Source organism: Abrus precatorius, unplaced genomic scaffold (assembly GCF_003935025.1).
Source record: "Abrus precatorius isolate BTA unplaced genomic scaffold, Abrus_2018 Scaffold11, whole genome shotgun sequence".
Taxonomy (NCBI): Eukaryota; Viridiplantae; Streptophyta; class Magnoliopsida; order Fabales; family Fabaceae; genus Abrus; species Abrus precatorius.
This window is the reverse complement of record NW_020874303.1, coordinates 1,667,246-1,811,424: the sequence shown is the minus strand read 5'-3', so window position 1 is coordinate 1,811,424 and position 144,179 is coordinate 1,667,246. Positions and strand designations below refer to the sequence as shown.

Genomic DNA, 144,179 nt, shown 5'->3' with positions numbered 1-144,179 from the left:
ATATTATCAGATGATAAAGAAGACAACGTATCCATCACTTTTCCTGAAGTAGAGTGTCTTATACTCAAAGACCTTCCAAAGTTAATTAGTTTCTGCCAGCAAAGTGGAACTATTGATTGGCCTAAATTACAAAAAGTAAGTGTGAGCAACATTCCAAGTATGAAGACTTTTTCAGATGGTCAAGTCAACACACCATTGTTAAGATCAGTTCATATAACATTTGTTAAGAAATATTGGCTTGGGAATTTGAACAATACCATAGCATATATCCATCACAATGCAGGTATGTAAATTCTAATTATACACTTTAAAATTAAAATATTATAGATTTAAATATATGTTTAAGCTTGTATATTTACAAAATTTTGATTTTAGTCAATCAGTACTTTTTAATAGTTTTAACCTCTCTTTTTTTCAATTAAATCTTGTTGACTCCTTCTGATATCATGACAAATTGTCATGTATTAACCTTTTGTTGTACTATGTTAATAAAAATGAACAAAATTACTAAATTTAAAAAGATTACGTGTTAAAACTAAAAACAAAGAACTAAATAAAAATCTTATATATGTAAGTATTGAAAATATGTTTAAGTCACAATTATAATATAACGTTGATACATAAACATACACAATAACATATGGTAAAACATATTTTCTTAAAATACTATACTATAGATGACAAAAGTTTTATTTTGATATTATTAATATGATTTCAAATGTTTTAAAAACAATGCCAATCTTTAGGATTTTGTGCTTTTTTTTTTAGTGGATTTTTTTAGAATCACTTTTAAACCTTGTAGAAAAGCAACTGCAGAATTATGATAAGACTTTTCTTTTCTTGAATTTTTTGAAGGATACCAAATTCAAATGAAATTGATGGAATACTAAAGTGTTGAGTAAAGTGTTTTTGTTTCTTGTATAAGTAAGGTAAAATTCACAATAAATAAGTGAATATATTAATTGTTTGATTGAATCTTAAATTCAATAGACAATCGATTTATGAATTTTTCCTTTCTTTAACAAAAAAAATGGCTTCTATGGAAATCTTATGTCAAATCTCACTTATATATTTCAAAATTTTATCTGCATGAGTTAATTCAAAATTAATGAAAATGCATAAAGCCAAGGAGAATGGAATTGAAGCAACTTATTTGGCACCAAAAGACAAAGAGGATGAGCACTGAGCAATAATAAGGCTTTTGTTTAGACTGTTTATCATGTGTAGGTAATCTCATACAGTGTAAGGATCATTTCCTTTTTAAAACAACAATTGTCACATATTTAATATTTCATACAAAATGATAAGGACATAAAATATTCAAATTATAGTATTTAAACTAAGTGAATGGAAAAAATAAATGTGTCAGGTTGTTGAAATAGAAAAATATTTTTTGAATTAAAAACAATGTTAAAGCATAATGAGAGTGAGTGTTAGAATTAGTTGACACTAATTATTAAATTCAGACACTTACAAATTTTTAAATAATCATTTATAAAATACAATATTGACCAATTCATGATTATGCATATCAAATTTCACATAATTAAAATATTTGTAACTATGCTATTCAAAAGTTGATATTTACTTATATTTTAGAAATATATTAAATATTAAAATAAAATAATATAATGAAATATTTATTATTTTTGTTTTGATATAAAATTCTACAAAGTTGATCTTTTTGATAAGAAATTTCAAACTAGTAGTTTGATTGATTAATCTTATATTTTATGAAAAGTTATTAACTAGTATAAATGTTTAAATTATAATATTATGTTAGTTATGATAAGAACTATAGAATTTTTGTTCAAAAGTTCATGATTGTTCTTAATATATATTATGTAGCTTTAAATGTAAGAAAAAAATGTATTTGATTTGGTAAATTTGGTTTATCGCTTATTAAATCTTTTTTTTTTTTCAATATTAGGAATGGAACATGGAGAGATGAAAGATAAGAACACAACAGAATGGAAAAGACCCCAAAAAATGCTGCAAAGTCATATGAACTAGTCAAAAACATGTGTAATGCAAGAGTTTCAGGTGTAATTTATACTGATGTAAATTTTTTAAAATACAGAATAATGAAGCACATGAGTTTGTAATTCATACTAATGAGGTGTAATTCATACTTATGTAAATATTTTTAAAATACAGAATAATAAAGTATGAGTTTGTAATTCATACTTATGTAACTATTAAAAGTATTTTTTAATAGTTATTTTAAACAAAAGTATCAATTAGTTTTTTTTTTTTTCTCTAACAATGCCATGTGACTTTTCATGTTTTGAGTTTTTCATCAACTTGTGTTGGTCTGCAAATATACAAAATGCTATTAAAATATATAAAGCTAAATGCAATTAAAAAAAGCAAATTTATGCTTACATATATTTTAGATATGACGGGTATGAAATCATCTTTCTTCATAAGGAATATAAATTAATTGACAATTTTATTATTAATTGCAGCTTTGTTAGACATAACTTAGGCCGGTCCAATCGTAAGGTCGCTTTGAGCCTACTCTGAAATAATAAAAAACAATGTGAACTTATCATACCTACCCTAGAACAAAAATTTCAAAAACTTGAAAGTTTTGAATTAAGTAAAAAGATAAATAAACTAAAGAATTGAACTTTGACTTATTAAATAATTTGATTACCAGTGATAGTAATATATTTAAATTTAATTTAATTTTTAACTAAATTAAATAGTGTTATTTAATTCTTGTAACTAATCACCTACTGAAATAAAGTTTGATTGTTGTTGATAAAAAGCGAGGAAGACATGAGGAAAATAAATTCTTACTTATCAAACCAATTTTTTAATTTTGCTATTTGTTTCCTTGCCTTTAAATAAAATTTTATATTAGTTCTTTTACGTTGTCGTCTTTACATTCTAAAACTCCCTTCAATTCATCAGTGGGTACTAATAATTATAAATTCTTTGAATAGATACTCGAATTGCAGTTATTAAGAGTTCCAATTTCATTATATTAATTCCAGAAACCTGTAACAACTTAGTCTATTTACTGAAATTTAGTGAACGGAAGATTGAGTCCAAACCCAACTTTTCCTTAATCAAATGTCAATTCACTTTAAGAGAGTACAAGCCAACGTGCATGTTTTAAAATCATACTGAGTAGTGTTCTGAAGACACTTGTAAAGGAATCAAAGCAATAGAAATACATATATACATGCATAATATAAACATATCATTTGATACGATAAAAATTTAAATAAAAATTACTTTCATTGAATCCTTTCCCGGTATAAAGTCTAAATAAGAGTGCTGAAGACACGTATTACCACTACTAAATCAGGATTTAAGGATAAAGTCACCACCTAAAGTTTAACCACAGTATCTATTCATGTTCAAAACTATCCTTTGCATTTACATCCGTAAATAAACTAGTAACTGAATCCCCTACGTTAGCCTTTCTTTGATCATTTTCATTTCCCATGAAGTTGAATGTCTTAACATTAGTAGTTAACACATAATTACTTTGCCCACTTTGTCTAGCTTATGTAGGATTCTTGATCGAGACAAATGCCACCTTCTTTGAACAAGAATGAAGTTTACCATTGGTAGAAGACCCGGATAATGTTTGCAAGCCAACCTCTGTTGAAAATTCGTTGATGTGGGCTTCTGTTGCGCCAAGATTTTTTCCTTCCTCATTACATTTGGTCTCCTTATCATCAATTTGTGATGTGCCAGTCAACAAATCAGTATTCATATCATCACCATTACAAGGATCTTCTCTGGCAGCAGCAACTGTTTCTGTTCTCTCTGGGACAAGCTGATCGTCTGCATAGTAAATTACTGAGCCTTGGTTAAAATTAATGACATCAATAAATTACAAGTTAACTTCGATGTACAATTGGTGATGAATGTACCAATAAAGGTGAGAGACAAGTAATTTTCTTGCTTTTTGTGAAGCAAGAAGGCCTAAGCCTGAAAAGCAATTTATTTGAGTCGTTTGTATTCAATTTCATGCATTCAAATCATTTCAAAAACTGTCAATCGTCGCCAATTTTTAAGTTTAAGTAAAAGAACTCTAGAAGGTAGAAACCATAGTGTAACAAACAAGCAGAGAAGACAAGATCAATCCAAATCTTCATTTAAACTAACTAGTTTTATGTTGCATTTACTAGAATTCACATGTTTGAGATCCATGATTACAGTATAACTATAACAACAGAACATTCTCTCCCAATCAACAGGACAAGAGTGTTAGTGGTTTACGTGTCAGTAATGTTAGTGGTCGTGTCAATAAAAACTCCTATTCTATAGGGCTGAATGGGTCTTTGTCAATTATTTTATTTGTTGTTTTGTTTTTGCCTACTTTAGTGCCACCAAGTACGTGCTTCATCAGTCAGTTTGTTTTTGCAAGTTATAAGGCTTATATAAGCCAGTCTTTACTTTTGAATAAACATGCAGTTAAAACATTTTGCCTCTGTTTTATTTCGTGCACTTTGCATTCCAACAATTGGTATCAGAGCTCCGTAAGGGGCCTGATCCAGAAAGTGTGTAAGCTATTTGCGAGGAGTGAAAAGAGCCAGATCTAGTGTGGAGAGTAATCTGATACAGAGAATGTGGACAACCTGAGAAAAGAGTGAGGGAGTAAGGATGTCTACATCAGAAAAGTTTGTTCAACCAGCCATTCCAAAGTTTGACGGCCACTATGATTTCTGGTCCATGACCATGGAAAACTTTTTGGGCAGTAAGGAACTGTGGCAACTGGTAGAAGATGGCGTTCCAACACTTGGAACCACGCCCACTAAAGCACAAAAGAGGAGTGCTGCTGAGGCAAATCTAAAGGATATGAAAGTGAAGAACTATTTGTTTCAGGCTATTAATAGAGAGATTCTTGAAACAATACTGGACAAAAGCACGTCCCAGGCGATATGGCGGTCCATGCAGCAGAAATACTAAGGCTCAACACGGGTTAAACGAGCTCAACTTCAGGCACTACGACGGGAGTTCGAGCTGCTGACTATGAAAGATGGCTAGAGGATTGATAGTTATCTGGGACGCACTCTTAGTGTTGTTAACAAAATGAAAGCCAATGGTGAAACTTTGGACTCAAGCATAGTAGTCAGCAAGATACTTAGATCTCTAACCTCAAATTTCAATTATGTGGTGTGCTCCATCGAGGAGGCCAATGACTTGAGCACTCTAAGTCTTGATGAGCTTCATGGCAGCTTGCTTGTTCATGAGCAACGAATGCAGAGTGTTCCATCTGTTGAACAAGTCTTAGAAGTCACTCATGATGATCGTGTAGGACCCAGTTGAGGTCGTAGTAGAGGAAATCGTGGACGGGGACGAGGACGTGGGAGACAACCTTTCAACAAAGCACTTGTTGAATGTTTCCAATGTCACAAACTAGGCCATTTTCAGTATGAATGTCCTGAAACTGAGAAGCAGGCCCATTACGCAACATTTGAAGATATAGCGGAGGCAGAAAATGAGATCCTGTTGGTAGCATATGAAGAAATGACACAAACTGTCCAGAGGGAAGACTGGTTTCTAGATTCAGGGTGCAGTAATCACATGACTGGTAATAAGCAGTGGTTTTCAAATATACATGAAGAAGGGCTCAACAAAAGTGTCAAACTTGGAAATGATACAACACTGAACGTTGCTGCCAAAGGAAGTATTCAAGTTCAAATCAATGATATTACTCATGTTATATCTGATGTTTACTATGTTCCAGAGCTTAAGACAAATCTCTTAAGTCTAGGACAACTTCAAGAGAAAGGTCTCGCTATCTTAATCCAAAATGATACATGTCAGATATTTCATCCAGATAAAGGTTTGATCATTCAAACTAACATGAGAGGAAATAGGATGTTCTGTGTCAGCTTCAACGATTCCCCAACAGTTTCAGTGTTTCCAAGCTGAAGACATTCCAGATAAGCCTCTGCTGTGGCATAAACGATTTGGACATCTCAACTTTCAAGGATTCAGCACACTTGCAAATAAGCAAATGGTGATTGGTCTCCCCTTTCTGAAAACTCCTAAGACTATATGCACTATTTGTCTCGTAGGGAAACAACATAGGGATGCCATATCAAAACAAAGTTCATGGAGGGCATCAATGAAACTCCAGTTAATTCATACTGATATATGTGGTCCCATTTCACCTGCCTTACACAGCAACTTAAGGTACATTCTAAGCTTTATTGATGATTATTTCCGTAAAACTTGGATTTACTTTTTGAATGAAAAATCCAAAACGTTCAATGCATTCAAGAGCTTCAAAGCACGTGTTGAAAAGGAAGCAGGCAAACCCATTGTTTGTTTAAGAACTGACCGAGGTGGCGAGTTCAATTCTAAGGAGTTTTCAAACTTCTGTGATCAACATGGTATCTCTAGGCAATTGACAGCTGCCTACACCCGTCAACAGAATGGCGTTGCAAAACGTAAGAATCGCACCATCATAAACGCAGTCAGAGCAGTGCTTCATGACAAGTAGGTTCCTAAATCCTTCTGGCTTGACGCAGTGCGATGGTGTGTTCATGTCCAAAACTGAAGTCCAACCTCTGCTGTAGATCAAGGAACCCCAGAAGAAGTGTAGAGTGGAGTAAAACCGCGTGTAGATTACTTCCGTACATTTGGATGTATTGCACATGTTCATATTCCATATCAAAAGAGAAGCAAACTTGATGCAAAGAGCCAACAATGTATTCTACTGAGTGTAAATGATGAGACAAAAGCTTACAAACTCTATGATCCTATTAACAAGAAAGTTCTTGTCAACAGCGACGTAGTGTTTGAAGAAGACAAAAACTGGAATTGGGATTTGGACATAGACGAAGGTACAGCCCCTGCTCTTGATTGGGGGAACAAAGATATTGAAGAAGTTGAAAATACAGAATCTGCATCTCAACCAGTTACCGTCAGCTATGATCAACCAAAAACACTCGAGCCAACTTCAGTACCCACTGATTCTCCAGTTGAAGGGAGGGCGACCAGAACCAAGAGACAACCATTATGGATGACTGACTACGAAACCAACTTATTTGTAAACGAGGAGAGTTCACTGGTGATGATGGCTGACTCCGAAAATCCTCAATCCTTTGAGGAAGCCTGTACAAGTCAGAACTGGAGAGAAGCAATGGATAGTTGGATACTGAAATAAAAGCAATTGAAAAGAACAACACTTGGGAACTTGTAGATCTTCCAGACGGGATTACACCCATTGGCATGAAATGGATCTTCAAAACCAAATTCAATGAACGTGGCCAGATAGAGAAGTATAAAGCCAGGTTAGTGGCCAAAGGCTATGCCCAGAAATATGGAATCAATTACACAGAAGTATTTGCTCCTGTGGCCAGACTTGACATAGTAAGAGTGTTGTTAGCCATAGCAGCTCAACATGCATGGGAAGTTTTTCAACTCGATGTCAAAAGCACATTCTTACATGGTGAACTTCAAGAAGAGGTATACTGGATTTATCAAGAAAGGGAAAGAACACCACGTATATAGACTCAGAAAAGCTCTACATGGACTTAAACAGGCTCCACGAGCCTGGTACAGTAAAATAGAAGCCTACTTTGCTAGAGAAAGTTTCGCACGGTGCTCAAGTGAACACACCTTATTCACAAAAAAAGGTTCACGGTAATGTTTTACTTGTTAGTCTCTATGTTAATGACTTGATTTTGACTGGAAATAGCAAAGCTACATGTGCAGAGTTCAAAAACTCAATACAATTGGAGTTTGACATGACTGATTTGTGTAAAATGAGACATTTTCTGGGAATAGAAGTAACGCAAAATGAAGCAGGAATCTTCATCTGTCAAAAACAATATACGCGTAAGATACTGGCTCAGTTCAACATGCTTGACAGTAACTCTGTTCGAAACCCCATGGTGTCAGGAACTATATTGTGCAAAGATGATGCAAGAGCTCCAATAGATGCAACCCAATTTAAACAAACTGTTTGTAGCCTCATGTATTTGACAGTTACACGACCAGATTTGATGTTTGGGGTAAGTCTAATCAGTAGATAGATGGCTAATCCTAAGGAGTCACATTGGGCTGCAACAAAACAAATTTTTAGATATTTAAAAGGCACCATAGAGCATGGTCTTTTCTACCAAAAAGGAAACAAAATGGGTCTCACAGCCTACAGTGATAGCAACTATACAGGAGATTTAGATGATAGAAGAAGCATCTCTGGATCTGTATTTGTAATGGGAACTGCAGCTGTCTCATGGGCTTCAAAAAAGCAGCCTGTAGTAAGTTTATCTACTACAAAGGCTGAATATATTGCTGCAGCATCTTGTGCACGTCAATGCATTTGGCTCAGAAGAATTCTGGAACATCTTGAATTAGAAGAAAAAGAAGCTACCGTAATTCTATGTGACAATAACTCAACAATCCAATTATCCAAGAATCCTGTTTTTCATGGAAGAAGTAAGCACATTGCAGTAAGATTTCACTTTCTTAGAGATCAAGTGGTTCAACTAAAATACTGCAATACTAACGAACAAATGGCTGATGTGATGACTAAAGCTTTGAAGCTTGATCAATTTGAGAAATTTAGACACATGCTTGGTGTAGTTAAAATTACTGAAACTTAAGGGAGGGAATGTTAGTGGTTTACGTGTCAGTAATGTTAGTGGTCGTGTCAATAAAAACTCCTATTGTATAGGGTTGAATGGGTCTTTGTCAGTTATTTTATTTGTTGTTTTGTTTTTGCCTACTGTAGTGCCATCAAGTACGTGCTTCATCAGTCAGTTTGTTTCTGCAAGTTGTAAGGCTTATCTAAGCCAGTCTTTGCTTTTGAATAAACATGCAGTTAAAACATTTTGCCTCTGTTTTATTTTGTGCACTCTGCATTCCAACAAAGAGAAGCTATTGATTATAAGTTATATGAACAAGTGATTGAGTTTAGTACTTTCTTAGTTTCTTACATAAAATTGTTGAGTCCAGTAATATAGTTACAAAGAATGACAATTGTTTCAAGTATCAGAACTAGAACATTTGTTATAAAGCAGTTAAATATCACCATAAACTGAACAATTCAGTCCAAATTAAATATGAAAATAAATAAGATCTAGTGAACATGGAACAGCAGAAGCATGCACATCATGGTTCTTACCCCCGAGAAAAGATTCAATACTATTATAATGAACATTTGATGTTTGGACAGAGACACTTCCACCAGAGTCCTCAACTTGACTTTCATTCTCCTTTTCATACTTCCTCTCTAGTAATATAAACTTGTCCGATTTCCAAACACACTCTAATGTAACAAAATCATCACTAACAGGGTAAAAATCTCTAAAAACCTGCATCAGTAGTATACATCAAAAGAGCCAGAAAGAGAAATATGAGCACGTAGGATATTATTTTGGATTCCTATCCATGTCTATGCGACTATGCATATATATATATATATATATATATATGCAACAGAGAATTTAGCGGAGCAGACTAACCTCAATTCCTTTATGAGTTATTTTTATCGATTGCTTCGTTTTAGAGAGCGAAGAAACCATGTTGAACAGAAAAACAACATCAAGCAATATCTGTGCAAGGAGGGAAAAACAGGTTTGATTAACAAAATCAGAAGTTCTATAAGAATGATTCACAATCCCAGATTGTTATAATCAGTATTAAAATAGCAAAAATTCTATAAATTTACAGAATCTATTGTCATCTTAATAATATCACTTTTACTTTTAGCTAATTTACAAATAACCTCTACATCAGTAATCCACAACAAATAATTCCAATTAAAAATGATAAAACATAGATTAAACTATTATATATAAACATGTGAGACTTACTTGTTGAACCAGAACTCGAAGACGTGCAAGCAAAGCCATAATTGTCAGAGAAAATCCCATAAAAAATGATCGTGCAAACAATAGAGACACCTCACTAACAAATAGTCAAGGAAATAAATTTTATGTTGCAATTTTAACAGATTACTAATAAAATGTTCCAAGAAGTATCATGAAGGCGCTAGAGAAACCAGCATTATCAGTGACAAAAAATTCTAAGGGTATGTGCATTCTATTTTCTGAAAGTATAAAGAATTTGAGAAAGCAAGTAAACTCCAAAGGTTTTACAAATAGCATTGCAGTTAAAAAATTTAAAAAAAAAAGAAGTGAAAAAAATGAAAAAAGGAATGCTACAAGCATATTATGGACCATGTTATATCATGTGGTAATACTAAGTACCAACTAGTACATATTGTATGAATAAAAAAAAAAAAATTTATATGCCTAATGCCATGATCAGAGTATGACCAATTAACTAAAATAAAGCATATAGGATCAATGAGCCAACCATTAAATTACATTACACATCATATCAGTAGCAAAAGGATACGATGCAGCCTTCAGTATTGGTTCAACCATCTGCATGAAAAAAAAAGAAAAAAGAACACTGTGTGAAATCCATTAGAATCAAACAATTTGTGTGAAATCCTTAGTGTCATACTGTATACATACATGGAAAGAAGATGGCTAATGAAATATCACAGTAAAAACACACTGATCATGACTTAAAAAGTAAGGAAAACAGTTATAGCATTAGCAACAATAATATTTATCTGCAATGTCACCTCTGCTAGTAAGCGTGCAGCTCCTAGAAGATGCTCCATAAAATTATGCTTTTCATTATCACATTTTCTCCTTTTTAAGCTGTAACGAAACAGTAAGACAACAAAATAATCTTCAAGACAGGAGTTATAATATTATCATACACCAAAGGAAAAATTTCATCATAAAAACATTTCATAAGCCAGAAATAATTAAAACAACAAAATATATGACCCTAAGATGTTCAACTGTGGGAGAGAAGAAGCCATCTCTAACAAGAGTATTGTTAGAAAACAATCATCACAAAATAAGGGATATGATTAGATAACTAGATATATGTAACTATAAATTAGTGATTTATTTTTGTTCTTTTGTATTTATGATTGATTCTGTTGTACAATTCATGTGTGATAACATGACACACAACATTCATACACTTTCTCTCTATAAGCACAATCATTTTTTTATTTTTTTTTGTAATAATGTTGCCATGTCCATATTCACACATTCTTTAACCATACATGCATGCACAACATACAGCTCTAACAATGTGCATCCAAGGCATACTAGAACTAGTGCCCCCCCCTCCCCTCCCCCTCCTCCCCCTCCCTCCATTCGGTCAGTAAGGAATACTAATACTAATTTTGACAGTTGTTAGAGAGGAACTGCGATGATATAGACTCAACACATTTGAACAATTCAATCATATCACCATACCAGTTATCATAATTTTATAAGAACCGCTTGAATTAATTCTTCCTTGTACATGATTCGGGAAAAGTCCAAAATAGCAAAAAATTGTGTGGAATAAGAACCTACCTCTCTAAAAGATGAACCTTCTGTTTTGGTCTATCTCCTTTGATAACAAGGAAACATGATGTTACAAGCTCCTCCAAGTTTGCCAATTGCAAAAGCCTTAAATCCCTCCTCACCTACGAATTACAATACAGCAGAAAACCCAAAAGGACATATAAATAAACCTTCCATACATGAAAGCTCAAATGTACATATACATGTTCCATTCAACTTTCCAAGCAAATCAAATTACTTTTAAAAATTTGTATATTTCAAAGAAAAAAATAGTATCACAAAATTTTCAAACACTAACCAATTTCATATAATTGAACACTGACAATAGCGGAACTATAATGCATAATTTGTAGTAGAGTACCTTCAACAGACGCTGAAAATAGGAACAGCGCCGGTGCTGATTCTTATTCTTGTATACCATTCTTTGTAGGATGCCACACTCAGATTGGAGCTGGGCAAGCATAGATGTTATCCTTGCCTCAATTGTTTCCAATTCAGTACCCATTGAGTTCCTGCAATTTAATCCAACAAATACTATCTAAAAACAACATAACGAAAAAAAATGGCTCATGCATTAGTGATACAAATAGCCAAGTTAACCAAAAAAATAAAATAAAAGTTTAATTCTTACAGAAAGAAATTAAGATTGAACATGAATGCAAATCAGTGTTAATAATTAGGGCACAAGCCAACCAAATAAAAAATAGTCATAACCGATTTGGGTTTCAACTGGTTTTAAATCCAACTTTTTGGGTCCAAAACTAGTTTTCAAAGCTGGTTTTTTGGTTTCAAAACTAGAACATGCTTGACGGTTACATACTTTTATACTCGGTAATTAATGAAAATTTTGAAAATAGCAAAAATTTAGACCTCTTCATCATTGGCCATTAGACTGCATTGCGAAATATATCATAGTATTCTTGAGAAATATATGAACACAAAATTTCTACCCAGGGTATTTTAAGGAGAGAGAAGCTAAGGTGGAGTAAAAGTGGCTTCAGTGGATTAGCAATATCTGAAGGGACCTAACACTAAGGCTTTTGACATTTTATAAACTCAACCTAGTATCACAATATTTGGTTGCACAACTGTACAGAACTGGACTTTGCTTGCATATTGTTACAGCTAAACATACTGTACGTATGTACCTAGCATAATTCTAATTGGCTATCAACGGTCTAAAATGAATCTTGTTATCGCAAAACTTAAGCCAAAAAGTTCTGATTTTTGCTGTACACAACAGCCTGTAATAATAGTGAATTTGATGAGCTAATTTGGACAAGAGTGCATTCAGTAATTTTCTCCAAAGATTTAAACTGAACACAACTTGCGCTCATGGTTTCAAAACAGGATAATGCACTACTAGACTTAAATGTATTGAAATTTAACGACAGACTCAAATTCAAAACAACGTATCATATCATTTAGAAAAAAGATAGCTCCAACAAGGCAACAATTAACATCCAAAGTGAAAATGCATTGTGAATTCACATGCCATAGAGCAGAGAAATAGGGGGACAAATTAGAAAGAGAACAAATATGTAAGAGTTTATAGTATCTCAACAGAAAAGGAAAGCATGCTTCTTCAAAGGCTTTCCACTTTTACAACTAACAAATTCAGAATCCCTTTCTTCTGCCCCTTTGACCTGTGAACCACTTAACAGTTTTAACTATCTTGTTCCATCTAACAAACGATCTGTGCCCGGTAAGTGTTTGACTATTTTCCTCTAATGGAACGATTGATAACAATGTGCCTCATCATTCATCAACGTACCATACAAATTACAAAACATATCCCAAAGCAAATAACAGGAAATTATAGCACTGAGGAAAAATTAAACTCAAATACTCATATCAAGCATGCATAAACATCATACAACGAATCAATCATTCACACACCTGAGATGAAGAACAAGGTGTGAGCAGAAGGTGCGTTAGAGAGTGGAGCAATAGAAAGAGTTAGAGGACTCGAACAACAACGTGCCAACAGAAGCTGCGCTTCGAGGGATTAGGCGCTCTCAGTGAAAATTAAGTGGTTATTTGATTTGCGATAAGAGAGAATTATTAAATAATATTTTTCTCACTTGTTTAGATAAAGAAAATTTAAAAAAAAAAAACTTAATTTAATTTTTTATTATAATACTTTTTAATAAAAACTATTTTTTTATAATTTATATTATATTAATTTTAAAAAGATAAAAACAAAGTTAAAAAGAAAAAAAAAAATTCTCGTACGCCCCCACTCGGCCTTTTTTGAATGCTACTTCTATTTTCTTGATCGGAGATTTTATTTCGATGGACCAAATATTTTTTTTAAATATTAATAATATATTATTTAACATTTTTCACTCTTAATTTAATATTTTTCATATTTTTATAATGTTTAATAAATTTTAATAATTAACAAACAATATGTTAAAAATTATTTTATTAATTTTTTTTATGTAATACAAACATAAAAAAATATTAATTTTTTTATTAGTTAGCATCCTAACAAAAGCTTAAGGGAAGCAATTAGAGATTTTAATAATATATCTTTTGGCAATTTCAAATTTGTTATTATTAACTATAACTAGTAATTTTCCTATTTATTACACAGATATCATTAAATTAGAAATAATTAATTAATAAAAAATATTATATTACTATTTTAAAATGTTACAAATTAAAAAATAATGTCATTATTAATAATAAGTATTTTATTATATTAAAAAATAATTTTAAAATAAGTTATAAAAAATTTAAATTAATATTTTATTAAAAGAAAATAATCTCTATAAATATTTTTATTTGAAAAAAAATCTTAAAAATAATTTCGATCAAGAATTAATACTTACAAATTATATTTAAAAAGTGTAAAGAACTTTTAAAAATACGAAAGAGTAGAAAGCTTTAAAGTAAATATCTCTAAGATTTTGAAGATCAACTTAATAATATACTGTAAAGTTTGGTATGAAATCTTCAATTATTAATGTGTCATTAGTGTAATAAAATGGTTCTAAACATACATTAAAAGGCTTAAATTTCAATGACTCATTGAATATTTCAACTATTAAGGTAAGAAAATTGTCACCTATTTTTATTAATTGTGTTGAATTACTCACTGACTCCATCATTGGACTACACTTTTCAGTTAGGTACACACTCTCCTTGCTATTTCAAGTTCAATTCTAGGAGCATCTAATTATTTACATCTAATTAATTTGCACAAGGGTTGTTTTTTTTTTTTTTTTCTAGACTGTATTAGGGTTATATAAGATTTAAAATTTAGAGCATAACTTCTATTATCTAATCATATATACAGTGATTAGGCAAAACTAACTTATCTATTCTTGCGATGATGAAGAGAAAATATTTTTTGAATTTTAGAAAAATATTTAAATTGAGAAAAGATTTTAAAAAATTACTTCTTTTATTTTATAAATAAACTCACTTTTGCTTATGGTTCAAATTAACGTATTGATTGTTTTGTAATAAAGAGAAGTGTCTTACGGTATTATTGTCATAGAAATTATATTCATACAAACTTATTATTAATGTTTCTTGAAAGTTATTTCTGTTTTTTCTAACAACTATACCAAAGTATAATTTAATTGTAATTTATTATTATCAATTTAATAATCATAGAATAATGACAGTATTATTATTTAAATGTTACCCAAATATAGATGAATTTTTAAAAGTTTACAGATAGATTTTAGAAATACAAATGAATTAGAGTTGTTTGTAATATCTTTGTTGATAAATAAATATAAACCTATTTTTTAATTCATCTATAATTTATAAATAAATTTTTTTGTCTGTAATATACAAATAGATTTGTTTATCTGTAACTTATAAACGTATTTTTTCATTTGTAATCCATCTATAATATCTATTCTGACTTTTTTTATACTTTTTATTTATTTGTATAATTATTTTTTGTTATTCATAATTATCATAATTTGTAAACATAATAAAAATTACAAAATCATAAATTGAAATTCAGAAATTATTTATAAAATGTTAAATTCAAATGTCATTAAAATTAAAGATGTAAACATTCAAATAAATAATGTAAAAATTAAAATAATAATGTTTATTATGAATAGTAAGTATGATTATTATTAGAAGGAGTATCATTATTAGTAGAAGAGAAGAAGGAGGAATGTCGTATGGAGTCAAAGGCTAGTGGTGTTAGAGCTTGTAGAAGAGGAGGAAGAGGTGTAAAGTTGTTTGCTCTCATTAGCTCAAAGTATGCATACATCTATTACATAATGTTGTTGCTACATATGCTACTGCACTTTTTTCTACATACTCGATGTCACCTTCTTCTCTATCTTATTCTTCATTTTCTTTGCCCACTTCTTCTTTCATGTACTCTCCTTCGTCTTCCACATCTTCTCGATATGCTTCTAGAGTTCTTCATTTAGGACATGGACCTGAGTATGGACTATGTCCTCCACTTTCTCAGGTACAAGAGACAGGACATCTCCGGTGATAGATGCAGTAGATATGGAGTCTCCAAAGCAGCCACCCATGCCATAAATGTAGCCTTTATAAAAACCACTCACTAACTTTGACCATATAGAATCCTCATCAATAAACTCTTAGTCCTGAGAAGATATCTTTTTAAGCCTTTAAACATAGTCATCCTACAGTATAGATAATTATATATTAGCCTTGATAACTATTTAATAAATCTTTAATAATAAAATAGTGTTAGTAACTCCACTTACATATGTGGCTTGAGATCGTGTATCAACCCACTGGATTTTTTCTCTCACTGCCAGTATTTGTCTCCTTGAACACCTTTCCATGCGTAGGTGGCCTCTTCAATAATTTCTTCTACAATTTCAATTAAATCACCATCTCAAATATCATTTATAAATTGAATAACATAAATTTTAAAAAAATTTGAAAATCACATACCAAGTTTGCCTTAGTGTCATCCAAAGTCATAAAGCCACCATATACAGTGATCCCCTTTTAATATATGCTTAGTTTGTCTTGTTCTTTATAGATATATTTTTAAACTCATCTGTATCCCAATACTCTTACAAGGCATGAAAGAAGTAGGGTACTATCTAATCTGTAAATGATGGGTCTTGACGAGCCTTAATGTACATATATCTTAGTTACTTTGTAGTGTGACTCTTTCAAATCTTAAAAATCATCTTCTCATCGTGGGGTAATAGAGAAGTTACTCTAAATAAATACAAAGTAATTAGTACAAGTATAAGAAATAATATCTAATTACATTTAGCTTAAATTAATTGATTGTTATTACCTTTCAATCTTTGAACCATTCTAACTTTATATCCTTAGGCACCTTTGCAAAACTTGTGTAAGACACATCAAACATCTTCTTGATAGTATCTGTCACCTGGTAGAAACTCTTCTGTGGTGGTATCCAACTGAACACGTGATAAAATAACACCATTATTATAGCATTCACATCAAATAGAGTTATTAGGCATATTTTGAATTTAACTTATCAAGTGGACATATCTCATCTCAAATCTGAAAGTAATCTCGATGATACCTGAGTTTATGATAACTATTGCTCACTTACACCTACAACATCAGTAGATCCATTGCTCTTGTCTTGTGTAGAGAGGGACTGTGTGACATCTGTAGTTGGTGGTACAGACCATGTGGCATGTGTAGTTAATGGTGTAGACTGTGACACTTGCTGTACTAGAGGGGGAAGAGCAACATACCTAACATACTTAGGTTGGGCATCATGATAAACTGCTCCTACCTCCTAACCTAGGAGGTCTGCATTGCAGCTAGTGTGGAGCTAGAAGTGGGAGCGGTGGGTGAAGGAGTGTTGCCAACGCTAAGCAATACCTTTCTTATCTTTACCTGTCATATTTGAATAAAATATAATATGTTTAGATACCAATATCATTATCTTTATAAAACATGATTAATATTGATGAATACTCAAAATAGGTAATCATAGAAACATAATATTTGTTAACTTACTTAATTTACCTCATTTACTCTGATAGTTCAAGACTACAATTATCATTTTCAAATAAGATGTCATCCACAAATTCTTCTTCCTAATTGATTTTTCACATTAACTACTTTCTCATGATTAGTCTATATCTAATAATCATGTTTAAATCTAAATTTATATATATCATACTTAATTAAATTAATATCCAAATTTTTTTTACACTTGCACTTAGAATATGGACACTTAACTTTCTAGTCAATAATGAATTATTGCGAATTACAACAAACACGTATAAATTCATCAACACCCTCATAGAATTCAGGTTTTATTTCCCCTTGGCCTGGGTGCAACCTATCATACTTCCATGAACGATTTCCAAGAAACATCTTGATTAAGAACTATATAAACCTAATACAAATAAGCAATGCTGTATCAACCTTTTATTTTACATTACATGAAATTCTAATGTAAATTTGAACAAAATCTCTCCTAATATATAAACATTTTTTTACGTATATTTACACTTAGATAAGTGAAAAGTCAGTAACAATTTGCCATATTATAAACAAGTTTTTCTGTCTGTAACTCTAGCTCAAAAATTTTCACTTCAATTTCAAATTAATTATGAAAATTTTTATATGTAATTTCTATCTATAATGTTTCGTGCCAAACAATGGGCCAATTACAAACATATATTATAGACACAAAAAATTCATCTATAATCAAGATAGATTTTTCCAAAAAAATAAAAAAAATTATATATACCATTTGTATTACATATAAAAAAAATTTGTTTATATTTTACATGTTTTTAGTAGTGACCCCTAATAATCGTAAATAATAATAATAAGTAAATAAAAGCATCAACATCCATTAAATTTATTAAATTCAATTAACTAATTGAAATCTTAGATGATAGATTAATTTTCATATCCTCAAACTAAAATTATCTTATTTTGTGAACATATTAAAGGTACAATTATTTGTTAATTGATTGATTAAGACTGAAAGGACCAATTCAAGAATCGTAATGATAATATCAAAATAATTTTAATAAATAATTAATATCAACATCATAAATTTAAATTAAGATTCAAAGAGTTAAATTACAAATATTCAGCTTAGTTTTATGACAATGTGTATTTAGTTTCCCATAATTATAACATTAAAAGTAAAAGAAACTAAAAAACAAAAAACATTTATAGTACTAAAAAAAATAAAAAATAAAAAACTTAAAACGCAACATAAAAATAATCCTACAATAAAAAAGTGAAAGAATATAGTGAAAATGACTTGATGTGCCTTCTCTTAATTTTTTTAATTATTTATTTAGTTTAAAATCTCCATTATCTCCTCTATCTCTTGTTTATATATATATAATCAATTTTGATCTACTAATAATAATAATAATGCAACAAGTTATCAAACAAAAAAAAAAGGATGAGTTTAAATTCATATCATGCTAGTCAAAATAAAAGTGTACCAAAATCCTAAATCAGATGGGGTTGTCAATTATGTAGTTGTTCTTAAATAAATTGATGATAAACTTTTCATTCAGCTTGAATATTAATCACTATTCCAATATATAAAATAGGAAACATTTTCTCCCATTTGTCTGCAGTGAGCCTAAGCCAGAATCTGTTCCACAATGGTTCGCAATTTTTCTGCTTTTCTTTTTCTTTGACCAATAATTTCCTAAAAAATATCGTAGTAAGGAAATAATTAGTGATGATATTGTAAAAAATAGACGTCAATTTCCATTTCTTTAATATTTAAAAATTAAGTCTATCTCACTTTTAAAAACTAATTCGTAAATAGGAAAGATTATCTAAATTTTAATTGTAAGAAGTATTCAACTCATATTTTTAATCTACTTTTAATGTTTCTCTAGATTATCAAGATAAAAATTTAATTTTTATTGAAAAACTATTACTAAAGAGTATTTACGTTTTTTTATTTTAAATTAATGACTGTAACTATTATAATATCTTAAATATAAAAAGTATTTATGTTTTTAAAAATAAACTAATAATTTTACTATTTATCAAGTTAAAATTAATAGTAATAATTTAAAAAACAATATAACGGTGTTTCAAATTTACAGACACCACCGTAGTAAAAATACTTAAAAATTAAACAATTAGTATAAGCATCGTGAATTTATATTAATAATAATGTATATTATTAATACAATAAATCTTAATATAATGCAATATTTGTCAGGTCTTCAAGTTTATAATAACAATTTTATTTTTACTAGGCAAAAACTATGCCAACGAAAGTTATCATAACATTAGAAATGACAATCCCTTTATACTGCAATCTTTCTGAAATGAGGAAATGTTTCCATTTTGAAAATTTTAAGCTGTTTCGTCAAGATCTTGATCATGGCATGCCTTTTCTTTTCGTTTCTCAGGAGAACTCGATGAAGATACCTTGTTCTTCTCAATGCAACTCAATGATGGCTTCCTCTGCATCTTTCCACGAGAATTTGATGAAACCATCTCTTTCTTCTTCTTTTCCTTCAAATCATCTTCAGTTTCAGTTTCATCCGATGGTAGCTAGAAATGAAAATCACATGCATATACTTTAATATGTCATATAATTGATATGAAAACTAGTGTTTCACATATTCAAATTTTTAACTCTCATGCTCTCTACCCCTCATACATCCATGCATTGGAAAAATATGATTTTAGTTCTTATGATTATGACTAAATATTACTTGTAACTCTTTATTATTGATATAACATGTATCGAAATATGTGACATTTGTTAACGTGAAATGGCTAAATAAATGACATGGCATTATAAAGTGGTAATAACAATGTTTTAAATGACTAATACTAGAGACTAAAGACCTTTACAGGAATGGAACTTTTCCTTTATCTAAATTCAAAACTTAAAAAAAATGAATATAGAAGGTCCCAAAATAATTTGAAAAAAAGAAGAAGAAGGAAAGATGCATATATAAAATAATGAGTCAAATAGCCTCAGATATAGATTAAAAAAATTAGAAGAGAAATCAAGTAATTAACCTTATTCACCATTTCTTTTCTTTTTCCAAGACTTTTCCCAATAGAGATCAATGGAGGCTTCATTGAGTTTGATAAAGATTTTTGCTTCTTCACACGAGAACTTGATGAAGTCATTCTTTTTGCCTTCACCAAATTGTCTTCAATCTCAGTTTCTGAAGAAGAGCTTGAAATATTTGAATGTTGACTACTCTTTTTTGTCATGGCTGTTGAGTAAGAAAAGAGATATTCAAAAGACTTTTTCTGAAAAAGTTGAAAATTCTTTGTTCAATATTATGAAACCATAAAAAGTGAAATGACAAAGTTCCCTTTTAGACGTATATAACAACACTCTGTAGAGATAACTTTAATCAATCATTATTTACATTTGGAATATTTTATATATATATTAGGGATTTTGTGCCTTCTTTCTGCAAAACATTTATTATGAACAAATGTGTATTATTTTTGAAATATCATATATATTAAAGGAACAAAGCGAAATAGAATCAATGATTTACTTTTTAAAACAGCTTTTAGTTTTTAAAAATAAATTGTAGTACAAATGTTTTAAGAATATTTCAACTAACTAATATAATGCTTAAAAATAAAATACATATTTTTTAATGCCATAATTAGGAAACTAATAATTATTAAGTTTCAAAATAATTCATTAATAAAATATTAAAAACTTATAAAAATAAATTATAATAAGCTAAATCAAAACTTTAAAATTATTAATCAATTTAAAATTAAGTTTTAAATCCACTCGTTTATATAAATGAATCATGCTTAAGCAATTTTTTTTTCATAAGGTTGACCTTGATCACTTTCTTTCTTTAGAAAATTTACATCTCTGTCCACCATATATATTAATTAATAACTAATAGACATTATAAAAATATTTATATTAATAATATTATACTAAAATTAAACTTTAACACTAATTATGAATATATATATATATATATAATTTTTTATAATGTGCTATAAAAATTATTTAATTTTATATTTTTAAATAATATTTGTTTTAACACATATATGTGTATATATATATATATATATATATATATTACTTTTTTAATAAAAATTATAAAATTTAATGTAATTCAATGCTTCATGTAATAGTTTTCAATAAAAAATTATTAGTTATTAATTTTTTATTATGTGGAATAATATGCATATTAAAAATGAAAAATAAAATATTTATTTAAAACATAAGTGATTTATCCTATTAAAAGTAATTAATAAATATTAATTAGTACGTTTAATTAATTGAGTAGAAATGTTTGATACAGAATAAAGTTCATTATAACGGAGTATATAAGTACATAAAATTTGGTCATGCTGGCCATTTATTTTTGGAAAATATATGTTTTTATTAAGAAACAAACAAGGCACTTGAGAATATTTGATAGGTCTACAGAGATTTTTTATCTTGACATAGGTAAAATTATGTTTTTTTTTATATTTATAAGAAATTATTATAATTATTATTATTGGTCTAAAATATAATAAATAAATACTTTTTTTAGATAATTTAATTGCTATATTTTTTAAATAAATATAATAAATCTTATTATTATTATTATTATAAGATTTGTGTAATCATGACACTCACTTGTTACTCTTATAAGTAAATATATTAATTCATTTAAGCATCAGTTAACATATATTTATCTTTTATCCTGAATTAGTTACTTGTTTATTATAAAAAAAGGATTGAAGAAAGTATTTTATTAATATTTTATTTTTCTTTCTAGTAAAGAAAAGTGTTTATTAGATATTAAATTAAAATTCTATTCAAAGCTTGTAAGAAAAAAAAATTATATACAAGCTAATTTAAGTTTCAAAATTTTTAATAAACTCAAATTTAAATTTTCAATCTCGTTTAAATAAAAGAAATAAGCTTGAGCTTGAAGTACTAGTTTAAGATGATATACACTTCTATCTATCGTTATATATATTGCAAGTCCGACTGTAGACAAAGTAAGCAACAAACAAAATATTATATATATTTTGTTAAACATGGAACATTTTATTACAAGAGATATTCTAACTCATTATATTTTTAAAAGAAATTAATAATATATGTTAGAGATTACAATTGAGTTTTTTAAAAGTTTTATTTCAAGTTACTTTTAAGAATAATATTTAATAGAATCAAATATTTCACTAACATTTAGCATGTAGAAAATATTGTTTCGATGAAGCTAAATTGTCTATACTATTATAAATCACACAATTACAACTCTCCTCTATTTCTTTTTTCTACATCGAATTCTATATATACTTAGCAATTTCTTATGCAAATTTTTATGTAAACATATACTAACATCAAATCATTCGACATCACATATTACAGTCTCATAGAAATGTTGTAATACTAAAACTCAAGCTTTTTGTGGAATTGTCAAACCACGTTTGATTAAATTCCTCTCAATCGTAATTGTATTAAGTAACAAACGTTACATGAATAACACTACTTTTTTCAGTGTACTGATCTTTCAAATTTTGCATAATGTCTACACAAGACACAATTTCAAACCGCTATATGCAGTGAAAAACTTATGAATATAGTAATAAGCTGATTGAACACTATATATTTTTTATTACTATCACACTTCTATATCAACATGTCATTCACATTTTTCCTCAATCTCTTCCTTTCCATAGTTTCACCAAATAGCTATTGTAAATCCTCTTTTTATGAAAATAATTATTCTCTCTAAAGAATTTTCTATACCTATTAGTCGATATCAAATCGTCCATTATTCACTACCTGCACCTCTTTATTAGTCACTATTAAAAATAGCTTTAGATATAAATTTGTCGACATATTATTATTTTGGGTTTTCATTTATTTTAAGTTTGGGCAAATAAAATTGTAATCTTATTTTTTGTTTATTTAATTTTATTTTCTTGGGTCAAATTGTCCTTTTTTTCTTTTAACTTTATAATTAGGCCTGGCAAAGCTTGTTGCATTCTTTTATTACTTGTCTTAATTATTATGTCCCTATTTCTCTTTGATAGATTTGTATCATTCTCCTCCTTTTTTAAAAAGATTTATCCTCAAATTGTACCTATTACGTATGATATAGATAAATCATATTCAAAGTAACATTTGCGTTACCATATTCATTTGGTAAATTGAGCATTTGATTCATTTCTAATACTTAGAAAGGTTTGTTTCTTCTAAGTTGTATTTTGATTTTGATTTTGATTTCTTGAGTTGGAAACCTCTCATTCGTCATCTGAACTCAAACTCAATCATCAAGTTTCAAAAATCACTTTTACATGCCCCTAATTTGTTTGTCTTGCATGTTGCTCATCCCTCTTCTCAATGTTAACTCTAACTTTAGCATGTAACTTTTAGCAAAATTTCTTTTATTTACCATCCAAATTAGCACATTTGTTTGTAAGCAAAAGTGAGAGATCCAACAAAGTCAAAGAATTAAAGTCATACACAACTTCAAACAAAAGAATAAGAAGCAGTAGAATGAATAGTTCAAATAGTTCTATGACTTACTCATCTAGCACCTACATAGACAACTAATCAAATGCGATTTAACTAGGCACTTGGGTAGTATTTTTGGCACCGACACAAAATGTATATGAATTACTCATCTATCAAACTTATTCTAAATATTTTTTAAGAAGAATGGTAACAACATACTTTCTAACATATTTTTATTTTTATTTAAAATTTATTGAAAACTATAAAAATTATGTGAATTTTATTTTTTTCTTACATATAAAATAATATTTTCTCTATTTTTTAATTAATAATAAATAGTGTGTTACTAGTACAGCTCACTTGCTTAAACATAAAGTTTGAAATTTCAATTTTAGATTTAATTAATTCGAATTTTGATAGTTGGCCCATCCAAACTTTTCTTTAGTAAGTGTTGGGTTATTGACCCATTGCAATAGCTCTCTTTTTCTAACTTTCTAAATTGTACTATTTTTCAAATGATGACTCTCTTTTCCTTTTATTTTCAAATGGGCCTCCATTTTGGTTGGGCCAAACCTTACGACACTTTCAAATTTTTATGTTTCTATATATATACATAGCAGAATTTTTAGAACATGTAACCATGCTTACTATAGTCCTCTATTAATATTCATACCAGCTTCTTAACCATCATCATGCTGACAACTTTGATGTTTGCATACTTTGTCCAACAACTGATACTAGTATTTTTGGTGGTGTTTTTGCCTTTAGCAATTAATGTGATGAAAGACAATGAAAACTCAGTTGAGATATCGATACATATCTAACTATGTCTCTCCAGATTTGTTTCGAAGTACAAGTGCATAACAATGAAGGAACCTCCAGAGAAGATATCAGAACTTATTCCAAATCTTACTCTCTGTTGAAATCTTACAGAGAGATGAGGAATAAAATGAATCTTTCTTGGATTTGAGGTCAGGAAGAACCTCTAGAAATTGAGAGAGAAATCAGAATCTTTCAGAATAATGCTTTTCTGTCTTTCCTTCCTTTCCACTATCATATATATCGAATCATCCATACACGTGGTAACGGTTTCTGCAACAAAAATAATAACCCAGGAAATATATGATACCTGAACCTTACATAATACAGGAAATGATAAAATGGAAATATGACTTAATGGACTAATTCATCACATTCTCTAGAACATTTGGTTAACCTTTTGGGTCGTCCTTCATCAATAGCAGCAATTGTGTTGGGAACATGATCAATCGGGCTTCGCTTGGTATCAATTAAATTAAATCTCTGATATTTGTTGTTGATTTGAGTTGAATTTTGGCTAATTTCACGCATCAAATACAGTGTGCAAGTGATGATCTTATGTCACTTGGGTTTATAGTACCTGTGGGACGGGGAGGTATAGAAAACTTTAATGTGATACATGGGATCTTTCTTTGGTAGCAAGTGCAAACATGAATTCTTTGAGTATTCTTTTCTTTTTCTAAACAAAATAAAGTAATGGTTCGCTAAAGATAAATAGGCTATGTGTATTCCTCGCAAATCGACTTTGGCAATTAGTAAAGAAATTCAAGTTGACACCAGTCTTTAGGCGGAAAAAACATTGCTCATGTTTTACATAAACATGCTATTTTTCTATCTATATATTCTTACTTACAAAAAAATAATAGTTTTAAAATAGAGGAAATTGTTTTTAAGCAACTTTCACGTTAGCTGAGAATAAGTCTTAATGACAATATCCTCAAATTAATTCTATGCACTCAAACTACAAGCCCAATAATCAAGGATTATTTTCATATTGGTGTAGAATACTGTATAACTTTTTATTACTTAATTTTAGAATTACTTTCTACTGCATGTAATGAAATTAAAGTATCCCAAACACGTAGCATGAAAATACCAATTGCGTTGCACAAACTACACTAATTTTGACGCTGGCAAATCTACGATGATAAATCACAAAACCGAATTATTCAAATGTAATTCAATCATAAATATTAAATATCCAAAACCAGTTCAAATAAGAAGTCATATATGTAAAATTATTCAAATACGCAATTGAAGTCCAATAGTAAAATTATCTTAACGCAAGAATACTTAAAGTTGCAGAGTTGAATCAATCTTCTAAGATGTTGAAGATGAACCTGCATAACAAACACCTATTTTAAAAGACAGTAAAAACAATCGAGTGAATCAAAAGTATTAGTTAATTAAAATATATCAAAAGTAAGAACACAAAAGTAAGCATTAGCTTTTCTCTATAAATCCTTTACTAAAAACTATACCTAATAGTAAAAAAAAAAAGGTTGATCACATTTCAAATTAACACACTGACTTTAATTGATGTATTTTATTTTTCTCGTTAGCCAACAGTTTTTAAAACTCTAGTAAAACAATAAACAACATGTGAAAGTAAATACAAAAACGTAATTAAACTTCAAAGTTTTTCAAATTAGCAATACTCACTTTCATTTGTTTTTTTCTTTTTTGGTACTTCTCTATTCTTTTTCCTTTCCTTTGTCATTTGATTTCCTATGACTCGCTGGAAGAATTCCATATAACTCATATCTCTCAACTTCTTTCAAAGATCGACATTTAAGGTTTTTGTGCTCCTTATGAGTATAGGTCTGCAAAACATCATTTATCAATGTTTTGTAACATTCATTTAAGTATATATAGAGGGTAAGAAATATCAATAGCATTCATAATTTTAAATTATGGCTTCATTACAATAGCATTGTGAAATGCCAGATCATGAAAAATTATGGATAAATGCAGTCACAATTATAATTTTAAAAACATCAAAAGATGTAATCTCACAATTACAATTGCAGTTATAGATCATAATTTAAAATCATAGTAAGTATATGAAAATAAAGATAATGAAATAGGAAAATTACAAGAATATTAGGACACGTATTCATTCCGTTATTTCTTTCAATAAATGAAGATATATATATATACAAAATTTATTTCTTTATTTAAATTACCAAAAATTGTGTCAAAATAAAAGAAAATGTGAGGAACTAGAAAGTATAAGAAAATGTAGTTAATAAATGAACACGGAAGAATAATTTTAAATTCCTCACACCTTATCAATCCTTCCATTGAGTCGCTGTGAAGATTGTGTGATCCAATTTTCCATCCAAAATGGTATGGCTTCATGGCGATTTACTTCTATTGAAGTTGAAGGTGATTTTCGACCTGATCTTTCATTCTTAATGGACTACAACACAAAGAATTTGTAAAATACACATGGCTGAAACTCTATCGACTAAAATCAACACAAAAGTGAAGTGAGCTGATGTATAACAATAGGAGAATATACAATTAAGGTTTAAGGGAACAATTGAAGTCTATATGATCAAGAAATTAAATTAAATTTCAAGATGAAATGGTACTTACCCTCTCTAAGGGGCTTTAATAATAACGAATTTGTATTAAGGAAATTTAGGTCTAAGATATAGGAGAAAGATTCTCCTTCACCTAAATTCAAGAGTTTTACATAATGAAAAACGTATATAGCAAATAGAAAAGTTATGACAACATGCAAAATTAAGCAAAAATGGAAAAATGCATGTATAAAATAATGAAATGAACAACCTTATAAATAGGTTGAAAAATATAGAAAAGAAATGAATTAAGAAACCGCAATGACCCTTTCTTTTCCTTTTCCTATAGAGCTTGAGGAAGGCATGCTCTTTCTAATAGAGCTTAACGGAGGCTTCGTTGACTTTGACAAAGATTTTTTCTGTTTCTTCCCATGAGATCTCAGTGAAGCCATTCTCTTCTTAATAGCTAAATCCTCGTCTGTTGCAGTTTCTGAAGAAGAAATCATGATGTTTGAATCTTGAACACACTTTTTTGCCATGGTTTCTTCGTTGAGTAAGGTTGGGAAATAATTTTTATGATAAAAAAACTCTTTGGTCAATGCTATCAGAAGATGAAAAATGGAAAATTACAAATCTTATTTTCAAATGTATATAACTGCCACTTTGGGTAAACAAGTTGTCACAACTTTCCATACATGCAAGGTATTATCTTCTTACCAAGCTTGACTTAGAGATAACATTGGTAAGTTACTCACATATACGAATTTTTTATTGGAAATTTTCTGGTTCTTTTTGCAATTTAAACATTTAATGCAAATAAAAGTATTGAATTTTTACAATGTCATAAATGATAAATGAATAAAAAAACTATATTAAAAGCAATAGAATTAAATATGTAGACACACTAGCATTGAACTATTTACAAATATTTATATTAAGGAATAATTAAATATCATAATATATTAATATAATAATTGAAAAAATAATATTCTTTTCTAAGTCATACAATTACTAAAGGCAAACCCAATCCAGAATATGAACCATGAAAAAATATTAGAAATAATTACTAACTTCCTAATAAATATTAAATTTAAAATCCTTACAATATATGAATGCATTAATAACAACAATATAAATTTATATTCTCATTATGAATTTTTAAATAATTTTTTAATTCTTTGAAAGAGGAAAATATTAATAATTTTATTTTTTATTATTAAATTAATTTTTTATTTTAATATTTACTACAAAAAAATATGAAGGTTGAGAATTTATTAAAACATATAGTGAATGTTTGTTTGATCTTATTTTCAAAAGAATCTTGCTTCTTCTTTTTTTAAAATAAAAAATTACAAGACTTGTTAAAACTTTATGATTATTATGCATTATTTATCTATAAATGTATAATGTTAAAAATATTATTTTATGCTTTAAAAAGTATTAAAAATAGAGCTAAAATCTATTGATATTAAGTCTCAAACTTTTCATCAAATGAAATATTTATTAATTTAATAATTGAATCATGTAATATTCTATTTATAATTATGTATATTAAATTTTATATAATTTAAGCATTTATAAATATGTCATCTAATATTTTATGTTTTTTATATTTTAATAATATATTACATGTTCAAATATAATATTGGAATAAAATATTTATAGTTTTTATTTTTATAATATTTTATAAAGTTAATTTAATCGATAAGAATTTTTAAGTTAATAATTGGATTGATAAATCTCGTATTTACAAACAAATTTTAAGTAATATAATATTTAAATTTGACATCTAATTTCGATGTATCTTAGATAAAAAATAACTTTTAACTTTTTTAATGAAATTACCTTTTTTTTTCTATTAAGGAAATCACTTTTTATAAATTTAAACATAAGTCCGTAACAACGACTTATATGTTACTCTTTATACACTTATCATGGAAAATTTCTTATACATTTCGAGAGTAATTTCGTAACTAAGCAATGTGTCAAAAAATATTTATTGAAAACAAAAACCCTTTGCTGTTTCAAAAGTAACAATTATTAAACACTAAGATTTTAAATTGACTATAATTATTTACAGCAAAATAAATATTAATAATGGATTACAAGAATGCAATTGGGACATGCTGAAAAACTTTAGAAATAGATTAAACAAAAAAAATTTAGAAATAAATATGATTGATTAAATTAAATATATGGACATATTTTTAATTAATATTTAAGATAATCAATATACTCGTATTTGTAATAAATTAAATATAATATAAATAAAATATTCTTATCATAGTATATAATTAGACAGTCATTAGGGAAGAATTATTAAGTGTCTATTCAACATTATATGTATTTAACTAACAAGCTATCTAGTTTATAGCAATTGCATTATATAAGTACCTTGAAAATAGATTAAAGAAACTAGTAAACTTTTTCTATTAATAATAATAATTTTACTAAGATAAGTAAGAATAAATTAAAAAATAAAAACATATGAATAAACTATTTATATTAAGACAAATAATCTTAACTGGTATCTGATGTTAAAATTTAAAATTGAATAATTAAATTCAAATAAAAACATATCAAGATTAAAGTATTCTTAAAATTATTTTGTATTTACAAAAAAAAATTTAATATAATATATCAAAATTTAAATATAAATTTATGAAACAATATTTGAAATAATAGAATAACTTTAAATAAAAGTTAAATTAAATTTATAAAAATTTGTTAAGTGACTTACTTGGGGAAGTAAAACCTAAAATTAATACTCATTAAAATGATAACTTAAACTTATCGTATGAAATTGGATAAATTTACAGAATTTATATATAATACTTTATTTCACGATTTAAATATTTGGCAATCAATTAAGTTGTTCTTTGAAGTACTTTAAATAAACAAGTATTCGTCTCTCTTTTTTTTCAAAAGCATTAAATACATAAAATTACATTTAATACTTTTCCTGTTTCATTTGATGACAGCGAGTTTAGAAGAACAAGAGGATATATTATTGCTCCAATTACAATGTTTGAATATTTTTGGTAAATCATTTGATCATGTTTTCGTAAAAAAAGATGTGCCATCAATTAAGTGTAAGGCTTTTTTTTTTTAAATCGATATATATTTGTCAGATAGAAATTAAAATATATTACTTTCTTTGGTGTAAAATAATATCATTTTAATTTGTTTAAAATAATAAATTTATAATTTAATAAAGAATTGATTATTTGATTTAAGTTTACCCTTCAATAATTATTATGAAGAAAAAATAAAAGTAAAAATCATATATAATATTCTTACATGAAAAATTATAAATTTTTAGTTCTTGTATAATAAATTGAAATGATTACTATTTAAAAGTTAAGAGAATAGTATTTTTTTTATTAAAAAATTATTAATATATACGACATATTTAATTTTTAAAAAATTAATTAATCACATAAATGTGTTAAACAATATATTAGTCAAAAGAATTACTTGTTAATATTCTAATGTATCCTTTTTGCTAACCACGTGTGGAGTAAATAATCCTTGAACGAAACCACACGTGTTGGGTCTTTTAACAGTCAATAATGAATTGGGATTCTATTTTAATAGCTATTAGTTCTGAATTTTGTTTTATTTTATTTAAAAATATCATTATTATCAATTCTTACATTGACATGCATTGAAGGTCACATAATCCAATTCTCCATCAAAATTATTAGTGATTTACATTGTTTTATTTCTCTTGAGCTTGAAATTGATTGTCCACATGATGACCTTAATTGTATTCTTAATGGACTTGAACACAAAAAGAGTTTGTGAAATACAAATGGTTAAACCTATACTGACTAATTAACATAAACACTTCTTTTTCACCCAACATTCACTGATAATTAAGAATGAGAAAATAATGAAGCAGCAAAGTAACATGCAAGGATTAAATAATCCAAAGGAGTGATGCATGCAAATTAAGCTAGTGTGACAAAAATATTTCATAAATAAATTAAGAAGATTTTGGTTTAATTTCCAAAAGCACCCATATCCTATGGTGAAGTGTAATGTGCTGATAATTGATTATGAAGGAACAAGAGTTTTCTTAGTTGTTTTGTATTAATAACTTCTTTAAATATATTCCTGTAAACTAGAAACAAGTATATCTTGTACTTTATCCAATAAATTTTTGACTTATCAAAAAATAAAAGAAAAGAAAATCAAGGGTTTATAAAAAGGAATTGTACAAAAAATTATGTAGACAGCACATCATAAGAGAGTTTTGCAAAATTATTCTTGGAATTAAAGATGAATGTATAGCTTCACCAAAAGAAAATTAAAAGATGAATGTATTGAAAAATGGTTAAACAATTATAGATTAAGTATAAATTAAAATCAAGTATTTAACTTTAGTTATCCCTTTTTTTTTATGGGCATCTTGTTCTTCTTAATAGAACTCAATGTAGGCTTCTTTGTTTCTTCCCACAAGAGTTTGATGAAGACATCTTCTGTTTCTTTTCACTTAAATCATCTTCTATTTTAATTTCATCTGAGGACAACTATAAATGAAAAATCATATGCATCCTTATCAATTTTGAGGTTTAACCTGTACATATAATTGATTGAGAAAACGAGGGTGAACAACTTTAATGCTTCCTTCACTCTAAGTAAAATCATAAACTCCACTTTTATTATATCCATGTTTTTGAATAATAATTTAATTAAGTATTTTTTTAATAAAATCTTATTAAATAAAGGATTTATATCATAATTTAATCTATGAAACTTATTGACATTTAAACGTGTTTGTTTTGATAAAAATTTTAAAAAGATTGTTGAAATTAACTGAGAAACATTTTTGAGAGTCATAAGCTTTTTTAACACATCCTAAAATAAATAAAATTAAATATTTAAATATATTGAATTTTTTAACATCATTTCAATTAATTGATCAATGTTGTAACAAATTAATATAATAATTGAAAATAAAATAAATATTCTTTTCTAATACCATCATTAGAAAATATTTATTAGCTTCCACAAATAATATTAAATTTAAAAGACTTACAAGATATGAACGTATTAATAACAATATATAAAGTTATTTCTCATTGTGAATTTTTAAATAATTATTTTGTTTATTTGAATATAAAATATTAATATTTTAAATTTTTTAATGTATTAAAATAATTTATTCCTATTTAATATTCTCTATATGTAATAATGAAGATGTTAGAGAATTTATTAAAAGATATAGTGAACGTTTGTTTGACCTTATTGTAAAACAAAAATACTTTATTAATAACAAAACTTTTGAATAGTATAATAATTATGTAGGGTTAATGTATAAATGTAAAAACGTTAGAAAATAGCCTTAGGATTTTTTTATATTTAAAATTCATATCTTCTAAAAATATTTAAATTTTTTTTTAATGTAATTACTTCTTTTAAGCTTCAATATGAGAACATATTTTACAAGCATAATTTTCAAACATCCCTCATCACATAGCTACTACTTTTTAATAACTTCTGATGGAAAATTTCTTAGAAGAGTAGTTCTGTAACCATTCATCTGAATTTGACAACTCATTTATCAAAATAATGTATTTTTACAAATATAACAAGTATATAAATATTTAGTTATTATAAAAGTTGCATAATTTAGTCATTGCTTTTTATGAATTATTATTTTTAGTTCATCTAGTAGATATAGTCAAATTAAAAACTGACTATATTTTAGTGGACCACATCAATTAAAAGATCTAAAAGCAAAAATATATAAAAAAGTAAGAACCATATGCTAATAAAAAATTTATAGAGACTAAGTTCAAACTAAATAACTTTTATTAAGATCAAATATTTAATTAAGATTAAGTATATAATACGTAATAATGCTGAGGTGAACTCAATAAAATAATTCAATATCTAAGAAACATATGACAACTAATTTTCACTTGCTTAATTGTTTTATGACTAAAGTCAACATTCTTGATCTTAAAATTTAAAAATATTCCCCTAAACATTAATGCTAAATAGAACCTATAAGATACCATTTAAAAGAGGTTATAAAGACTTATAAAAATAATATATGTTATCGATTTTTTTTCTATTTATTTTAATACGGTATTTCAAATAAATTCACCAAGAATTAATATTGTATTTCTGCAATTGTCCCCTCACACCAGTTTATTAGGCGAAAAAACACGACTTTATATCCTAAATATGAAATTGCTATTTTTTTTATCCATAGATTCTTATTTATAAAACAATGGGTTTATTAATATCGGCTCTTAACTCTAAGTATAATTATTTATAAATAAGATTATATTTTATTAAAAAATGTATTAATAAATTTTTTCTATATTTATCAAAACCAATAAATTAAAATTGAGGAATTTTTTAATTAACTTTCGTAGTACGCATGAATAATCTTAATGCAAACTCCACACATTACTTTCGTGCATTCAAACTGCAAACCCAGTAATATTCAACGATTATTGTCATATTGATATAGAGTAATTCCAAATTCCACCACCTATTTTATGCATTACTTTCAACTACATATATTGAAATTAAAGTATCTAAAATTTGTAGCAAAAAAATAGAATTGCATCACATAAACCGCAATTTCTAACAAAAACAAATCTATGATGATAAGTCACGAAGGTGAACTATTCCCATGCAGTTTAATAAACAAGTCTCAAAAAATGCGAAATATATATGAATAGTTCAAATAACAAGACAATTGAAATATTCAAATATGCAGTTTAAGTCCAATAGTAGAAGTAAATTAACACAAACGAAATGCTTAAATCCCAAAGCTGAAGCAATCTTCTTCTCAGATGTTGAAGATGAATCTGCACCGCGAACACCTATTTTGAAAAGCATTAAAAAAAATCGAGTGAATTGAAAGAGTAGGCTAATTAATTACATATAATTTTAAAAAAATCAAGAAAAAATGATCAGCTTTTAAATTTCACACACACTTTAGGTAGTATATTTAGTTTTCCTCATTAACAGGCACTTCTAAAACTGTAGAAAAACAATAAACAACATCCTGAAAAGTAATTAAAAAATGTTAAAGTTCAGTATTTTGCAAAATAACGTACCATACTCACTTTCGTTTGTTTTTCTACTAGTCTTGGCGTCCATTTTATATGTCATCAGATTTCCTTTTACCCCCAGGAAGAATTCCATGTTGTTCATATCTCTCAACTTCTTTCAGAGATCGAAAAGTAAGATTTTTTTCCGTCTTATGAATATACTTCTGCAAAACACCAATTTATTAATATTGTTGTAACATTCATCTAAGTAGACAACGATATGAGAAATATAATATCAATAGCATTCATAATTATAATCGAGGTTTCACTATCGTAGCATTGCGATATATCTTCAAGATCGTGAAAAAATAGTAATACATGCAGTCACAATTATAATTATAAAAACATAGCATCAATCTCACGATTACAATTACAGTCTCGGATCAAGTAATTTAAAACCATATAGTAAAGCTGTATGAAAATAGAGATAGTGATAAAAGAAATATATAACAAGAATATTATGATATATTTTCGTTGCATCATTTCTTCAATAAAGGAAAGTATTCATGCACTTCTGCATTTGCTAGACATGAATGTTAAACATGTGAAGTTAAATTACAAATGATTCTGTGCAAATAAAGAGTGTGAGGAACTATAGAGAAATTTTAAATAAATGAACATGAAACAATCATTTTAGATTTGACCTCATACCTTATCGATCCTTCCATTGACTCGCTGTGTAGGTCGTATGATATAATCTTCCATCCAAATTGGTAATGGCTGATGACGTTTTACAATTCCTGAACTTGAAGCTGGTTTTCCACCTGGCTTTGTGTTCTTATTGGACTGCAACACGAAAAGAATTTGTAAAATACATATACTTGAGACTATATTGATTAAAATCAACATTAAAATGGATTGAATTTTTTGTAATATATTGATTAAAATCAAGAAAGAAATTATGATATGAAAATAAAATACTGCGTACCTTCTCTCATGCGACTTTATGTGATGATAAACTTTCATCGAGGAAAATTAGTTCTAAGATATAGGAGAAAGACTCTATTATACACAAGGCAACTCGAAGTCTGGCCAAAAGTCCTATTAAACACTTTTGAAGACTAGGGATTGAATCCCAGCTTGACAAACAATGGAATACAAGTCCTTGCTTTTGGTTTTGGGAATAGCCCTATTATAAGATTTTGAATAACACAAGTTTTAAGTATAAAATGAGCTACTATATAATAATTATATAGACCTACATTGATATACGAAAAACCATTTTTGTCTCAGTATATGCAAAATGAGAGGATCCAAATCAACGACTAGCTCTACCTAATATTTTATAAAAAATATGAACCTTGAAAGTATGCCCGATTGCATTTTAATAATAACAATTGTATGCAATGAAGGAGAATAAAACAAAAGAATTGCATTTTAGGAGGTTTTTGTTCAACTCTCTACTCATAAAATCTACCTTTATATTTTAACCCTCTTTTATCACTCAACATCCTTTGTTAACTAATAATAACATATAAAAAAGAAGCAACAAAGAAACATCAGCCAAATTCCACACAAGGATTAAATAATCCAAAGGAGTGATGCTGTTTAAGTTAGTGCTACAAAATTTATTTCATAAATGAACTAAGGATCTTTGGTTTAATTTCAAAAAGCACTTTATACCTTGGTAGCTAGAAATGTACACTATTTAAATTTTGAAGAGTAATTTACGGAGATTTGATTAAGAAGAAAGACCAAGGTTGCTTGATTGTTTGTATTCATAAGCTTTTTCAAATAAATAAATTCCTGTAAATTATCAAAACATTGAAAAAAGGGAAAGTCTAGGGTTTTACATAACAATAACTGCACAAACATTTGTGTTTATATATATATATATATATATATATATATAGAGAGAGAGAGAGAGAGAGAGAGAGAGAGAAGAAAAGAAACCAAGTAATTAACCTTAGTTACCCTTTCTTTTCCTTTCGCAAGAGAACTCGATAAAGGCATCTTATTTTTCTCAGTAGAACTCAATGACTGCTTCTTTTGCTTCTTCCCACCAGAGTTTGATGAAGACATTTGCTTCTTCTTTTCAATCGATTCAGTTTCTGATTCTGATTCTCCCGATGACAACTATAAATAAAAACTGTTACATCTTTATCAATTTTAAGGTTTAATATGTATACATACAATTGATCGAGAAAATTAGGGGAAACAACTTCAATTTCTCGACAGGTCAATTAAAATCCTACACTATATTCCTACTGCATCCATGGTTTTGTGTGAGGGAAATGAAAAATGTCTTCTTTCCCTGCTCACTGATTAACACGGGTATAAGGATAGAGTGTAAGATTTTAGGGTCAAAAATATTTTTCCTACACCTAAATTAAAAAAGTTCAGAAAGGAAAAAGCATATATAAACAATTAAATGAACAATCTTAGTTATAATTAAGTTGAAAAATCAAGGAAATAAAGTAATTAACCTCTGTCACCCTTTCTTTTCTTTTTCCTAGAGAGCTTGTTGAAGGTATCTTATTCTTTCTAGTAGACCTCAACGGAGGCTTTGTTGGGTTTGATACAGACTTCATTTGCTTCTTCCCACGATACCTTGATGAAGCCATTCTCTTCTTCTCAACCAAATCGTCATCAGTTTCAGTTTCTGACGAAGAGATTGAAATGTTTGAAATTTGAGTACTCTTTCTTGCCATGGTTTCTTCGCTTCTCAAGGTTAAGAAATATTGTAAAATTAAAATGTCTTTACAGAGCAAAACACACTTTAAATATTCAATGCTATGAAAAAAATTGAAAAATGTGAGTTGGTAAAGAGATAGACACCATGCATGCAATGCCATTTGTCACTCCTCTTCATTCATTGGAAGGTATTACCTCCTTACCAACCTTGACAAGTGGAAATAACGTTTGTAAGTTACTAACATATTTGAAATTTTTTCATTATAATTTTATGCCTGATTTTTTAGAAATATTCATGGTAAATATATTTATTGACTTTTTGTAGTGTCATAAATGATAATTAAATAGAAGTATTTATTAAGCGAAAAATAATTGAATGCATACATTTGACTTTTAAGAGTATTTCAATTAAGTAATAAATATCGTAATATATTATAATATAATAATTGAAAGTAAAACGAATATTATTTTCTAAGGGCATGATAATAAAATAATTATTAAGTTCTTAAGTAAATATTAAATTTCAAAGGGTTTTTGAAATAATTCTCTTAATAATTTGAATATGGAAAACCTTCGAATATTTATTATTTTATGTATTAAATTAAATTATTGTCAATTAATATTTTCTATATATAAATATTGAGACTTTAGAGAATTGACTGAAAAATATGAACGTTTTTTTTACCTTATCTTCAAATAATACTTTATTAATTGCAAGACTTGTTTAAAAAAATTATAAATTTTACGTAAGATAATTGTGTTTAAATGTAAAATGTTAAAAGACTGTTTTTGTTTTTAAAGATCAAATTAGTAATGAATTTTAAGAAAAATTAACAAAATATATTTAATGCAATCTCTTTTTTAAAACCTAAGCAAGGGTTCATAATTTTTACACAAATACAAACTTCTCTAACCGCTCACCCATTTGGAGAGTATTTTTTGTAACCAAATATCTAAAGTTGATTAATATTATTTCATTGACAAATACTGACCAATAACATTTGTTAAAAAAATTAAAAATATCCATTGAAAAGAAAAATCAGCGTAAAAAATTATAATATTAAATACTGATATTTTAATTTACTAGAAATAGTTCAGAAAAAATATTAATAACGGAATATTAGAACTCAATTTGGACATGTAAAGTGAGATTCGTGTGTTGGTTTTTATTGCACGAAAGAAAAAAATAAAAAAAATGTGCAGAATTATAAGGAAAATGATTAGAAAAAAAAATTTAACTTTATTGAATAGTAATAATATATTTAAAATAACTAAAAAATAAAAAATAAGTATTTAACTGAAAATTGATAACAAAATTGAATAAAAAAATTAAATTATTCATAAAATGTAAAAACTTTTATTGACTACAATAATAATCTAATATACTGAAACAATAAAAAAACAACAGAGAATAATTTTCAAAACAACATTGTTAATACTTCTTCTTGTATTTTAAACTGTAAATTCTATTTTTTTACATTTTAAATTTGTTGATAAAAAATAATTTTTTGTCAAAAAAATATTTGTGTTCTTTTTTTGCTTTAAATTAGAATAAAATAAAATCTTATTTTGTTATGGAAGGTGATTCACAGTAACCAGTTATGAAAAATTTTTCACACTGCCAATTGAGTCACTTTAGTTATTTTAGAGAAATCAGTCAACTTGAATTATTCACTTCTCTTGAAGTTAATGCTTGAGTTGCAAGTGCCTTTGAAATATTTAACTTTTTTTGTCACCTTGAGATATCTTTTATTTGCATTATGCATGAAATTAGAAAACTTACTTTTAACTCTTAAGATAGTAGGGCAAAATGTTGTGATATTTTCTGCACATAAGAAAGTTGTTTGCTCCTTCTCCAATAGATTTAGAATAATTTTTTTTCTTTTCATGTTTACTTTGAAAATATCTTGACCAACTTCATTTCTAATCAAACAATGTTTGTCTTCAAAAATAACTTTAAATCTTCCTTCAATTAGTTGACCAACACTTAACAAATTTTGGTTAATTTCAGGAACCAACAAAAACATCACGAATTAATTTTATGCCTAAATAACTTGCTATTGCAATTGTCCCCTTTCTCTTGACTGAAATGAAATTATTATTACCTATTTTGACTTTGCTGATGTTAGTCGACATCATATCTCTAAAGAGTTTCTTGTTATTGGTCATGTGGTTAGTGCAACTACTATCAATTATATAACCTTTATTTGAATTAAAATCTGAGAAGCAAGTAACAACAAATAAATGATCTTTCTCTTGATTAACAAGCTTAGTCTCTTCATCTTAGTGTTAATTTTTATTTTTACATATAACTTCTTCATATCTCATTTGATTACTTCTACTGCATTATGCATCAGGCCTCTTCTAACATTTGAAGAAGGATGACCAATTTTTTTTACAATGATGACATGGAGGATAAGATTTCTTCTTGTTGTATCTTGCACTTTCATGATGTGTGGCATGTAAGGCTCCCTTAATAACACCTTCTTGTTTCATTGCACACCTTTACTCTTGTGCTTGTAAGGCATTTAAGAGTTCCACCAATGTAATTTTGGACTAGGTATTCTTTAAGGTAGTGATTGTAGTCTCAAATCTTTTGGACACTGTCATAAATTTTGTTTATAATTCTAGAATCAAGAAACTCAATACCTAGTAATCTTACTTTGTTAGATATGCCAAGGATCCTGTTTAAGTATATTTTGATTGTTTCAAATTCTTTCATTTTTTAGAGTTCAAATTCCCTTATCAAATTTAGCACTTGCATGCCTCAAATTCTTTCACCTTTAGCATATTTTTTCTCAAGATAATCTCAAATTGCTTTTATTGTTTTTAAAGTCATGATCTTGGTAAAGATAGTTGTTGAAATACCAACAAAAAGACATGATTTAACCTTTGCCTTTCGTGATTTTCTCTTCTTGTGACTTTATATTTGGGCCATGGTAGAATTATGTAGTAGCGAAAAAACTTCGTAATCCTTTTCAACAACTTTCTAAAGATTCAAAACCTCTAGATAGGTCTCCATTTTGATAGTCCAAAAATCATAATTTTCTCCATAAAAAACAAGAGAAACAACTTGTGAAAATTTTGAGTCAATATCCATATTCACAAGTTTGTAAGAAGATAGGTCTTGATATTGGTTATTGATTTTTATGGCACAAAAGAAAATATAAAGAAAAAAATTGTGCAGAATTGTGAGAAAAATGAATGAGAAAAAATTTAACTTTATTAAATAATAACAATACATTTATAATAACTTAAAGAAATAAAAACTAATTATGTAATTGAAAGGTTGACAATAAATTTGAATAAAAAAATTAAATTATTTCTAAAATGTAAAAACTATTTATTGACTATAATACTGATTTAATAAACTGAAATAACAAAAATTAGTTGAAAATAATTTTAAAAACATATTATTAACATCGTGATGGGATCAACTAACTCAAGATTACATGTAAATCTTATTATTGTTGTCAAAATTGAGATTTTATGTATGATCGATCAAGAGTAGAAAAATTGTAAATGTCAAATCATAAAACGGAATGTTCTTTCCTACTAAAGTGTAAAGTCAGACTTAATATATAGAATTGTAAAGGAAATAACATAGATAACGAAAAAAAATTCATAAACATTCATAACAAAACATAACTAAACAAAACAAGAATAGTCCAAGTGCAGAATTACAAAATCTAAAGGTAGAATTCTAGATATTAAGTCAAGCAACTAATCATTAATGGTTCAATTTTCATAATCATCCTCCGTTTCATCTTCATTGGTGGCATCTTCACCATCACAAATTTCATCATCCGCGACATCAGGAACTTCAAAATCATCCTGCAGCGGTGCACCACCATTAGCACTACCAGCATTATCATCTTCTCCAACTTGAATCAAATTTCCTTTAGCTAGAATGTCCATCTCCAAATCTAAGTTTTGATTATTTTCTACTATCCAGTCATCATCTGAAGGAATATCTTCAATGTTAAAGACTTCTTTCTTAGATTTCTTCGCGCACAATCTTGAATTTGCCATAACAAATACTGCATCATTTATTGCCTTTTGCTTAAGATGATTTCTTTTCTTTACATGGACCTAGACAGTTAGAAATCAATTAAAACATATTAATAGTATTTAATTTTTAAAAACACAATATAATTTATTTTATAAATTTAAAATTAAAATATTACCTTTTCAAAGACACTCCAATTACGCTCGCAACTAGATGAACTACAAGTCAAACTTAATATACGAATTGCAAATTTTTGCAATTCAGGATATTCATCACCGTAAGATTCCCACCATTGTATTGGAGTTTTATTTGTAAGACCAAGTTCAGCTACTCTACTACCAAAATATCCTGATCTGCTTTTGAAATCCTCAAGTTGGCCATCAATCTTATTTACTAGATGAAGGTCTCCACCTAGCCTTTCTAGACATTCATAAAGTCCATGTTTAACTTCAACATCAACCTTAAAATTAGAACTATAATGCAAAATCGGGTTCAAGTAGTAGCCTGCAGCATGCAAAGGTCTATGTAACTGGTTGTCCCACCATTCATCAATGATCTCCCATAAAGGCATATAACTAAAAATTGAAAAAAGGAATTGAATTAATTTAAAGTAAAACTATAAATTAAAAAATAATTAAAGAAATTGTGAGGAATAATATACCATTTCTTTACACCTCCGAACGCTTTTTCTATCCTCTCTTTAGCTTGATCCATTTCTTCGTAAACAAATCCCATAGCAGGTTTATCATCTAAATCTACCAATTGCAACACTTGAATTAAGGGATAAGCACCCTTCAAGCAATTCAAAATATTTTTCCAAAACTCCTTGTCAATCACCAAATTTTCAATATGCTTTCCCTCTTTGGTTTTTGCAACTTGACTAGATTTCCATTGTTCTGATGTAAACATTCTCATTAATGCTTCCTTATTTTCATTCAAGCATTGCAAAGTTAAGTATGAAGCAGCAAAACGAGTGATAGCAGGTCTAACAAGGTCCTTTCCATTAGTAAAATGATGCAGTAAGGAAATCAAAGTACTACTGGAATAAATATAAGTTGTAACTTTTTTACCAGTTCCAATGGTTTCCTGATGAAGGGGTAACTTCTTCTCAAAATCCTCCAAAATTAAATCAATGCAATGTGCTGCACAAGGTGTCCAATAAAGATTTTTCCTTTTCTCCATCAACAACTCTCCAACTGCTTTATAATTTGCAGAACTGTGTGTGATAACTTGGACAACGTGTTTTTCACCAACTTCTTCAACAACATCATCTATCATCTTGAAAAATTGATCTGTCGTTTTAGTGATGATAGATGCGTCAATGGACTTTAGAAAAACAGTCCCCATGGGACTATTTACAAAAAAGTTTAGTATAACTTTTTTCTTGTCTGTCCATTCATCTGCTATGATAGTGCATCCTGATTTCTTCCATACAGCTCTATGTTTCTCCACAACTTGCTTGGTTATCTCAAGCTTTTGCTTCAAATACTTCACACTAACTTCATGGCAGGAAGGTGGCTTGAATCCTATACCATTTTCAGCAATCAATTCACACATCTTGTGAAACTCTTCACTTTTTACCACGTTGAAAGGAATGGCATTGTTGTATAAAAAAGAAGAAATTGCAAGGCACGCCTCCTCCCTCAGACTAGTCTCGGAAATAGAATCGATAGTATCCTGAGAGCTTACACCTATCTTGTTGAATAGATCTGAAGGATTCTGTTCTTCATGCATTTTCCTCTTCCCAGCAGCATCTCGAGATACATCATCTCCTTTTGATCCTCTCGGGTTTGCCTTCTGAATTGATTTTTCTTTCTTTGAAGTGACAACGTCCCACATCTGCTTCTTGACATCATCAGGGACAAAAATGCAAGGTACAACATCCTTCTTTATTCCAGCCAAATGGTGCTTAAATCGATAAACCCCACCTGTGATCTCTTTCTCACAATACTTACATTTGATTTTTCTTGAATCCCCGTCCACGGAAACACCATGTGTCCACCCCACATCACGCCTCACTCGAGTTGCATTTTTATTCTTTCTGGATCTTTCCTCATCCACATGAACAACATTACTTCCAGTAGCACCACATTCACTTCCACCAACCCCAGTACCATCACCAGCAGTACAACCTTTTGATGCCATTTTTTTACGCTACAAACACACCCACAGATAAAGAGAGGGAGAGAAGTTGACAACACTAAGTAGAGCCTCCTGACCTGCGATCTGTGTTGCGACTTCACAAAACAGCTTCCCTATGGTACGAGTTGAAAGGCTGCAACTTGAACTGAGAAAAAGAGGGCCAAAGTTGGGTGAAAGAGGATTAAGACGTGAGAGAGCAATGAGTTTCAATTTGGGGAAGATAGGTCAAGAGAGTCAAGAAATGAAAGTCCAGAGACCAGAGTCAAGTTTGTATATTAAAAACTAGCTATTTTATTACATTAATGATAAATAAATTAATAAAAATAAAAATAAATTCACATCATCTTTTATTTATATAATATATTAAAATTTTAAAATTAAATTCACATTGAAACTCGTTAAGATTGAAATGACCTTGGAATTAATTTTATTAAATATATTTTTAATATAGCATATCAATATTTAACTTTTACTTAAAATTAAACTGAAATTAAATTTAATAATATTGAAAAAATTGAATAATTCTAAATAAAATAAAATAAAATATTAATTATGAAAGAAATCACGTCAAATAAAAAAATTAACTAATAAAAATATTTTAATTTAAGAGTAATGAATTAAATTTACAACACAAATGAAAACAATTACAAGATTTAAATATAAAAGTGTTAAGAACTTAGCCTTTTTAATACACACTTAATTATTAACAAGAATTTGTTAAAAATCATAAAAATTTGAGAAAAAATTATAAACTTAGAAATAAAAATTATTGTATTAAAAATATGACTCACGCAATTTTTATAATTTTTAATAAATTTTTAATGAATAATTATAAGTGTGTTAATTAGATATTAAAAAATATCCGGTTAACGTTTCTCTTTAAATATAATGCTTTTATATCAAAATCTGAATGAAATTTTAAATCTTGATAATTCATTCAATACATCGTCAAAGTGCTTTAAGTAAACTAGTATTGGTAATATTTTATTTTCGTCTTATTTTTAAAAACATTAAATGATTTAAATTTTTTTATTTAATACTTTCTTGCTCCATTTAATGACAAGGATTTTAGTAAAACAAGAGGATTTAATATTGCTCCAATTACAATGTTTGAATTTTTATTTTTTTTTTTGGCAATTTATTTTATCATCCCCTATGTTTCTTACTTACGTGAAAAAAATTGTCATAAATTGGGTGTTAAGTTTGCTTTTATTGGTATATAAATCTATTTAGTAAGACATTTTAGTCAGTTGAATGTTTATTTTATTAACGGAAAATATTATTTGATAAAGTAGCTACGGTAAAAAAAAAAGTATTATTTAATAATCACTAACATTTATTTTATTTTATTTTATTTTATTTTGTACTTATATTTTTTTGGTATAGCTGAAAGTGTTTTTCTTTTCATATTTATCTTAATTAATATTATTTTTAACTAATTCATGTTTTATCAATTCTTTAAAGAAAATACATCATAAATAATAGAAATTAAATAAGTTACAAAACTCATTATTTTAAAATATAATAAATTATTAATATCTTGAGAAGGATTTAACAAACTTATGAAATTTTTTTTTATAACAATATATGTATAAATGAGGGTGAAATTAAAAAGCTATTATTTTAATTTGAGGATGATATAAATATATAAAAATTATAATTTATTTGAAAGCCAACTTAAACTCAGTAAAGATACAAATTTTACTTAAGTATCTCAAGATTTATTATTTGAAAGTAAAGGGGGTTCATGAGAGGGTATCACAACTTACATCGCAGTTTAGTGGTGCAATGTAGCTTTAAATTATCATAATTCCTAGTCTTGTTGGGCACTAATTAATAACAGTTGGTGAGTTAAGTTGAATTTTGGCTAATATAGTGCACGGAATGCAATGTTCTTTTACTGATCTTCTCTGAGCTTTTGTCATTTGAGGTTTATAGTGCAATGTGGAATGGAGAGGTATATATAAGAATTTATGGTGATGTTTGGAATTCTTTGGTAGCAATTCAAAACATGGATTCCCTTGGGATTTTCTTTTAAACGATGCTTTACCAGACATAGGTAGGTTAAATGTGTATTTCTTAACCATCCCTTTTGGATAATTCAATTAGCAAAACAATTCACACTAGTTTTTAGGCATGTAAAAACATAACTTTATGTTCGAATATATAAACATGCTATTTTTCTATCCATAGATTCTTATTTGTAAGAATAAAAATTGTAAAATAGTTTTTATATCCATAAATTCTTAATTTTTTATTTTTCTTTAAAATCCTTTCATATTACTCATGAGAACAAGTTTTAATGATGAAGTCCACACATTATTTTGCGCACCCAAACTGCAAACCCAATAATCAAATATTTTTGTCATATAGTATAGAATATTGCAATTTTCCACCACCTAATTTAAGGATTACTTTCAACTACATATACTGAAATTAAAGTATCTCAATTTCTAAGGATAAAATAGAATTGTATCAGATAAACCACTATTTCTAACACAGACAAATTCATGATAATACATAAACCACAAAGGTAAACTATTCACATGCAGTACAAAAACCAAGTCACGAATGTGAAATATCCAAAAATAGTTCAAATAACAAGTCAGATAATTGAAATATTCAAATATGCAGTTTAAGTCCCATAGTAAAAGTATTTTAACCCCAAGGAAATGCTTAAATCCCAACGTTGAATCAATCTTCTTCTAAGATGCTGAAGAAGAACTTGCACCGCGAACATCTGTTTTAAAAAACATTAAAAATAACTAACTGAATAAATGTGTTGATTAATTAATTACACAAAGTATAGAAAAAGTAATAAGACAAAAGTAAGCATTATTTTTTCCTTGTTAGCAAGAATTTTCTAAAATTTCTAGGAAATCTGTGAGAACAATATGCTGAAAAGTTAATAGAAAAGTTAAATTCAATGTTTCAAAATAGCCAAACTCACTTTTGTTTGTTTTTCTAGTACTCTTCATTTCTTTTGTCATTTGATTTCCTTTTACGCTGAGGAAGAATTCCACGTAACTCATATCTCTCAACTTCTTTCAGAGATCGAAAGGAAAGTTTATCATTCGTTTTATGAATATATTTCTGCAAAACACCAATTTATTAATGTCGTTGTAATTAACATTCACGTAAATAGACAATGCAGATAAGAAATATCTATAACATTCAAATTTCTAAATTGCGATTTCATTACAATAGCATTGCGATATGCATGATCATGAAGAATTATGAATTATGAATAAATGTAGTCACAATTATAATTGTAAGGACATCAAAAGCATCAAACTTACAATTACATTTATAGTCACGGAACTCTAATTTCACACAATAGTAACACTATATATGAATCAAGATAGTGAAAGCAGAAATATACAATAATATTGTGATATATTTTCGTTGTGTCATTTCTTTCAATAAAGGGAAGTATTTATGCAATTTTCCATTTACTACATATGAATGTTGAACATGTAAAATGTTTTTCTATAAGTAAATTACCAACAATTCTTTGCAAATTAAAAAAAAAAAATGTGATGAATGAGAAATTTTATAGACAAACATAAAAAAAAAATCATATTAAATTTGACCCCATACCTTGTCTATCTTTCCACTGATTCTCGTTGTAGGTCGCATGACATAATTTTCCATCCAAATTGGTACTGGCGTATGATGCCTTACTTCTCTTGAACATGAAGATGATTGCCTCCCTGGCCTTGTGTTCTTATTGGACTGGAACACAGAAAGAATTTGTAAAATACATATGGTTGAAAAAATATATACAAATGGTTGAAACTAGATTGAATAAAATCAACATAGACATTAATTCAGAGAATCTATAACAAGACAAAAAACACGATTGAAGTTTATTGAAACAATTGAAGTCTACACGATCAAGAAAGAATTAAAAATTTCAAAATGAAATATTGCATACCTGTTTCTCACGGGACTCTGACAATAAAAGCTTTTCATCAAAGAAAATAAACAACAATGACTCCCAATTTAAATATGCTGGAAACCAAAAGTAGGACTGAATTTGGATCAAGTATAGTAACAACAAAAATTGACTAATATTAACAAGCTAGATAGATTTAAAATAATGTTTGAATTCTATTCTATATTTGATGTCTTTTGAAACAAGAATGTAGTAGAATATAAAGTGAAGTGATGCATGTTGATAAATAACAAGTTGCGTGAGATCAAGGATAATAAAGTAAAATAAATACATTGTTATATTCTATTTTCCATTGTTATATAGTTTATTAGTTCAATTCAAATTTCAGTAGTATACAAGCTCAATAAGAAATCTTTTGGAGTCCTACCATTAAGAGGAGACAAGAATATAGATTTCTTTCTATTAATAAGGAAAAACTATATTTAAGAGAAAGGAGTACGAGAGGGCATTCTGATCCATTACATAATCTCAAATACGAATCCCATTTGAAAGTTCCGTTCATTTAGATCAAATCAAGCAGGTTTTTGGGTACGAATTGGTTCAACTCTCTTCTCATAAGTTTCACCTTTTTACTTTAACGCCCTTTTTTCACAATATTCATTCTTAACTGCTAATAATAATAATAATAATATTATAAGCAACAAAGAAACATCAGCAAATTTCCACACAAGAATTTAATAATAAAAAAGAGTGATGCTATTTAAGTTACTGAGACAAAAATTAGTTTATAAAAAAATTAAGGAGCTTTGCATTAATTTCCAAAAGTAAAATTTATCCTATGGTAGGTAAAAATGAACATCATCTACATCTTTGTAATTTTCAAATGAAATGTACAGAGAATTGATTAAGGACGAAGACCAAGATTTTCTTTGTTGTCCGTATTTGCAGTTTTTTCATACAAAATTCCTATAAATTAAAAAGAACTATCTCTTGTATTTCATCCAAAAAAAATTTTACTTATCAAAAAACAAGAAAAGAAAAGAAAGATCATGGCTTTATAAAACAAGAGTTGAACAAAAGTTGTAGATAGAAAATTGCAAAAGAAAAATGGAAATTTGCAAGCCTGGAATCAAAGATGTGCATGTATAGAAAAACGGTTGAACAGACATAGGTATAGATTAAAAAAATGTAGAAAAGAAATGAAGTAATTAATCTTTGTTACCCTTTCTTTTTCTTTCTTAAGAGAACTCGATGGGGGGATTTCATTCTTCCCAATAGAGCTCAATGAAGCCTTATTTTGCTTCTTCCCACAAGGGTTTGATGAAGACATCTGCTTCTTTCCAACCATATCATTTTCCGATTCTGTTTCTTCTGATGGCAACTAGAAATGGAAATCATTACATCTTCATCACTTTTACTGTATATTGTGTACATGTAATTGATCGAGAACAGATGTGAATAATTTCAAAATTTTAGCACTTCAATTAAAATCTTAAACTTCTGCCCTTACTACATTCTTTCTCACTCACTAAGAGATAAGTGCAAGGACGGGGTTCAAGATTTTACAGTGTCAGAAGATCTTTTTTCTTCACCTAAGTTCAAGAATTTATTGAAAAGTGAAAGTTGCATGTATAAAACAATTAAATGAACAACCTTAGCTATAGACTGAAAAATCTAGGAAAAATTCAAGTTAATAAATTTGTTACCCTTTCTTTTGTTTTTCCCGAAGAGCTTGTTGAAGGCATCTTATTTTCTCTAACAGGACTCAATGGAGGCTTTCTCGAGTTTGATAAAGACTTGATTTGCTTCTTTCCGTGATATCTTGATGAAGTCATCCTCTTCTTGTCAACCATATCGTCATTAGTTTCAGTTTCTGAAGAAGAGATCGAAATGTTTGAAATTTGAATACTCTTTCTTGCCATGGTTTCTTCACTGATCAAGGATAGGAGATTTTGGAAAAATAGTTTTGTTATAGAACAAAAAACTCTTTGTTCATAGTTAACTTTGGATACTATGCATGCAAGCAATGCCATACCATTTGTCACTGCTCTCCTTCATGCACGGTATTTCCTCCTTACCAACGTTGACAAGTGGAGATAACACTAGTAAGTTACTAACATAATATAATTTTTTTTAATTAAAATTTAGTACCTTTTTATTTCAAATTTTCTAATAAGCCCTTTACAAAAAATATTAATTTTATTCAAAACAAAGTTAATCAGATTAACTTTTTAAAAGAAGAAGTTTCTTTTGCTAATATTGAAAAACAATTAGGTAATTTCTCACTTCAAAAGAAAATCCAATCTCTTTTAAACAAAATCCAAACTTCTATATGTTCTGACCTACCCAGCGCTTTCTGGAATAGGAAAAAACATATTGTCAGTCTCCCTTATGAATTAGGATTCAAAGATACCCAAATTTCCACTAAAGCCAGACCAATTCAGATGAATGAAGAACTCCTCCATTATTGTCAGAAAGAGATTACAGATCTCTTAGACAAAAATCTTATCAGGAAAAGCAAGAGTCCTTGGTCTTGCTCTGCTTTTTATGTTAATAAACCTGCTGAGATTGAAAGAGGTACTCCCAGACTTGTTATCAATTACAAACCCCTCAATCAAGCAGTCCTAAGAAACAAGGGGATAATGTCATCCCCACCAATATTCCCAAAAAACCCAGAACAGGCGTAACCTGTTACAATTGTGGTAAACCTGGCCATATTAGTAAGTATTGCAGGCTAAAGAAAAAGATTAGTAGCCTCAATCTAGAGCCTTCTTTAGAGGACCAAATCAATAATCTTCTGGCTAATACCTCTGATGAAGAGGAAGATTCTAATAAAGAATCTGAAGAAGAGGTCAACCAAATTCAAAATGATGACCAAGCTTCTTCTTCTGACAGTGATGAAACTCCAGAAATCAATGTTTTGACAAAAGAACAAGATCTTCTTTTTGAAGCTATAAGCTCTATTTCGGATTTTCAAGAAAGAAAAGAATTTTTAAACAAATTCAAAGAGGTTTTAGAAAATAAACCTAAACCTAAAGAATATTTTACCTCAAACAAATTCGATATTACAGATATTTTTAAAAGATTAGAAAAGAATTCTAATATTAAACCAACCACTATTCAAGATCTCCAGATTGAGATAAATAATCTCAAGAAAGAAATCAGAGAAATTAAAGATCAACAACAAATTCACCAAGTTATTCTTTCTCAGTTAGATGATGATTCTGACATTGAGAAAGTAGAACTTCCTGAGGATAATGATTCTGTAAAGGTTGACTCTGGTAATCCAGAAGAAACTTTTATGTGTTTGATCAACAAGGTCAAAATACAAAAATTTTACATTAATATCAGAATCGTTATTGATGATTTTGTTCTTGACACTTTGGCCCTTTTTGATACAGGTGCTGATTCAAATTGTATTTTAGACTCAATTCTGCCAAGATCTTTTCAAAATTCGATATGAAATCGGGATTTTGGCAAATCCAAATTTGCGAAAATGATAGGTACAAGACTGCCTTTACTGTTCCCTTTGGGCATTACGAATGGAATGTTATGCCCTTTGGTCTAAAAAATGCTCCTTCTGAATTTCAAAAAATGTTAAAAATCTTGCCTCAAAACAAATTTTTGCGAGATGGCAAGCAATTTTAAGTGTTTTTGATTTCGACATAGAATATCTCAAAGGCACTTCAAACTCCCTTCCTGATTATCTTACCCGTGAATATTTACAGGATAAGTAAAATGCCTAGAAAGGCAGTTACCCCTTCTAGGGGAGGAACCACCAGAGGCGGCAAAGTCAGATTAGCTCTGACTCTAAATAAACCAAGACCACAATCTGCTTCAGCAGATTCAAAAACCTCTTCTTCTGGGTCATCGACCCCCATTGAGTCATCGACTCAAAAGGCAATCCAAATTGTTGAGTCATCAACTCAGCAATCTGGAACTCCAAAAGAATCCTTCAAAAAGACTGATTCTGTTGTCAAAACCACCAAACAAACCAAAACAGACTATGCTCTCCCAATTAGTACGCTTTTAGCTATCCAACAAGGAAGCTTGAGTAGCCTACCAAATAAATATTGGGCAGACATTGCCTCTGAAGAAGATATGGAATTAGATTTAGCAAGCCTAAACACCATACTCCAGACCTTCAACCAAACCCAAAAAACAATAACCAATAAGACAGAAGGGACCCTTGACCTTCAAAAGGGAAAACAAAAAACTTCAAACCCAAGCCATTATGTAGCCAAAGGAAAATTCTCCTCAGTCATACAAATGGAACCTGAATTTTGGGACAAAAACCCATACAAGGCAATTACTAAAGTCTTCCCACCAGGATTTCATTTTAGACCATATCAGGCTAATAAAACCAGACAGTTTTATGAGTTTATCTTAGTGGATTCAGATTCTGTTTCCATTAAGCATTACAAGGACCACAAGGATCCGTCAGTTACAACCCATTCAACAATACAAATCCTGAAAGTCTTAACTCCAAAGGCTTTTGGAAAAAATTTAAATTCTTATAAAAAGTTTTCCCAACCATTTGATCCAGTAGGATATAATTATTGGGACTACATTGACGCGTGGACAAGAACTTTCTGGTTCCAAAATAAACTTAACCGACATTCTTGGTTAATATATTTTAAAAAGAATCAGAATTATAACTTTCCAAATTGGTTCCTCCAATGGTGGGATTATTTTGGACCAATAGAAGAAATCTTTCCCACTCCTGTCAAAGAAGGATACAAAATTTACAAAGGCAGATATCTGCGAGAATCAAGAATTCCAGCAGATCTTAAATACTTCTCTGATTTTGCCCTGGCATGGGTATTCTCATGGCAATACAGATATGGCAAGACAGAAAATGAAGACACTCTCCCATTGTTACACAGGTATTCCTTTGTAAAATGGTGGAATCAATTCAATGCGGAACATGCCGGACCAGAAGGAGTTGCTGAATATTTTGGGAAAAATCCCAAATTATTAAATCTTGCTGACCCAGCAACATTCCAATTCCTTATTCAGAAATCCAAAATTGCAGCATTCTTATCAGGATGCGATACCAAAGAGAAAATGAAGAAAAATCTTCAAGATGTTCTCCTGTTATTGCAAAACCAAGAAGAAGGAGAATCTTCTAACCAAAATGTCAATATTGAAGAAAATCAAAATGAAGATGATTGTTTCGGTATTGACATTCAAGATCTTTAGAAACCGGTACTATAGTTAATAGTTCCAGTCACCAACCGGAACTGTAGAAATAGTACTTTAAGATTTTCTATATAAGGAGGCCTCGACTATATTGTGAGGTACCCTTTCATTTAGCAAGAGAAGAAAGATTTAAGAGAGAGAAGCTCTGAGAGAAAAACTTCTTGTAAGCCTTCTTCTTCTTTGAGATCTTTCAATAAAATTTGCTGTTTCAAATTATTTTCCTCTCTTCTCCCTCTTAGCCGGTCCTGTTCGGACTACCGTCGCTCCGGCTTTCTTCTCTTCTCCCTTCACTAGATCTGTGTTGGTTATACCACCGTTCTAGTTTCTTTATGTTATAACTGTTTTACATACTGCACTTTTAATTTCTGCATATCATTTTAGTAGTCCTGTTATAACTGTTGTGTTTGGGTGTAATTTCAGGAGAATGATTCTCCTGGTCATTAAAGAGATTGGTTTTAGTTGGAGAGGAGGAGGAACTGGAGCCAGAACAAAAGGAAATGCGAGAGAAAGAGCGTAAGAGTCTAGACATGATATAAAAACATCTGGCTCATCACCCTCATTTGGTTCCGTAACAATACATCTGTTAATTATTTATAACTTATCCAACTGGATCAGGTTATTTGTGGACTTTTTTTTTTTTTTTTTTTTTTTTTTTTTACAAAATTCTGAAAATTCTTTTACTATAGCCACCAGCTTCTTATGTTCTTTTGTTTCTTTTGAATACAGCCCTTCAATGGATTAGGCATCCTATCCCCAATAAAAAAGATCTTCTTAACAGACTCAATTCTGCCAAGATCTTTTCAAAATTCGATATGAAATCGGGATTTTGGCAAATCCAAATTTGCGAAAATGATAGGTACAAGACTGCCTTTACTGTTCCCTTTAGGCATTACGAATGGAATGTTATGCCCTTTGGTCTAAAAAATGCTCCTTCTGAATTTCAAAAAATCATGAATGACATTTTCAATCCTTATTCAAAATTTGTCATTGTCTACATTGACGATGTTTTAATTTTTTCTCAATCCATCGATCAACATTTTAAACATATAAATGTTTTTATCAATATATATATATATATATATATATATATATATGAGAGAGAGAGAGAGAAACCAAATTAAATAAATACATTGGATTTTTAAGAATGTTTCAATTAAATAATAATTAAAAATAAAATAAATATTTTTTCACATAATAAAATAATATTTTGATTAATTTAATTTAATCCAATGACAGTGTAAAAATTTTGACAGTCTCATCCAATTATATATTGTTGATTTTTGTAATAATTAATATAAAAATCATATTTACAGTGTATTCTAATCAGTTGATAGTTTATTAAATTTTTATATTAATAATGCACCAAAATGAAACTTATAAAATAATTCCTAAATTAATATTAAATTTTAAAGGCTTACAAGATATGAATGTTACCAACAATAGTAGATGTTTATTTTCTCATTACAAGTTTTTAAAATGATTCTTTTAATAATTTGACAAGGAAAAATATTTTATATTTTTATGTATTAAAATATTTTATTCTTATTTAATATTTTCTATATGTAAGTACTAAGATGTTAGATAATTTACCAAAAAGAATGGTGAACGTTTGCTTGACCTTATCTTCAAAAAATTCTTTATTAATTGCAACTTGTTTAAAAAAAATGTAAAATTTATGCATAAATGTGAAGTGTTAAAAAAATCTGTTTTTAAAGCTAAAAATAATAAATTCCATTATACTTGTAGATATATGTATATTAAATATAATTTATAAATGAAAAATATATTAAATAGAATATTAATTATTTATTATTAATAAATAAATATTTTATCAAGTTAAATAAGAATAAACTTAAGAAAAATTTTAAGACTAAAATATTATGAAGATAAATTATTTAAATTAAGATACACATATTTATTGATATGCTATATGTTAAAAATTAAAAATGAACCTAATATTAAAACTTATTAAGATTAAAATAATTCACTTTATAAAAATATAATTTTAATTTGAGATAGTATGTTTATATTTAAATTTAAGTAATAAATTTTAAAAGGAATAATTTAAAATAAAAATAAAATAAAATGTTTATTGTAAAAGAAGTCTTATACAACTTAGTAAAAAAGGTAATCCGTAAATATTACTTTAAATTAAGAGCAATAATCATTGATCAATTTCATTTCCTAAACAATATGTAATTAATAAATCAACATAGATTTCAATAACAACTTTAAAATTTTAAAACACAATAACAAACCTGTGCATTACACTTACACATATCACCGCACTAGTATGTTATTAACATGATATATCATACTAATTGATAATTATATTATAATTATTAGAAAACTTATTTTAGAGACAAAATATAGAGATTGTATAAAATTTATTTCTAATAGTAACGAATTTAAAGAGAAATTTTATAAAAAATAAAATAAAACATTTTAGACAAAATATGACCAAAGTGTTCCATGGAATGAGGCTTTGGTGGTTAAACTACTAAGGAAGAAAAACTTAAAAAGCTTTGGAAGTTAATGTGAGGTGAATTTGAGATTACGGACGTTAATAGTGGCTATTAGATAGTGATGTTATGGGCATGTTAGACACAATTTTCTACTTTCCAATAATCAAGGAATGGTTAAAGATCCTAATGAGGATTAAAGGCTTGTAATGGCAATATAAACAAACATGTATTGTAGAGTTGTATGAAATACTTCCAAGGTTTATCAATGGCTTAGAAGAAGGGTCATCATAGAGTGGTCTCTGTTCTTATGAGGATCCCAAGTTCCCAACCCATTCCATGGATATTTCCCATTGATATTATCCATCAAGGGTCTTGTAAGAACTTGGTTGGTCGAAGTTTTGCACATTCAAACTTCTAGAAAAATCTTTATAGAAAAATAAATTAATAATTTTTTATAAATTAGAAATAACTTATATTTCTTTAAATGTTTACAAGTTTTTAAAAAAATTATTTAACTTTTTAAAAATAAAAATATGTTATTTTTAACTTATAAAAAAAATTATACACTATTTTTTTCTTCTATAAACACTTTTCTAAAAGTTCACCCAAACATAGCTTTAATCTTCTTCCACCAAATCTATTATCTCTTTTGTTTAACAGATATGGTATTTGTTGCTTCAAGCCTTAGTTTTTTTTTTTTTCAGCTTTCCTCTGTAACCAAAAAAGATAAAGGATTTGCAACGATGTCTTTAGAAAAATGATGGAAGTTAGAGACAAAAATGCAGACCAAGACAAAACTATTAGATCAATATCTATTTATTCTTTTTCTAAATTACTTTACATAAAAGAAGTTGATTTAGGCGATTTCTTTTTTAATCTTGTATTTTTAAAATTGATCACCTAATTTGTAACAAGTTGGCGACTTCTTATAATCTTAATTGAGATATTTTGTTAATCTTATTCATTTTGATGAAATAACTTGTTAATATTGTTTTTAAATAATTGTTATCATTTTTAAGCTATGAAAACTTGGCAATTCTAAATTTATAAAGGGATCTATTTTATTTTAATTAAAAGTAAAGAATTTATATTGTTAGAAGTACGTCATTTCTTTTTTCACTAGAAAATATGAGAATAAGAAAATTAATTGTCGACCTAAATTTAAATTAATATATATATATATATGTTTTTTTTATTAATTTTTACTACTTTTATTTTAAAAATAATAATAAAATAATTTTTAAAAATTATTATAAATTTATAAAATAATTTAAGGTGTCTTTAAAGTAAATTAGGGATACTTTGAAACTAAGTTTATATCCTTTTCCATTAATAACTAACCTATATAACTTAATTTTTACCGATCATTTCTTTTCAGTTGAAGGGAATTTTAATATTTTTTATTTAAAATAAAATTTGTAGCAACTCTAATTGTCAATAAATTCTTTGTAAATACTATGTCTTACGTTATGAATTCAATTATGATAATGATATTGCCATTTAAATTTTTATTAAACCCTTTTAATTTTTTCTCTGATTAATGAATTATCTTTTGTTTTAAATTAAGTGTATAATTAATAAAAATAAACATTATCTTGAAATTTTAATAATAAATAAAAATTATTTTTTAAAAAAGACAGAAAAAAAAATTAAAGTGTCTACAAATAATTCACATCATCTTTCACCTTATTGGGGACTAAGTTCGTTTCTAAAAGGATACTAAGATCTTACACATTTTGGGTATTTAATTCTTTACACTCAAATTTCTAACCAAACCTATGTAATAAGACATTTTCACGTCTTAAACCACTATACCCATCTTTCGGTTGAAATTATTACAATTTTCAATCATCTATTTAAGGATTTAATGTAAAATACTCTTATAATTCATAAGATTACCATAGAAAAAAAATATTTTAAATAAAAGTTACTTATATCAAAGTAATAATATATAGATACACCAAATCAAATAGACATCAATAATAAATATTACATGAGTCAATCAGTTATAAGAAAACTATCAACAAAGTAATTAGGTGAATTGAACCACTTCATCACATTTTCTTTTATCCAATTGTTAAAATCAATAGATGTAAACATGGCCAACCAATAACAATTAAGCATTTAGTGAAAGTTGAAAGGATAATTTTAGCTGAAGTTATTATTAATTTAACTTATTACATGTCACATTTATAAGATAATATGACTAATTTTCTTTTTTTTTTAATAAAGGAAAATATAAATTGTCCTTTTCCCAGAATGAAAAATAGAGAAAACTTCACAAATTATCCAATGTCACAGAGGACGAAATGTGGATTGCTATTTTGGAATGAAACAAAAAATGAATATTTATCTTTCCTTCTTAATCACTCTTTTCTTTTATTGTATAGATTACGCATTATACTGACACACAATCTTTTCTCTTAATAAGTAATTACATTTTTAGTAAAATAAACCAACAGATGAATATTTACAATTTTATCTACTTCTACGTATTTATTGCGTTGTTTCTCTTCAATATTTTGGAAATTTTGTTTCTTTCACTTTTTATTATCAATTTTCTAAATTAATAATTTTTTTTACAATTTTACTCAAAATAATTAATGTGTATTTAGTAAAGAGTAATACATTAGTCGAATAAATAATATACTATCTCTATTATTTTTAAACTTCAATAATTTTTTATTTTTCAAAATTACTCTTAGTAATGAATGTTTGATTGACATAGAATAATAAATGTGTAAAATAATTAATATACAAGATAAAAGATATAATAGAAGTTTAAATGATAATTTTTTATAAAATGTAGAGTAATAAATATTTTCTTAATTCTTGTATCAAAACATAAACGTAAAGAGAGAAAAAAAAAGGAACGGATTAATATCTTCATATTTAATTCTTGTGATATTAACATACTTATAAAATGGTGTAAATTCTAAATAAATCATAGAATTTGTGTTTGATCACTTATTTTGATCATAAGCTAGAAAAAAATTAAAATCATTAATTAATATAAATAAATATTAATGATTTTAGTTTATTTATAATTTTTGTTTCCTTTAAATTTTGTTGTTACAAGTTTTAATCGAAAAATATTTAAATATTATTTATGTAATTTAATTTTACTTTCTTATTTAATAATATATAACATTTCACCTTTGAAATTTTACCTTTTGGATAAATATGTTTCTAAATTTATTAAAAAAATAAAACAAATAAAATTAATTATATATTGACATATTATAAAAATATATTTTGTAACACATAATTATGGTAAATTGAGAAAAGTAAAAATATACATTCATATAATACAAATAATGACGATTAACAATATTTTTAAAATATTAATAATTCTTAATAATTAAACCCCAAAATATATAACATTAATTAATATACTATAAATATATATTGATTTAACTTATTCATAATTGTTTTCATCTTTTAATCGTACCCTTACAAGTTTTAATGGAAGAAATATTTGAATAATATCAATTTAATTTAATTTCACTATTTTAAATATTGAAAATTTCATTGAAATACATTTTATCCCTTTAACTTTTAGGATAGTTGATGAAAGAAAGTTTCGAAGAGGAGAAAAGAGGTGAATTTTTTATTTTAAATAAATATATTTAAAATTAATATTTTAAAATTAAAAAATATAAGTTATATATTAATATGAATTTAACGTATTAGTTATCTATTTAATGTATATAATTTTTTAATTTAAATTTGTAAAATATGTCATCTTCTCTTTTTTTTTTAATTTTTCTAAAATTATATTTGAGAGGAGATTTTTAGAAAAGAAAGAAAAGAAAGACGTAATTTTTTATTTTAAATTAAAATAATTATATATTATTTTTATGACAAATATATCATTGATACATTAAGTTTATGTTAATATATTAATTTATATTTTTTTATTTTTAAAAAATATTAATTTTAAATATATTAATTTAAAATATATTTAAATATATTTATTTAAATTTTGTTGTTACAATTTTTAATCAAAAAATATTTAAATATTATTAATGTAATTTAATTTTACTTTCTTATTTAATAATATAGAACATTCACCTTTGAAATTTTACCTTTTGTATAAATATCTTTCTAAATTTATAAAAAGATAAAAACAAATAAAATTAATTATATATTGACAAATTAAAAAAATATACATTCATAGAATACAAGTAATGACGATTTAAAATATTTTTAAAATTGTAATTATTCTTAATAATTAAACTACAAAATATATAACATCAATTAATATAATATGAATATATATTGATTTAACTTATTCATAAATTTTTTCATCTTTAATCTTACTCTTACAGGTTTTAATCGAAAAACTATTTGAATAATATCAATTTAATTTAATTTTATTATTTTATATATTCAATATTTGATTGAAAGTACATCTTATACCTTTAGCTTTTAGAATTGTTTAGCAAAGAGTTTTGAAGAGGAGAAGAGGATGAGTTTTTTTTATTTTAAATAAATATTTAAAATTACTATTTTCTTAAAAATAAAATATATAATTTAAACTTAAAAAATATACCCACCCCTTCTTTCTGCTCCAAAATTTCTCTCTCAAGTCTCAAACATATTTTGGTCTATTTATAATTAATTTTTCAAGATTAAATAAACAGCAATGAAAATATATTAATTATTAATAAATCATAAAAGCATATATTTTAATGTACATATTGATTATAAATAAAGAAAATATAAATTAACATAATATAATATTGTTATATTAATATTCTTGTTTATAATTAAAGATGTTGAGAATTACTTGTATGTATAAGTTTATTTACAATTAAAAAAATATAATTTATTACACGCAATAGAAGTTGACTCAGCTAGTTTGATAGATTTATGTAAAAACAAAGAAAATAAAACAAATAAAATTATCCTATAAATTAATTGAACTAATACCCTTCTTCTTTTTAGAAAAAAAAATACTCACTATTTAAGATATATTTCCAAAATTTTAATATAGTGATTGGTTTTTCTCAAAAAGTGAATATTTTACATAATTTGGTATAGTTAATATAACTTTTACAGTTAGTTTTTTTTTGTGTATTATATATATGTATTATAATACAATTAATCAAGCCTATAAACAACTTAACTGGAGTATTTTCAGTAAATAATTGCATAAATTTATGTACCATAGAGTTATTCTTATTAAAATTTTATGCAGTGATGACAATTTAAAATTGTGATTGCAAATTATCTAAACGTCTTAATTATAATTAATTCAATTTATTTGAAAAGATATATAATATTTCAGTGATGTCAATGGGATCAAATTTTATTTATTAAACTCAACATGAATATTCATTTTCACTATCACACGTTCTTTTATAGTTAAAATGCATCATCGTGATGGCACGTAAAAATCTCTCCTTTTCATCCGTCTCATCTTCTTACTTCTATTTTATTAATATCAGTGACGCCACCCCCACTCAAGAATGAAGATTGTCTTAATTAAGAAATTCTAAATTATTATTCTCGGATGGTTAATAATTATTTAAATTAAAAAAGGAAAGATAAATAATATATATATATTATTTTAATTCATAAGATCTTAATTAGACCTATATATATATACATATATAATGCTATATCTTAAAAGGAAAATAAAACATTCTAATTACAAAAATTATGTAATTAGAATAAGAATATTAATGTAAATTTCAAAAATTTTGTAAATAGGTTAAGAATTATAAATTAATTGAACAAAAAATCATATATAAATAAAATCATGTTAATATGAAGATAGTTAAAATTTACTTTGATAACACCTATGTTAAAGAAATTAATGTCTAGATATAAGTAAGAGGATACGTTTAGCACACACAAAATTTTTAATATTTAATATTTAATTAAAATGAAAATACGATTACGTGTTGTCATTTGCTACATTCTCGCTGAACTAGTGTGAAACTTGCATAATATTGTAGTCTATTGCGAACAGAAATTCTAATTATAGTTTTGAATAGTTTTATGAAGAATCATAGAGTACCAAAATAATTTCCTTCTCTCCCACATTTAATTTATTGAAATATTAGAAGAGAAATATTTTACCTGATAAATGCATGTTATTGTTGTTCATAAAAAAAATTACTATTGTGATCCTAAAATAATTTCAGCAGACTTTCAATAAAAAAAAAAATCTTGAATTGATTTTTAAAATTTGCTTAATTTTACAATTGGACTCTTACAATTGATATTACGAGCGATAAAGTCTCATAACAATGCTTATATTAGAAAAAAACCGAATAATTATAAAAAATAAATGAATTTAATTGCTCTGTTGCACACTTCCATAAATATCAAAATTTGCCCATTAAAAAGCAATTAACATTAATATAAATTTTTTTATTAATGAATTGATTATACTGATTATGTTGTTCACATAATTAAAATGTGCTAGATAACATAATCAAAGATAAGGAAAAAATGTTTATTTCTCAACATCATTCTGATTATTGATTTAGAACCATTATTTGATGTTCCTTCTCCCTCTCTTACTTCCTATCTTTCCTTTCCCACTCTTACTTGCATATATAATTCATTCTTAAATATAAAAGCACATAAAAAAGTTTGCAACCGTTTCTTCCATTACCACTTTGGAAGATACCAAATCAACCATTGCATCACATTTACAAATAAAACTCCAAATCCAAAACACCACCGCCACCACCCTGTCTATTGATTATCATATTTATTGTAAGCACCACCACCAACTGCTACTATAACCATCTTTTCATCACTTTCACTCCCATGGGGTCTATCTCCATATCATTCGTGCTGTTTCTTACCCTTTTCATTCAGATACATGGAAGTGATTATCTTTATCACCAGGAGTCGAGAGGCTTTGCAAAGAATGGTTGTAACCTGTTTGAAGGAAGCTGGGTCTATGATGATTCATACCCTCTTTATGAAACCTCACAGTGTCCCTTTATAGAGAAGGAATTTGATTGTCAAAACAATGGTAGACCAGACAAGTTCTATCTCAAGTATAGATGGCAACCCACATGGTGCAACTTACCGAGGTACATACCTTTGATTTGCTCTTTGTTTTATTGTGTCAGTTTTTACTTTTACTTTATTTTATTTTATCAGTGTCATGCCAATTTGATTGTTTCTCACCTACTAAGATATATATGGACATGGTATAGATGCGTAGTTTTTGCTGGTGATATCTTTTTCTTCTTTTATGTTTTTCCTTTTCCCAAAATTAAGTCTTTTGTGCCATATATGTTATGGTTACTTTAATCTACTCCGTCAGTTACTTTTGAAACTGCTAGTTGTTTGATTTTTAACATAGAAGAAGACAATGACAACTAAGCTATAACAAAAAGAGACAAATCTATTGATGGAAGTATAAATTCTTAGGAACTAGTCAATTGTTTCTTATGGGTGATAACGGGGGTTGGAGCTAGAATGAATTAAATTTGAGATTTCATTTAGAAAAAAATAATAATAAGATAGTAATAATTATTTATTAAATTACCAAATTAAACTTTTTATTTTTGTAATCTATTTTATATATATATATATATTCTATAAAAATTTTAACATGATTGGTTGTTATCGTTTTATATTTTACCTACCGAAATGAAGTTAATGTGTTGGAAAAATCATGAATAGAATTCCTTTTCTGCCCTTTTATTCTTTTAATTTAGTATTTGTTTTGCTTAAAGTTTAAATAGTTAATTTTGATGGATTTGATTTCAAATCATTTAATGTGATTGGGATATATATATATATATATATATATATATATATATATATATATTTATACTTTTATTAAAATACGTATTTTATTAAAGAAAAATATTAGACAATTTAGTATGTGATTTTCACTAATTAAAGTATGATGTTATTTTTATGTTACTTTCTTGATCGTTCTTCATTTTTGTTCCTTTTTTTTCAACTATAAATTACCAAGCTTTGTTGTTTCTACACTTAAATTTCATACCTAGTTGGTCATTTAAGATCTGATTGAATATTTTTTGTCGACAGAGATTAGTTGAGAAAACAAAGATAAGTTTTACATATGCTAAAGTGAATTTTGGTGGTAAAATGGAATTACTAGTGAAATACAAAATAGGCACTCAATCACAAAAGAAATTTCAAAGTTGTTTAATTAGTTTTTTAACATGCTTAAATCCTTACCTGAATAATACAAAAATTCAAGACTTTGAGTTTGAAGAGAAATTAGAACATTAGGAAGAGAACTCTATTCATGGTTTATACGCATAATTAAAAGTAGAGGGGAATCTTTAATTCATATTATGCCTTGAGGAATTGAAACTCGTGTAAATGCCTGTGCTCGTGGAATTATAGGACTCAATCTATGAAGAATACCAATCAACAACTAATTAATAGGAGCACCTTATATGGTTAAAAGACCTATGTCAAATAATGACATTATGATAAAGCATAAACAAAAAGTTATGAACCTTGAAATTAAGGAACAGGCAAAAAGATTCTGCAGTTAAATCAAATGTTAAATCTGATGGAGATTTTGCAATTCCTCAGGCCAGTTGTTAATTATCCCTATCAATATGTAAACCACAACTTGAAAGGGAAACTATTCTAACCATGAAAGGACATTTTAATTGTTTATTAAGACACTCATGAAGAGCTCACTAGCAACCATACTGAGAAAAAGAAGGTTTGAAATTGCTTTTGCCAAGAAAAATTATGAAAGTTTTCACAATTGTAATTACAGCCACATCAGCCTCATTTATCTATAATTTTTTACAATTTAAAATAACTGCATTTGTGATCTCAAACGCAATTGCAATTTAAAACCTTGAAAAAGTAGTGCGGTAGTGCATCTATTTTGTTTCCTAATATTCGTTGTTCCTTTCATATGATAGAAATCTAACATAAAATTTTACCATCCCAGTATGAAAAAGAAAAAGAAAACAAAAGATAAGAAAAAAGAAAGAAAGAAAGATACAATCAAACACTGCTCGTTTGAAAAAGGCTGAACATGGCATGACTTAGTTTTATGAGTGGGCCATGTTCCAAGCTGGAGACAATATTTCCAGCATATGTCAGGTCTACCTTATGTTTTCTCTTTAACAAGCCTTCCCAAGTTAACTTTATTCAACTGTATTCAGATGACTTCTAATCCATTCTTTTTTTCAGATCAATTAAAGACTAACAATGATTATGCTATTGATTTATGATCCTTTAACCAACACAAGACATCTTTTTGCTTCTGTCTGCACATTTTAATATTTTTTTGCCCGGACACTCCACCATGTTATCAACTAATTAGGTAAGGTTGTTAAGCTTTACATATGTATAGAAGGAATTTGCTGATATATATCAATATATTTTTAAAATGAGTAGGTTAACAAATTATAATCAGTGTGTTTTAAAAATACACTTTAAGATACTGTAACTAAAAAATAAATAGATGTATATTAACATTAATGATTATTAACTTACATTCACTTACTTTTATTATAACTTTAATTTTCTTAAAATACACGTAAAGGTGTAACTTATTCAAATATTTTTTCTACAAAATATATGTTAACAGACCCTTGCATATATTTGAACTATCATATAAAATTGAAGTGCATAAGTCGGCAGAGACTTCCTCCATTATATGCTGTTGTGAAGTTGCTTTCAACCATTTTGTCCTCAAATAGGAGCACATGCTGTATTAGATCCCAACAAAGGACCACTTTAATGATCATTAAGGCCATGCAAGTTGAATTGGACCCACTTAAGATTATTTTGAATGAACCTTTCTTCCGTGTAGATTCAATGGTGAAGATTTCTTAAGAAGGCTTAGAGGAAAGAGCATCATGTTTGTGGGGGACTCTTTGAGTTTGAATCAATGGCAATCACTCACGTGCATGCTTCACACAGCTGTGCCACATGCCCAATACACCTCTGTGCGGAGTGGTGATCTCTCCATTTTCACCTTCCCGGTTAGATCTATTTTGCATCTTTTATTTTCTGAATTTTCAACTTCCCTTAGTCATTGTCACAACTTAAACCCAACACATCTACACAAATTCAAATTCATCCCATTAATTTAGAGCTATGTCAAGGTGGTTGTGCTTCCAATTTTGACTCCAAATGATTAGTAGCAAAATATATAAAATGTTAATTGGGTTGCTTCCATGCATGCATGGGTAATGTTGGAACCAATTTAAATGTAATCATGCAATAATAATAATAATAATAATACATTTTACAGCTGACTTCTTAGTTAACTATTTGACTCTCAAGATGACAGATTCCCACACATGCAAGAATGAAAGAAAGAGACCAAACAATTTATCCAACAAAAGTGATATTGATAAAAAGGAATGATGTAATGCTTTGGTGTCATGTATCCATCATAGCCCAATAATCTCTATTTGTTAATTATCCAGACAGATAAGAGCATAATTAAACGACATAATTGTTGAAAACACACCGACACAAGTAGAGGAAGAAATAGATTATGTTAACATGTCGGCATAATTTCTGATATAGCATAATTGCATCACTAAATACCAGTAACTAGTTATTAAATTAATCGATGGTGTGAAACATTGACAGTACAATTGACATTGTTGAAACAATTAGAAATATTTTATTATATGCAAATGAATAATGATTAAACCTTATTTAAATTTCTTTAATTTGAAATGAGTCCACCCCACTAGAAACAGAGCACCTGTTGATCTTAATTTTATACTGTTCTGTGACAGCTCCCTTCATTTTAAGAACCCAGTACTCATCTGTCTGATTAAAGAATTAATTTCAAATCATTATTCATTGTCCCACAACAAATGATAATGGCTAATTTAACTATTCATCTATGAGGTTGATTAGAACCATAAATATTAGTATTATTATGCGCAGACCCAATTGGAAAAAGTTCTGGCAATAGTCTACCATAGATTCATTTCCTAATATATAAAACTATTCTTTTAACTTAGGGCATAAGTTTTGGACATTATATTTTAAGATTAACCACGTCAAAAAAATTCATCAATCATCGATGACAAATAAACAATTCATTTTATTTCCACATGTTTCGAAATATGAATTTCACATGGCATGTGTTTTCTAAGGCAGAAGGTGTGAATTCATACATAACAAGGCATTAGACATGTCTATAACATTTAGTTCGGTCAGTGCTCGACATAGAATTAACTCTTGGTTTAACAAAAATGGATTAAATTTCAAACTATGACTAGAAACTTGTTTCCATGACAATCTTAACTTCAGGTACAAATTTGGTGTCAAATACCACATAATTGCTTTAGTGTCACAAAATTTGCAGGCCTATGATGTTAAAGTGATGTTCTCACGCAATGCATTTCTGGTGGACATTGTTGGTGAAAGTTTTGGTCGAGTCCTGAAACTTGATTCAATTGAAGCCGGCACAACATGGAAAGAAATAGATGTGTTGATATTTGACTCTTGGCATTGGTGGCTTCACACAGGAAGAAAACAACCGTATGTAAAATTAAACAGTTTTACTATTTGAACTACTTAAAATTGACACTTTTATACAATTATTTCTACCTCTCCTTTACTTTTATATATCTTGTACACACATCCTATACTCTTAAAGTAAAATAAAAATTACTTAAAGGTGTCTATTCCAAGATTAACAAAAAACATTTCCCAAAAGTTACTAGCTAGATACACTCTTCATCTTGCTAAATTTGTAACAATTGTATTCCTTTCCTTCTTATACTTTCTGCTTGTAGATGGGATTTCATTCAAGAAGGGAATAGGAGATTCAGAGACATGGATCGCTTGGTTGCATATGAGAAAGCATTGAATACATGGGCCAAGTGGGTTGATGACAATATTGACCCTACCAAAACAAGGGTATTCTTCCAAGGAGTCTCTCCAGATCATCAAAAGTAAGTATCTACATATCCACTGCTATCAATGGACTATACTATGATGAGATGAAAAATACAAAATCAATAAATCATTTTCTACAGGGCCATTTTTATTTCAAAATAATTTACTAAAAGTGACCCAATTATTACCACTACTGAAAATTTATTAGAAACATGTGTTTAATGAAACTTATTTTGAAAAACTAAATGCATATTTTTCTCAACCTTCTGAAAGATTTTTATTTAAATTATTTCTTAAAAATAATCTACTCCCAAGAAAGCACTACTTTTCATATTTGATCTCACTTAATTCGTGGCTTGTTTCTAACTCTTGTTAGTTGAATATAAATATATATAACTCAATGACGAACTGAAATCACTGAGTTCAAGACGGCTAACCAAACTTTTAAAGTGGTTTCTATATATATCTTTTGAGTATGATGATATGCTTATTTTTATATGATAAATACTCTTTAGTTTTTTTCTTCCAGTAATAGAATTCAGGCTCGGGAAGTTATTACTAATTTTGGTTGTGACATTGAATTTGTCGCATAATAATAGATTTATCTTTAATTTTGTTAATAATTAAAATTTATTTCTATTAGTAGTCTATGATAACTAGAGTCAATCGTAAATTGCTAATCTTAACTTCTAAGCTTTCTCCTTGTAAATGTGTAAAATAATCTAGACCCTTCATCCTATTATCAATGCTATATATAATCGGTTTCTTTTCTTGTGATGAGGTTATATGGATGGCTTAAGGTTGGGGAGTCAAAAGATAGCCATGGACCCAAAAAATCAAAAACAAAAATGGGTCAATGAACTCAAGCAAGGGCATACCCTTAGCCCACTTTTAACATATAAAAATAAATATATTACTCACAAAATTGTTGTATGTTGCCATAATACAAATATATGAAAAAAAAAACAAGAAATTAACATAATTTTTTCTGAATTGTTCCAGTCCAATGCAATGGGGTGAGCCAGGAGCAAACTTTTGTGAAGGGCAAACTAGGCCAGTGTTGGGATTGAGGTACCCAGGAGGTTCACACCCAGCAGAGTTGGTCTTAGAAAGAGTGATAGGAACCATGCAAAAGCCTGTGTATTTGCTGAACATTACTACCCTTTCACAGCTAAGGAAAGATGGCCACCCTTCTGTTTATGGACATGGAGGACATAGGGACATGGATTGCAGCCACTGGTGCCTAGCTGGTGTTCCTGACACTTGGAATGAGCTTTTATATGCTAGTTTCATTCAAATTTAAGTTTTAGTTACTGCTTATTACAAATAAAATGGGTCCTACAAAATCCATAATTCTATTTCGACATTAAAATAAATCAAATCAAGATTTGTATAGATTTATCAAATAAGGTATCTCATATTTTAAAATTGTATTATTTTGAATTTTAATTTTGGCTCTCTGTGAGAACTCAAACGTGGAATTCAAGACTTACTTGTAATGAAGGTACACTCAATAAGAGTAGTGTTAATAATACATTGCTTTTATCTATTTATTTATCTAAGATAATGAAATTTAAAGTTATTTAGTTGTTGATAATTTATTATAATTTTATATATAAAATTTTGATATTGTCATGTTTAAAGCAAAATAAAAACTCATACACTTAATATATTCGTGTCGAAAGAAAGAAAAGTTTTATCAAAAGTTATGAAGTTTATTATTTAATTTGTAGGTTTTAACAAAAATTTGAAGGTAAATTTATGTTTTCAATTGACATTCTCTATATATAAAATTATCCTACATGCTATTTTACATATAAAATGATGGTAAAAATCAAGATATAAAGTATATATTTAGCCACATCAATCATTAAAAATTCTCTAACTCTGCCATTGCAGAGTATCTTTTCATGTAATTTATAAAAATAACATAAACTATTATACAAGATATAGGCTATCACACTACCCATGTGATAAATGGAATTTATAATTTGTATTAAGCGATTAGTAACTTAGAAAGAGTAAAACTATATCTATCATGTTATAGGATCGAATAAAATCATTCTAAACGATAAAATTTAACATAAAATTCAAACAAGAGATCACAGTTTAAACTCATATGTTAGTTGGTTACCACTGTCTAACTTGAGAGTATTATAATAATTGCAACAAAACATTACATATATATACATATGTGTGTGTATTACACAACAAAATGCAATTGAAAGGTTAAAATGTACCATTTTGATACTTTATAGTATTTAAAGAAAATTTAAAATTCTGATGCATATTTGGGTTTTTTTACTCCAATTGTCCATGAGTGAATACTTGCTCTGACAAGTATAACCCAATACGTTGAAGGTTATATATAATAAAACATAATGATACAAAATATTATTTCCATTCTAAGAATTATAAACAAAATACAAATAAAAATGTTAATAAACCAACCTCAATAATTAATAAATTTATACTTCTTACAAAATTTATCATCATGAGCATGCATTTTAGAGTCTACAGTACGCTGTAATATATTTAAAAAAACTAACTTATTAATTATTAATACGATTCATTTTAATAGTTCTTATAGAACTATTTGAATTAGACACTTAATTTACCAGTGGGTGAGACAAATAAGAGGACGTATGAATGCAGTTTTTTCTTAATAAGTTTATATATTATTATTCCTAATAATTTATGTCTCAAAGTTAATTAAGGACCTACCTTCAGAAACCTTATTGTGTTTATGAATTGCACATATATATGCTGGTTCTTAACAGCTTTGAAATTTAAATTGCAAAACAAAGTAAAGCAAATCTTTCATGCAACCACAATGTATATTTGAATAATAATAATTATTATTATTATAACAAATTGAAGAAAAATTAGTAAACTATCAATATTAATTTTTCTTTTGGGTAAAAATTATTTAAAATAATACGGAGTGTAAAATTTAATGATAAAAAGAAACGAAATGAGAAGTATTTCCTTTCAAATTATTATTTTTTCTGCATATGAGATTAGAACTATAACTAATTTTATTTGGATCTAATTAATTTTTTATTAATTACTGAGGTAAATTTAAAATATATCATATGAATTAAATAATGTTAATACAAATAAATATAATCCTTTTTTTAATTGTATGTATTCAATATAATTCCATTATCTACATACATGTTAGTGTGATAATCATAATACATGAAAAGTATAACATATATGGTAAAACTTTAGACAAACATTTTTTATCTCCCAATTATTTGTAGTATTAAGTTTGTTAATATTAAAAATACAACAATTGACATTTCTTCATGTATATAATAATTTTGACGTTATTTAATTTTAACTCTCAAAAAGTTATTCAAAATCCAAACATTTTAAAAATCAAATTAATGTAATATGTCTTTAATCGGTTAAATAAACAGTTTAATCTTTTTAAGTATTATGAACAATAATACTATTATACTATAAAACATTAATATTCCTTCTTTAACATTAACTTTTTGATTGAGTTGGAAAGATTGAAAATTTGGATAACAGTGAAAAGTAAAAGGAGTACTTGTCCAAATTACCATGAGCCTTTTTTCTATTTTTGTCCTAAACAAATAAAATAAAAAATTATTGATAAAAAAAAAGTATTATACTCGAAACTCGATCGCTCAAAAGTCTAATACCAATCAAGAGTTGAGGAGGCACATTCTCACGGCCTTTTGTTTCTCTTTGATCAATAGCTTTATCAATTAAATTTTAAAACAGGTTATATTTAATTGTAGTTCAGTAGGAAATAACAAGGTGATTTATAGCAAGGACATGAGACAACGTAGAATTGAAACAAAGAAAAGGAAACAAAATTGTAATTTTATTAGTTATTCAACGATGTACTATGTCAAGGCTATTAATTTATGGAGCAATAATCTCATTTTGCTCTATAGATAATGGTAGTAGTGGTGGTGGTGGAGGTGAATTATGAACAGCTTCATCATCACAATAGCCATCTAATATATCGGTCTCTTCAGTGGTGAAACCTAGAGATTCAACAATGTTAGGCCAGCAATCATGTCCAATCACCCTAATTGCTTGGCAGCAATCATGGCCTAGGTAAGTCTCACCATTCACAAAAAATGTTACAATTTCACCACTACATGCATGCAGCTTCAATAGTGACTCCCAACAATTAGAGGGTTCACCTTGCATCTTCAACCTAAATGCAAGGCTCATGGTAGATGATGGGTTGGAGAGTGATCTGGAATCAGCCACATATGTTGATGAGACCAATGCAGTAATTACTAACGCAACAAGAATAAAGGGGTTTTGAGTATTGGATGCCATTTTGGTTTTAGAAGAAAAAGGTGAAATGATGTTTGTGCTTAGTGTGGATGATTTTGGTGAAAAGTAGCAAAGGGTTTATATAGTGGGGGTTGTGCAAGTAGTAGTAACAGTTGGTGTATGGGAAGATGAAGAGTGTGAAAATAATTTTGTGGTGGTTACATAAGGAAAGTGAATAAGATTCGAGGAGGTTGTTCATATTCTCCATATTAATTGATTAATGATTGATATTATAGATTAATCACTTTACTAATATCCATTATTTTAATTGACCGTTAAGAAGATATAACGTTATAAACCAAGAGTCTGCATCTTAGACAACACGCAGGTAAATGAATGTTGTGTGTATTCTGTAAATTTTTTTAAATGGTTATTTCCTTTTTATAAGATAACATCTAATCTGATTTATATAGATGTTATTTTAAAAAAATGGATATAATATGTTTTGCTTTGTAAAAGTAGATGATGGGTGCATTACATTAATTGACTCAAAACTTGTTCATTATCCGACGACAACCATAAACGACCATTATTAGGTTTGGTATGTTTGGAACATGGAGCTGCAATGGTTATCATTTTTGTGCTTGAATGTGTATAGGCTTCATAGCTTTGCTCTACATCATGCAACATATATATATTGTAGAAAAACAATATCTCATACACGATATTTTTTTTATATTATTTATTCTATTATATTATTATAAACGAATTGTAACGAAGTCATGATAAATTCTCACTTTGCTGAACCAATTGAGGTTTATATTAACGAAGTGAAATCAGAAGGGTAGTTCCCTGCTTGACCATATATAAAAATAGAACCGATCAATATTTGATTTGTGTAAGTTTCATAATTAGCAACTTTTTACTCAGTGCATTATATACATGTTTTTAAATTCAAGTAACTTTTATAGTACTTATTTTATGAAAATAGTAAATATTCTTATTATTAGAATTAAATATTCTATTTTACTGTTTGTCAACAAATAAAGGAGAGTAACATTTAAATTTACGGAAAAAATTGTGAAAAATAAATTATTTGAATCAAGAGACATTGGTCATTCTTATTGTTATGGAGTGTCAAAATTTAAAAATTAAATTTAACTTAAGCTTGATTAATATTTTAATAATTTTCAATTTTAATTTATAAAATAAATTACTTTAATTTGATATTTAATATATTAAGGTTCAAAGTTTAAAATTTAAATCAAATTTAAATAAAAATTGAATATAAATAATTGTTTAAAAAGAATAAAAAAATTATTAAAAATTAGATATTTAAAATAAGAGAATAAGTCATGTATCTTAATTAAAAAAATAATTCCTAAATAAATTCTATCTTAAGAATAAATATTTACATTTCTAATATAAAAAGTAGAACAAATACCCTATAAAATTTAGCTAATATAAGGCTATAATATATTTCCAAGGCTTACATCTGAAGCTTTATATGATCTTTTGAATGGAGTGAGTTATTTTTTGCAAAGTAGAAAAATAAGAAATCATCTATCTTTGAATTCTTACAGAATAGTACTACTTTGTATTTTAAATTAAATTGATAATAAATAATTTTTATTTTTTTACTTTACAAACAAATTCATTTTAGAGAAAATCGTCCAAAATTAATGATTGCAAATATGTCTTAGAAGTTTTATCTTTATTCTTGTTAATGTTTAACTTTCATTAATTACTTTTAATAGTTTAATAGATTTTCAAACAATACTAATTATTGATAACTATTCTACAGAATCAAATATATTTCTATTTCTTAAAAATAAAAACAAAATCAATTCTAGTTCTTAAAATATATATTTAATTTTCTTCAGAAATGCTCACAAGTCACAATTTAATTTATTGAAAAAGAGATAAAATTCAAAATACAAATATATTTGGTTTAGTTAGAATAAATTTTTAATTCTAATTAACCTAATTAAAAATAATTTATATTAAATTGGATTGGATTGCATTGCATTGCATTATTCAATTTTTATTTATGTATTATTTTTAATTTGTTTAGAACATGGAAAAAAAATACATTTTATTATATATTTTATGCTATTTTTAATTAAAAATTATTCTTATAAAAAAGTTGTATAGTAAAAAGGCTTAATTGTATTTTTAAATTAAATGTCTCCCCCAAAAGATTTATTTAATAATGAATAAAAATGTAACAAATCTGTAACGCATTACTAATTTATACAAATTTATAAACAAAAATATAAAAATAATTAAATATAAACATTTATTCTACTTTCCACATTATTTAGTATTTTTATTTGAATAACTTGTACATTTTGTTTTGCTAATTTATATAGATAAAAGAACATTTCCCACATTCATTATAATTATATTTTTATTAATTGTTGGATAAATTTTTTAGGTTAAGAAATTACAAGGACCAATAATTCAATTAACCTAATAAAAAACAAAAATCCTTCAAAGACAAATGTATTACCACTTAGAAGAAAGTCCTCTAATTGAAGATTTAGATCACCAAATTATCCTCTAAAAATTTAAATGTTATTACATTAGTCTTTCAAAAATTTGTCACTGCAAGTCTTTTTAACACGATTTTAGTTATCCATAGCCATTGATATTTGATATGATTTATGAATGCTCCTAAAATTAGTTCTCATAAATTATAAAATTTTAACATAGACTTTGTTATTACTTGAGAATGAGACAACGTGCATTTAAATATGTCAATTTGCATCATTTTAAAATATGTCTAACATAGCATGTATGAATAGATTATACATACAGTATATAATCATTACAAAAATTATATTTAAAATTAATATTTGTAAATATTAAAATTTTAAAAATAAATTTAGTTATATTTACAAAAATTAAAAATATAATTTATCCTTATTTTACATGATTAATTAATAAATATTATAATTGGCTTATAAATAGGTAAGAAAATGGAGTCAGTTTTTGTTTTCTTTGTTTTAAAAAAATATGTATGACATAAAAGGTAATAAAAAACGGATTAGGAAGTAGTAATATAATTAAATTATTAATGGTTTGGAACAATATTTTATACTAACATTAAAAATATATACATATATATATATATATATATATATATTCACTCAATAAAATTTATTCAAATTAGTAGACAAAGGTTTATATAATTTTTACTTACTTTTATCTATTCAAATAATATTTTCTTATTTTACTCTTTTATTTATTATTTCACTGCTAATCTAAACAAACTCAAATGATTTTTTTAAATAAACTCTAATGTTTTCTTAAGATAAGAAGTGAAACAAGAAAATGAATAAAAATAATATAAAAATATATTATTTAGATGAATGAAAATACAAAGAAAAAAATCTCTAAATGGATAAGTGAAAGAGAGAGTGAAAAAAGAACAGTATTAAAAATTTTAATAATTATGAAGCTTTTTGTCTATTGCACAAATATTATTAAAATAAAATATTTTTTAAAATAAAAGACATTGTGTGTGTGTGTGTGTAAAAAACATTTAAGGTTGGGAAGTGTGTGTAGAAACACAAAGTAGAAACTTTGATGTTGCAATCCAATTCTTTCTTAGTTCGTCTTAGGGGGCGATACGATTGGGAATTATACCTCTTCTTGTTTTTACTAGGGTTCTTAGTTGTGTGTGTTGTGTTATTAAAACATTTAATTCTATGATTAATGTATGTGTTATGTGTTATGTGATTAAAACGTTTAATTCTACGATTAATTTTATTATTAAATTTTTTAATAAAAAATTACTAAATGATGCAAAAGTGGATATAATCTAATGATTAAAGTTTCTTTATTAAATAACATGCTTATTATTATTTACTAAAATTTATTAAAAAATTTAAAAGTAGGAGAGAAAATTATTAAATTAAAAGTAAAAATTATTAAATTATGAATAAGAACCATATCATTTTTGTATTCCTTTTAATAAATTTTAGTCATTAATTAAGAATATGTTTAAAAGAGTGTATTGTTATAATTTCTTCTATATTAATATATTTATTATTTTTCATGATAAATGAATGCAAAATTAAAACATGGTAAATCTTATTTTAGATAAACTTATATAAAAGACTTTATAGAAAAAAATAATATAAAAATAAATAAATTTAAGTTAAAGATATTCCTAAATTTTGAACAAGTTAAATGAGAAATTTTTTTAAAAAATAGTAAAATATAAAAGTATGTGTTTTTTATTTTTAAAAAGAATTTTATTTTTTAAAATAAAAAATAAATATATTTTTTGTTTCTAAAAAAGAAAAAACTCTTTAAAAAGTAAATCAAACATACTCCTAAATTTATTTATTTATTTTTTCTTAAACTACAAACAGTTGAAAGCAATCTTACTCCAGGTATAGGACAATACAAATGCATTTATTAATACTCGAATTCAAGATCATAAGATAAGTTGGAATGACATTTTGCCAATAAATTTATAAGTGGTACATAAATTATTTTTAACTTACAAAAGAAATTCTATTTATTTTTTACATTATTTTTTTTTTTACTTATAAAAACTTTTTTAAAAGTTTGCATAAACTAAGTATAACCAAATATAAAAGGAAAATTTTTATTTTATTTTATTTTATTTTATTTGTTCCTTCTTCATCTCTTATCCTCACTACTCTTTGTATCTCTGAATTGCATATATAATTCAAGCTTTAATATAAAACCACAGACAAATATGTAACCGTTTGCTTCCGTCACCCTTTTGGCAGATACCAATTAATCATCACATTTGCAAATAAAACTCCAAACCCAAACACCACCACCAACCCTTGTCTACTGCCATCTTTTCACCTCTCTTTCGTTTCCATGGGATCTATCTCCATATCATTTGTGCTGTTTCTTACCCTTTTCATTCAGATACATGCAAGTGATTATCTTTATCACAAGGAGTCAAGAGGCTTTGCAAAGAATGGCTGTAACCTGTTTGAAGGAAGCTGGGTCTATGATGATTCCTACCCTCTTTATGAAACCTCACAGTGTCCCTTTATAGAGAAGGAATTTGATTGTCAAAACAATGGTAGACCAGACAAGTTCTATCTCAAGTATAGATGGCAACCCACATGGTGCAACTTACCAAGGTACACATACCTCTGATTTGTTCTTTTTTCTTTTTCTACTTTGCTTTTTTTTTTATCTGTGCCTTCCCAGTTTGATTGTTTCTCACCCAACAAGATGAACATAGATTCATAGTTTTTGCCGGCGGTATACCTTTTTTCTTTTTCAAATACTTTTAGTTCTTAAAATTATTTTAAAATAATTTTTATTAAAAAGTATTTATTATATGAGAATACAACAAATATAATAAATATATTTTTATATAAAAAAACTATTTTATATACTTTAATATTATTAAAATTTTTAAAAATTAAAGTAAATACTTTTTTATTTTTTTATTTTTCTTTTTCCCAAAATTAAGTTTTCTTTTCCATATGTTGTGGTCACTTTAACCTATTCCGTCTCAGTTACTTTTGAAACTGGTGGTTCTTTTTAAGTTTTAACGCTACAAAAGGTTAGACTTTTAATGTAGAAGAAGACAATGACAACTAAGCATAAAATAAAGAGAGTTGCAATAAATACAATTGTATTTATTATATTTACTTAAAATTTATATATTTATTATTATTATTATTATTATTATTATTATTATTATTATTATTATCATTGAGTGTAGTATTTATCTAATTATAATTTTCAAAAATTATATTTTAAATAAGTAATCATAGACTTTTTTTTATAGAAATATATCATTTTTACAATAATATTTTTAATATCTTTTAAGAAAAACTTTAAAAAAGAGTGTAAAATTAATTAAGATATTTATACGTGAAATATATCATTTATTATAGAAAAAGACAATTACAAATAAGCTAAAGGAGAAATGCAAATGCCCTCTCCACTCTTAAATAAAGTAAAATATAATTAAATTGTATTTATTAAAAAATTAATTAATCTTATTTAATATTCTTTATTTGATGTAAAAAATTAATTATATTTATTACATATCTTTCATAATATTTATTGTACAAAAAATTATATAATTTAAGGATGATTTAAATTTTTTATTGGCATTAAATGATATTATTTGATGGTAAGAGTGGATGAGTTTATTTTTAAACTTTTTGAATTCGGTTTGATAAATATTTGGTTAAACTAGTTTATTTAATTAAATAAAAAATTAAATTTAAAATTAAGTTTGATTATTTAAATGAGTCAAAACTCAAATTTTTAGTAGGTTCGATATTAATATTTTTTTATAATATTTTTTTATTTTATTTCCTAATGTTGTTTGTTCCTTTCACATGATAGAAACATAAAATAAGTTTGCACAATATTATTTTCATTCCTTTTCTACCATGTGACAAATATTCTTATATTTATTGAGAATGTTATTCATCCCAACATTGCTAAGTGCATGAGTCGGCAGAGTTTCTTAGATGCTGTTTTGAATTGCTTTAAACCATGTTCTCAAATTGGAACACATTCTGTATACTACTTAGTGGATGAGAGTTTGACCCACTTATGATCATTTTTAATGAACTTTCTTCTTGTGTAGATTCAATGGTGAAGATTTCCTAAGAAGGCTCAGAGGAAGGAGCATCATGTTTGTGGGGGACTCTTTAAGTTTGAATCAATGGCAATCACTCACTTGCATGCTTCACACAGCTGTGCCACATGCTCAATACACCAATGTGAGGAGTGGATATCTCTCAATTTTCACCTTCCCGGTTAGATCTCTCTTACAACTTTATTTTTCTGTATTTTCTATGTACTTCTCGTAGTCATTGTCACAACTATAACTCATCACATATCTACACGAAAATTCACATTCACCCCAAATACATAGAGCTATGTTGAGGTAGTTGTGCTTCCAATTTTGACTCCAAAAGATTAGTTGCAAAAAATATAAAATATTATTTGGGTTGAAAACATGCGTATATATATGCATGGATAATCATGAAAATCAAATAGAGCATTGCAGTCAGGTTTTAACAATTTAAATGCAATCATGCAATGATATAATAATAGCACCCTTCTAAGAGCTGGATTTTACTCTCAAGATGATAGATTCCCACACATGCAAGAAAGGAAAAGTAACCAAACAATTTATCGTAGGAAGGTGGTAATGATAAAAGGGAATGATGTCATGTGTTCTGTTAATAACCAATTAGTTTATACCATATAGTTTATATCCATTGCCTGGGGTGGAATTAAATCTTCATTTAATAACAATGGATTAAATTTCAAACACGAACTAGAATGTTGTTTGTGATATAATCTCAACTTTAGGTTCAATTCTCGAGTCAAATACGCACATATAACATTGTTTGTGTATCACAAAATTTGCAGGCATATGATGTTAAGGTGATGTTCTCACGCAATGCATTTCTGGTGGACATTGTTGGTGAAAGTTTTGGTCGAGTCCTGAAACTTGATTCAATTTCTGCCGGCAAATCATGGGCAGGAATAGACGTGTTGATATTTGACTCTTGGCATTGGTGGCTTCACACAGGAAGAAAACAACCGTATGTTAAAAAGCCCATACCCTAACACATTACATTATTTTATTAGAAATTTGGGAGTGGACCAAATTTAAGAATGTTGGAAAAAGAGTGTTAAATTTTGAGTGAATTATTTGTTTAAAATTTTTTAACCATTTGAACCAATAGCCTATTTACTTATATACTACTTAACTTATTGCTAACTTGTCATTTTTTAACCTTCTTATTTAACATATTTCACATGCAAACTTTGTAACAAAGTTCTCTTTTTCTTTTTTCCTCTTACTTTGTGCTTGGAGATGGGATTTCATTCTTTCTCTTTTTTCAACAGATGGGATTTCATTCAAGTAGGGAATCGTACAATCAGAGACATGGATCGCTTGGTTGCATATGAGATTGCAATGAAAACTTGGGCCAAATGGGTTAATGAAAATATTGACCCTACCAAAACAAGGATATTCTTCCAAGGAGTCTCTCCAGATCATCAAAAGTAAGTATCTCCAATCACTGAATGGACTATAATTAGATGAAAGTTACAAAATTATGATATCAATGCCATTTCTTTTTTAAAATAATTTACTAAAGTGACACAGTTATGACGGCTTACCAAAATCTACTGGGAAACTCACTTTCCAAGTTTGTTCCTTGTTATCTTTTGAGGCTTGTAAGAAACTTCAAAATATTTCATGGCACAAAAAATTAATTTCAAATTATAAATGAAAATATATATATATATTTGTCGATGCCTTTCCTTTTCTATCCGATCACTTTTTTGTCAAAACGTCCGTTTTACTTAAGGGTACCCACTTTGATTGGATAGTTGGGCTTTCGTCAAAATTCTAACTCAATTTTTTCCGAAAAAGCATATTCTGAATTTTCAAACTTTATATATATATAGCCCAACCCATAATGAATTAAACAGAATACGATATTGAGACCATAACAAAAAAAATAATTAAACAAAAAGCATGATCACTAACAAATTAATGTTGAATTAGCCTCTATTAACATATCTTTTTCTCTTTTTCAAATTAAAATATTAATATAAAAATATTGAAAAGACTTCAAAAGATGTTGTTATAAAAAAAAATAGAATAATAAATAAATAAAATATCTTTCATAAGTTAGAAATGATTCATATGCTCTAATTTTAATGAAATTAAATTAGGGAAATTTTCAAAAATTAAAGAAATATAAATTATTTTGAACTTATAAATAAAGTTTTATTATTTTTTATATTAATTTTTTTCTCTTATAAGAGTTTTTATTATTTTAATGAAAAAATTATTGTTATAGATATATTACTATTTGTTATCAATATCAAATTTTAATATAATGTATTTTACTTTTAACACGGACCCTTAACATCTATTTGAATTGTTAAAAAAAAAGCTATATTAATAAAAACCAATTTAACTTTACAATTCTTATGTGTTAGTACATTATAATTCTTTTGTAATAGTTGTCATCATAAAAATATAAAGCATATATAAATAAACAAGAAATTAACATACTATTATGTACAATTGGAGTTCACTTTTGTCTGAATTGTTTCAGTCCACAACAATGGGGTGAGCCAAATGCAAACTTTTGTGAAGGGCAAACTAGGCCAGTGGTGGGAAAATGGTATCCAGGAGGGCCACACCCAGCAGAGTTGGTCTTAGAGAGAGTGTTAAGAGCCATGCAAAAGCCTGTGTATTTGCTGAACATTACTACCCTTTCACAACTAAGGAAAGATGGCCACCCTTCTGTTTATGGATATGGAGGACATTTGGGCATGGATTGCAGCCACTGGTGCCTATCTGGTGTTCCTGATACTTGGAATGAGCTTTTATATGCTAGTTTCATTCAAATTTAAGTTCCTATACATTCTGATTGTTGCTGCTTATTACAACTAAAATGGGCCCTTAAAAAATGCATAATTTAAGTCCATCTACAAGTTATCTCATCTTATATTTTAAAATGGTTTTATTTTGGATTTTAATTTTGACTCCCGGTCGCAACTCGAACTTGGAATTCAAGTCATATAAGTAACAATGCGTATTCAAAATACAATTATAAAACGTTAACATGTACCTCCTTTTCATATTGAATATAATTCATCTAAACCATTTTGATGAACGATGATAGTAAAGAAATTCAAACCTCTGATGACATGTTTATGATATTTTCTAATAAAATTGTTCATGAGTGAATACTTGCTCTGACAAGCATAACCCAAATGTTGTAAGATATTAAATCAAGACAAAAATATAAGGAATTATAACTAAAACATAATTCTTAAAACATAAATAAATATGCTAATAAGCCAACCTCAGTCATTGATAATTGTTAGAAAATTTACCGTGATGATCATATGTATTATTGTAGAGTCTACACACTGTAATATATAAAAAGGAAATAATTAATTTATTATTAACTATTAATGAGATTCATTTTAACAGTTATTATAGAAAGTCATTTTCATTAGACACATATTATAAGTGGTTGAGAGAAATGAGGTCCTATGAATGTTTAGAGATATTATTCATTGCTAATAGTTTGTCTTAAGTTAACGAAGGACCAACCATCAGAAACCTAATTACTCGTACATTGATGATTCTTAAAACCTTTGAAATTTAAATTACAAAACAATTAAACTCGCAAGCAAAGCTCTCAATGCAAACACAATGTATATTTGGCTTTGACCAATAGCTTTATCAACTAGATTTTAAAACAGGTTATATTTTATATTTTATTATAGTTTAGTAGGCATTAACAAGGTTACCTGTTGCAATAAAACCACCAAGATACAAGGTTTTCAAATTCAACAAATTAAAAAAGATGAGCCAAGTTACTATAAGTTAAGAAAGGAAATGCTAGTGCAACAACCTATTGGGCACAGAAACACAATATTCACAACATATAATTGATCCAGAGTTCAGAACTTATATATCAGCAACCCAAAAGCACAATTGAATTTCTCAGTGAGTGCAAAGGACGTGTGACAACATAGAATTGAAACAATGAAAAGGAAACAAAACTATATTTTCATAAGTTATTCATTAATATCCAATGAGAATGTTATTCTTTTATGGAAGAATATAATGGTAGTGGTGGTGGAGGTGAATTATGAACAGCTTCGTCATCACAATAACCATCTAATATATCAGTCTCTTCAGTGGTGAACCCAAGAGATTCAACAATGTTAGGCCAGCAATCATGTCCAATCACCCTAATTGCTTGGCAGCAATCATGGCCTAGGTAAGTCTCACCATTCACAAAAAATGTTACAATTTCACCACTACATGCTTGCAGCTTCAATAGTGACTCCCAACAATTAGAGGGTTCACCTTGCATCTTCAACCTAAATGCAAGGCTCATGGTAGATGATGGGTCGGAGATTGATCTGGAATCAGCCATATATGTTGATGAGACCAATGCAGTAACTACTAACGCAACAAGAATAAAGGGGTTTTGAGTATTGGATGCCATTTTGGTTTTAGAAGAAAAAGGTGAAATGATGTTTGTGCTTAGTGTGGATGATTTTGGTGAAAAGTAGCAAAGGGTTTATATAGTAGAGGGTGTTAGTAACAGTTGTTGTATAGGGAGATAAAGAGTGGGAAAGCAATTTTGTGATGGTTACATAAGGGAAGTGAATGGGATAAGAGGATGTTCAGCTTCTCCATATTAATTGTAGAAAACAAGATTCTGTGGAATTTAAATGCCAATTGATTCTGAATGTGTCTATGTGTCACCTTTATAATTAGAGATTAATCAATTCATAAATATCCAGTAATTTCTTTTGGCCGTTAAGAAGATTGTACATAATATATTAGAGATTGTATTGGATGCAAGAGTCTGTATATCTGAGAACACACAAGTTAATGAATTTTGTACATAATATAAAAGTCATATATTTATTATTATGAGGTGCAAATTTTTTTAAATGATTATTCACAGTTTTTTTTTTCACTCCAAATTTTAAATTACGACTGGTTCAATTGTGATATATTATGAGATACTTTAGAAATGTTTGAATCATACAAGTACAAGAGAGAATTAAGTTTTATATTAACTATATAATAATTAAATTATATTAATCTAGTTAAACAATATAAAATAGTAAATAAATTTTTTATTAAAAAATAAAAAATTACTTTTATAATTTATTTAAAGTATCTATATTCATATTTATCTCTATTAAAATTTGCGCATATTTATACATACTCATACTCTACTCGTTAAAGATAAATTTTACGGATACCTATTAAATACTTTACCTATTATTATCTCTAATTATTGAAATTAGAATATCTTAATTTAAAACAGTAAACACATGCTTATAAACGCACCCATTAATCCAACACACGTTTAAAATCTAGAAACTAACATGAGGAATTTCCAGATAAATGTCACATCCCAACTGGTTTCCAAACACATGATAAGTCAACAAATTGTCTCACTTAAATTAACGATTTTCACAAATAAAATTAAAATGAATATACATAATAATTATTAAACAAAATTATTGAAATGATACATAATAATTGGAGGAAAATTTGTCTTATCAATATACTTCTGGTGATATAAAACAATACCAAAAATGTAAACAAGATAAAATTTACATGGAATATAATAACATCAGTGTAACTAAAATTCATTCTTATATTATTTAATAATTTTTTATTTGATAATTTAATTCAAAAATCAATCGTTATATTATAAAATTTAATCATAATCACATATATTAGATCTATAAATTTTCAGATGAATTTAAAATTTATTAATATTTTTTATACATCAAAATTAATATAATATACATATATTTTTAATTAATATTTGATTATATTTTTATAGTTATTTAATTTTAATATAAATAATTCAAATAATATATATTTATAATTCAACAATTGAATTAATATAAATTATATTTTATATATTGTAATTAACGATATAAAAATTGTATAATAATAAAAATAATCTGAACGGAACTATTTTGTCATAGTTACACTGTTCATTCGTGTACTTTCATTTTGATTCTACGGCCAAAAGAAAGGCATTAAGATCTGTCGCTGCACAGTCTCTGGGATCATTATCGATAAATGGTATAACGTCACAAAAGCATTAGTATCTGTCATTGCGGTCTATCTTTATCAAACGGAATCGTGTACGTTATGAAAAAATGGAGTTGTAATTTTTCAATTATGAGTATTTTTTAATTGTTATCAAGTTAAATATTTTTTAATATTACAATTTTATTTTTATTTCAATGTCAATTCAAATTTTAAATTTTTTATAATTTATTTAATAATTTAATAGTACTCAAGCACTGTCTATAAAAATTACTAATTTTTAATAAATATTAAACTTCACTAAATTAATAGAATTGAAAGTTCTTTTTGGATAAACAATTTTCACAAAAATTAATGTGTAATTAAAAGATAATTCTCATTTCATTTGACAGTTTTATTTAATGTGTAATTAACTTCTATAAGTGAATTTGTTCACTATTTTTTACCATATCAAGTAGATTTTTCTAAATTAAGTAATTTTTAAAAAGTTTTTAAAGAGTTTTGTTTCTAACATAGACATAGCTCTTCTTCTTCTTCTTTTGGGTAGCCAAAAATAATAATTAGTTGTTACGTATCTTCCTAAGTTTGAATCTCTCTAAATTATCTATGAGAAATGGCTAAAAAAAATTAAGTGGAAGATAAATGGTCTCTTTCTCAAAATTTTTGATTGTCTATACAATTTCCTTAAAGATGTAAAACTCTTTGGCTAGAACTATTTCAACATTGACTTGTAAATTATGTGTACAAAATTAAAACACTAATATTATATTATTTAATGGTTAAATTAATAAAATTTAAAATGTAGAAAATATCTAAAAACTTTTAACTTGTGATAAACGAGGATATTTTTAATAACTGGTGGCAAGCAAGGATAGGATTACCTATTTACTAAAAACTCTTACATATTTTATCTCACCAAATATTTTAAATGTATTGTCAAGTGTGTTACTTATACTAAACATTAGTGAGATAAAATTATTTGAAATCAAGTTAAATTATTGAAAATGGTAATAAGAATTATAGGAATGATAACTTTAAGAAAATTGGTTAAGAAATAGTTACATTATTATATATTTTAAAATACTTAAGTTTTTGTATTATGACAATAAAGTGTGACCACATAATTTTGCACAAATATTTCTAAATGTATTGTCTAGTGTGCTACTTGTGCTAAACATTAATAAGGTAAAATCATTTAGAATCAAGTTAAATTGTTGAGAATGATAATAAGGATTATAGGAATAATAACTTTGAGAAATAGTTGTGATATTCCATATTTTGAAATACTTAAGTTTTTGTTGTATAATCATAAACTGTGACCACATAATCTTGCACAAATGTTTCTTAATTTTTTTGTTATTTAAAGAGGAAGAAGATAAAATTTTGAAATTTTTTACAATTTTTGACTTAAGCAAATTTTTTGTCTTAAACAAAAATCATTATTTTACTAAATTCGCCTAAATAAGAGAATTTTTTTGCTTAAGTTAAAATCACTTTTTGTTAAATTTGATTAAGCGAACAAAAATATATTACAAGACACAGTTCTCATCAAAATTGCAGAGAATCTAGATCCGTTGCGTCATGCTTTCCTTTTTCTCTCTACTTTGCATCTTATCTTGAGTTAAATAATGAAACAGCTATTTCGTTTTTCCTTTTTAAGTAATCTTTCTTGAACCACTGCAAAAGTAGATACTCAACTACATTATTGTTAGTTATGGAAATAGATAACAGTGACTACCAGCTAATTTTTTTAAGGGTAGGTGTAGTTTATTTAATTAATTGATTTAATTTAATTTTTTTAAATTTAATTAATCAAATCATTTAAAATTGAGCTTAAAATTTTTTTCTTAAACTATTAATATAACTTATTTAAAATTCATAAAATTTATAATAATATATTAAATAATTCTATACAAAAATTATAATATAATAATATATTAAAATTTAATTAAATTCATCACAAGTACAATTTAACAAGAAAATTAAAGATAATAATTTTTAAAAATTATTTGTTATTACTATTTTTAAAATATTTTTATTTTAATAATATTTTTCTTCATTTTGAAGGTTGATTAACAACATGAAGATATCTTAAAAATCTGATAGTATATTTGTTACTTCTCATTTACTATAAAAGAAATATTGTTATTTGTATATTTTAAATTTTTGTTTGTTACACTTATTAATTTTAGGTTTGAAACTTATTTAGTTATATTGTATTTGTTGATATAATGTGTAAGATTTTGTACTACTAAATTTGTTTAATAATTTATAAATTAATGTTTATTTTATTGTATTTTTTATATGTGTAATGATTTACTTATTTAAATTAAATATGTGATTTGAAAGTAATAAATAAGAATATATAATTTTATTATACATATTCAAAGTGTTGAATCATTTTTTAATAATTTATTTAAATATAAACCTTACTTTTACAAAGAAAAAGTTATTTAGTTAGTTTAATAGTTTATTTATAAAAAATTTAATAACTTATTGTGTGTCTCAATATAAATTAAGTAAAAAAAGTTGAAAAAATCAAATGGACTTTAAAAAAGTTCTAACTAAACTTAATAAAATATTAAACAGGCCAGACTTGTTGATGCAAAATTTATTCTAACCTATTTTTATTTATATACATCATCTTTATATTTTAATTTTTCAATGTAAATTAAATTATATATTTTGTGTTCTGTGTTTACGTAGAACTTAAATTAACTTATATATAACTTAAAGATATTTATTTAATCTTATTCAGTTGAAGGCGTGTACGTAATAAAAATCCCGAAATGAATGAATGCCTCTGCCTAAATTGTGTTGCGCGTGAAAGATTAAATTATATAACATGGCGGATGAGGGAACTGAACTTCACAATATTAAAGCAAATTCTTTAGTCTCATTTCCCCACACAATCTTCTTCGCTGATTACACGGCCAACAAACATTCCCTGTTGTTGATTCTAGATCTGTCATTATAAAACTTAATCCTTTGTATTGAAGGAAGAGCTGAAAAATGTTGAAGGGTATTTTTCTTCCCTATATGGTAACTAGTCACATAATTCCTCTAGTAGACATAGGAAGGATCTTCGCCATGCATGGCGTGGACGTCACTATCATTGCTACACCAGTAAATGCTGCAATTTTTCAAAGCTCCATTGATCGTGATTCAAGCCTTGGTCGCTCCATTCGAACCCTCATTCTTAAGTTCCCACATGTGGCTGGTTTGCCAGAAGGAATAGAGAACATCAACTCTTCAACTCCTGTAGCCATGTTCCCCAAAATCATGGAAGGAGTAACCATTCTTCAAGGCCAATTTGAACAACTTTTTCGTGACATCAAACCTGATTTCATAGTCTCTGATATGTTCTACCCTTGGAGTGCGAATGCTGCTACTGAATTGGGAATTCCAAGGTTGGTTTACATGGGTTCAAGTTATTTTTCTCACTGTGCAAGTAACTCCATTGAAGAATTCTCACCTCACACTAAGGTGAATTCAGATAGTGAGAGTTTTTTGCTTCCAGGGTTGCCGCACAAGTTGGAGATGACACGTTCTCAGTTACCCGATTGGGTCAGAGAACCAAACTTGTACACTAATTTACTAAAAATGATTAGAGAATCAGAGAAAAAGAGTTATGGGTCTCTGTTCAAAAGCTTTTATGAGTTTGATCGAGGTTATGAGGAGTATTACAATGCTGTGACTGGCACCAAGAGTTGGAGTTTGGGACCGGTTTCCTTATGGGTGAATCAAGATGATTCGGATGAGACTTGTAATGGACATGCCAAAGAAGAAAAACAAGAAAAAGATGATTGTCTTACATGGCTTGATTCAAAAAAAGAGAATTCAGTTCTCTACGTGAGTTTTGGGAGCATGAACAAATTCCTTGCGACACAGCTTGTGGAAATAGCTCATGCTCTTGAAGATTCTGGCTATGATTTCATTTGGGTAGTTAGAAAAGTTGATGATAATGTGTTGGAGGAATTTGAGAAGAGGGTGAGAGAAAGCAATAAGGGTTATCTAATATGGGGTTGGGCACCGCAAGTTCAGATACTAGAGCATCCTGCCACTGGGGCTGTTGTGACTCATTGTGGCATGAACACTGTTTTTGAAAGCGTGAACGCAAGTTTGCCAATGGTGGCTTGGCCTATTTTTGCTGAGCAATTTTTCAATGAGAAGTTGTTGGTGGATGTTCTGAAAATTGGAGTGGCAGTTGGAGCAAAAGAATGGAGAAATTTGCATGGCACTGCGAAGGAGGTATTGAAGAGGGAGGACATTGGAAAGGCAATTGCCAAAGTGATGGATGGTGGGGAGGAGTGTTTGGAAATGAGGAAAAGAGTCAAAGTTCTAAGTGATGCTGCAAAGAAGGCCATTCAAGTTGGTGGGTCTTCTTATAATAACATGAAAAATCTAATTGAGGACCTCAAGTCAATCAAACTTCAAAAAGAGGCAGCGGCTTAGTGAGTGGAAAAGATGAACAAGACACATTATTTTTGGGTCCCATGATATTTATGAGACTCATAAATAATGTGTTTTTATCTCTCTTAACTATGAGAATATATGTAATAGCACCTAGAACACTATTGCCTTATGGAAGATATGGCCTCTTGTAACTCAAATAATTTGGATTTAATTGCAAGTTATGGAAGATATTGGTGATGCTTTCAGAATTTCTTTACCTTGCTCGCTATTGTGTCATTTATTTTTGTTTTTGGTCCATATGTCATTTTCTTCTAAATGTTGGAGAATTGCAATTCGGGTTATTATATATATCCTACTAATCGTTAAACTTGCCAGTGAAACCGTGTCGTATTGGTTTGGTTTTGAAAGAACAAAATAATATATATATATATATATATATATATATATATATATATTATTTTACTTAAATTTAATTGCAAGTAAAGTAATAAATAAGAACATGTAAGATTTAAGTTAAATAAAAAGTTCAAATTGTGTATAAAAGTTTTTAGACTTATATTAATATAAAGAAGATCATGCCCCTATATATGTATAGGATAGGATCCTTTTAATACAAGGGATAAGTCTAAAAATTTATACAAAATCTTAACCATACAAATCAAATAATTTAATAGTTAAAAATTACTTTGGTGGTATTAATGGATCTTTTATATATATATATATATGAATGAATTTGAGAATATCATGCTTATGACACCTCTAATATGATTGGGAAAATGTTGCCTTCGTTAATGAATAGATGTTAAGTGGCACTCAATAAATAGGTATTATGAGTAGGGACAGCGACAAAGATGATAATGACGTGATAGAAGAAAATAACTGATTAGGTTATAGAAAAAGTTGGTTCTAAAAAAAAAAAAACACTCTTCCTAACATATTATCTATGCCAAAATTTAATAAAAATAAAAAATACAAAAAATATTAATTTAAAAAAAAAATTATAATTTTTCAATAAATTTTAATAAACTGTGATGAATATGTTATAAAGAGTGTATTAATAGTATTAGACTAAATGCACATCTCATACATAGACCAGTCATATCATCCTTTTCTTAAAATGAGCCTCTACTGATCTATAGAATAACAAGGTTTCATTGATTAAAAATGTATCATTAAAATATTGTAGGAATTTCTTTTTCAAACTAAATTATTATGGCATGTTGTTGCATGTATATTTAGGTTAAATTAGTAAATTAGCCTCTTAGTTATTAGTTTTTAGTTTTGTTTTAATTTAATTTTTTAATATATTTTTTATTTTTATTTTTTAACTTATAAAAATATTTTAAATAAATTATTTTTTATTAAAAAATTTTACTGCATTTCAAATAAATCACCAAATTATTTATTAAAAATATATTTTTATCATTTTGTTAACATGTAAATATTTATATTATATTTTTTATATACTTTAAATTTTTAACATATTAATTTTTTACATATAAAATTATACACCTATATGATATATATATATATATATATATATATAATTAGTCAACAAAATTTTAACATTTTTAATAACTTGTGCTTTCTAGTACCCCATAGGACCTGTTCAAGAACAATGCCAATTTTTTCTTCTTTAAATTTTCTCTTCAGTTAAATAATTTTGAAAGCTATTTCACTTTTTCTTAGAGGCATGTTTCTTGAATCACCGCAAGTAGATATTCAATGACATCTCTTTTATATTTTGTAGGTATTTTTTTAAACGTATGTAAAAAATTTAAAATATTATATAATATTATATATAATATTAATTTTTAATAGTTTATATAATAGAACAGTTTTCTTATTCTTTTTCTATTTATTTCTTCTCACATCAATGTGAACAGTGACTTTCATCCCTTTATATATTTTCAACCAAAAAAATTCTTTAATCTTTTAAGATGTATATCTATTGCAAAATTAAGATAAAAAAAAAAAGTGGTGGATATATTAAACATATACAGACAAAAAGATTTATAAAATGACTGTAAATTTTGAAATAAAAATAAAGTTAAGATATATAGGAGCAATTTTCATTTAAGAAATATCATGACTATATATTTATGATTAAAATTATTATTATTTTTTAAATTTTATGTATTTTTATTTATTTATTTGTTTAAATCCTTGTACTATCTGTACTTTTTTTAATTTCGTTCTTGCTATGTCGTATACATTCCCGAACTGGATATATACATATAGTAGAGCTATATAAGAAGCACAAACAACGTTAAGATTCAAACCAAAGCATAAAATGGCGACCATTAAAGCTTCTTACACTATCATTCCAAATGAACCAACTCCCAATGGTCGATTATGGCTATCTGACTATGACCACTACACAAGACCGGGCCACACACCCCTTATTTACATTTACAGAGCAAAACACATCCACAAAAATGCCATTGAGAGGATGAGAAGCTCTCTAAGCAAGATTTTAGTGCACTATTACCCAATAGCTGGTAGATTGAGCTTGACACAAAGTGGTAGAATTGAATTGGATTGTAATACAAAGGGAGTGACATTGCTTGAAGCTGAATCCACAAAATCATTTGATGAATATGGAGACTTTTCACCCTCTATGCCCATCAAGGAACTTGTTCCAACAATTGACTATACTCAACCTATAGAGAGCCTTCCCTTGCTATTTATTCAAGTCACAAGGTTCCAAGGTGACCAAGGCCTTGCCATAGGATTAGCTGTGTCACATCCTGTGGGTGATGGGATTACTTGGATTCACTTTTTGAACTCATGGGCAAAGGTTGCTAAAGGAGACACGTTAGAGCCACATGAAATGCCATTTCTAGATAGAAAAATACTCAAATTCCCACACCAAACATCACCACCACACTTTGATCACCCAGAGTTGAAGACTTTGCCACTCCTGCTAGGCAAATATGATAGCATTGATGAGCAAAAAAAGAAGACAAGTTCTATATTGTTAAAACTCACATCAAATCAAGTGGAGATTTTGAAGAAGATGGCCAATGATGGATCCATGAAAGAAGGGTCAAGACCTTATAGTAGATATGAAGCTATTGTTGCACATATATGGAGATGTGCATCTAAGGCTCGTGAACTTGATGAGAATCAACCAACTATAGTGCGGTTCAATGTTAATTTTCGTAATATAATAAATCCACCTCTCCCTAGGAATTATTTTGGGAATGTTTTGGCACCAACAGTGACACCAACATGTTATGTTGGAGATATCATATCCAACCCTTTGAGTTATGCTGCCCAAAAAATAAGGGAAGCAACTGAATTGCTTACAAATGAGTACATAAGGTCACAAATGAGTGTTATTGTAGGTGAAGAGAAATTGGATTGCATAAAGGCTTTGTTTTTGGGACAAGGAGAACATGGGAATGCCCCATTTGGAGGGAATCCTAATCTTCACATCACAAGCTGGATGAGCATGGAAATGTATGAAGCAGATTTTGGGTGGGGAAAACCTGTGTATTTTGGTCTAGGATATTTGTTTCCACAAGATAGGGGAATTGTTATTCTTAGCCCAGAAGAGAGAGGATCTATTATTGTGAATATGCACTTTCAGATAGCTCATATACCACTATTTAAGAGATTCTTCTATGAGGATATATTCACGTCAAGGTTATAATCTATGGTTGGATTGTGGTTGTTGCTGGCTGTGAAGATCATCAATGATCTATGTAATCCATTACAATAACTGTTACAATTGTGCTGCTGCAATCCAATTGCGTGTTGCAATCTGCAGAACATAAATTGTGATTTAATTTGTATGTTGATGAATTTATTAAATCATGCTGAAAATAAATAAAAAGAAAATTGAATTTGATTGATTCTACTTTTACTAATTATCTTGCTACGCGTGACACGAATATTTTAAAAGTGAATTAGCTTCGGAAGGTACTCATATCCCTTGTCTCTAGTATAGATATACGTGCACCACTTTTTCTAGTTATTAATTTATTAGTTGATGCTGGAGTTTCATTATTTTGAATCATTCAAATTTAATATTATAATTAATGTTTATGCTTTTAAAAGAATAATTAAAAAATTGTTCCATTGCTTTTATCTCCGGAACACTAATATAATATCTCCACTACGACAGGTTTAGAATAACACCTCCAACTTGCTCAAAGTCTAGAATTCCAAAACTATGTCACTGCTAACGAAATGACAACGATAAGAATGATATTTTGTTGATTTTAATATTTTTGAAAATGAAAGTTCTGTTTCTTATATTTAATTTTCTAAAAAAAAAATCCATTCAAACATATATTTTCTTTGATCTTTATTATGTTTATTAAAAATAAAATAAGAAGCAATCAAATCAAATATATTAATTTTTCTCTCTTGAAATAAAAAATATGATAAATGTTAATCCGTATTTTTAAAGTGAAAAAAAAACATCTTTTTTTATAAAAATATAATAAATATATCAGCTTTTATTATTTTAAAAATAATAATATATAAAGCATTGATTAATAAAACCTAAAATGAAAGGATGCAAAAAGTTAATCAAAATCGTCCCATCACCGTTATTCCAAAGCAACATCGGTTGTATCCAAATTAATCAATTATTTAATATTGACTTGTCTTTCTCTATGTTTTGCAATTATGAATTATTATATGAGTGGATATTTATATTTATAACTCTTCTTTATTTTTTATAATTTATGATTTTGTAACTGTTTTGTTTAATTGTTATTCAAAGAGATACGATTTTTTAGTTATAATTTTAGGCCTATAAATACGTGTCTCATTTGTATTGAGGATATGTGAGATGAAATTGAGATTCTCTCTTCCTCTTTATATTTTTCTCTCTATTCTTCTTTATAATTTTACGTTTATTTTATAACATGTTATTAGCACGAGACTCTAGTACACATTTTTCAAGAAAGGAATATTATTGAATAAAGGTACGATATTCATTTTTTTTATAGAAATATATCACTATTTATTTATTGTAATCTCAATTAAAATTGCGTGGAGAAAAGATTTTTTATGAGTATACGTTAAAAGAAAAAATATTATCAACTTTTCACACACGTGCTCCTGCAACAGCAATATCGTGAAAAATGATTCAAAAATATTTTAAATTTATTCTTGTTTCCTTGTGGCTGAATAAAAAGGTTTTGATAAAAATCATGAATCTCGTCTAATTGGCATTGTTCCATTCCCAGAAGTGAATGTAACAACTTGTGACTATCGTAACTATACACAAATTTACTATCATGATAATGGTTATGGACATGGTTGTTGCGATAATAAAAAATATACATTTTTTATATCGAAATCAATCAATTATTTAATATTGACTTATCTTTTCTCTATGTTTTGCAATCCTTTCCACCTTTTTCAATACATGATATATCCTGGTTATAATTGTTTTATTACTTAAAATTAAAGAGCATGTATTTATGCTTTTTAAAGATAGACCAACAACTTCTACCATTTATTAACTAGTATTAACGATAATAACTATTTCTTATTTAAAGGACAGAAAATGTCCTCTCAATATTCAATGCACTGTAAAAATTATCTTAGTTATTATGACATGTATTTAAGTAACAGTTTATATCTATATAATTTTTAAATTAGTAAAATATAGACAATTTTAAAACATTAAAATATTTTTTTTAAATTTCTATTGGTAAGATTTAAAAAATTCTGACAACAAAAATTATCATCGGTGATCATTTGAAAAAATAATCTTTTATAACACTAAAAATAGTTATTCATAATTTTAGTCTTAAAATAATTTTAAAAGTTATCTTACTAAAAAAAAAAAATCATTTTTGACAATTTTTTTATTAATGATGTGTATAAATACTTCATTCCTCTTCATGGCAAATTGTAAGTGAATGTTTTAGAGAAGCATTCATCGGTTTCATTTCTTTTTGTTTTATAAAAAAATGAATTCACTAATACTTAGTATACTCAAATTATGAGATTCTTACACAAACAAATAAAAGTGTAATGTTTAGATGTGAAAAATAAACATGTATATATTTCATACAATATATCATCTGTATAACTGTTGTATCAGTTTAGTGAATAAAGTTGAGACTCTAAAAGCAATGTAAAGTATTACTTACATGGTTCAATATTAATATTTAATGGTTTCATATAATATTATATAATTTTAACAACATCGATAATGATGTTTAACAAATATTTTAATTTATCATCGGCGTTATCTTTTAATTCTTGTTATTAAGTTGTATATATTTTTTAAAAAAATTTAATTAACATTTATCAGAAAAACGATGAAGAGGAAGAAGCATGTGCAAACACATCATGACAACAAAGAGATAAAAAGGGATCATGACAACAAAGAGATAAAAAAGGGAACAAAACATCATTGAAAGTAATAATAACACTTTTGAAAAAGCATATGAAACCGACGAGGATAGCGGATGAGGAGGAGGAGAAAGGGCCTCACTTATCAATCATAGTAGTTGGGCATTTTATTTGGTGCATCATGCATAAGAATTGAGGGCATCTTATTAATAGTAAAATATAATATAAAATTAGAGTGAAATCATTGTGAGCTTCGAGGAAGTTTCATTTCACTTGTATTTGTCTTTGCTTTGTTGATTATGTTATTGTCTTCTTTTCTTTTAATTATCTTTTTTATTGAACACCAGTGAGAGAATAACAATGAGACCAGGGGTTTTAATTAGAGTGCAATTTTTTTTTTCTAATAAAAGGGACTCAACTCAACTTCCATAACAAAGTTAAAAAAAAATTCCTAAGATTCTAAATGTCAATAACATTAATACTTAAATAGACAAAGAGTAAGGAATTTCCTATATGAAAATAAGACAAAAGTTTTTCTAAAATTATTTTAACTAATTTATCAACACGTTAGTTTTAATGTAAATATGAGTAAATCTGATCAATTTAACAGATTTCAACAAATTCTTAATCACATTTATTAGAAAAATAGAAAATAAGTATACATTTGAACATTTAAAATTACTTTTAATTTAAATAATTTGGATACCCTTATATAAGAAGAGAGTAAGGAGCAAGCCTACTAAAAAACAAAATTAACAATAGTAAAATTAGTCCACCACAAGTAACAATTTTAGTTTATTCACATATATTCTCTTTATAGTTTTAGTAGTTCACATTTAGTCCCTTAATTGTGTGATTTTAGTTCTTCTATACTTTTAATTACTTGCATTTAGTCTTTTTAGTTTTTCAAATATGTGATTTTTATTTTTCTAGTTTTAATTCTTCATGTTTAGTTCATCTAATTTTTCAAAGGTTCAAATTAAATCCTATTTTAAGAATTTTATTATATTGTATATATATATATATATATATATATATTATTTGAATAGTTTGTATATTATTTTATACATTTTTATTAATCATTGAATAAATTTTTAAGATAGAAAATTTGATTTGAATATTGAAAAACTAGAAAAACTAAATATAAACAATTAAAATTAATGAGACTAAAATTGTACATTCAAAAAATTAAAGGAAAGATAATTCAAAAGACTAAATATGAATAATTAAAATTAAAATGACAAAAATTACATATATCAAAGTATACAATCTAAAAATACAATAAAACTTCTTTAATCAAAACTATAGATATATTTAACTAGAGAAACTTTTGATCTGAGCTGCGTAAAACTTATATAAATAACAAAAAAATTTAAACATTTAATACAACTATATTTATTAAAATTTATAGTCACAATTATGGAGGGGAAATCATTTTTACTAATTAATCAACAAGTTTGATAATTTTTTTAATTACATCGAACGAGAAAAAATAATTTAGTTTAAAAATATTTTTCATTTCATTTTTATTTTATCATTAATATTTGTCCTTGCATATTGTCGTATCAACCTTCATCTATATTTGTACTAGACCAACTCGAAATACTGTTCATTAATTTTTTTCCTCATTTAAACCACTTTATTGTTTTTCAATTGAAAAACACATTTGGTGGGTCCATGAGCTGTACTTGTTTGCTGGTAAAGAGATTGAAAGTGATTAATAAAAATTTAGAGATAATTTTTATATTAATTTTGACTTAGAAATAAAAATATTAATAGTTTTTGAGATAATGCTATTTTATCATTTGGTAGTGCTAACGTAGTCATCATGGTTCAAGGTGGCACTGTGTTGTGTTCTGGTTCTAATAATGTTATTTAATGTCCTTCTCATATGGTTTTCAGCAAAAAATATTTATTTATTAATCTTTTAATTGGTGCTTTTAAGATACTGATTAACGAGATCCAATATTTTCAGTAAAAAATTGAGAGTGGGTATGTGATTAACTGATATTCTAATATGGCATGTGCATACCCTTTTCAACAAGCAAGTTTGATAAAATAAAATAAAAAATTAACATTTAATTAACGTTAAATATTAAATACGACATTTATTAATTTTGATAATACATTTTTATACATTGCATTTGACAGTTTTATTTAATTTATGAATGAATTTGTTCAGAAAAATGAGCATATTTATAAAATATTATTAAACCAAATAATTTAAATAAAAAATATTTGTGAAATATTTGACTCAAATATAATTTTAAGAATTGTTTTAACTCTTGGTAAGCAAAGATATTTTAATAACTCGTGATAAGCAAGGATATAAGTTAAACAGTTTTAATAACTCGTGTTAAGCAAGCTTAGTACTGTTGTCTTCAGTAATTGAATAATGAAAAAGCTCTTTCTCTTTCGTTTTTTTTAAGGAAATCTCTCTTCAACCACTGCAAAAGTAGATCTCTCTTTATATTTTAATTTTTCAAAGGTGGATTACATTATAAATGTTGTGTTCTGAGTTTAAGTAGATTTTCAATTTCATTATGTATTTTTATTTTATTTAATTTTTAAGTTTAATTAAATTTTATTTTTTAAATTTGACTTAATCTTTATTTTTTAAAAAAATAAATATATATTTAACTTAATAAAAAATTTTAAAATAAAATTTTGGACAATAACTTTTTCTTTCACTTAATTATAACATTTAGTAATATTGTGTATTTAATTATTATAAAGTTTGTTAAAATAATGTGATTAAGTTGAATTTTATATGTTGTTAATTTTGTTAGTTTATTTTATTTAAATAAGTTTAATTATTATATGCATATTATAAACTGTTTCTTCCTAATTATGATTCTAATTATTTCAAATGTGCTTAAATATGTAAATGTTCTGAAGCTGCAACAACGATGAATCTTCTGATTTATCTTTTAATAATTTTATGTCTATGTAAATTACTAGTAACTAAAAAATAATAATAACTTAATATCATATAATAGAATAAAAAAATCATTTAATAATAAAAATCAATTCAAATTTCTACAAAGAAATAAATCAAAATATCGCATGATCATGAATTATAATTATAATTATCTTTCATAATATATTAAACACCATAATCATATTATTATTTAATAATATAATAAAAATAATACAGCACCAATTTTTTAAAACATAATTACCTATTTATTTCATAATTATTTACTAATAAATTAACTAAAATAAATATATTTTCTGTTTCATATTTATATAAGTATGATAATCATTATTTATAATTTAAAACTACGATCTTTTACTATTATTAATTTTAAATTTAAGTATTACTAATTCTTAATTTATTTATTATATTCCTAAAATTATTAACAATATTTTAATATAAAGAAATTTTAAATATAATAAATAAAATTATATAATCAATATATATATATATGTTTATTTAATTTATTTGTCTATATTAATTTATTACAATTATCATTAATTTTTCTAACTACAACAGTGTTATCATTAAAATACAAATAAAATAAATTAAAATATTCAAATAATAAGACAAGTTCCACATTTATTATAGTGTAAATACACATATATAAGTAATATCAATTTTTAAAAAAATATTATAACTAGTATCTTTTAATATATTAATTTGTAATTTAAGTATCTATAACATTTATTTTAATTTATATCTAAGTTTATTAAAAACATTCTAAATGCAAACATAAATTTAACTAGAAAATAAAATTACATAATCAATAAATATGTTTAATTCATTTATTCGTTTATGATTACTAATAATTTCTAAAAATTCTAATGTATTTACTATTCAATATGTATTATATTTTTACAACATAATTACTTAAACAATCTATTCATTTCTACAAAATTTATATAACTTTTAAATACAAATAAAATCAATTCAAGTCCACAAATAATCAAAATAAATTAAGATATCAAATGATCATAAATTATAATTGTAATCATAATTATTTTTCATAATCTATTAATACAAAGAAATTTTAAATTTAATAAATAAATTTATATAATCATTATTTATCGATATTAATTTATTAAAATTATCATTAATTTAATCTATCTACAACATATATCGTTAAAATACAAATAAAATAAATTAAAATATTCAAATAATAATACAAATTCTACATTTATTATAAATTTCCGGCAAATACTTAGAAGCGGCTAATGATGGCAAAGAAACACTTCCAACAAAGACGAATGGACACACTCAGGTTCACCGTTGTCAGGAGACGCGCTTACCAAAAATGGAACAAAATAGAAATTTCATTCTTCACATAAATGATTGTATCAGAGACTAAACTTGCCTGGTTTTGACACGTGTTATTTTTATCTTAGCTGTTAAAATCAATTTTTTTTTTAAATTTACACTTTTTAGTTTTATTTCTGCGCTTGATGAAACTTCATTGGATTAGTACTTGTGTTACTGTCTTGTAATTTTGTTTCTCTACAAGGAAGAAATTTATGTATATATAAAAAAAAAAAATCATGTCTAAAATGTATGAAACTTAAAATGATGTGATAAAAAAAACTTTGAATAAAGAAATAATTTCAATTTATTTTATTTTAAAATTAGTTTTAAAAACATTAAAAAATAATAAACTGCTCGTGTTAGTCCAATCAAATGTAAATTGTTTTTAATCGTTTTATAATGAAAAAGAAAAAGTTGTTGGAGAGGGTGCACTTACAGACAAGTCGTCTCTTTATAGTTTCTGCAGTATCTGATCATTAATCTTTTCCAAAGATAGTAAGTCTCAGAATTTCTGTGGCGATATAAGTTTTTTTAAATATTAAATTTTACAATTTTTAGTGATAATATTTTTAAAAAAATAAAAAAAATTAAAGTCTTTCTAGTACTAATGGTGAGATTTATGACGAAATTTATTTTGAAATATTTTTATTTTAATAATTTGCTTTTAAATTAATAATTAAAAAAAAATACCCAATTTGGTACGTCACTGCCTAGCTCGTGCTGCGCGTGAAAGATTAAATTATATAACATTCGGGATTACGGAACTGAAGTTCTCAAGATTAAAGCAAATTGTTTAGTCTTTTCGGCCAACAGATTTTGCCTGTTGTTGATTCAAGATCTGTCACAACAAAAACTCCTTTGGGGTCGAAGGAAGAGTTGAAAAATGTTAAAGGGTATTTTTCTTCCCTATATGGTAACTAGTCACATAATTCCTCTGGTAGACATAGGAAGGCTCTTCGCCATGCATGACGTGGACGTCACTATCATTGCTACACCAGTCAACGCTGCAATTTTTCAAAGCTCCATTGATCGTGATTCAAGCCTTGGTCGCTCCATTCGAACCCACATTGTTAAGTTCCCACATGTGGCTGGTTTGCCAGAAGGAATAGAGAACATCAACTCTTCTACTCCTGTAGCCATGTTCCCCAAAATCATGGAAGGAGTAACCATTCTTCAAGGCCAATTTGAACAACTTTTTCGTGACATGAAACCTGATTTCATTGTCACTGATATGTTCTACCCTTGGAGTGCGGATGCTGCTGCTGAATTGGGAATTCCGAGGTTGGTTTACATGGGTTCAAGTTATTTTTCTCACTGTGCAAGTAACTCCATTGAAGAATTCTCACCTCACACTAAGGTGAATTCAGATAGTGAGAGTTTTTTGCTTCCAGGGTTGCCGCACAAGTTGGAGATGACACGTTCTCAGTTACCCGATTGGGTCAGAGAACCAAACTTGTACACTAATTTACTAAAAATGATTAGAGAATCAGAGAAAAAGAGTTATGGGTCTCTGTTCAAAAGCTTTTATGAGTTTGATCGAGGTTATGAGGAGTATTACAATGCTGTGACTGGCACCAAGAGTTGGAGTTTGGGACCGGTTTCCTTATGGGTGAATCAAGATGATTCGGATGAGACTTGTAATGGACATGCCAAAGAAGAAAAACAAGAAAAAGATGATTGTCTTACATGGCTTGATTCAAAAAAAGAGAATTCAGTTCTCTACGTGAGTTTTGGGAGCATGAACAAATTCCTTGCGACACAGCTTGTGGAAATAGCTCATGCTCTTGAAGATTCTGGCTATGATTTCATTTGGGTAGTTAGAAAAGTTGATGATAATGTGTTGGAGGAATTTGAGAAGAGGGTGAGAGAAAGCAATAAGGGTTATCTAATATGGGGTTGGGCACCGCAAGTTCAGATACTAGAGCATCCTGCCACTGGGGCTGTTGTGACTCATTGTGGCATGAACACTGTTTTTGAAAGCGTGAACGCAAGTTTGCCAATGGTGGCTTGGCCTATTTTTGCTGAGCAATTTTTCAATGAGAAGTTGTTGGTGGATGTTCTGAAAATTGGAGTGGCAGTTGGAGCAAAAGAATGGAGAAATTTGCATGGCACTGCGAAGGAGGTATTGAAGAGGGAGGACATTGGAAAGGCAATTGCCAAAGTGATGGATGGTGGGGAGGAGTGTTTGGAAATGAGGAAAAGAGTCAAAGTTCTAAGTGATGCTGCAAAGAAGGCCATTCAAGTTGGTGGGTCTTCTTATAATAACATGAAAAATCTAATTGAGGACCTCAAGTCAATCAAACTTCAAAAAGAGGCAGCGGCTTAGTGAGTGGAAAAGATGAACAAGACACATTATTTTTGGGTCCCATGATATTTATGAGACTCATAAATAATGTGTTTTTATCTCTCTTAACTATGAGAATATATGTAATAGCACCTAGAACACTATTGCCTTATGGAAGATATGGCCTCTTGTAACTCAAATAATTTGGATTTAATTGCAAGTTATGGAAGATATTGGTGATGCTTTCAGAATTTCTTTACCTTGCTCGCTATTGTGTCATTTATTTTTGTTTTTGGTCCATATGTCATTTTCTTCTAAACGTTGGACAATTGCAATTCGGGTTATTATATTAAAAAATATAAAAAAAGTATTAATTTAAGAATAAAATTTTTAATAAATTTTAACAAATAGCGAAAGGTGTGTTACAAAGATTATGTTGATAGTACTACTTTTTCACCAAAAACACATATCACACAGAGAGCACGCATAACATCTTTTTCTGAAAATAAACTTCCATTAATCTCTAAAATAATAAGGTATCATTAATTAAAGATACAAAGTATAATTAAAATATAGTAGGATTATTTTATCAAACATAATTATTATCTTTAAACCTTGATGTTAAAATGTATAATTCAAATATAGTAAGATTATTTTTTTCAAACAAAATTATTATCTCTAAACCTTGCTAAAATTATTATGGTATGTTGCTGCATGTATATTCCGGCTAAATTAATAAATTAGTCTCTTAATTTTTAGTTTTGTTTCAATTTGATCTTTTAATATATATTTTTTATTCTTTAACTTACAAAACTATTCAAATAAATCATTTTTTTTTATTAAAAATGTCAACTTTATTTCAAATAAATCATCAAATTATTTATAATTTTTTCTCCTTATAAACTGCGACAAAAATATAGTAATTCCCTACTTCATTTTCTTCTCTTTTCTTTTCTTTCTTTTTTCTCTTTCTTTTTTTATTTTTGCACAAATTTTTAATGGTGGAAAGAGAAGAAAAGGTTCCAAAAGATCAAAAATCAAGGTATCTTAGAAATTCATAATTGAATTGTCATCTCCACTTTAAATAGTTTCTATCTTATTTTTTTTATTTTTTTCACAATCAAAACCTTCATTTATGAAATGATATTACTTTTTGGAATAAAGATGAAATCTTTCATAAAAAAAACTAATACCATTTTGTTAATTTATACCCATCAATTCTCTTTTGTTCAATTTTCAAAATCATAACTTTAGTTTTTTCAACTGAATAAATTGTTACTACCTTCTTTTGTTCCTCGGTAGATCTCTTCTCAGTTGAGGTTCAATTTTCTTACATTATCATGAATTTAATAGTAGAAGCAATAACATAACAAAGAAGTTTTGGTGACAAAATTAAAACATATTTCATACTTGCGAAAATATATGTTTTTGTCAGAATTCATAGAAAAAATGATAATGAAGAAAGTTTTAAGGAAGAGCAAAAAGAGACTTTGTCTCCATTAAAATAATTATTGATACTTAATTTGTATTTGATGTTATCATCATTGTTTCACTCCTAATTTTGTTTAGATTTAGTTGATAACACTTTTAAAACGATAAAAATTGGTCCTTACGGCCAACCAAGTTATGTTAAGTGATGAGTTAAATAATAAAATTTATTTTTTAAAAATTAATATTTATAAAAAAAAAAGCCTTAAAAATATTTAATTTATTTTGAAAAAGTCTCTATCATCACTCTCTCTCTTCTTCCACTATGTTTGGCAGCACCTTCTTCACTTTCTCTCTACCTTAAATCTATTAACAACACCTTCTTCAGTGAAAATTTTTTTTTTGTTGGATATCAAGTCTGGAGTGATGGGTTTGGCTGACATGATTTTCCTTAACATTGAAAGCCGAAGTTTGTTTTGTTGGAACAATATGATTTGTAGGTACTCTCAATTATATGGACCCTATGAAGGGATTCATGCCTTCACCTAAATTAATGCTCGAGTGTGACTCCATTTTCTCTCAATACGACTTTGGAGTTCAATATCTTAGTATGCTGTGGAGATGTGCAGTCAAGATTTTAGAACCAATGTCATGCATGACGTATGGTAGTGTACTCAATGCATGTGCTAGCATTTCTAATCTAGAATGGGGTAGGTATTTGCAAATTCGGATTCTTCACATGGAACATAATAACCTGGATGAGTTCTTGGGAAGTGGTCTTATAGACATGTATGCTAAATGTGGTGTTAGATGATTTTACTCTCGCAATTTAGGAAATACTTCATATGTATACAATCAAAAGTTGGATGGATTCTTTTATTCCCATATGTAACCCATCAATAACACCTTCTTTAGCGATGGGATAGAGGATTAGGGTAATTTTGAGATTGGAGATTTCGGTAGAAAATGAAAGAGAGTGATGGAGTTGCTGCTAAACACAGTGAAAAAAAAAGAAAAGGGAAAGATATTGCTAGAGAGAATTCTTCAAAATAAATTAGATATTTTTTTTAAAAAATTTATAAATATAAAATTTTAAATAATAAAATATTAAAAATAATAATGATATAGTAATGGTGAACTAGACTTTCGTTGTCAAGTTCATCATTTAGTTGATGGTATAGATCAATTTTTATCATTTTAAATATGTCAAAGACTAAATTTTAATAGTTTTAGCATATTTTTTAAGAATTTTTTGTTTGAAAAGAAACTAAGAATAAAAAATTTAAATTTAAATTGAAAGAAAAGTAGAAAAAAATATTTTTTTTCTTTTAAATTTTTCTTTGACCAAACAAATGAAATACATTATTATTCTCATGTTAACTCCTTAAATGTTTAATTAATTTTTTACTGTGAACTCAACATTTTATTTGAATTATCATCTTATAAATTATTTCGTGAGCTACAATTAATGTTCTTAATTTTGTCAAATTAGGTTAATAATTATGATCTATTTGAGCATACTTAATTCTATTAATAATATGATCAATTACTTATGTGCTTTAGATACTTAATACTGGTTTATATAAAAAAAAAATAGTATAGATCTAACCTATGGGTTCATAATGAAAGGTGTTTAGGGTTAATAAATAACATGACTAAGTCGCCTTTACCATTTTAGAAACATATTACATTGCTCTTTAAGTTTGTTCCATTGAAAACCTAGTAGTAGGATAATGTGATGAGGTAGAAAGAAGACTTAACTTCTCATTATTCATATTTGACTTCTTATAATAACTTGATACAGTTTATAATGTTTACAACAAATAAGTAATTTTATAATTGGTGTTATAAATTCATATAACAAGATTTAATTCAATTTTTTTCTACATTTATTATAAGAGTTTATAATTATATAATTTAATTACATCTTCAATATGCTGAATCAACTTCTTGTTACTAACTAGAGGTAATACTTTATCAGGATTATTAGGATCCAAATAATTAATTTAAATTCTGGCTCTAGTTCTAGTAAGCCTTGCCAAGGATATCAAACCTAGGCCCTACTTGAAGCTTTCTCTTCTTACTATGATTCACAAGGGTTCCAACAAGGTGGGGAGAATTTGACTTCTTTCTAAAAGGTTTTCTTGCTAACATCCAGGGACCAAATTGTTCCATCTCAAGCATAGAGTTATTCTTCTTATCAGCCATCTCTAAGTCCTTTACCACCTCAGTATTATTATCTACACCCTGTCCATCAACTACAGCCTTAACATCTTGATTAACTCTCTAGTCAACCTCAACTTGACTATAGTTGGGCTCTCAACACACTATAACTATACATACCACATTTAAAACACATGAGGCAAGGTACTGATAATATTTTAATTCTTCAAGAAATAATGCACTCCTTTAATAAATTAAAGGGTAGGACAAGCTACATGATCTTTAAAATTGATATTGAAAAAGCATATAATAAACTTAGATGAAATTTTATTATTAATACTTTACAAAAAATTAGCTTAAAAGATGAGTTTATTAACCTCTTGCCTAATTGTATTTCTTCTCCTTCTATGTATATAAATTGGAATAAGAGTAAGACTAGATCTTTAAACCCCTCTAGAGGGATTCATCAAGGTGATCCTATTTTCCTGTACATATTTGTTCAGTGTATAAAGAGGCTGGCCTACCTGATTTAGGACCAAATTCTAGCTGAAAATTGGTCCCTTTTCCCTATTAGTAACCTTGGCCCTAGGGTCTTCCACCTTTTTTTGGCAAATGATATTATCCTAGTTGCTAAGGCTCACATGAATCAAGCTAATATAATTCATAATATTCTATCTTATTTCTGCTCTGCATCTGGCTTTAAAATCAATAATGATAAGTCTTTCTTATTTTTCTCTAAGAACACCAATTTTATCCTCTCTCATGATATTAGCACTAGGTTAGGTTTTAAAGTTACCTCTATGTTTGGTAGATACCTTGGAGATCCTATTAGTAAGAAAAACCCTCAAGACAAGATTTTGCTTTTAAAATTGATAAAATTAGAAAAAAAACTCTTACATTGGAAAATGAATTCCCTATCCATGACGGTTAAAGTTACCTTTGCCTAGTCATGTATAATGAGCATTCCAGCCTATCAAATGCAATCCATGGTTACCCCTAGCACTGTGTATAAAGAAATTAACAACATATGCAAAAATGTTATTTGGGGATCCGTTGGTAAAAAAAAAATGTCACCTCATTCTCATTGTTCTAAATTTGTAAACCTAAATTTAGTGGGAGACAAGGATTTAAGGATCTCATTCTACTTAATAAGGCCTATATGATGAAACTGCTTTGGAGGCTAACTAAATGTCTTGAATACTTGTGGGCTTAAGTTATTTGTAAAAAATATAAATTTACTCAGGGCAAAAATATAATCCTAGGCTAAGCCACATCCAGCAAAGTTTCCACCTTTGTAGAACCTGGTTTCTGTTTGGGATTCCTTCTCCAAAAGGTTAGGTTGTGAAAAATAGATTATTTATAAAATTTTGGAGGGATAATTGGATCCCCCATATCCAGGATTTAGACCAGCATGCGTTGCATCCCATCAATGAGGAGGATCTTGATTCTCCTGTCATCATCTATTCATCTCAGGATAACCAAGGATTGGGATAGGATTAGCATAATGCTTCTTGCTCCCATATGTGATGTTATATCACAAATTGATCCTGTAACACTTTAAATTTTTTTTTAACAAGTAAATAAATTTTTGTGGCGAATAAATAAATTCATTTTTGAATACATACAAATTTCAAAATTTCATTAAAGACATTCCCAAAATATCCTTTATAATCAAAATCTATTCAAGTATATAATTATATAATTAAATAATTAAATAAATTATTTACACACTTTGGTCAACACGAAATATAGTTAAATAATTCAATACAAAGCTCCCAAATTTTCTCAATCCCTATAGAGTAGTCTTCCTTCTAATACCCTCGGATTATAATCTTAGGACGGGCCAAACATCTTTATCTCTTTACATTCGCTACCTAAAAATATTAGTAAGGGTGAGTACCTCCCGCCCCACTAAATCTCTGGTTAACAAGAGTGAGATAAGTACATGTTTATTTACATAATACTAGAAATATTATTTTACAAGGATTTGTATCAGCAATGACACTCAATCACCAAATTACCATCACAAGGAGCACACAGGACAAACAATCAATCACGTTCACCACTTCAAATCATGTATTTTCTACTAATTAGCACGTCATAATATATGTATTATACCACGTCAATCGATATATCACAACACATGTGTTCTAATCACACTCGTTGATGTATTATAACACATATATCATAACAACTTCAATCGACATGTTATAATGTGTATATTATAACTATATAATCTCTGTACTACTTCATATACATCACACTTTTACATTTATTTACACATTAACATTCGATGTCCCTGTGATCCCTTGAGGACTTCATAATTTAGATAGCCGCTAGTTAGCCGCAACAACACTAATACACGTGTGTTGACTCAGCCCCTTCTAGCAAAGGTATAGGTAGGAGTCTCGTCAAGAAATGAGTGTGTGACCTGTGAATGCTTTTATTTTTAGCAAATCATTGTGCACTATCCACACTAGCATTCATTACCCTCATTTCTCCAAGAATTTCCAAATCTTCTCCAGACTCTATACTCCTAATTGTATCACTGTAGCTATCTAAACTCACCATTACATTTCTCAATTGTTTTGATACCCTTTTCATAGGACACGTGTCATATTGCGCGAGTCTTACCCACATAGCTTAGTTTATTACAATACATTTATTATGAGTACTCCCATTGGTCATACCACAATACCTGTATTGCAATCACATCCATTTGTCCAATTTGACTCCCGTATTATGATCACTTGTTCAACATTTCATTCAATTCATTCACACGTGCACTCACTGCACTTAGTCATGCTCATTATGGTACCGTGATTACATCACACATCATACAGAAAACCTTTTCTTTATATAAGAACAGTCAAACACTTGCATTATATCATAGGTTCACTCATTTAGCATATTTCAATCATTAAACAACATAAATACATCATCAATCAATCTTAACATACCTCAATCATCAACAACATTTGTCCAGTCACAGAAATCACTAATCATTTCACCTATCACACAATCAATACAATATGCCGGAGGTCAGATACCCCGGACTCAGCCCAATTGCACAATTCATCACTCATTTTGTTTCAGTAATATTAATAGGGTCGTCTATCCTAAGGTTTAACACAATCCATTATTCTAGAAACACCAATTAGCATACTTCAACTACTCCTAATAATGTTTTTTTAGTAAAATCATAGTGTTCCTCAAAGACGGTTTCATTTAGAGCCTTTATTACAAGTTATATGTGGATAGTATAAAAGTAATTAGGAGTTTTTCATCAAATTCAAAGTACCTAAGAGAAATTAGGGTTTGGAATTAACTCTTCTTACCTTAGAATGGAGACCCACCATGAAATTAACGATAGAATAGCTCCCCACACAGATTTTCGTCCCTAAAACATGAAAATTCCCATGAGAAACCTAGAATACAAGAAAAAAGGAAGAGAAACTGAAAATCCTAACTCGTAAACTTACCTCCAAGCATCCCAAACTTGATTTCAACCTTCAATCTAGCTTCCAAACAACTTTGGAGGCAATTTAATTGGTAAGAACGGGTTGGGAGTGGAGAGAACTGAAAGGATTTCAAAAGGAGGGATGAGAAATGAATTTTTCAATTCCTAAACTCTTCAAATACTCCTCAGATCATGACACGCTCGCTACAGCGACACATTCTCGCTACAGCGAGGCATCTCTTGCTGTAGCGACACCCTAGTCGCTACAGTGAAAAACTCAAGAGAAACTGCACCCTGGTTTCTACAGAATTTCGCGGCAGCGAGACTGCACCCAAAAATACACCCCAAATTATCGTTTTGTTGCTACAACAATGACCTCTTGTTACATTGAGAAGACAACAGTTTCACGCCTTCTTCCAGGGCCATCTCGCTACAGCGAGACATTTTTTGTTGCAACGAGAACACCTTGTACCAAACACTTAGCCAATTTTCAATTTAGTTCCCAAACATATACATATATTCTCCTTACCACACACACACACACACACACACACACACACACACACACACACACACACATATATATATATATATATATATATATATATATATATTACACAAATACATGAAAATCTATATAAACACTTATATTAATAATCAACAATAATATAAAAATTCGGGGCATTACAGATTTTCCTGATATTTTTGAAGGCCAAAATTTTGTCTTTTAGAAACAACTAAATAATTGATTATTCTCTACTAAATATGCTTATTCCTTATTGTATTATGTTGGCCAAACCCTTAAAATAAGTGACAAAATCTTCAAATAATATGAAAGTGGGATGGTCCTTCAAGAATTGCTCCATTTCTCTAAAGGCATAGCTTCCTCCCCTTTTCGTTCTAGATGCAATGAAGCACCTAAGACAATCATGCATGTGCTTCCTAATTGCTAGTTTGTGAAACAGATATCAAATTATTTTATTCTCCCTAATACCTGGGTTCCTTTCTCTAGCAGGAGTCTCTCTAATTGGCTATTATATAATTTATCCAAGAACAACTACAACTTCTTGATTAGAATATGTTATTTAAAATCATTATATGGCACATTAGGAAGAATATAAATGTTGTTATCTTTCAACATTCTGTTATTTCTACTAAGTCTCTAGTCCATAAGATTATGTATGATTTTAATTATATAAAAGTGTGTTGCAGGAAAATTAATAATTCTAGTCCTAGCAGTCTTAAGGTGCAGAGCCTGATCAAATGGTGCCTCCTCCTTCTGGACAGTTAAAGTTCAATGTGGCTATCTATCTCCCAAAACTATGGAAGGGCTAATTGTGGAGGACTAATCTGTGATAATCAAGGCTATGTTCAAGTTGATTTTCACAATAGTCTTCATCCATGCTTCTCTCTTATAGCCGAACTATGGAGTTTTTTTTGGGACTAAAGCTTGTAATTCAAGAAAACATCCGCCTAATTTAGGTAGAAACTAATTCTAAAGAGGCCCTATCCTTAGTTTTGAATATTCAGTGTTGTAATCACTCTTTATCTTCTCTGATTAAGGACATTAGAAATTTGTTGAAGTATATTCTCTTCATTAGATTTAGCCATATTATAAGAGAAGCCAATTAATATAGTGATAGACGGCCAAAATAAATTTTAAGGAGAATGTTCACTTTTCTTATCTCAATAGAGTTCTACCTTCCTTATTTCTTTTATTAGTTTAGACTCTTTAGATATTTGGACTCCTAGATCTTTTGTGTAAGTTCCTCTATTTTTGTTAGGTTTGTTAGCCGCTTTGATTAGAAAAAAAACATTTCAAAATTATTTCAATTTAATTCTTTACTTAATTTTTCTTCATTAGCTTTTCAATTATTTAAGTTTGATTGCTTCTCAATTTAAATTTTGTTTACAGCAACATTTTTAAAAATTTTAAAATAAATAAAAATTAAAGGTACATCAAATTTAACAAAATATTTTATTTTAGAAGTTAATAACAATATTTGATAAAGAAGCAAATAAAAAATATATACTAGAAAGTCAAAAAAAGGAAAGATGACCTTATTCTAAGTTTTTTTACTAAGAAAATATTTTGTTTTAAATTATATAAAAGTTAATTATAATTAATTTATTATAATTATTAGACTCAATATACAAATTAATTATAATCAATTATTTTTTATTTATAAAATGCGTTTATATAGAAGTCGATTATAATTAACTTTCTTTCAATTTTTAAAAAATTCTTATATAAACGTTAATTATAATTAACTTTCTTTTAATTTTTAAAAACTCATACATATAAAATTCAATTTTAATATATTTTTATATAAAATAAAATTTAATTTTAATATATTTTTATACAAAATAAAAATGATTTTGATTAAGAAGTGAATGAATTTTATATAAAAATTTATTAAAATTGACTTTTATTTTGTAATGTCTTTTAAAATTATTTGATATATATTTTATATTTTAATGTAATTATTTCATTTTTAATTCCTTTTAAAACAAATGTTAATATTAAAATTTATAATATTGATTAAATATAAGTATCTTTAATTTTTTTTTCCTTTACTTAAAATAAAACTAGCTTGTATTTAAAATATTAGTATTATTTTTATTATATTTTTGTTAAGAAATACAATGGGGTTGTGTTGTTATTTTAAATTTGTACGATTTTATTTAGGTGTAGAAATTAATTCGATATTAAAATATATAATAGTATTATGAAATTATATAAAAACAAAACTATTGTAAATAAAAATATTCTACAAATTTAAATTTTATTTAAATAACTTAAAAACTAAATATTATACTAAAAATAAAACTTATTAAATAGTAAAGAATGCAGAAGAATCTTTAGAGTACAGTCCACGATGGTTATTGAAAAGAACAATGAGCACTGTTTAGTGATTAGTGAGGTGTGTCCCCACCGTTGGATCAATATCCATTAGCAGCGTAAAGATGACGTGACTTATAGTTTAATCACCGCCCTTAACGGCTATTATTACGGGACACGCTTAAATTAGTAAAAATAATATATAAATCGCTTAAATAAGTCATTATTTTTGTATAAAATATAAGAGTCAAACTTTTTATTGACTCATATTTTATAAAAGCTCCTTAAAGATGTGAAACTCTGTGGGTTAGAATAATTTCAATATTGACTTGTAAATTATATGAACAAAATTAGTATATTTATAAAATATTATTAAACCAAATAATTTAAATAAAAAATACTTGTGAAATATTTTACCCCAAATATAATTTTAACAATTCAATTAACTCGTGGTAAGCAAGGATATGATATAAAAGTTTTTAATAACTCGTGTTAAGCAAGGTTAGATCTCCAATACATCGTCTTTATATTTTAATTTTTCAAATGTGGATTAAATTATAAATGCTGTGTTCTGATTTTAAGTAGAATTTCAATTTAATAATGTATTTTTTATTTTATTTAATTTTTAAGTTTAATTAAATTTTTTTTTAGTTTTTTATTTTTTAAATTTGATTTAATCTTTAAATTATTTTTCAAAATAAATAGTTACTTAACTTAACAAAATTTTTTAAAATAAAAATTTGGAGAAATAAATTTTTCTTTAACTTAATTATATATATATATATATATAATTTTTTAACATGTATAATATTACACAACATTAAAAATATAGATTGTAATTTTTTACTAAAAATTATAGCATTTAGTAATATAATGTATTTAATTATTATAAAAATTGTTAAAATAATGCCATTAAGTTAAATTTTATATATTGTTGATTTTGTTATATTATTTTAGACAAAATTAATGTTTTCATTCTCCAACTTTAAGGTGGATTTTAATTTTGTCCTCTAATTTTTATTTTATTTTATTCTTCTAACTTTTTAAAAAAATTTAAATAGATTTTTTCCGTTAAAAATGTTAACTCCTCTAACATTTTTGTTTTGTTTTATTTTGCTGCGTGTACTATTTTTTTAAAAATAAAAATTTATTTAAAAATAATTTTAATAAATTAAATATTTATAATATATATAAAAATTTTTAAAAGAAATAATTAGAATAAAAGATAAATAGTCATAATAAAATATTGTGATAAAAAAAATATACATGCATATAAAAAAATTATACTTTTTTATCTAAAAAAAATTATTTAACAGGTAAATTATAATAAAAATATATAATAAACTTAATAAAATAAAAAATAAGAATTAACAATATTTTTTTATTTTATATTTTTTTAAAAGCTTCTTTAAATATAAATAAATAATAAAAATAATATTATTTAGATTTAATAGATTATTTTGTGCTTGTAAAGCACATTAAACTATAAATAAAATAAATTTAAAAATATACAAATAACTGAACAAATTCTACATTTATTATAATATAAATACATATATGAATTTTTTTTAAAATTATTATAACTAGTATCTTTTACTATTTTAATTTATAATTTAAGCATCTATAATATTCATTTTATATCTAAACTTATTAACAATATTCTAAATACAAACATAAATTTAAATAAAAAGTAAAATTATATAATCAATAAATATGTCTAATTCATTTGTTCATTTCTGATTAAAAATTCTAATGCATTTCTTTTTTAATTATATATTTTCATTTTTGACAACATAATTACTAAAGCAATCTGTTCATTTCTATAACATTTATGTAATAATAAAATACAAATAAAATCAATTCAAATCCCCAAAAAATGAAATAAATTAAAATGCTGTATGGTCATAAATTACAATTACAATCATAATTATATTTCACAATCTATTAAACATCATAATCATATTATTATTTAATGATATAATAAATATAATACAACACTAATTTTTTAATATAATTACCTATTTATTTCATTATTTACTAATGAATTAACTAAATAAATATATTTTCTGTTTCATATTTTTATAAGTATGATAATCATTACTTTAATTTAAAATCACTATCTTTTACTATTATTAATTTTAAATTTAAGCATTACTAATTCTTTATTTAATTATTATATTCCTAAAATTATCAAAAATATTTTTATATAAAGAAATTTTAAATATAATAAATAAAATTATATAATCAATATATATATATATATGGCGAATTATCTAATTTATTTATCTATATTAATTTGTTACAATTATCATTAATTTTTCTAACTATAACAATGTTATAATTAAAATACAAATAAAATATATTAAAACAAATTCTACGTTTATTATAAATTTATGGCGAATGCTCAGACACTCACGTTCACAGTTGCAGGAAATGTTGACAAAAGAATTGGAAGAAAATGGAAATAGATGAAGGAAGAGGAAAGAAGGAGGAAGAAGAAAGAGACTTTTGTTGGAAGCAGTGAAAGATTAAATTAATAATAAAAAAAAAAAAAACCCAATTTGAGATTTCATGTCTCTGCCTAGCTCGTGTTCCGCGTGAAAGATTAAATTACATAACAGTGAAAGATGAGGGAACTAAACCTCACAGGATTAAAGCAAATTCTTTAGTCTTTTTCCCCACACAATCTTCTTCGCTCATTACACGGCCAAGAAACGTCCCCTTTTCTTCATTCTACATCTATCATAACAAAAATCCTTTGGTATTGAAGGAAGAGCTGAAAAATGTTAAAGGGTATTTTTCTTCCTTACATGATAACTAGTCACATAATTCCTCTAGTAGACATAGGAAGGCTCTTCGCCATGCATGGCGTGGACGTGACTATCCTTGCTACACCAGTAAACGCTGCAATTTTTCAAAGCTCCATTGATCGTGATTCAAGCCTTGGTCGCTCCATTCGAACCCACATTGTTAAGTTCCCACATGTGGCTGGTTTGCCAGAAGGAACAGAGAACATCAACTCTTCAACTCCTGTAGCTATGTTCTCCAAAATCATGGAAGGAGTAACCATTCTTCAAGGCCAATTTGAACAACTTTTTCGTGACATGAAACCTGATTTCATAGTCACTGATATGTTCTACCCTTGGAGTGCGGATGCTGCTGCTGAATTGGGAATTCCAAGGTTGGTTTATATGAGTTCAAGTTATTTTTCTCATTGTGCAAGGAACTCCATTGAAGAGTTCTCACCTCACACTAAGGTGAATTCGGATAGTGAGAGTTTTTTGCTTCCTGGGTTGCCCCACAAGTTGGAGATGACACGTTCTCAGTTACCCAATTGGCTCAGAGAACCAAACTCTTACACTTATTTACAAAATTCGATTAGAGAGTCAGAGAAAAAGAGTTATGGGTCACTGTTCAAAAGCTTTTATGAGTTTGATCGTGGTTATGAGGAGTACTACAATGCTGTGACTGGCACCAAGAGTTGGAGTTTGGGACCAGTTTCGTTATGGGTGAACCAAGATGATTCGCATAAGACTTGTAATGGACAAGCCAAAGAAGAAAAAAAAGATGATTGTCTTACATGGCTTGATTCAAAAAAAGATAATTCAGTTCTCTACGTGAGTTTTGGGAGCATTAACAAATTCCTTGCTACACAGCTTGTGGAAATAGCTCATGCGCTTGAAGATTCTGGCTATGATTTCATTTGGGTAGTTAGAAAAGTTGATGATAATGTGTTGGAGGAATTTGAGAAGAGGGTGAGAGAAAGCAATAAGGGTTATCTAATATGGGGTTGGGCACCACAAGTTAAGATACTAGAGCATCCTGCCACTGGGGCTGTTGTGACTCATTGTGGCATGAACACTGTTTTTGAAAGTGTGAACGCGAGTTTGCCAATGGTGGCTTGGCCTATTTTTGCGGAGCAATTTTTCAATGAGAAATTGTTGGTGGATATTCTGAAAATTGGAGTGGCAGTTGGAGCAAAAGAATGGATATATTTGCATAACCCTTCGAATGAAGTATTGAAGAGGGAGGACATTGGAAAGGCAATTGCAAAAGTGATGGATGGTGGGGAGGAGTGTTTGGAAATGAGGAAAAGAGTCAAAGTTCTAAGTGATGCTGCAAAGAAGGCCATTCAAGTTGGTGGGTCTTCTTATAATAACATGAAAAATCTAATTGACGACCTCAAGTCAATCAAACTTCAAAAAGAGGCAGCGGCTTAGTGAGTGGAAAAGATAAATAAGACAATACTTTTGTGTCCCATGATATTTATGAGACTTATAATGTGTTTTTCTCTCTCTTAACTATCTTTGATTAAGTAGAGTCTCTTAATTATGAGAATATATGTTATAGCACCTAGAACATTATTGCCTTATGGAGGATATGGCTTCTTGTGACTCAAATAATTTGGATTTAATTGCAAGTTATGGAAGATAGTGGTGATGCTTTCAGTATTTCTTTACCTTGCTGGCTATTGTGTCATTTATTTTTGTTTTTGGTCCATATGTCATTTTCTTCTAAATGTTGGAGAATTGCATTTCGGGTTATTATATATCCTACTACTCGTTAAACTTGTCAATGGATCATACAAAAATAAAAGAGAAAGCACTAAACTTTCTCTTGGCATAACGAGGTTGCTGTTTTGTAAGGTTGGGAACTTGGGATGAGAAGATTAAGGTGCATGCGTACGAGATTGTGGTTGGATGAATGGTGGGATCGGGATGTTGAGGTGGTTTTGCACCATTTGAGTATGGCGGAATTGAGGGCGAGGTTGGGGATTACGGTGCCGAAATCTGGGGTAGTGCCATCAGAGAGTTGAGGGGTTAAGTTGAGATTTTCACATGCTTCCAAGGAAGAACGTTCGAAGGAATGGCCTGAAGAGACAATGATTGGGTCTACCATGAGAGTACCTGAAATGGTGGAGGGGAACTCTTTAGGTTGGTTTTGGTTTTGGTTTTGGGTTTGGGTTTTATTTTTGGAGTGGAAGAAGATCTTCTTCCATTGAAGCTTTGGAGTGCTTATTATTGGTTCTGATTCTTTTGCTCCTTTCTGTGATGACCATGTCTTGTAGACCATGACCTTTACGCTTTCATAGGGTGGTTAATGTTTCTTGGTTGCTTTTGCTGTGCTCAAGTGTGAAGAAAAACAAGTTCTTCTTTCGAGGGTAGTTGAGAGTTTGCACATGGTTCCTCACTCGTCTTTTTCGCTGTTCGTTGGCTTAAGCGAAAATATTTGTTTAAGCAGAAATAAACTCAACGGTATACTAAAATTATTGATCAAAGTTTTCCTAAAACGAACCTCAGCTATTCTACAGAATAGGAAAGTTTTATTGATAAAAAATACAAAGTATAATTAAAATATAATAGAATTATTTTTGTTGAACAAAATTTTTATCTCTTAAACTTAATGATAAAAAAATATAATTAAAATATAGTAAGATTATTTTTGTCAAATAAAATTATTATCTCTTAACTTACTAAAATTATTATGGTATGATCTGTATGTACATTTAGGTTAAATTAGTAAATTACTTTTGTTTCAATTTGATCTTTATATATATATATATATATATATATATATATATATATATATATTAGTTTTTAACTTACAAAAATATTTTAAATAAATTATTTTTGGTTAAAAATGTTAATTCCATTAAAAATTATTATTTATATTTTTCTCCTTATAAAATCCAAAAAAAGGCAGTAATTCTTATATATTTTTTGGCTTTTTTTTTCCCTCGCTCCTTGTTTATTGTTGCACAAATTTTTAATGGTGGAAAGAGAAAAAAAAAATTTAAAAGATTGACTATCGAGTATCTTAAAAGTTCATAATTGTTGAGTTGTCATTTCCACTTCAAAAATTTTTTATCTAATTTTTATTTTTTCACAATCAATATTAAATCACACCCTTCAATTCTATTTTGTTTAATCTTCATCAATATTAAAATATCAATTTTTTCAACTAAATCAATTGTTACTACTTTCTTTTGCTTCTTACTAGATATATTTTCGGTTGAGATTCAATTCTCTTGTGTTATCATAAAATTAATAGTTGAAGCAATAATATGGTAAAGAAATGTTTATGACAAAATTAAAACACCTTTCATGCTTGACAAAATGTGTATTTTGTTAGAATTTATATATATAAAAGATCATAAAGAAAGTTTTAAGGAAGAGCAAAAAGAGAAAAATAGTAAGAGACTTTGTCTTCATCAAAACTATTATTGATACCTAATTTGTATTTGATGTTATTATCATTGCATTGCTCCTTGTTTTCTCTTACAATTTCAAGATCTAAATGAAAAATTTGTCAAAATGTGTTAAGTTTTTTTTAAAGTTCCAAGGGAAGTGAGAAATGAGAGTTAGAGATATGAATGACAGTAAGAGGAAAAATGGGAAAGAGAAAAAAATTAAACAATAAAAAAATTTACTAAAATATGCAATCAAAATTTGATAGGATTGAAGTTTAATTAAGTGTTATAGTATGTTGATCTTAATGTTCTCTCAACATGGTCTTGGAGTTCAATGTCTTAGTATGTTATGGAGATGTGTAATTAGGGTTGGAAATAGGTTAAGTTATGCATAAATAAATTTGATCTAATGATTTTGAAACATGAGTCTGACATATTGTTTGTCATGAGTTTTTTATTAAGTTTAGTTTAACTTTTTTAAAAATTTATTTTAGTTTAATAATTTTTTAATTGTCTACTTCGTACTAAAATTTTTAATAGACTATTAAACTTCTTTTGTAAATAGGTAACCAAATTATATAAATATACAAAAATGCTGAGGCACCATTAGGGTTTTTTTTTCTTAGGGCTCCAAGAGTGTTTGTTTTCAAGAAAAGAAGGGAGACGCCACTCAGGTTTTGACACTAGCCGCCCTGAGAAATTGCAATCAAAGTGGGGTTTAGGGCAGAGAAGGTACTTCAAGGTTAAGCTCTCTAAATTCAAGCCACTACCCCATTGTGTAACATCATTAATTTATTATTAATATTGATAATAATTTATTATAAGAAAGGAAAATAAAATAAATTTTTTTATATTTATAACTCAAAGAATCAAAGAAAAAGTAAAACTTATATTTCTATTATTTAGATCATAAAAACTCAAAAGTATATAAAATTTTCAAAGAAATAATTTCAAAATTTTTAAGTTTTTTAAATAGAATAAAGACTAAAATTTACCTTTTGACAATTTACTTAATTCATATTATATACACATATAAGTTTAAAATATAAATAACAATGTCTTTCAACATAATAAATTTCTATCTAAAATTAAACATAAACTACAATTAAAATAGCTAACTATCAAATATTACATATACACTTCAAATCATTAATTACAATAAAACTTATCAAAGTATTATACATTCAAAATAAATAAAATGAAAATGATTACATAACTTGTCAACTTTAAATAAAAACTTAGTTAGAATTATTACAATCTTCAAATTAATTTAAACTTTAACGGAACAATTCTTTCTAACAATCTTACTAAAAATATGATTCTAGATCGAATCAACTTTCTTTAATTCCTTTAATTTTACTTTCTAAAAATAATTTGTAAGAGTGAATACTCTTTACAATCTCATTGTTGATGGCTCAACCTCTCAAGTTCTTGGTGTTGCTAGTTATAGGGGACTTATTTGAGACAATAAAGGCAATTGCATGATTAGTTTCTACAAATCTTTAGACTCTTGTTCCGCTTATTGTTGAATTGTGAGAAAATTTTGGAGTCTTCAACTTGTTATATATAAAAATATTTATTTAATTTGAATAGTGTGTGATTCTAAGGAAACAATTTCCTTAATTATTAATATTCAAATTGTAAGCAAATGATATAAGAAAATTTCTCAAGAGTATTAAGTTTATTAAGTTTAACCATATTTTGAAAGAAGCTAACCAATATGTTGATTGGTTGGCTAAGATAAGACCTAAAGTTGGGTTGCTTTTTTACTATTTTGATAAAACTCCTCTTTTTTAGAGTCATTTTTAAGGTTAGATGCTCCTAGAATTTTGTGGCCTAGTTGGTAATCTTAGGTGATTGTTTTGTTTTTGGACTTTTGAGTCCCATTTAACAGAAAAAAATCATAAATATACATATTTTTATAAAAACTACAAGGCTTATAACTAAATAAGACATAAAAAATAGTTTAACATTTTAAATATTTGTAATAAAATTATATATTCTTATTTATTACTTTCATACAACATATTTGACACAAACACAATCAACATCTTGTGTGTAAAACAGATCAAGCAACGGTAACACAAAAGACTCTAATAACAAACATTTTTCTTCTCAGAAAATATGTAGCAAAAACACTCCAATTTTAACAAAAAAAATAGAATTTCTTTAATATATTATAATTTTTATATAAAATTATTTAATATATTATTATAAATTTTATGAGTCTTAAATAGACTTCTTTACAAACTTAAACCTAATATATTTAATTAATTAAATATTTTAAAAAGAATAAATTAATGCTATTATTTAAATAAGTTTAGTTAGATTTAAGCTTTAAAAAATTAAGTCATAACTACCTATCAAACAACTTAACTATGATTTTAGAGTCAATTGCATGACGTGTTTGGTGAACTCAATGCAGGTGCCAAGATTTCTGATTTGGAATGGGGTAAGTATTTGCATGCTCGAATTCTTCACATAGAAAATAATAACCTGGATGGCTTTTTGGGAAGTGGTGTTATAGACATGGATGCTCAATGTCGTGTTGGATGATTTTACTAGCAATTTGAAAACTACTTCATAGGTTTGCATCTAAAAGTGAGATGGATCCTTTTTACTGGATTATCATCTTATAAATCATTCACTATTTTCCATCTTTAATCTCTATTTTTTATTCATCTTTTGAAGGGCTAACGTAAATGAGAGCCAGCATAAGATTTACTTTAAATGCTTTTTTACGCCATATTTACTTTAAATGCTTTGATGATAAAATATTTATCATCAAAGGCTAGAATCTAACATATCCTGCCAAAAGAACTTGGTGAAAAGTTGCATATGTGCTACTTGAAAATGCATAGATATGATGATAGAACCATCCCCATTTGGGCCTCCAATAATGACTCCAATGTCACTAGGCCACATGTGTCCAGGGCCGAAATGCATAGGTTTCCCCCATCCAAAATCTGCTTTTTGCCATGGCATGCTCATCCAACTCACAACCCCAAGATTAGGATTCCCATCAAATGGGGCATTCCTATCTTCTTTAGGACGTATATAAGAAGCCCTTATCCAATCCAAGTGTTCCTGCCCCCTAATAAAATCTTGCTGCGACCTTATGTACTCATTTGTTAGTATTTCAATTGATTCCCTTATTTTCTGGCTAGCATAGCTCAAAGGGCTTGATATAAGTTCTCCAACATTGCACATTGGTGACACTGTTCTTGCCACAGCATTGCCAAAATAGTTTTGAGGGAGAGGTGGATTTAATTTGTTGCGAATATCAACAAGAAACCGAACTTGAGTTGGTTGAGTGTCATCAAGTTGACGAGCCTTACATGCACATCTCCATATATATGCAACAATAGCTTCATATTTACTATAAGGTCTAGACCCTTTTCTCTGAGTTTGATCATTGGCCATCTTCTTCAGTTTCTCCACTTGTTGTGATGTGAGTTTCAATGTTGCAACCGTGAGGCTCTTATTTTTCTCTTCCATGCAATCAGATTTTCCTAGCATGAGGGGAAGAGGGTACATCTCTGGATGATCAAAACGTGGTGCAAATGAAGGGTATGAGGATTTGAGCATTATTGATCTATCTAAAGTTGGAAACATTTCATCCATGTCTAATGTATCTCCACGAACCAACTTGGCCCATGTGTTGATGAAACAAACATTAGCAAACCCATCAGCCAGAGAATGTGAAAGAGCAACTCCAATAGCAACACCTTTATCATAGAGCCTTGTGACTTGTACAACCAGCAAGGGAATCTCTTCTATTGGTTGAGTATAATCAAATGTAGGAATAAGGTCCTCGATGGGTTCTTTGGGTGAAAAGTCTCCATATTCAGCCATTCTTTTTGTGGATTCAGATTCCATCAACACCACCCCTTTTGCATTACAATCCAACTCCAATCGACCACCTTGTATCCACCTTAATCGACCAGCTATTGGATAGTAATGCACCAAAATCATGCTAAGAGAGTCTCTCATTCTCTCAATGGCATCATCTTTGTGGTTTGCCTTGTAAATGTAGAGTGTAGCAGCATGAGTCCAACGCACCATTTGGTCACTTTCAGAAAGCCACAAAGGACCATTGGGAGTTGGCTCATTTGGAATCACCCTGTAAGATGCCTTGATGGTCACCATTTCACAGCTTTGCTCTATCAGCACAATTTAATATCGTACCTAGTATCAATACACACAAGTTCAAGCATGGCAACAAAGATAAATAAACAAATGAATAATAAACCCTTTACATTGAACCTCAAGATTCTCACTCACATCAACATAGAATTGGGAAAAATACCATGTTTGCAATTCAAACCTGTTGAGTCATAATGGAACAAAATTTACCAATTGAGTTTGCCTAAATTACCCCATATGGTAAATAACATCATCATGAAATTTTGTTTATAAAAAATTGATACAATTTTTAATCCAATATCTTAACTTCGTTAATTCACTTAGGATAAGATTATTTATTGTATAGGATAACTTAGTTGAATCCTTACCAGAAATATATGATAATCATCATCCCGTCTCGGTTTGCACAAATCAAGACCAATATTAACGATACATCTTAGCTGCCCAGCAAAATAGTTCTCCGACTGTATTGAAATTTGACCAGAAATTTTCTTAAATTGTAAAAAATAAGTCTCTTAGAGCCATAAACAAAACACAAAAAAAAGAGTTTATCACCATGCACAAAAAAGAAACAAATGAATAAGTAACATCCTTTGAATGTCGTACATATCGGATTATAACACTGAACCAGCAAAATAATCATATCTCTTTGGGCTCCAGCTCAATTAAACTGGGAAATTACAACGCGAAAACACTCACAGAAAACACCAATTATCTCTAGAAAAACCAAGTCATTTGTGAAAGTAAAGAACTCATGCCCAGAAGTGAAATTTCAAGAATGAAAAAGGTTGCGCTATTTTGCCTCAGAAACAAAGGAATCGATGATGACTGTGTGTCCAAGGCTTGAAAGTTTTTGACTTTTAAACATAAAAACTACAAGTAAGATGATTATATAACATAAATTTATAGTTATTTAAACGCGAATTCATACATGTTATGAAAATAGAAGTAAGAATGTACCACTAACCTGTGACTACAGGAACCTTGTACTTACCTTGGATTTGCGAATTATTGATCATTCCAACTTCAGATTTCTACTCAACTCTCTCCATCATTCAATTGCCACTCTCTCTTTTGGAATCTTGTATGTGAACGTTTTGCCATATGAGGCGAGACGGTGGGTGCTAATATTTTCGGCCTATGTAATATGAGATTTAGAATAAAAAAGGAGAATGAGGATGATAAGCTACTAAAATTAGCTTATTTAATTTTTTTTTTCATTAAAAAACTCCTTTCATATTTTATAATTTTTTTCTATAATGATATTTTGTTCAATTTCTCTTCCAATCAAAAGAAACCGAGTAAAATACTACTTAATTTTAAGTTCATAAAATCTCTATTTAATCTTTAAAAAAATACTAAAATTTATCTTGAGTTATATATACAAAATCAGTAAAAAAGTTAAAAAATTGTCAATAATGTGTAAAACACCAAAGAAAAAGATTTCTTTAGTAAATTATCTTGAAATTTAAATTTTTAACAATTTTAGCTTGAACATAACTTTAGAGTTTAAATCCACTTAAGTATAAAAAATAATTTTTACTTAACAAAATGTACTTAACATGAATTTATTATTTATTTTTTATTAATTATAATGTTAATATTCAAATTTAATGTTTTTGTTTCATTATGATTGGATTAAAGTTTAGTATATTAAATAAATTATATGATTTTTTAAATTATACATTGAGATATTTAAAATTTAAATTAACAAAAAAAAAACACAAAATTAATCATGAAGAGTAAGTTGTAAGTGTTTTTTATAAATTATACTTAAATATAATCAATATGTCATAATTTAAAGAGAAAAAAGATAAATTTTTTACTTTTTACTTCACTTTATTTTAAGTGATGTTTTGTTATTTAAGAAAAATTACGTTTTTATACGATTTTAATTTTAATTTTTTAATTTAACCAAAATTAATATTTTTCACTTAATTGGTGTAAACAAATTTGGAGTGCGTGATGATGTTGCGCCAAATAGAGAATCCAGAACCATCTTTTATTCTTTCTTTGTCAATTGTCATCATCTAATCTTTTTTGCTTTCTTTGAACGATTCAACCAAACCACGAGTCAGGAGCCTTCAGAAAACAGCTTTTTCATTAATTTCCATGTCCCTACGGAAATTAATGAAATTATTTTATATTTATTTTATTATTAAAATATTTTTATTTCAAAAAATCTCTCCCAAATAACATAAATCAATAAAATTAATTTAGAATATATGGTTTAAGTTTATGATAATCTCAAGTTAAATTAAAGAATTAAATTTAATAATTTTTTGTATAATTTTAGTCTCATTTAAAAAACTAAAAGTTCGAAATTCAAAACAAATAATTTTTTTTAATATGTTATGCATTTTATTTAGTATTTTTATTTAAATAATTCATATACTATTTTGTATATTTTTATTAATTATTGGATAGATTTTTGAGATGAAGAATTTAATTTAAAAATTTTAAAAATTAGATATATGAATAATTAAAAATAATGAGACTAAATATAAAAAAATTGAGACTAAAATTGTATATTTAAAAAAATAAAATAAAAAATTATCAAAATTTTAAAGGTGAAACAACTTTTATTGATTAATGATCGAGTTTGGTTTTTATTTTAATTACATCGAGCGAAAAAAAATATATTTTAAACTTATAATTTTCATCTCATTTTTATTTTATCATTAATATATATCCTTGCATAGTGTCTTATCAACCTTTATCTATATTTGTATTATTGTAAGTTGTAACGTCAGATCAATTAATTGATTTTGTCCTCTTTTCAATTCAAAAACGCATTTGGTAGATCATGAGCTTTACTTACTTGCTGTCACGGTAAAAAGATTGAAAGTCATGGACAAAATTTTAGAGATAATTTTTATATTAATTTGATTTAGAACTAAAATTATTATAGTTATTTAATATTTTTTCTTTCTATTAAATTATATTTATCATTTTCTTTTTTTATGTCTCTAAAAAATGCTATGTTAGATAGTTTCCTAAAAGATAGTTTTATTGAATAATTTAGTCTAAAATATATGAAAAAAATAGGGTTTGGGTAATATAATTGAATATTGAATAAATTTAGATATTTTTAAATCTTCTCGTTTTGTGGAATTTATGCAGTCTCATAGCTTGTATTACTTTTTTTGTAAATAAATATATTTTTAAATACTATTTATTTTAAATTAAAATTTTGTTTTTAAAATTTAATTATTAATTATATAAAATTTATTAGTTTAATCAATATTTGATTCTAAATTATAAATTATGATAATAAGAATCACAGTGATGAGAGAAAAGTTATTGCAGTTAAAAATAGAAAGTTTTAATTAAATGAGATTAGTTAATATATTTATTTTAAATATTTGGCATTATTTGAAGTATTTTTTTGAATGAAGTGCTTTAATAATATTTTTTTTTGTTTTAAATTTGTTGAATAGATATTTGATATTTTAATTTTTAATAAATTTAAAAGAATTATCGTTAATGTAATATTTTATCTTTAATACATATTATATATATATATATATATATTAAAAAAAGTATGATAAGATGACTGCATACATAAACATGTTACTTGCAAAAGGTTAAGCTTGGACTATTATTTTTTAAAACTGAATTATTCTGAAAATTTTTAACATTTTTCGTTTTAGTTAGTGAAATATTTTAACTTAATCTACTTTAGTTTATTACTGAGCTATTAGGGTAATAAATCGAATTGACGACACTAAACTTGTGCTACCCATGATAATTAAAAAAAAATGTTTGAATAAGTGTTACTAACGACAAAATTTGGATGAACTTAAGTAGCATTTGGTATACAATATCTTTTAAATTCTTTAGAATTTTTCGATATTATGTTTGATTTAAATATTATTTTTAAAAATATTAATATTTCTTAATATTGTTTTATTCTTTATGATGATTGAAAATTTTCTTTATACTAAATAAATTTGTTTATTTATGAATTTAAAAAATATAATAATAATAATAATAATAATAATAATAATAGGTGGTATTGTCACCTAAGTTGACCGTGGTGATAATTATAAAATTTTAATTACAATAACTTTAAATAATTTTTAATTATAATAACGAGTTAATAGTATACATTTTGAATAAATGATAGTAAAATGAAAATATAACATAAATTATAAATTATGTTTAGAGTAATACAATTTTTAGTTATTAGGGTAAATAACACTCTACTCTATTTTACTTACAACATTAATAGTAGATGTTAATATTCTAACATAATATTCCATGTTGAGTCAACTTAAACCATTTGAAAACTAAAAAGTTGAAATTGGAGAATTAAACAAACATAATCGATGAGGGAGCTACACTTGAAACAAGTTAGAGGTTGGGAACAACATATATGGACCCAACACATAGAGGATCAAATAGATAACATAGATTGGGATCTTATACTAAGTTATTGATCAAGGGATAGGTGTTTAGAAAGAGGTGGTGTTAGACAAAGAATACCCTCTTTTTTTTTCTTTTCTTTTTAACGAAAATGATGATTTTTTTTGGTGTATTTTATATTTGAGTTTGAGGTTTTATTTAGATGTAGAATTTTACAATTATTAAGAATTTGATATTAATAATAAAAGATGTAAATCAAGTATAAGAAGAATTATTAATAATAATTATAAAAAGTTAAATAAATTAAAAATATTTTAAATTTTTTTATAATAATATATCTTTCAAAAAATTATAACTTTAAAGACAAGATTACCTTACTAGTAACTTAAAAAAAGTAATTTTAAATACGTAGAAAATAAAATGTAATTTTTAAAATTATAATATGAAAAAGTTTCAGTTTAACTTAAAAAATAACCTAAAAAAGTAATACTAAATAAGAGACTCTCTCGTTTACTTGATTTTATTTAATATAATATTTTATTAACAAATAAAATATTGATTTATAAATATATACTTATCTTTCTCCGTATATATTCAAATTACTTTATACATATGAAAGTAAATCAGGTTTTAAGTTGGAACTTTTTCAACCTTGAGATTTTTAATGAATTAATTAAGTGAGCTCATTTTAAAAGTTGGTGTTTTAGTTATGTTAGTGAAGAATACATACCAGTAAAATGGCGTGTAATAATGGAACTAAATTACAAGTAAAAAAATTAAAAAATTATTTGATTAAATGTCAAGTACTCACAGAAAGCCATGTTGAAAACATTTTTTTTAATATTGAGAATGACAATTATTTCATCATTTCTAACATTGTTTATTAAATTTCAATAAAGACAAATTTTTTTAACTTGTGTCATTTGTAATAATAATTAACAAGTTTTAAGGACATCTTTGTCTATAGTTAAATTGTATCTTCCAATTTCAATTTTGAGACATGATCAATTATATGATAACATTGTTGAGAGTTACTTGAAATAAAAAATTATGAATTTTATTAGAAAATCATGATGACATATCACTGAATCATATTATTGATATTGTTTATCGAGAAATATTACTAACTTGGAATGATAATGTATATTCTTAAACAATGTGAATGTTAATATTTCATTTAACAATCACAAATTTGTATTATATTTTTTAAGAAATTGTAATTTTTTAGTGTAGTGTATATGTAAATAATAAAAATTAAACTAATATATTATATATTATTTTTTAATGTAATAACAAATATGTAATTTCAACTATTCAATAAATTAGTAGTCTTTTCGAAACCATACGTTGCATGAATTAGTATAATTACAATGAATAAAATTTGGATTATAAAAATAAACAAATTACTATTGCTCCAAAACCTTGGAAATTATCAAGATTTGTCATTTTAAATCATAAAAATAAATGTTAATTATAGCAATAAACATAAAAAACAAAAATATTAAGAGTACTTGAACAAAAAATTTAAATTTTTTAGGAATTGAATTATAAATTTTGAAAAATTATCTGAACCAGCACACAGGAAAAGGGAAAGTTGAGAAGATAAAGAAGGTGGCTGCAATTATGCTTATCAGCTCTTAGCAATGGCTAGTATTGAGTCAATTGCTTAGATGCTTACACAGTGATTCATTTCTCATCTGAAGAAGGGTTAATCCTTTTTCTTTTTTTTCCTCATCAAGAAGCTTTAATCCTCTGTGCTTTTGGGCTTTGCTATTTTGGCCTTTTGACATTGTAATTTGGTTGACCCAAAAAAAAAAAAAAAACTCTTCACTCAGCGCCAGTCTCTCTCTCTTTCTCTCAATCTCATTCCTTGCCTTCACGCTTCACACACAAGAACCCTAATTCCCAAATCCAACTACCCAAATAACCCTACTGTCGCTGCTTCTCTGCACCCTTTGGTGTTTGCTTCTTCGTACACCAGCATTGCATTACTATTTGTTCATCTTTCGTCTCTTACCTAGTCACTTGTCTTCATTCAGGTATAGATATAGGTTTCCTCATTTCTTAACGTGTTTTTGTTATTGGTTGCTCATTTACTAATTGCTGATACATTCTACACACTGTTTTGCTGAATCTTCTAAGGTGATACAGGTTTTTTTTTTTTTTTTTTTTTTTTTTGTGATATGCACAAATCAGGTTTTGAACTAGTTCAAGTTTCCTGACAAGTGAGAACAGTGTGAGGTTCACTTTTCATTTCTAGGTAACCAACTTCCGTTGGCCTTTCATTTTGATGTGATATCATTTTTGTTTCTGAGTAAATAGTTGTATAATTAGTCCTCTGCATCTTGTGTATGATATGCTCTGCTGTATGCTCTGTTATTTTAAGCTTCACGAATACACATTTGTGTGTCTATGAAATTAAAGTGAACATGATGCTTTTAGAAATGTGCTTTACTGATCAAATCACCTAGGTGGGGTGGAATATTATTCTATGGCATTCCCAGTAAGACCCTTGAAGAAAACTCTGTTCAATTCTCATTTTCATCAAGCAGTATATGAGAAAAATATATTGTGATTCAGAGCTAATGATGCCTAGTGACACTTAGGTAAGGTGGGGTTGGAATAGGGAAACCAAGAAAGAATAACAACAAAAAGTAATGGTTTTAAGCAAAACGTAATGGTAAATAACAACAAAAGTCAAGGAAAAAACAAAAATGATTTTGCATCGTGGGAAGTTTTTAAACCCCCCGCCCCCTCCCAAACAATACTGCTTTGAGGTCAAAAATGAATATTTTTGATCTAGCACAACTACGGCCACTATACCTAGGAGCATAGAAAAATAATATATTTATACTAAAAGAAATCGGGTTTTTGTTTCACTTTTCCCTCCTAAAAGAATATTTGTTTATAATTAACACAGCTATTGAGTCCATGGGTTGGGTTTTTTCACCATTTTATCGTGACCCAACCCATATTTGGTTGGGTTGCAGTTTTTTTACCCAAATAGACTCGTTTACTCGAACCGACCCACTCATTATTCATTGGGTTGATCGGGTTAGTCAGGTTGCTTTGACCCATGAACATCCCTACACCCACACACAGTATATAGATATATACGTGGCAGTGCGAATTGAGCAAATTCTCATTTTCAGTTCTTTTGTAGCATATTCTGAAGCACTTTTTGTTTCTAGGTATATTTTCTTTTACATCTTTCACTATAAATTTCATGTCTTTATTTTTCTACAGAATAAAAAGACTTCAATTTTTGAAGATGGCTGCAACCTTTGCTTCCAGATGTTCTCATGGTATGTTATTTTCACAAACCAAGTTGTGTTTATTTTTTCTGATTTTTTTTGTTTAGATTGAAATCTGTTTCTAAAACGTAATGATGCATTAATTAATGCTTCTAGTTCGATGGAACTTTTAAGCTGATTTTGTTACAATTATATTATGTTGAAATGTTCCAGGATCTTGAATGTTGTCTACATTGTTATCTCATATTTGTGTAACTACTTGATACTACCTTGATCAATTTTTTTTGCCACTTATTTATCAAATTGATGTTTGGACTTAGCTGAAATTTCATGCATCAGATTTTATTTTATTTTGGGAATGTTTAGTCTACTGTTTCTCTTTACCTTGAAATTATATGTGGATTGTAGGATTCATTTGGCATGTTATAAGGGAAAATTTTGTTTACAATTTTGATGTTTCGAGTGAGCTCCATGGTTGTAGTGCCCCAAATGTTTCTTATTGTTGATATGAATAACACTAGTTTGGCTGAGTGTCTGCTTGGATACACAGTGAATATGTTATTAATGTGCATCTACAGTGCAAAAGCTACTGTGCATAGCATTAAAATATGTGCATTCAAACTAAATTATGTAGAACCAAACAGGCTACAAGTCTATGTTGCAAGAATTAATTTGGTTGTACTGGTACAATTACCTGTATAAGCAGTTTTTTAATTGACTATTGAATTCAAACTGAACTGAGTAAGGCCTTTCATATTTGAAAGAACAAACTTATTGTGTGGTTTGTATAGTACAACCCATAATACATAACAGAAAATGTTGGGAGTTGCGTGGAATGGCTTGTACTCAACTCATATTGATGATATTTTGGTATAGCAGAGATTGGAAATCTCATATGCAGCACTTAGAGTATGTGCTGGATTGTTTGAAGAGACATAGGATGGTGGCTAATCAAATCAAATGTCATTTTGGCAAGAAATCAGTGAGTATTTAGGCCATGTAATTTTGGGAAAAGGAGTGGCTATGGATACTGAAAATGTGAGAGGAGTTTTGGAATGGCCAATTCCAAAAACAGTAAAAAGGGTGATAGTTTTTCTTGTGTTAACGGGGTTATTACTGAAATTTCATTAAGGATTATAGCAAAATTGCAAAATTCTTAATAGATTAACAAAAAAGGGAGGATTTTATTTGGGGAAACAAACCCAAGAAGCTTTTGATACACTAAAGAAAATTATTACGGAGAGCCATTTCTAAGGTTATCAGATTTTACCAAAAAATTTGTGATTGAATGTGATGCAACTGGTAGGGTCTTGGGGGCTGTTTTGATGCAAGAAGGACAACCTTTGGCCTACGTTAATAAGGCTCTTTCAGGAGGGAATTTGGCAAAATCTGCCTTCCGCAAAGAACTTGTGGCATTAGCATTATCAATTCAACATTGGAGGCCTTATCTTTTGGGGAGGCATTTTAAAGTGTTCTCAGATCAAAGGAGTTTAATGCAATTGTTGGAGCAAAGAATTTCAACCCCTGATCAGCACTGTTGGCTCGCTACATTATTGGGATATGACTTGATGTCATCTACAAGCCTGACTGTCAAAATAAAGCTGTTAATGCTTTGTCCAGATGCAATGAAGAAGTGGAGTTACAAGTTTTGGTTTCTACACAAGAATGGTTAGATTCGAGTAAGGTTGAAGGAAGAAATTCAACATGATTCTTACCTACAAGGAAAGGAATTATTTCAGATTTTCAGCAGGACACTTCTTCCAGACCTGGTTGCTCTTTACAGCATGGTATTCTATTTATTATGACATAAGTTATTGTTGCTAATTCTAATTGTATTCCAATTCTACTCCAAGAATTTCATTGTATGCCTGCACACAGACATTCGGGATAATATATTAATATGACTTCTATAGAAGGTTGTTCGAAAATCTTTATTGGTGTGGCATGAAGAGAAGAGTGCAAGATTTTGTATGTGAATGTGATGTTTGTCTGAGGCAAAAAATACTAGACAATCTCCAGCTGGGTTGTTGCAGCCTTTAGATATCCCTGAGCAAGTTTTTGAAGACATTGGTATTGATTTTTTTTTTTTGTGCAGTTTCAAAATCAAATGGGTATGATACTGTCTTGGAAAGACTTTCTAAATATGCTCATTTTCTTCCACTCTAGCATCCATTTACACCTAACACAGTTGCAGATTTGTTTACTAAGGAAATTGTTAAGTTACATGGTGCTCCTAAGTCAATTGTTAGTGAGAGAAATCCCTTTTTTCTCAGTCATTTCTGGACCCAACTCTTCAAATTACAGGGTACCAAACTCAATGAGTTCTTATCATCCTGAAACTGATGGATGGACTGAAATAATTGGTTGCATTGGGCAAAGTGGTGGTATAATACCACTTTTCATGTCACTACAGGATTAACTCCTTTTCATGCCCAACAATGCTAAAGTGCAGTCTGTGAAACAGGAGCTTTGTGATAGGGATGAAGCAATTTGACAGCTGAGGTGTCATTTACAAAGAGCTCAAGGACACATAGGCCACATAGTGGTGCAAAGAATAAACACTAAGATGGCAGCAAGGTTCTATGGACCATGCCAAGTTCAGAAGAAATTAGGGACACTAGCATATCTGCTGAAACTTCCTGTAGGGTCTAAATTTCATCCCGTTTTTCATATTTCCCAACTCAAAAAGGCATTTGGAAATTACCATGAAGCTGCTGACTTACATTCTGGTTTTGCAGTGGCAATAGCTGAGCAGTTGCTTGCAGAGCAGATTTTAGCAGTCCAACAAAAGAAGAAAAAGGGGGCTATTGTTCCTTATTGGTTGATTAAGTAGCAAGGAAAACCTGTTGAAGAAGCTACTTGAGAAGAGGCATTCATTGTTGCAGATGAGTTTCCAAGTATTAGCCTTGAGGACAAGGCCTATGTTGAAGAGGGAGGCAATATAAGGCTCCAAGAGTTAGTGAAGCCAGTCCAACTCGGTCATGGCCCTTGGTTGAGATAGACATATAGTCAAAAGATTAAAAAAGGGGCTTGAGCAGGAGGGGAAGAATGGGAAATACACATAGTAGACAGTTATGTATTTTCTTTTTATAGATGGATCAGTCAAGTGGGAGGAGTCAGTTTCTTAACTTTTCTGTGAGTAGTGGAATAGGAGCCTAGCTCTGTGGGTAATGCAGAATTCATGTCTGTTATACATTCTTCTTTTTTCTTAATTCAGTTTCTTCCATTTTTATTTACTGGTTTCTGACATTCTACTTATGAACCATGATGATGAAACTCATAAGGCAAGCTCAGCTTCTTGCTTGCAACTTTTGTATAAGTACATTATTGAACTGTGCTCCTGGTATATCAGCTCATCAATTTGTTTCTAGTAATGTAGTATTGACTTGTTCACAAATGCATGGTATATTGTTTACATTAGTGAAAGTATAGATAAAGATTTATAAAGCACTGATATCTGTTACTTTAAGATCACATAATTGCCTCTGCTGAACCTCCTTAGACTAACTGAAAATGAAACAAGCTTTTAGGAGTTGAAAGACAATAAGCTGCTTTGTATTTGCACTCTTCTTGCTAGTGTGTCATGTGTTTGGCCATAACATAATTCCAGTATGTTTAGCCAAAATCTTCATCCTCACCTTATTTGTGCTTGTTCTTTTTACTTCTGTGTATATTAACTACATGGTTCATTTTAAGGATGTTTTATATGTCTGACATACTGAGGATTTATTGTTCTTTAGAGCCGATGTATTTTCTTTTTCCTTTCACCTGTAATATCATTTATTACTCTGGGAGAATTTCTGATCATTCTGTTATGTAGTTCATCATAGAAAGATGTTATCCATTCTTAAAATTACTGAGCGCTGGAAAAATGTCATGCTTGCAATAATATTTTTGTCCAACAACTTCATCTTTTAGCCAACCAAAATTTCCATGTAATGTATTAGCTGCATTATTCAATTGAGATATTTATTGAGCCTGCTCTTATGCCACTGCGACTGCCCTACACATCATTCTCTTTTATAATTAAACCATACAACAATCAAGCCTTATAACTAAACCATGATGTGAATATTTTTTATGTTGATAAAGATGATGTTCTCATGTTCAACTGGCTACTTCTTTTTGTTTCATGTGTTGAAAAATCAAAATAGTGGGCCGTTCTCTGTTTGGTGGAATAAGCAACAGTTCCCTTGGTTTATTTACCACATCACATGAGATGACATGTAGCAGTTTCTTTTCTCAGGTCAGTGTATGAATTTCGATTATTTCATTAACTGTATATTTGTCAATGTTTGCAGTGAACAACTATAAATTTTCTTTGTACTGCAAAGATATACATGCTTTTAAATGAGTCACAAATCCATTCTTTCACTCTGGTAAAACAATCTTTTGGCTTTTCACAGCAGCAACGCACCTTCATCCAGATGAGGACTGTTCTCAAGGTTGTGGATAACTCGGGGGCTAAAAAGGTGATGTGCATACAGGCATTGAAAGGTAAGAAAGGGGCAAGATTAGGTGACACGATAGTAGCATCGGTGAAGGAAGCACATCCTAATGGAAAAGTGAAGAAAGGAAAGGTTGTATATGGGGTTGTCGTGCGTGCAGCAATGCAGAAGGGGCGTTGTGATGGCAGTGAGGTCAAGTTTGATGACAATGCTGTGGTGCTTGTTGACAAGCAAGGCCAGCCTATTGGGACCAGAGTTTTTGGGCCAGTGCCTCATGAGCTGAGGCAGAAGCAGCATGTCAAGATTCTTACCTTAGCAGGGCATATTGCATAAATGAGACAAAGGGTTATTCATAAATTTCACATGAATCCAATATCACATCTACCATTTTTGGAAGTTTCAATCTTTTGGTTTGAAGTGTAAGGTTTAATATTCAATCTAGCAATTTTATGATGAGAAAAACAGATGTAGAAGGCTTCTTTTTAAATAATGAGCATTTTATTTGGTTTCTAGCCTAAAATTGATCGATTTCGTTTTATTTCTATTCATTATCACAGAATTGCTAGCTACTTTTTATTTGATTTATTATCTCACTAATTAGTATTTACAAACTCGAAGCTTAGAATTATATTTCTCATTTTGTTTAATTTGTGTTGCATAGTTCCTGTCATATACATTTGCTCATTCTTCGCTACAGCTATTTTGATTTTTAATTGCTTGTGATATTTTCATATAATTGTGGGAAGAAAACCTTGGTGTCAACAACTTGGTGTCAACAATACACCCACAAAAAGAATCAATCTCTTGATTAGAAACTCGAGAAAAGGATTTAATCATTGAAAAATAAGGTTACCAAAAAGGTTTTTTTATTCTAACTACAAAGTAAATAAAGTAATTAATTTCATTTTTATGAAAAATATAATTGCAAATAAGATATTTTATAAAATTAGTATACGTTTTATATAACACCTAAATCAATTTTATTTTGCTGGCCCGGGCAAAATTATAGTCTACATCTAATATGAAGTTAATTTATACCATATAATAGGAGTAAATTTTTTATACTCCTATAGTAACTAATTCTTTACAGTTAATCATACACAAGATATTTTAAAGTAAAAAAACATGTACCATGGGAGGATTGAAAAAATAAAATAAAATCTAAAATGAAACCAGAACAAAGTAATAGACATGCAAGATAGTTATGTTCTCAGTTGTTACTATTGTGATCCACTATTCAAAACCATAGATGGATGCCACTAGCTAAATAATGGTTAATTCTGTTGTATAAATAATGTAGGTGAGGGATAACAACTACAACCTGAAGTTTAATACTTCATCCTAAAAATGGAGGTGAAGAAGCCAACCATCAAAGTGATACATGTTCCAAAATGATACATAATGTTTCGAAACTAACATGATTTTTTGCCAACAAGTTAATGTTTACCCACGCGAAACAACGTAGCTATTTTTGTTTTGGAATGAAAAGTCAAATCTTGTATTTTTTTAATAAAAATAAATATAAATATTTTAATATAAACTTATAGTTAAATTAATTTATATATAATTTAATCATATTTAATAATTTAAAAATTTTAAAACAAAGAGTCATTTAATAGTGTGCGCTTCATATTATGTTACATTCTTTTCAGTCTTTTCTATAAGATTTTTTTTAAAGGGTTTTGATCTATTTTACAAGACTATCTCCAAATTATCGACTATTAATTGTTTTCAAAGTTATGCTTAATTACCCAATAACTTTTTTTTCTGGCCAATAAAGAATAATTATAGTCAACATTATTTTGAAGTATCTAATTTTTGACAAGGGAATATGGCAAATATAAGTGCTTCTCTCTTTTAAGTGGAGATTAACTAATAATTAATTAAAAGATATTAAAAGAATGAAATCTAGAAATGTCAATTCTAAAATAATCACGTGCTGTTGCAAGAATTTATAATGGTATTTGCGTATTACTATAATTAAGGACTGTCGGTAGGGTTTAAATTCAAGAATTCTTTTATGAAAAATAATTGTTACCTGACGACATACAGTTTTATATTAGTTGATTTCGGTCCTAAAAATTAATGTTTTTAGAATATTATTTAAAATTAATAATATAATTATTTTACATATTTAATACCAACACTATTAAATATACTTAAAATATTATTTAAAATCAACCGTGTTATTAACTACGTTTACTATAAAACTAATAGTAATAATTATTTTCTGTCTTTATTTACAAAACACGTAAAAATTACTAATTATTAAATATTTCAATTTATGATTTTAATGTTCTATCCTACGTATGTTAGAATTTATTTGCAAATATAACCATAAAGAGATATATTAAAAATGTTTAATTTATTGGAACAGCTTGTCTGACCATTATTTTTGAATATTTAACTTTTCCTTAAGTTAAAATATACAAAGTAAGGAAGTGAAATCTTATTTATTTTAAATTAAAGTTAGTTATATTTATAAAATATTTAAATTAAATTCAATAATCGATAAGTTCTCACTTTAAACATATCTTCTCTTTGAGATGAGTTAAATCCAATATTAAGTAAGTCAAATTATATACAATATGACACTTGTCGAAGGAATGACATATTGAACAAATTTATTTATTTATATTTTTAAAAAGAAGTATAAATATAATTTGTATTTTTACATTCAATTAGTTTTTAATATTTAATTAATTTTCTATTTCTTATTTTTCAAATGAGTTAACCCTTTTTATGGTGAATATCCCAATTGATTAGACAAGTCATGATAGCTTCTGAAAGCATGTCTTGAGTATGAGAAGGAAACTCTCTTTTCTCTTGCTGAAATGTGAAGTTCCAATGGTATTTGATCCACTAAGTTTCTTTTTGCAATGCCTAAGATCATTCCACAAAACGGATTTCAACCAATTACTTAAGAGGAGCAGCAAAACATAGTTCACCCATCACAAAACATTCACCACATTGTTAATTTCTTTACCTAGCCCATTATTCAATATTATGTTTCTACCTGTAATGCAATTATGAATTTTACATTAATAATGAAGGATGATCAAAATGTGAATTTAGAAGAATTATGAAATGATAGTTAAAAAAGTTAAAATATAATCTGGTAATTTAGAATTTATGTCCAAACACACCCTAATAGTTCTTTCTCTACACATAATGTTATGCATGGCATTTAGCTAAAACGGATGTAGATTGGTGGTAGACATAATTATCAATAGTGCACTATATCAGTACACCGCTGCATAAGAGCCATGAGAGCTACAGAGTTTAGTGGGGTATGTTTGTTTGCATTTTTAAAAAAAGTTTTCTATTTTTAAAAGCTTTGTTTTTCTCTCAGATTTTGGTTCAATTATCTTTCTCCTATGAAATTTTCTTCTCAGATTTCCTTTTAATTTTTTGTTTTCAATTTCAGCTTTCATTCTTTGTCTTACTAACATTTTTTTCCTAACACTGCTGGCATATGTTTGCTTGGTTAAGAGCAACAACTTTCCTTAACATAGCTGAAAAACAAGCTTTTAATCATTCTAATCCAAGATGGAATTATGTTCATTGACAAAGTGTGACACAAATAACATTGTATGGAAAAAGTTATGAGTGTGCAAATTATTAAAGTCAATCAACATCTAATTAGAAAAAAAAGGTAATGCTCAATCTTACCCTAAGTGTCTAGAAGTTAAAAAGGAGCTTGAGCAATATCAAATGTAGTAAAAAAGTTAATACAACCGTAATAGCCATTGGAATGTTATGACAAGTAGTTTTCAATGTATTTAAAAAGCATGCAGGGTTGTTATATGAAGATATAGGCAATGCCAAAATCATTTGTTACTTTGATGCTGATTGGATACAATCACCGTCAAACAAAAGAACTACTTTTGGATATACGAGTTTTGATAGGAGGAAACTTGTTTCATAGAAGGGTAAAATTCAGAACATAGTTGCTAGATTTAGTGTGAAAGCTAAATGTTATGGCATTAGGCACATGTAAGCTTACAAGAAGCAAAATTTATTTGTCATAATTGAGATGTACTTAACATTGCATCAAATTTGTTCTTCAATGAGCTGATTAAACACAAAGATAGATTGTTAGTTTGTATGAGAGAGAAGATGTTTTTAGGAGAAATTATAACTAGTTTTGTTCATTTTGATGATTAGTTATTTGACATGTTCACTAAATCCCTAAAGCTTTGTTTGAAAGTTAATTTTAATAGAGAAAAAGGAGAAATAAAAATGTTTATTTAATGGTAATCATTGTTAATAAGTTTTTAAACATGAGAGGGAGAGTTTTTATAAGCCTTCTAAAACTTCCATAAATTTAAGTTTTTAATTTTCTTTATATTGAAGAGTTTTTATGTTAACCTCCTTCCTTCCTTTTCTTCTCTTTTCTTATTCTCAAACCCTTCTTTTCCCTTTCTTTTTCTCTCCTACCAAACTTTGAAACAAAGTCTTAAAGGTTTTTGTGTAATGTTGCCTACATTTGTAACAAAGTTAACTTATATGACATATAAACTCCAACTCAAAAGAAAGTATTAGAAAGCATATTATTGTAATTAGAGAATATTTGTTATTGTAATTACAGGATTTGATTGATTATTTGTACTCATTTTTTTAATTATAAATACACAAGTGTATAGTAATCTATGACACACATTCATACATTTTCTTTTTATAAGTTATATTATGCATGTATCATATAGGGGGCATATTAGGAAGCTTTGAGAGAATGGTTGTGGCCATAGAGGGAGGGAGAGTATCTCTCTGTTAAGAGCTTTTGTAAGAACTAGTAGCAATATCTCATAGAATCTGTAGTATTAATTACAAAGAAATCGCTAACTCAATATTAATGTGGCAGAGTAGAGGAGACTACCTAATAGTATATAGGTTTGGCTATATGATAGGTCAGTCTCTCCAAAAACACAATGATGTCACCATATGCCTATTCTGGTTTCCCTTGCTTTTATTTATACCACTGATTTCTTGCCATAACTATCTACATTCCATTGGCTACAACTGTTATGACAGTTACAATGGAATTTTATTCTCAACAATCCTACTCCTCTTAACATAAACCTTCCTTATTTAGGGGGTGTCCTAACAACTTTGCTCTTGGAGACATGTCTGTAACTCTATTGAAATTCTTCATCTTCTATTTTCTGCAATGTTAATATTTGTATATAATTCCTTTACTATAGAATTTGTGTTTTGGCTCCTATCAGATGGTTTTTGACCTGCTCCTATTGACTTGCTTGCTGTTTAGGGTAAACAAGATTAGAATTTTATTTTATCAATGCTAACCAATTTGCTATTGACCAACCCATAGTTATCTGTTAATACTGCTTACTAGTATAAGAATAATAAAGAAAGTGCATTATAGCGGAAGTAATTTGTTTTAAAGGCTACTGAAGTTATGCTTATCCTAATAGGTGGAGCTTTTGCATTTTGTCCTTCTAGGCATTTTCAGTCCATTTAATGATCTAATTAGGCTCTTAAAATGTGGCAGAAACATGAAAAATTTTGTGAAAATTCTTTATATTTTAACCAAATGTACTTAGATATTAGACATCAACATCTAATTAGCATTTCTTGAGATATCTTTTGCTTTTTCCTCTTTGGTTTTCATATTTAGCCCATATTTAATATTAATTATAGCTTGTATTAGGCGAATATGCCTATCCGTGCAGCAGATACCAATGTCAAAACTTCAAAATTGTTAAACAAGATGGAAGAGACAAAATCTAAAGAAAATTGATGTGGTTATTGTTAGCCTACTAGTAAGCTGTAGGTAATTCTTTGTAGGATTGGAAATGTTACAATGAATGGAACAAGATCTTATACTTTTTCTACTATATGAATCTCAACTGTTTTAATATATATTTTTACTCAAATAAAATATTGATAGGGAATAGTCAACCTCACGTATAAGACTTAGTTGTTGTAAAATATTGACAAAGGAATATGATTAAGGAAAAATGAATGGTGAAAGATGAAACTGCACCCCTTGCTATTTACTTTTCCAACTACAGGGGATTCATATCCTATAGTGAATAATTATTTCATGGTTTGTGTTTACTACTTGATTATTTTTATTCTATTGATCAAGGTTGTTGTTTTATGTGAAATAGAGACAAAGCAACAATGGATGAATTAAAAGAAGTGAAGTAAGTCTGAATGCAATGGAAGATTTGCTAGCTATGGATGCAATGACAGGGCAAGAAGCAACATGTCCTCCAAAAGAAAATTTTACTATCTTACATGAAAAAGAAAATATGCTTTCTATAAGAAGTAAAATGAAAAAAAATTACCCTTATGAATCGATTCTAAATTAATGGTTAGCATATTGTAGTATTAGAAATTGATACAAATTTCTATAATAGTCTAGAAAAATACTAGAAACAATCTAAGAAAAACCATTTGGATCTTTTAATTTCAAGACACTTTTAGAGGTAGTTCTAGAATATTGTAAATCTTCAAGATTCTAGATAATTCTAGTATATTGAACCACTCAAACCTAATAGTGAATGATGCCTATAAATAGGCATGTTACCTCATTGTAAAAGCCAATAAAAAGTAATCAAACTATCAATTCTCCATCTCTTGAGTCTCTTATTAAAACTTCTTCAACTACCATTTTCAACTATTCCTACTAACATTTCAACTATTTTACTCATCTCACCTACACTAAAAACTATCAGTGGTATCAGAGCTATGTTTGGTCATCTACTGGGCGTAGAAATATTACCATACTATTCTGAAATTAAAATAAATCACTTCCAAAAATTTTCTAACCTATGGCTAGCACTACTCAACCATCATTTCTTCACGTCCTCATTTTCAATAGTGAAAATTATGATTTTTGGAGCACAAAAATGAAGACATATTTCACTTTTCAAGATTTGTGGGATGTTGTGGAAGAAGGATTCACTACTCCCATATACATATTATCCCTTACTACAACTCAAAGAAAAGAATTGAAGGAGAATAAACAAAAGGATTTGAAGGCCTTGTTTACTCTACAACAAGCTATGACTGACAAAATATTTTCAAGAATAATAGGTGTTACAACAGCCAGAGAAGCATGGAGTATGCTGCAGGAGGAGTTTAAAGGAAGCAAAAAGGTACACGCTATAAAACTCCTAACTCTACGGCGAGAGTTTAAATTATTAAAAATGAAAGAGTCTGAGACCGTCAAGGATTACTATTCTAAAATAAAAAAAATGGTTAACTAAATGAGAGTTTACAGGAAAAATATTCTTGACAAAAAAGTTGTTGAGAAATTACTAATCATAGTTTCCCGTAAATATGATGCAATTGTCACCATTATTGAGCAAATAAAGGACCTATCTACTTTATCAGTGACAAAGTTGGCAGGGTCCCTTGAAGCATATGAGCAAAGGTTGAAAAGACATGATGAGGACTCAATAAAAAATGTTTTTCAATCAAACATCAAATTACAGTCTTAGAATAAAGGGAATGAAAGAAGAAAGAATAATGGAGAAACTTCTAGAAACAAAGAGAATTCTAAAAATTTCTCTAGAAACAGTCAAGATAAATATCCTCTACTCGACATCTATAAGAGGACAAATCATGCTAAAAAAGAATGTCGGTATCGTGGAAAATCACAATGTCGACACTGCAAGAAATTTGAACACGTGACAAAGTATTGTTGCAACAAAAATAAGTATCAAGCAAATTTCGTTGAAGAGTATGATCGAGAACCACATCTTTTATATGCTACCCAATTCCAACACTGAAACGAGTGGAAATTGGTATTAGATAGCGGCTGCAGCAATCACATGACCAAAGATATAAACATCTTTAAGGATATCAACGAATCCATCAAAGTGAAAATTCGAATGGGGAACTGTACTATCGCTGAGTCAAAAAGCAAAGGCACTGTTATGGTAGAGACAAAAAAGGGTACAAAATTTATTACTGATGTCTTACTAGTCCCCAACCTCAAGAAAAATCTCGAGTATTGGCCAAATGATGGAGAAAGGTTATTTTCTCTACTTCAAAGGGGACATATGTACATTACAAGAAAACTTGAAAATATAGATGAATTTACAGACAAATTTTTTCATTATTACAGACAAATTTTAGCATTACAGACAGATTTACAGACAGCTCCAGTCCGTCTATAATATGCGCGTCGGTAAATAAATACAGACAGATTTTAAAATCTGTCTATAATTTACAGACAGAAAAATTTGTCAGTAAATTACAGATGAAAAAATCCGCTTGTAATTCATTTATGAAATTTAAAAAAAAAAATTGATTTATTTTTTTATAAACATAATTATTCCTCGTTGTTCTTAATTATCACAAATTTATAAACATAATAAAAACTATAAAATTATATATTTAAAAATTAAAAATTATTTATAAAATGTAAAATTAAAATTTTGATTACAAATGAAGAAGTAAACATCTAAAAAAATAATATAATACATGTTTAAAGATTAAATACACAAATACACAATATTATATCAACCTTTTATTTTATATTACACAAATTTCTAATGTAAATTTTGGCAGAATCTCCGCCTAATATATGAATATTTTCTTATATTTGTTTACACTTAATAAAATAAAATTCTAATGTAAATTTTGATAGAATTTCTCCTAATATATGAATATTTTTCTATATTTGTTTAAACTTAATATAACAAATTTTTTCGGCAGAATCTTTCCTAATATATTAATATTTCTTTACATTTGTTTACACGTACTTAATACAAAAATTTAAATTTTTCTTACACATAATCTATATATTATATAACAATCTATTAATTAATGCATAAAAAACATACATATTACAATCCTAAACCGTTCTAGAGCACATCTCCTTGTAACTCCACAACATGCATATTCTACAAACTTCACAAACACAAACAATCCCATAGCACACAATAATTAAGTTTAGAGAAGGACCTCTACGCCCTTCTCCCTAGTCATACAATCTCCAATCCTACAATTCTATCTTAAAAAATTTAAGTCTCTAAAATACATCAAAAATAAAAAACTAAACTGATTCAAAGTTAGAGTATCATACCAGGAACACAATATCACAAAAGCCAAACAACTAAGCTCCTAGAGAGAGAGAGACAGAGAGAGGCGAGAGAGAAAGAGAGATTTATGAAAAATGAGGAAGGCGAAGGAGAGGCGCAGTTTTATGGGTTTTAGACATTACAGACAAAAAAATCTGTCTGTAAATGTTTAATGAAACAGTGCGTTTTAAAGGTCCATTTACAGACAGATTTTTTTGTCTGTAAATTCGTCAATTCTATTTACAGATAGAAAAATCTGTCTGTAAATAGCCACATGAAAAGTCGGTTAAACAGTGTCATATTTACAGACAAAAAAATTCGTCTATAACTTCCGCTTCAAATTTTCCTCCCATTTTCAAATTACAGACAAAAAAATCCATCTGTAATTCTTGTCTATATTTTTTCGCGCCAAATGGCGGGCAAACTACAGATGAATATTACAGATGAATTTTTATCCGTCTGTAATACAGATGGATTTATAGACGGATTTTGCAGAAATTACAAAAAAAATAATAATTACAAATCTGTCTGTAAATGGCGCTTTTCTAGTAGTGTGTAAGATATATGACAGCAAAAAGCAAGAGATTGGCCAAGTAAAGATGAAGAAAAGAAATCGAAGTTTCCAACAAGCTTTCAATGAGGCGCTAACATTGTCATGAAAACAGAAGTTGATACTTCATAACTTTGGCATTGAAGATTTGGGCACTTCAACACTCATGCCTTAACACTGCTACATCAAAAGAATATGATGAAGGATCTTCCATGTCTTGAAGAAAATAATGAAGCTTGTGCAAGATGTCTCCTTGGCAAGCAACATTGACTGTCATTTTCTGTTGGGAAAGCTTGGAGAGCAAAAGACTTATTGAAGATTGTTCATATAGATATTTGCGAACAAATGCAGACACCATCACTTCATAAAAACATGTATTTTATCCTTTTCGTCGATGATTTTTCTAGAATGACTTGGGTCTATTTCATCAAAGCAAAGTTAGAAGTCTTTGGAATATTCAAGAAGTTTAAGGCTCTTGTCGAGAAGCAAAGTAATAAACAAATAAAAGTATTAAGAAGTGATCATGGCAAAGAGTATACCTCTCAAGAGTTTGATAAATTCTGTGAGGATAAAGACATTCAGCGACAACTTACCGTCGCATATACTCTGCAACAAAATGGAGTAGCTGAGAGGAAAAATTACACGGTAATAGAGATGGCTAGATCCATGCTAAAAGAGAAAGAATTGTCAAATACCTTCTGGGCTGAAGTAGTTTATACTACTGTCTATATACTTAACAAATGTCCAACTAAGGTTGTCTAAGATAAAACTCCAATTGAAGCTTGGAGTGGGCAAAAACTATTAGCAAAACATCTAAGATTTTTTGGATCAATTTGCTACATATACATTCAAGAAGAGAAGAGACACAAACTAGAAGACAAAACTGTACGAGGTATGTTCTTGGGGTATAGTACACAGTCAAAAGGATATCGAGTCTACAACTTGCAAACCAAGAAACTTACTATTAGTCGAGATATTGAAGTTGAAGAAAATGTTGCTTAGAATTGGAAAGATGAAAAGGTTCAGAAAAATGTTTTCATACCAATGCAGCAATCTCAAGAAATTGAAGAAGTCTCGGGTGAGAGTTTTTCACCTCCACAACAACAAAATTCCTTACCAGAGTTTACTCCAAGACGAGTTAGATCTTTAGTGTATATATACGAAACTTGTAACTTGGTCATAACTGAACCTGAGAGCTTTGAAACAGCGTCAAAACAAGAAGTATGGGTAAAGACAATGGTAGAAGAGATAAAAATAATTAAAAAAATAATAAGTGGGAGCTAGTAGATTGCCCCACAGATAAAAATATCATTGGGGGTAAAATGGATCTATAAACTAAGCTTAATCCCGATGGCACCATACAAAAGTACAAGACAAGACTGGTAGCAAAAGGATACTCACAACAATTTGGAGTTGATTACAATGAGACATTTGTTCCAGTTGCTTGCCTAGACACTATAAGAACTCTAATTGCTCTTACCGCACAAAAAGGATGAAATATTTACCAACTCGATGTAAAATCTGTCTTTTTCAATGACATTCTTCAATAAGAGATTTATGTGGAGCAACCATAAGGCTTCGTTAGCAAATGTAATGAAGGCAAAGTACTAAGACTAAAAAAGGTTCTATATGGATTGAAGCAAGCTCTACAAGCATGGTACGACAAAATCGAT

At 27.7% G+C, this 144,179-nt stretch overlaps 13 protein-coding genes across 14 annotated transcripts in view; 8 read left to right on the top strand and 5 right to left on the bottom strand.

The window, feature by feature from the left end:
• The window catches only part of LOC113854236, an 8,674-nt gene extending 7,488 nt beyond the window's left edge, over positions 1-1,186 (top strand). Inside the window, exons 5-6 of the mRNA XM_027485138.1 lie at positions 1-283; positions 1,125-1,186. The exon at positions 1-283 is cut by the window's left edge and continues 380 nt beyond it. Of these exons, the coding sequence (XP_027340939.1) occupies positions 1-283; positions 1,125-1,186 (345 nt within the window). The remainder of the gene's footprint in view (positions 284-1,124) is intronic.
• Positions 1,187-3,268: 2,082 nt separating this feature from the next.
• LOC113856297 lies at positions 3,269-11,871 on the bottom strand. The gene is made up of 8 exons (XM_027488068.1): positions 11,728-11,871; positions 11,376-11,488; positions 10,580-10,658; positions 10,345-10,373; positions 9,798-9,891; positions 9,447-9,536; positions 9,107-9,296; positions 3,269-3,804 (listed from the first exon to the last, which is right to left on the bottom strand). The coding sequence occupies exons 1-8, from the start codon at positions 11,869-11,871 to the stop codon at positions 3,521-3,523; spliced, it is 1,023 nt and encodes a 340-aa protein (XP_027343869.1). The 3' UTR covers positions 3,269-3,520.
• A 28,711-nt stretch (positions 11,872-40,582) lies between these two features.
• Positions 40,583-42,998, bottom strand: LOC113854230. Its single transcript, XM_027485130.1, has 3 exons — positions 41,515-42,998; positions 41,032-41,428; positions 40,583-40,936 (listed from the first exon to the last, which is right to left on the bottom strand). Exons 1-3 carry the CDS (start codon positions 42,996-42,998, stop codon positions 40,583-40,585), a joined length of 2,235 nt encoding a protein of 744 aa, XP_027340931.1.
• Positions 42,999-61,144: 18,146 nt separating this feature from the next.
• On the top strand, positions 61,145-67,750 carry LOC113854110 (protein trichome birefringence-like 43). Its single transcript, XM_027484968.1, has 5 exons — positions 61,145-61,621; positions 64,357-64,528; positions 65,878-66,053; positions 66,311-66,469; positions 67,416-67,750. Exons 1-5 carry the CDS (start codon positions 61,350-61,352, stop codon positions 67,714-67,716), a joined length of 1,080 nt encoding a protein of 359 aa, XP_027340769.1. The 5' UTR covers positions 61,145-61,349; the 3' UTR covers positions 67,717-67,750.
• A 2,563-nt stretch (positions 67,751-70,313) lies between these two features.
• On the bottom strand, positions 70,314-70,742 carry LOC113854226 (egg cell-secreted protein 1.1-like). Its single transcript, XM_027485125.1, has one exon. The coding sequence runs from the start codon at positions 70,740-70,742 to the stop codon at positions 70,314-70,316; it is 429 nt and encodes a 142-aa protein (XP_027340926.1).
• A 4,803-nt stretch (positions 70,743-75,545) lies between these two features.
• Positions 75,546-80,096, top strand: LOC113854223 (protein trichome birefringence-like 43). The gene is made up of 5 exons (XM_027485118.1): positions 75,546-75,817; positions 77,293-77,464; positions 78,087-78,262; positions 78,570-78,728; positions 79,796-80,096. The coding sequence occupies exons 1-5, from the start codon at positions 75,546-75,548 to the stop codon at positions 80,094-80,096; spliced, it is 1,080 nt and encodes a 359-aa protein (XP_027340919.1).
• Positions 80,097-81,301: 1,205 nt separating this feature from the next.
• LOC113854222 (egg cell-secreted protein 1.2-like) lies at positions 81,302-81,712 on the bottom strand. Its single transcript, XM_027485117.1, has one exon. It carries the CDS (start codon positions 81,710-81,712, stop codon positions 81,302-81,304), a length of 411 nt encoding a protein of 136 aa, XP_027340918.1.
• Positions 81,713-86,304: 4,592 nt separating this feature from the next.
• LOC113854221 (soyasapogenol B glucuronide galactosyltransferase-like) lies at positions 86,305-87,747 on the top strand. The gene has a single exon (XM_027485116.1). It carries the CDS (start codon positions 86,305-86,307, stop codon positions 87,745-87,747), a length of 1,443 nt encoding a protein of 480 aa, XP_027340917.1.
• A 2,226-nt stretch (positions 87,748-89,973) lies between these two features.
• On the top strand, positions 89,974-102,968 carry LOC113854512 (spermidine hydroxycinnamoyl transferase-like). Its single transcript, XM_027485528.1, has 2 exons — positions 89,974-91,396; positions 102,955-102,968. The coding sequence occupies exon 1, from the start codon at positions 90,002-90,004 to the stop codon at positions 91,364-91,366; it is 1,365 nt and encodes a 454-aa protein (XP_027341329.1). The 5' UTR covers positions 89,974-90,001; the 3' UTR covers positions 91,367-91,396; positions 102,955-102,968.
• Positions 99,175-100,640, top strand: LOC113854220 (soyasapogenol B glucuronide galactosyltransferase-like). Its single transcript, XM_027485115.1, has one exon. It carries the CDS (start codon positions 99,198-99,200, stop codon positions 100,638-100,640), a length of 1,443 nt encoding a protein of 480 aa, XP_027340916.1. The 5' UTR covers positions 99,175-99,197.
• An 8,761-nt stretch (positions 102,969-111,729) lies between the features above and the next one.
• LOC113854218 (soyasapogenol B glucuronide galactosyltransferase-like) lies at positions 111,730-114,711 on the top strand. The gene is made up of 2 exons (XM_027485112.1): positions 111,730-111,749; positions 113,277-114,711. Exon 2 carries the CDS (start codon positions 113,302-113,304, stop codon positions 114,709-114,711), a length of 1,410 nt encoding a protein of 469 aa, XP_027340913.1. The 5' UTR covers positions 111,730-111,749; positions 113,277-113,301.
• Positions 114,712-119,465: 4,754 nt separating this feature from the next.
• LOC113855460 (spermidine hydroxycinnamoyl transferase-like) lies at positions 119,466-121,918 on the bottom strand. The gene is made up of 2 exons (XM_027487103.1): positions 121,795-121,918; positions 119,466-120,844 (listed from the first exon to the last, which is right to left on the bottom strand). Exons 1-2 carry the CDS (start codon positions 121,844-121,846, stop codon positions 119,466-119,468), a joined length of 1,431 nt encoding a protein of 476 aa, XP_027342904.1. The 5' UTR covers positions 121,847-121,918.
• Positions 121,919-126,997: 5,079 nt separating this feature from the next.
• Positions 126,998-133,411, top strand: LOC113855122 (50S ribosomal protein HLP, mitochondrial). 2 transcript variants are annotated; one of them, XM_027486611.1, is made up of 5 exons: positions 126,998-127,234; positions 127,392-127,455; positions 128,442-128,500; positions 132,604-132,695; positions 132,856-133,411. In XM_027486611.1, the coding sequence occupies exons 3-5, from the start codon at positions 128,467-128,469 to the stop codon at positions 133,228-133,230; spliced, it is 501 nt and encodes a 166-aa protein (XP_027342412.1). In that variant the 5' UTR covers positions 126,998-127,234; positions 127,392-127,455; positions 128,442-128,466; the 3' UTR covers positions 133,231-133,411. The 2 variants fall into 2 exon arrangements, with proteins under 2 accessions (XP_027342412.1, XP_027342413.1); XM_027486612.1 differs by lacking the exon at positions 127,392-127,455 and having other exon boundaries at positions 127,191-127,234; positions 132,856-133,367.
• Positions 133,412-144,179: the final 10,768 nt, after the last annotated feature.

What these genes read in the sequence shown, in the direction of transcription:
- LOC113854512 (XM_027485528.1), top strand. Translation starts at nt 90,002, where the DNA reads ATGGCGACCATTAAAGCTTCTTACACTATCATTCCAAATGAACCAACT.
- LOC113854223 (XM_027485118.1), top strand. Translation starts at nt 75,546, where the DNA reads ATGGGATCTATCTCCATATCATTTGTGCTGTTTCTTACCCTTTTCATT. An exon ending in TCTCAATTTTCACCTTCCCG is followed by an intron (nt 77,465 to 78,086) that starts GTTAGATCTCTC and finishes CAAAATTTGCAG; the next exon opens with GCATATGATGTTAAGGTGAT. An exon ending in CACACAGGAAGAAAACAACC is followed by an intron (nt 78,263 to 78,569) that starts GTATGTTAAAAA and finishes TTTTTTCAACAG; the next exon opens with ATGGGATTTCATTCAAGTAG.
- LOC113855460 (XM_027487103.1), bottom strand. Translation starts at nt 121,846, where the DNA reads ATGATCAATAATTCGCAAATCCAAGGTAAGTACAAGGTTCCTGTAGTC. An exon ending in CAAGGTTCCTGTAGTCACAG is followed by an intron (nt 120,845 to 121,794) that starts GTTAGTGGTACA and finishes TTGTGCTGATAG; the next exon opens with AGCAAAGCTGTGAAATGGTG.
- LOC113854221 (XM_027485116.1), top strand. Translation starts at nt 86,305, where the DNA reads ATGTTGAAGGGTATTTTTCTTCCCTATATGGTAACTAGTCACATAATT.
- LOC113854110 (XM_027484968.1), top strand. Translation starts at nt 61,350, where the DNA reads ATGGGGTCTATCTCCATATCATTCGTGCTGTTTCTTACCCTTTTCATT. An exon ending in ACATGGTGCAACTTACCGAG is followed by an intron (nt 61,622 to 64,356) that starts GTACATACCTTT and finishes TCTTCCGTGTAG; the next exon opens with ATTCAATGGTGAAGATTTCT. An exon ending in CACACAGGAAGAAAACAACC is followed by an intron (nt 66,054 to 66,310) that starts GTATGTAAAATT and finishes TTCTGCTTGTAG; the next exon opens with ATGGGATTTCATTCAAGAAG.
- LOC113856297 (XM_027488068.1), bottom strand. Translation starts at nt 11,871, where the DNA reads ATGGGTACTGAATTGGAAACAATTGAGGCAAGGATAACATCTATGCTT. An exon ending in CTGCACGCTTACTAGCAGAG is followed by an intron (nt 10,374 to 10,579) that starts GTGACATTGCAG and finishes TTTTTCATGCAG; the next exon opens with ATGGTTGAACCAATACTGAA. An exon ending in TAACTCATAAAGGAATTGAG is followed by an intron (nt 9,297 to 9,446) that starts GTTAGTCTGCTC and finishes CTACTGATGCAG; the next exon opens with GTTTTTAGAGATTTTTACCC.
- LOC113854220 (XM_027485115.1), top strand. Translation starts at nt 99,198, where the DNA reads ATGTTAAAGGGTATTTTTCTTCCCTATATGGTAACTAGTCACATAATT.
- LOC113854218 (XM_027485112.1), top strand. Translation starts at nt 113,302, where the DNA reads ATGATAACTAGTCACATAATTCCTCTAGTAGACATAGGAAGGCTCTTC.
- LOC113854222 (XM_027485117.1), bottom strand. Translation starts at nt 81,712, where the DNA reads ATGGCATCCAATACTCAAAACCCCTTTATTCTTGTTGCGTTAGTAGTT.
- LOC113855122 (XM_027486611.1), top strand. Translation starts at nt 128,467, where the DNA reads ATGGCTGCAACCTTTGCTTCCAGATGTTCTCATG. An exon ending in TGCTTCCAGATGTTCTCATG is followed by an intron (nt 128,501 to 132,603) that starts GTATGTTATTTT and finishes AAATCAAAATAG; the next exon opens with TGGGCCGTTCTCTGTTTGGT. An exon ending in GTAGCAGTTTCTTTTCTCAG is followed by an intron (nt 132,696 to 132,855) that starts GTCAGTGTATGA and finishes GGCTTTTCACAG; the next exon opens with CAGCAACGCACCTTCATCCA.
- LOC113854230 (XM_027485130.1), bottom strand. Translation starts at nt 42,998, where the DNA reads ATGGCATCAAAAGGTTGTACTGCTGGTGATGGTACTGGGGTTGGTGGA. An exon ending in TTCGGAGGTGTAAAGAAATG is followed by an intron (nt 41,429 to 41,514) that starts GTATATTATTCC and finishes TTCAATTTTTAG; the next exon opens with TTATATGCCTTTATGGGAGA. An exon ending in ATTGGAGTGTCTTTGAAAAG is followed by an intron (nt 40,937 to 41,031) that starts GTAATATTTTAA and finishes CTAACTGTCTAG; the next exon opens with GTCCATGTAAAGAAAAGAAA.
- LOC113854226 (XM_027485125.1), bottom strand. Translation starts at nt 70,742, where the DNA reads ATGGCATCCAATACTCAAAACCCCTTTATTCTTGTTGCGTTAGTAATT.